Source organism: Cupressus sempervirens, chromosome 10 (assembly GCF_028749045.1).
Source record: "Cupressus sempervirens isolate cs-2001-9-10 chromosome 10, ASM2874904v1, whole genome shotgun sequence".
Taxonomy (NCBI): domain Eukaryota; kingdom Viridiplantae; phylum Streptophyta; class Pinopsida; order Cupressales; family Cupressaceae; genus Cupressus; species Cupressus sempervirens.
The window spans coordinates 348,844,402-348,988,580 of NC_143127.1; the positions used below are offsets into that span (position 1 = coordinate 348,844,402).

The 144,179-nt window shown below is 34.9% G+C and overlaps 2 protein-coding genes and 2 pseudogenes across 2 annotated transcripts; 3 read left to right on the forward strand and 1 right to left on the reverse strand.

The window, feature by feature from the left end:
* Positions 1-20,081: 20,081 nt before the first annotated feature.
* On the forward strand, positions 20,082-28,597 carry LOC149534021 (bifunctional levopimaradiene synthase, chloroplastic-like). The gene is made up of 14 exons (XM_089802967.1): positions 20,082-20,561; positions 21,018-21,070; positions 21,659-21,971; positions 22,496-22,676; positions 23,230-23,447; positions 23,608-23,728; positions 24,116-24,228; positions 24,327-24,532; positions 25,430-25,542; positions 25,626-25,724; positions 26,025-26,240; positions 26,493-26,631; positions 27,657-27,905; positions 28,045-28,597. The coding sequence occupies exons 1-14, from the start codon at positions 20,426-20,428 to the stop codon at positions 28,336-28,338; spliced, it is 2,451 nt and encodes an 816-aa protein (XP_089659093.1). The 5' UTR covers positions 20,082-20,425; the 3' UTR covers positions 28,339-28,597.
* Positions 28,598-35,934: 7,337 nt separating this feature from the next.
* LOC149534022 (bifunctional levopimaradiene synthase, chloroplastic-like) lies at positions 35,935-44,148 on the forward strand. Its single transcript, XM_089803439.1, has 14 exons — positions 35,935-36,120; positions 36,606-36,658; positions 37,248-37,560; positions 38,095-38,275; positions 38,834-39,051; positions 39,206-39,326; positions 39,725-39,837; positions 39,936-40,141; positions 41,039-41,151; positions 41,235-41,333; positions 41,637-41,852; positions 42,096-42,234; positions 43,279-43,527; positions 43,667-44,148. The coding sequence occupies exons 1-14, from the start codon at positions 35,985-35,987 to the stop codon at positions 43,958-43,960; spliced, it is 2,451 nt and encodes an 816-aa protein (XP_089659565.1). The 5' UTR covers positions 35,935-35,984; the 3' UTR covers positions 43,961-44,148.
* A 1,433-nt stretch (positions 44,149-45,581) lies between these two features.
* On the forward strand, positions 45,582-48,901 carry LOC149534023 (polyubiquitin 11-like; annotated as a pseudogene).
* A 288-nt stretch (positions 48,902-49,189) lies between these two features.
* On the reverse strand, positions 49,190-88,356 carry LOC149534024 (uncharacterized; annotated as a pseudogene).
* Positions 88,357-144,179: the final 55,823 nt, after the last annotated feature.

The window sequence follows — 144,179 nt, forward strand, 5'->3', positions numbered from 1 at the left end:
TTTTATTGTACCTACACTGATGATAGTTTTACAAGAATTTGTAATCAACCTAGCTAATTAGCAACTAGACCAATTTAACTAGCTTATGGCTTGTTCATTTTTAAAAATATCTGCTATGATATGTTTTTGTAGATTTTTATGAACTCTGCCCATTTATCCTAGTCTACATTATATTTATGTAGGATCTTGACCAATCTTGAAAATTTTAATCCTGAAATGATAGCTATCAAGGAAGTGATTGAAACATATGCACAAGTACATGACATCCAATTTTTCCCTAAAGTGGGATAAACACATGATGGTCTCCAGGTTTATGGCTTTGGAACTATTAGTATCTATCTAGATTTTGTAAACCAACAAGTGCTTGCACAATCTAGAGATAGATGGGTGATTGCACCATTAGAGCAACTAGTTGAGATGCACTATAATTGAATGAGAGAGAGAGTCTATGGCAATATACTAGAAGGAGAATGAGTGGCTTTAGAAAGAGATTGCATGTAGCATAAACAACAACTAGACAACATAGAGGATATTATGGGAACACTAGATAGAATTTAGGAAAGTGTTACGATAGGTACTATGACATTGGAATCACTTGCAAGTGTCTTTGAGAATTTATAGTCCAAATATTGGGAGGACTACAAGTTGTGCAATTTGTCATGCATTGCATCTGCATTTGCTTTGTCATTGCTAATAAGAGTGTTTCAAGTTTGGGAACCACTTCAACATCCTTTGCATGGTTTAGAGGTAATGTCATTGTGGCAGAGGCTTCTACAAGGGAATGAGCCTCATGATTATGGAATTTACACAAAAGAAAAATTTGCTTCTTCAACTCCTTACACGCAACCCTTCACTGAAGTTCTTTCTCCAACACTAAGAATAGCTTCTACAAATTCTTGGGAGCTAAGGGACCCTGAACCTATGCTACATTTTATGGAGACATGGGATAAGTTACTATAGGCTTTAGTACTTCATAACATTATGGATCATATAGTGATGCCCAAATTAACAACAACAATAGATACTTGGGATCCTCACAAGGAGACTGGGGTGAATGCACCAAGTTTTGGTGCCAAAAAGATGACACACTTTTTTTCTTCAAAATTTTCCAATAGCATGCATGCACTATAACATGTACACATTATAGTGTGTACATAATATGGCCTAGGTATAGGCTTGTTAAGCCCAAACCATAGCGCATGTGTGCTATAGCATGTACGCACTATGGAAAAATGGATTTCTCAATAGCGTGTGCACACTATAGCATGTACACACTATGGAAAAATGGATTTCTCAATAGTGCATGTACACTATAATGTGTACACACTATTGGACATCACATACAAAATAGAAACCCCTACTCTCTCTCTCCCCCCCCACTCTCTCCCTCCACCCTCTCTCTCCATTTCTCCCTCCCTCTCTCCCTACCCCATCCTATCTCTCTACATCCTATCCCATACTCTTTCCCTCTTCCCTCTCCCCTCCCTCTCTCTCTCTCCCTCCCTCTATCATCCACTACTCTATGTCCCCCCCTCTCTCTCTATCTTTATTAACATCCTATCCCACATACTCTTTGAACCCCCATTCCTTTCTCTCTCTCCCTACTTCTATCATCCACTACTTTATTTCTCTCTCTCTTTGTCTCTATGTCTCTCTGTCTCTGTCGCTGTCTCTCTTTCCCTTGCTTCCTCCCTCCTTTCCTCTCCATTACCCTCTCTCCATTTATCCCTCCCTCTCTCCCTACTTCATACTCTCTCTCTCTCTCTCGCTGCATCATATCTCATACTCTTTCCCTCATCCCCCCTTCTCTCTCTCACCTCTCTCTCTCTCTATCTATCCCAATCCCACCCTCTCACTTCCCCTACTGTGTGTCCCTCTCTCTCTTTCTATGCATCGTATCCCATGTACCCTTTGATCCCCCATCCTCTACTCCCTCCCCCCCCCCTCTCTCTCTCTCTCTCTCCCTCTCTCCCTCTCTCCCCCATCCCCTATCCCCTACTCTATGTCCCTCTCTCTCTTTCTATGCATCCTATTCCATGTACTCTTTGAACCCCCATCCTCTACTCCCTATCAATCTCACCCTCTCTCTTTCCTACCCACTTCTCTCTCTCTCTCTCTCTCTCTCTCTCTCTCTCTCTATGTCCCTCTCTCTTTCTATGAATCCTATCCCATGTATGCTTTGAAATCCCATCCCCTACTCTCTCTCTCTCTCTCTCTCTCTCCCTCTCTCTCTCTCTCTCACACACACACACACACTCCCTCCCTCGCTCCCTCTCTCCTTCCCTCTCCATTTCTCCCTCCCTCTCTCCCCATTTCTCCCTCCCTCCCTCCCTACCCCATCCTCTCTCCCTCTCCCTCTCCCTCTCCTTCTGCCTCTCTATCTCCCCCTCCCTCCCTCTCCCTCTATTATCCAATACTTTATCTCTCTCTCTCTCCTTACCCCATCCTCTCTCTCTTTCTTTACATCCTATCTCGTACTCTTTCCCTTATCCCCCCTTCTCTCTCTCTCTCTCTCTCTCTCTCTCTCTCTCTCTCTCTCTCTCTCTCTCTCTCTCATCTGTATCCCTTTCTCTCTTTCTATGAATCCTAGCCCATGTACTCTTTGAACCCCCATCCTCTACTCCCTATCAATATCTCTCTCTCTCTCTCCCTCTACCTCCTCTCTCTCTCTCCCCTCCCTCTCTCTCTCCCTATCCCTCCCTCTCCCTCTCCCTCTCCCTCTCTCTCTCCCCCCCTCTCCCTCTCCCTCTATCATCCAATACTCTCTCTCTCTATATATATATGTGTGTGTGTGTGTGTGTGTGTGTGTGTGTGTGTGTGTGTGTGTGTGTGTGTGTGTGTGCGTGCATCCTATTCCATGTATGCTTTGAACCACCATTCCTCTCTCTCTCTTTCTCGCCTCTCTATCTCTCTATCCCAATCCCACCCTCACATCCCCTACTATGTATCCCTCCCTCTCTTTCTATGCATTATATCCCTTTGACCCTTTGATCCCCTATCCTCTACTCCCTATCAATCTCCCTCCCTCCCTCCCTCCCTCCCTCTCTCTCTCTCTCTCTCTCTCTCTCTCTCTCTCTCTCTCTCTCTCTCTCTCTCTCTCTCTCTATCCCAATCCCACCCTCTCACATCCCCTACTGTGTTTCCCTCCCTCTCTTTCTATGTAGTGTATCCCATGCACCCTTTGATCCCCCATCCTCTACTCCCTATCAATCTCTCTCTCTCTCTCCCGCTCCCTCTCTTTCTCTCTCTCCCTCCCTATCCCACTCTCATCCCCTACTATGTGTCCCTCTCTCTCTTTCTATGCATCCTATTCCATGTACTCTTTGAACCACCATTCCTCTCTCTCTCTCTCTCTCTCTCTCTCTCTCTCTCTCCCCCATTCCCTACTCTACACCCCTCTCACTTTCTATGAATACTATCCAACCTATGCTTTGAACTCCCATCCCCCACTCTCTCTCTCTCTCTCTCTCTCTCTCTCTCTCTCTCTCTCTCTCTCTCTCCCTCCCTCCCTCCCTCTCTATTTCTCCCTCTATCTCTCCCCATTTCTCCCTCCCTCCCTCCCTACCCCATCCTCTCTCTCTCTCCCTCTCCCATCCCCTGCTATATGTCCCTCTCTCTTTCTATGCATCATATCCCACGTACACTTTGAACTCCCATCTCCTACTCTCTTTCTCGCTCCCTCCCTTCCTCCCTCCCTCTCCATTCCCCTCTCTCCATTTCTCCCTCCCTCTCTCCCTACCCCCATCCTCTCTCTCTCTCTCTCTCTCTCTCTCTCTCTCTCTCTCTCTCTCTCTCTCTCTCTCTCTCTCTCTCCCGCTCTCTCTCCCATCCCCTACTATATGTCCCTCTATGCATCCTATCCCATGTACGCTTTGAACTCCCATCCCTCCCTCTCTCCCTACCCCATCCCCCCCCTCTATCTCTCTCTCCCTCTTCCTCTCCCATCTCCTACTCTATGTCCCTCTATGCATCGTATCCCACATACGCTTTGAACTCCCATCCCTCTCTCTCTCTCTCTCTCTCTCTCTCTCTCTCTCTCTCTCTCTCTCTCTCTCTCTCTCTCCCTCCCCCTCTCTTAATTATTTATTATTTATTTTATTTATGTGAACTCTCTCTCTATGCTATTTCCCCATTCCCTTCTATCTTTCTATTCTTCTATGTCACTCTACATCATATCCCCTACTCTCTCCCCAACTTCTAATCTCACTCTCACTCTTTACTCTCTCCCTCTCTACCTCTCTCCTTCCCTCTCTCCTTATACATCCTCTATTAAAATTGAAGGCTTAAATAGTGCGTACATGCTATAGTGCGTATGCACTATTTAAGTCTTCAATTTAAAAAAGGTTTAAATAGTGCATACGCGCTATTTAAGCCTTGAATTTAAAAATCCTTTAAATAGCGTGCATGCACTATAGCACGTACACACTATTGCACATATGCACTATCTAAAGCATTGGATACAACCAAGTCTAGGGCTTGGATTTCCCTTGGGGATCCAACCCAAAGGTTTGGAGGCTCTAAACTAGTCTAAGATGTGTTTTGGAGCAAGCATACAAAAAATTCTTGTTTTTTCTTCTATGCCCTCCTTCAAGTTTTCCTGTGGTTGAGAATCGATAAAATCAGGTTACATAGTATTATAGATCTTTGTGTTAGCTATATAACCATATAATTTATGTCAAATTCATAGTATTTCAAGCCTTTCAACTATAATTTATTTTGAATGTATGTCCAGTTCCTCTCAAAAACCAACATGTACTAATTGGGGTGTAGATTTTAGCTTGTTCGTCAAATTTTGCAAAAAGTTAGTTTTTTAGAAACTAGACTCCATTCTATACACTTTGAAAAAAATAAATTTTTATTTTGGATTAGTTTTCAATAATTTCTAGGGGGAGCACACAGATATTTGACATTTTTGGGATGTGTCCACTTACAAAATTCATTAAAAAAAATACACATTATAAAATTACCTGAAAATTTTGGGATAAACCACATAGTGTTAGGTAACTTTTGACCAGAGCGATTAAAGAATTTCAAAATAAAAGTTAAAATTTTAGGGGGGCCACACTTTGCACTATGTTATGTTTTTTCTAAAAATATAGTTCCTCTTTCTATGGCTACCTTTTTTGAGGGCCTAAAACTAAACCATTTTGGAAAAAAATTAGTAGTTTAGAAACTAGATTCAAAGGACTACTACTTTTGTTTTTGTCATATCTTAAAATTTTAAGCATAACTATCTTCAAACTCTTGTCGGAGTTCAGAAATTGCTGATTTCAAAAAAAAGGTGTCCACTTATAGCCCCCTTTTGGCACCGCAACTTGGTGCACTTACCCACTATGCCAATACATGCATGGTTACATCCTTGGCTTCCATTGTTGGGCTAGTGTATGGAGCCTTTATATCCAACCATTCATTATAAATTGGGGAATGTGCTTCATGCTTGACATGCAAGTGATGCATTTGCATATACAATTTTATCACCTTGGAAAACAATAGTAGGTGGTATGAAGAGCACAACCCACATGACACAAAGACTAAAGTGCATAGAATACTCTATATTGTAACATAAAATGCCATGTTTTAAAGAAAATAAATCTAGAGTTTTCTATAGTGATCTCTATTAAATGAAACATTTTTCTCTCTTCATAAAGCCCACACAAAAGTCGGATAGCAATTGCCAAAGGATTGAATTTCAAAGATCAAAATCCAAGCCACACCAATCAAAATCTTAGACTCCAAACAAATAAAATACCATGAATGAAGTATATTTTGAGAAATCTTTACAATAGGATGTATTAAATGGAATCATTTAGTTCTGACAAACAACTTTCAATTAGGAATGTTAGATTTTTTCTAAATTGTATTGCATTATATTTTTCCTACTCTTCATTTTCTTAATTTTACCAACATCACTCAATTTTAAGTTACTATCATGTCTTTTCTAATCTAATACATAATTCTTACTTGGTAAGAACTATGTTGCATTGCAACTCTTGTTTGGATAGATTAGGGTAGTGTATAATTTGATAGAGAAAGACTTATTGCGAGACTTTTTTCCAAATTTCTTATCTACTCTGCAACTGCCTACATCCACCTCAAATTTATTCGATGCTTCTCCTATTTAATGGGCTATGCTCCAGATAGAATATCAATTTTTTTTTTATTCACATCTTCAAAAATATAGTGATTTTTCCTCAAAAATTTTATTATTTTTTATTACAAAAATAAAGATCATGAAAAACAAATGATGGAAATCTCAACAAAATCTATTGTGTTTTTTAGAAGAAATAGAGCTAAATCAAGAACTATAATTATTTAACAAATATTCATATGCATTATTTATGCCATGCTAGTGAGATAATTATGGATCCAAAGGAAAAATTTCACTGTAATGAACATTGAAATGGTAAAAAAATTGGATATATATTGAAATTGTCAATTTTAAGGTCTTTGACATTTGTTACTAATTTTCATTAATGAATGCATTACCTCATCTTCCAACCATTATGTGAATGTTTTAGAATATAACTAGGGCTTGATTGAATAAGATAATTGTGGATAGGTTAAGTATTTTGCAATGAGGTTCATAAATATCTCCATTGGCAATGATTAGGTTCCCTAGCATAAAATCTATGAGTGCTAGGTGAACACATATTATATTGAACATTTTTTAAATTGAATTATATAAGTTATTTTTTCTTTGAACACGTATTGAGATTAAATCTTATAATTCATAGTCAAGATGATCATATAGGAAAGGAATATATATGAAATATTGTTAGAAATATTGATCTAAAACACAGGACGGTTCAAATTAGAATGAAATAGCTACTAGTGAGGGAAGATTCCAAACTTGAGGTTCAATCCCCTAATTGAGTGAGAATTTATATCTAAATTGATGAAGAGAAAAAGAATCATATAGTAACACTACATGAAAACTAAACTAGCCTAGACATATTCCAATATCATTAGTCTGTTAACACAATAAATAGATGCAATTATACTTTATGGAACACCAATTAACACAACCCTAAAACCTCATTTTCCTAATAATGATGAATGACAAATTGACCTTTAAAATGAAAATGCAAAATAACTGATCACCTCTCTCACAATTATCTCATTCAATACTAAAAACACAAAAAAAAAAAATTAGTTAAGGGAATAATTTGAGTTGTACTGTAAAACTAAGGACATGAAAGACAAGACGTGAGGTAAGGTGGTTGTCTAGTCCTCCTCTACTAGAACTCTTTTGGTAACACTCCCTTCTACACAAGAATGACATGTGAAATATGGTCTATATGATATGCACAATAATGGTGATGGACAATAGAATGATTGTCTATGATTCCACTTTAGACCACTGCTGAAGAACTACTACATCCATTTTGGGGCTAAAGGTTAATGAGCAACAGACATTCACAACCCTAAACAAAGAAATCACACATGTTTTAGAAGTTCCACAAAACACACCTCTAGAAGAATGTATGTGCAAGAGACTGCATGACAGAAACAACAGCTAGACAACATAGAGGATATTATGGGAGTGGCACTAGATAGAATCTAGGAAAGTGTTGTGGTAGGTAGTATGACATTGGAATCACTTGCAACTATCTTTGAGAATTTATAGTCCAAATATTAGGAGGACTACAAGTTCTGTAATTTTTCATGTATTGCTCTGCATTTTCTTATAAGAGTGTTTCAAGTATTGACACAGTCTCCTTGCGATAATCCCAAGTATCCATTTCTTATAAGAGTGTTTCAAGGTTGGGAACCACTTCAACATCCTTTGCATGGTTTAGAGGTAATTTCATTGTGGCAGAGGCTTCTACAAGGGAATGAGCCTTGTCATTATGGCATTTACATAGAAGTAGAACTTTCTTCTTCAACTCCTTACACTCAATTCTTCACTAAAGTTATTCTTCCAACAATGAGAATAGCTACTACAAATTATTGGGAGCTAAGGAACCCTAAACCTATGCTACATTTTTTGGAGGTATGGGATAAGTTACTACCGTCTTCAGTACTACATAACATTCTAGATCATATATGATGCCCAAATTAGCAACACTAGTAGATACTTGGGATCCTCGCAAGGAGACTGTGCCAATCCATGCATGGTTACATCCTTGGCTTCCACTATTGGACCAGCATATGGAGCCTTTATATCCAACCATTCTAGAGTATGCATGTAGCAAGGGTAGAGCAAGGGCAAGGGCACGAAGATCAGAAGGGTGTGGCATGAAATGCAAATGTAAACCTAGGGCATGACCATAGATTGACTGGAGATTATTACAATACACTCAAGCTCATTCGATGCTATGGACAACAAAAAATCTTTTTATTAAATTTAACATCTCATATAGGGAGGAAGATATTCAAAGTACCACAGCAACAAAATACAGATAAAGGGCAACATACCACAACAAGATATGCATTATAAGTAAAATACCATGCAACATAATATAGAGAAAGGGCAACATAATGCAGAGAAAGGGCACAACTAGGTAATCATAGATCTCCACACTCCACACTCTTTCAAATTCTTTATACCCTCATTCGGAGCTCTCTACAATCTTTCGTGCACAACTCTCCACAATCTTTTGTGTGTAGCCCTCCACAATCGATCAAAAAAAATGCGGAATGATTTATTGTATTTTTTTCATATACTCATGCGGGCATTGCAATTATGATGCCAACGTCGGTATTGCAATAGTGTTAGGGGCAATTGTAAAAAAAAAATGAAAATCACCACAAATTACATCGCCATCACAATTTGACCCCAAATGTTATAGTGATGCTTTTTTATCCAATTAAAAATAAGCAGAGTGATCAAAGACATTCCTAGAAAATCCCTGCAAAGAGGTATAAGGCAGAAAAATACCACAGAACCACAGCAACAAAATACAGATAAAGGGCAACATACCACAACAAGATATGCATTATAAGTAAAATACCATGCAACATAATCTAGAGAAAGGGCAACATAATGCAGAGAAAGGGCACAGCTAGGTAATCATAGATCTCCACACTCCACACTCTTTCAAATTCTGTATACCCTCGTTCGGAGCTCTCTACAATCTTTCATGCACAACGCTCCACAATCTTTTGTGTGTAGCCCTCCACAATCGATCAAAAAAAATGCGGAATGATTTATCGTATTTTTTTCATATACTCATGTGGGCATTGCAATTATGATGCCAACATCAGTATTGCAATAGTGTTAGGGGCAATTGTAAAAAAAAATATGAAAATCACCACAAATTACACCGCCATCACAATTTGACCCCAAATGTTATAGTGATGCTTTTTTATCCAATTAAAAATAAGCAGAGTGATCAAAGACATTCCTAGAAAATCCCTGCAAAGAGGTATAAGGCAGAATATCCTAGTCGGCTGAGAGGAGCACTCTATCCAGTCTAACCTATATGAGGTTATTCCCCAACCTATTATTAGACCAGGTAAACTACACACCTTTAAGTTTCATATCAATGAGGTCATTCCTCCTAAGAAACCCATCTAGATCATGCATGCTTTTAGAAACATCTTCCAAATCACCAAGCTTTTATGAGAGGTATAGAGGAGTATTGAAATCTCCTGCACATATAATATTTATATCCTTATAGTTATCAATGCATGATGAGGCCTCCTCCCACATCTACAGTGCCCCTCCTCTAATATTAGGAGTGCAAGAAGTTGAAAAGAGACCAATCACTACCTACATCAATGAACATCACAACCAAGAAGTGAGGGTAGCAATGGAGTTGAACTCCATTAATCTTATCAGGGTTCCACATAGTCGCTATCCCTCCTGAAGCACCAGTAGCTTCACTATAGGAATATTTGGCCCCCTGACATATGTATCCCGCAACTTTGTCAAAGTTGTGTTTATTTATTTTGACCTCTTGGATGAGGACAATATCAACCTTATGGTCATAAATCATATTCTTCAGAGAAAATTATTTCCTCGGGTTGTTTAGGCCCCTAATATTCCAAGTGATAAATTTTATTTCTTACTTCTCTAGGTATCCTTTAAGGTCCTCTGCTTCCCATGAGCAACGCCTCAGGAAGTTGCCTTAGTTCTTGCCACCCTTGATGTCATTCTTCTAGTTCTTGTATCAGAGCCCACATTTTCCTTTGGTTGTCCCCTAGTTCTCTTCTTGGGTTCCTACCTGCCCCTATCATCCGCAAATGGTGTCACCATGCCAAGGGAAAAAATAGTGTTATCATCACACAATAGTGTGACCATAAGAGTACTCTTTAGAGAAGGGTAGTCCTCCCACTTGATTGAATAACATGCCACATTTAACATAGTTGCCTATGGGGATGAACCAAGGTATCTATACCCTTGAGTGCCCCCCAACCTAGGAGGAGAAATCATAGTATCCATATCTCCTTTACCTTCCTCCTTGTGCAGAGTTCGAGAAACCTCCTCATCCTCAGTATTTCCTAGCTTCTCTCCTTCCTCTAAACAATCCCTTTGGGCCTCCACTTGTCTACCAATATCAGTTAGTATCTCTCCTTCTTCTAAACAAGCTATAGGGAATTCCCCCTTGTTTGTAAGGAGTGAATTTTATTCCATCTAGTCATTCAGCTTCTCCTCTCCCTTTGTAGAGGACAGAGGAGGGTCGTTCTTTATTTGGGCCCGTTCCTTCAACAACTACCTCTTTTACTTATGCTGTCTCTTCACCATTTTTTATTTTTATTTTTTTTCTATTTTTCAATTAGTGACTACATGGCCATACTTCCCACACCTTTGGAAAACATGATTTCTATTATTTAGAGTGCAATACATCAATCCTACCTATAGGCACATATCCTTGATTAATGCCTTGTAGGACAATTAATGTTTGGTGACATGTTTGTTTCTTTACCAAATGAAAATCAATGTTCACATGTTTGTTATTACTTGATCATATTATAAATCTACTATTCTAAAGGGACCCCTGGGGAACTCATTTGGACCTATTTTCCCTCCCTACGTGAATTCTAGAACTGTTTACCTCAAATTTGTTGAGCCGTCACTAGCATACTTGTTCCTTTTCAGATGTAGGTCTACAGATGCAGGTCCCTTAGTTCCATAGCGGGATGCATATGTGTATTTATAAGGAGAGGCCTGCATCCGCCCACAACCATTATTCCCTTGAGCTCTTTCACCTCACGAGCAATCGCAATCGGTGAGTAAGCAACTCGGTGGGTGAGCAGCAGCATTAGCATTCACATTCGCATTACTAGTAGTAGTGGATTTGGATGGAATGAACTGGATGGTGGTGCACTACTCTAGCAGGCTGATGCCATGGCAGGGTGGGTGGCCAATAGATGGTAAGGGCCCTTACCTGAATGGTTGTGATGCAACCCAACCTACTTCAACAGTACACCACATGTCGAATCAATGATGCCTCATGTGAGAAGCCAATTCATTAAATATATATTCAAACATTACATCATATGTCCACTCGATGATGCTTCATGTGACAAGAAAAGTCAATAAATAAAAAATTTAAAATTTAACATAAAAGTTTTAGTAAGTGAGATGTAGTTTTTTTTTTTTTTAAAGTCACAAATTTAAAAAGAAAATCATGAAATCACGCGTTTTGCTTTAAGATAAACAGGAAAAGGCCCAAACCCATAGTACATAAAAACACACAAAGATGGGGAAGAAGTCACATCCTATGAAACCTCTAAAATGGTAAGGGAAGACCCTTATAGAAAAAGATTTTAACTAGAGCTACCAACTAATAAGACACAGGATCTCAACCTCACTAAGAAATTACATGTAAAGAACATAGGGCTTTCAAAAAGAGCCCCAAACCTTCAACCTATTGAAAGTCCTAAGACTAGAAACCAAGTATCCTAGGAGTCTAGAAACTAACAATGGGTTTTGAAAGTCTCCGTACAACCTATTACTATTTGGGATCACTTGAGCACATATAGTCTTAGTCAAGGAAAGAGGCCATTGCCTCAAAAGAAGTACGGAGTTTTGGAAGTCCATATATTTGTCACAAGAAATTTTATGCAATTTCCTTTTTTACAAATATCAAATGTACCAATTGATTATGGTAGGTGGTGCTAGCAGGATGTAGTTACCACTTATATTTTTTATAAAGAGAAATCTAAAGTTATATAAAGTTCATATGAGAAGGATCATAAATATATTGTTGCTTAGGAAAAAAATATTGGAAAGCATGATTAATGTTAGCTAGAGTGCAATAAATCACTTAGACCTATAGTCAATATCTATAGTTGGGGTATTAATTATAGAATACAACAATTGATTGCGGAAGATGTAATCAGTTCAATGTTATTATCATCTAGTACAATAATTATCAATGTCTTGTAGGAGTGTGTTAGATAGCACAAATATCTCTTTGGTATTTAAAAAAAGATTTAGTGAGATGTTTGTTTCTTGACCAAACAAAAAAATAATTTTAACATGTTTGTTATTACTTGATCAAATAATAAATTCAACCCAACCTACTTCAATGTTACACCACATGTCTAATCAATGATACCTCATGTGAGAAGCCAAGTCAATAAATATATAATCAAATATTACATCATATGTCCACTCAATGATGCCCCATGTGTCATGCCCAAAATACGAGGGCAAAAACACATTTATTTTAAATTTTAAAGTAATAATAATTAGGTTCACTAAGGTTTAAGAGTTTGATTCGCAAGTGAAAGTAAAGGTTATTAAACTGAAATTTTGTTGACAAAGAATTATTAACAATTAAAGTAATTAATCTAGAGGCCTAAACAATAATGTCTTTAAAGTTTGACTTGCAAGTTAATTAACAACTCACTCAAAACATAATTTTCATCTAATTTAGAAACATATTAAAATTAGCCATTTAAACATTGTTAAGCAAAATATGAATAAACAATATATTGTAATTATTCTAATATTGATCGGGTGGAGTATAAGTCCAATTATTTCATAGCATAGACATCAAAGAACTAATTTCTAAATTAATCTTATAATCTAAACACTTTCAACTAATACTAATTAATACTAATAACTCAACATCTTAACACTAATAATAAAATTTAACTAACCATTCCATAAATTATTTAATTTAAAACATACTAAAACAAATATAATTAAAAACAAAACAATTATTAAACCCTTTTCTAATCACTACTTAAAAAAATTAATACTAATACTAAACTAAATTTAACTATCATAAATTTAAACTAATCATAAATTGCAACTAACTTTTAAAAAAAACTTTTAAATAAATAACAACTAAACTAAAATACTAACTCAAAGATTTAAACTAACTTATTACAAACTAACATAAGTTAAAACAAAACATTATCCAAAAACAACTAACTTAAATAAAAAGAACATTAACCAAAACAACTAACTAAAAATAATAAACTAACCAAAAAGTAATTAACTTAACAACTAATAATATAACCCCAAAACTAACTCACTTAAAACTATCTCTAAATCATTCATCACTTTCTAAACTAATACTAAACTTAAACTAAATTTAACTAAACTTTAAAAAGAACCAGCTAAACTAGCCTCCTAACCTATCTACACACACCCCCCCCACCCCCCTCAACATGGCCATGCGCATCCCAACGAGCATACATGCTGCCCAAGCACTAACAGGCGTACCCTCTTGGCAGGAAACTTCCACCTCCTACGTGTGACAGTCCCTCTTGGGTGGGCGATCCAAGGAGGCATTGTGTAAGAAGTTTCACCAACAAACTTAGCTACAGACTAACATTAATGCCCAACTAGGCGCATGACAAAGTGGAGGTAAGTATGATTGCACCACCATAAATGCATCTGACAACATATAAGGACACGCTTCGCATGTCAAATAGGGGTAAAGTAAGCTTAGTTAGACTTAAAGCAGAACCAATGACTTGCTTCCCATCCAAAATTGCAAATCACAAAAAAAACATTAAGTGCCAAAAGAGTCAACAAGGTCTGCGCCTGTCTATGACAAGGGTTTAAATAGTAAAAGGAGTTAGATAGGTAAGTTTCTAGTGGAGGGAATAGGATTAAAGACATAAAGTTTTATACATGGACTCTAGGATATTTAAGATATTTAGTTTATTAGCTCATTAACTTTATGCATTTTCCTTGTTATTAATATTTTTTTTTGAATTTTGAATTTTAAACTTAAAAAGATTCACAGAGAATATTCTCTATTACAATGTGGAATTAAACACCAAGCCCATACAAAATCCAGAGGGCTTTTTCTCTAGGAAACTTTTTTTTTTTCTAAGTGTCATTTTGCCTAAGTGATGATTTTTCAAGCAATGTGTTTTTTTAACAAGGGAGTAATATTTTTTTTTAACAATATTAAATTTTGCTAAAACATAGGCAAGCCAAGAAATTGAATAATTATTTTAAACAACATTACAAGATTTATCTTTTTTCCTATTACTATGAAATTGAATCAACATTCCATACATAACATAATATCATTTATTTACTTATTTGTTAATTTGCCATAACATATTTGCACTTGAAATTCGCAAAAATTGAACATCATCATTCTATCTTATCTTGATATTCATTCCTATAACTGAAAAGAAAATATGGAAACCTCATAAGAATGATATCACTCAAATACTATTTTATTGACAACCCAATTTAAAGGCTCTGTTGGGAAAGAACCACGAAGAAAACTTGGCATCGGTGCCACTACAACAAAAAGTTTAAATACAATTTACACAGGATTTCAATCTCGAACATAACTGAATTTCAATAATCAATTTAAATTTCCTTTATGGCCCTTAACAAGGGACCCATTTCATTTTTTGTAATACATCGTTGAGCTCGTGGAGAGAATGAAAATTGACCAGTGACAAACAAACATAACAAGGAGACAAAATCTGACATTCATTTCCATACTGGGTTTTCACAATAGATTCAACATTGAACCCAAACTAGGAAGAAGGTGGATTTTTCCAATAGGAGATGTCAGACACAACACCAAAATAGGTGCCCAATCGGGGCTACAACTCAAGAACTTTCATTCTTCCATTCTTACATGCCAAAACTCATACGTGATTTGTGCTGAAAGGTTGGGGCCCATAACACCCTACCCTCTCTCCCTCTTCTCGTCCTCAGAAGAGACTCTACACTATTGGAGTCCAACTGAAGACCTTTCCTGAAATTGGCCACTTTTGCCCTATCCAAGGGTGAGTAATGCCAAAACACCCATACAAGAAAACTTCAAAATTCAAGCAAAACATGAAGGAAAAGCATTCAAGAAAACATGTTTCAATCCTTCCCAAGCATACCCAACATACATACAAGCATACCAATGAACAACACAATAAAATAAGCATGAACCAAGCATGAAACAACATGAGCAACTTGAACAACATGAACAAAGGAGATGAAGAAATCCTACCTTCACAATAAAGTTATGGTAAAATGAACAAGTTGAGAAGAGCTTTTACTTCCTTGCCTTCAATCTTCCAAAACTTCTCTCTAAAACTAGAGATTGGGTAACAACCAAAACTTCTCAAAAAAGCCTCTAAATAAGATCAAAACTCAACCACCTAAAAAGGGCAATAACTTCCCCCACTTGCCTAAAAATCTAGAGGTTTCTAACTCAACTAAACCTAAGGTTAACCTCTAAGTGAAGTTAAGGTCATTCACCCATGGTAACAACATTCAATTTTCGCACTAAAGCAAAAATAGACTTTTTGAGCGACCATAAAAGTCAATAAACGGGGTTAAGGGGGTGAAAAATGCCCCCAACCCATTCCCATACCCCTTGGGTACTTAGATTTCATGTTTTAAAGCCTTTAGGATTAATTAGGGACCTAACAAATGCTAGGAAAATTTAGGACTTTCTAACAACCTTCTAAAATGCAGATTACTCACTAATCAAGATTAGGGTAATTAACCTTGATTACTCACTGATTAGGAAAAAGGTCACTAACTTAGTCTAACTTAGGTCCATAGGTTACTCAGTTAACCCTACCTAGCATGCTGGAATGCATAAACAATTCACGAGTGTCAAGCGACATTATAAAAAAAATACTTTTATGAAACATTAACATAAACAAAATACAGAATAATACATTCATACATCTCACGATACAAATAAAATAGAAACAATGGGGTTTCCACAAATGGCACATAGGGTTCAGTTTCATTTCTCCATTAGATTCCTTGGCTAAAATATCTCGCACACTCGCTGCACACATCAATAGCTCAAGAAGGTCGCATGCATATATGTATATAACATATCAGGAAAATCACGTAAATTAAAACATCCATTTTCAAATAATCAATTGTTAATCTTGTTCTACTCATATACTAAATTATTAAAATTGCATAATCAAAATGTTAATTCTACATTCACTTTCTACCCTACTTCATCAGTTTACATGTTCGTAAAACATTAAATAAAGAAATCAAATATCTGAAAGTAAAACATCACACGACATGAAATAATAAAATATGTTCAAAGTATCTGATAGTGTCTCGACATATCGAGTCATGAGTATCAAAATAGTAAAGTATCAACTATGCTACAATGGGTCGGGGCGAGGCCTCACACCATGTGAGAAGAAAAGCCAATAAATGAAAATTCTATAATTTAAAATAATAGATTTAGTAAGTGAGATGTAGTTATAATTTTATTCTAAATGTCACGAATACTTGGTTTTATATTTAAAAAAGAAAACCATGGAATTATGTGTTTTGATTTAAGATAATTGGGAAAGGGCCCAAATCCATAGTATATAAAAACATACAAAAGATGGGGAAGAACTCACAACCTGTGAAACCACTAATAAAGAGAAGGGAAGACCCTTATAGAAAAAGATTTTAACTATAGCTACTAACTAATAAGACACATGATTGCAATCTCACTAAGAAATCACATGTGAAGAACATAGGGGTTTCAAAACGAACCCCAAATATTCAATCTATTAAAAAAGTCCTAGGACTAGAAACAAAATAACATAAGAATATAGAGACTAACAATGGGTTTTTAAAGGATTCTTACAACCTATTACTATTTGGGCTCCCTTGAGCTTAGATAGTCTTAGTCAAGGAAGGAAGCCATAGCCACAAAAGAAGTATGAAGTTTCCGAAGGTACCCTAAAAATTTTTACAATAGAAAGCCAAATAGACTAGTGAGTTCAAAGACACAAAGAGGGGTAGCAAACTAACTAAATTTGGGTAAGAAGAACAAAAAAATACCGATTTAGTACAACCTCAATAAGCCCTTTTTCATATGACTCTAGAATAGGTAAAATCAAGGCTCCCAAAACCTTATCGGGCATGAAGAAGAAACCCAAAAATAATCCATAACAACCAACTAGATATCTTTGTTAGAGAGATATTTCCTCAGCAAGAAACCTTTGCATCTCCAAAGAAGAGTATCCCGCCTCAATAGGGATATTGAAGGAAGGGAAAATACAATGAAACAAGAACCAGTTATGATTATACCATCCCTCTTTTTCTTCAAAAGAAGGACCACACAAAAGTCCATTTTAGATAGGAAAACCTTTCCAATAAGGGAACACAAATTAGTGAAGCCTAATGAGGGAGTAGATCTAGTAGTTCATCCCAACCATAAAATAGGTTAGCACCAAAAAAATCCTAATCTAGCAGGCATGAGCTAAGAAAACACCGGTCCCAAGAGAAAGACACCCAGAACAACAAGGAACACATGAGTTCCAACTGAGGCCTTATCTAAGACAAGATACAAAACAACCCCTACCTCTCATGCACCAACATGACCCATAGAATAGAGTATAGCACGTTGGGGCCAAAATGAAAAGGTCTCAAGGAAAACACTGATAAAAAGAATCCACTAGAGATCCATTGATCACGTAACCACTAGAAGACATAAGAAAATTAAACCCATCATATCTAACTATATGTAGTCTTCTATAGGTCTTCCATAATAAATTATCCCAAACAATCTATAAAACCCAGAACCAACACGACCACCTTTGAGAAAAGAAAAAGTGCATGGGGAGAATGAACTCCTATCTCTATCATCATCCCCATTCTCATCTTGTAGAAACCCTACAACTACTTTAAGCTCCCTCCATGGAATATTATGTTTGTAGTAATGTCACTAAAAAATAAATTCATTTCAAATTTCTCCAATATTACAAACATAGTTGTACACAAGGATATTCATGTGATACACACCAAAAAAGATATATAACAATCATGGAATATTTAGTTACTACACTCTAGTTACCAATTTATAATTTATGCTATCTAATGTTTAAAACACTATTATGAAAAGTAAAATAGTATCTATTATTTATTATAAAATTTAATTTATTTATTGCACTCCATCTTATAATATATTTTAGTATATACACATTGCCTAACCAACTCACCTAATTAATGAATCCTCTCACTAAATTTATGAAGTGATAAAAAAATTAATAAACATTAGAGGAGAGGACCTTATAGTTGAGTACCTAGGATGTTATTCTTAGCATCCTACATTAAAAATTTAATTCACTATCAATTTTTTATAGAAATTTACTTGACAACTCCACCCACTTATAACTAAGATTTATCATGTCATATTGACATGATTTTTTCTAAGGTGTCTAAAAAAGTACCAAAAAATGTGAGGTCAATACGAGCACACCATGTTTTATTAGTTCCTGTCGAAGGCAGGAAACTATAGCATTCATTGCAATCCTATTTTTTAATTAAGTTGTCCAATCATGACCATTTATTCTTCAAAAACTTTCCATTCTATATAGTTCTCGTGTATTTTTAGACTGTTAATTTTGTTATAAAACATTTATGTCTCATGCTATGAGTTGCAACCTACTACAATCATGAGGGAGCTTGAAACTTGCTTTTATATTTTTATTTCCAAACTTTATAGTTGATAAGACAATTCATGCAATAAAATAAATAAGTGGGGTAATATATTTGATAACATCTTATCTCAAAAATTAAATGTTTTATCTAGGTGTTTGTTATTATTATTTTTATTTATTTTGCAATGACATTTATGAAACTAACATTTTGAAGAAAGAAATGCAAAGCATGGAACATAGTTAAAATAAAGGAAGCGCAATATTTGATGAGGAAAATGAATTTTTATTAGTAAAATGTTTTATTTAAAAATGAAAATAAGGTGAAAAGTGCATACATGTTCAAGTATAATAATTAAAAAGAATAATGAATTTTTTTTTGCATATGTACTAAGAAAATAAAATATTTTAACTAATTAAAATATTTTTATCATATATTAAAGTTTTATTTAGAAGCCAATTGCAAATGGATTTTTTGTTGTAAGAGAAATTTATTTTTTCACTTTAAAAATGTAATTTCAAAATATTATTTTTATAGAATTTTCATATATTTGACATTTTAAACAAAAAAAAATCTGTTCTTTTTTTACAAAGGCACAATAAAGATTTGATTTTATAAAAGTCATAGAATGCTAATAAAATTATTGAATGTTAGAAAGCTTTTCTGTGAAAAAATAAGCTAGAGCTTTCTATAATACAATTTATTTTTTCTTAATACAAACAAATGATAAGATTTAAGAACATTTGAATTATGTGAGAACCTTCAAACACCTATGTTGATAAATCGTTTGCGAGCAATACAAGACATGAGAAACAATGAATTCAAACTTGATTTTTTCAAAACTACACTTACTTTATATTCTCTTGACTTGATTGGTATACTTATATGACATAGACTTGTTGAAAAAATACATTAGTTATGAATAATGATTATCACCAATAACAACTTTATAGACATGAATGATATCTACACATTAAATCAACAAATCTTTACATGAATGATATCTACACATTAAATCAACAAATATCTACAATTATGAGAACCATTAATATTCACCTAATAGGAGTACGGCTGATTTTTAATCAACAAATGCTATAGTATTCAACAACATTAAATCAAAGACTATAAATGTATTATTCAACAAGTAGGCAGTAGCTTTTCATAGTAGTTAGGCAGGGGTCCCATGACGGGGGCTACAGGTCTATTTTTCAAGTATAAGAGGTCCCATAAGAATTTTTTTTGAAGGGCCACAAGTTTAATTAGAATCTTTTCCTTCATAATAGGAGCCCCGCATTTAAAACTAAAAAGTCTTTTATCATAAAATAAATTTTAGAAAGTTTTTCCTCTGAAACTCAAATTACAAAATTATAAGACCGCTCAGCTTACAAATTTCCTAAATAATCTCCATGGGACCCCCAACCTTAGAGCTATTAATATTCACCTAATATGAGTAAGGCTGATTTGAACCAAATTTAATTCCTCACCAAATAGTTTCCAAATTCCGAACTGATTTTTGTGAAGGCATAATTTCAAAACCGTCAAATATGCCAAATTATATTTTTCTTATTTCATGCCAAGAATATGCAAGTTAAGCAAAGCTGTTGGCACCTCTGAAATTCTCTCTAAGCTGCTAAGATGGCCAAGATTGTGTATTCTTCCTTGGGACTCTTCTCTACCACTAAATATCTCCAATGGAGAACTTCATATAATACTGAAGCACACCTTGCTCTGTCTGACAAAAGGAGATTACCGTCCATTAGGGCTAAAATAGGTACGTAAGTCCAACGTTGAGTCAGATTGTTTACTTCTCACCGACAATAATTTCTTTTGTGGCCCAGATGCTGTGATCTCTACTTTCGTGGATGAATTACAAATTCAATATGGAAATTACGTTCTAATGGTGAATTATATTTTTGTAATCTGAAAAATAAAAATTCACATAATCTAATTTAGAAATAGTTTTATTAGTTTCTGATTTTAATATTGCATGTATCAGATTACACTGTATGATTTATCATCAGAGAAAATCACAAAATCTAATGTAAAAGTAATTTTTTTATTTTTTTATTTTAATGTTGTATGAATTTGTTATCATCAATATTTCAGATTACATTGTATGATTTACTATCAAAATAAGTATTAAAATATCTAAGATAAAATTTTATGTAGAAATCTGATAAAGTACTTGGGAGCAATTTAAATTCATATTGACTGAATTTTATTGCAGCTTCATTGTCCACCCACAGATGTAAGCCAATGGCGTATCCTTCATCTATGTGGGTAAGTGGTTTTATCCCTTCTGTGCTTCGTTTTCCATTGGATTGAAATGCTCAATGATCTAAGAGTTCTGTTTTTGTTTAAATATATATAATTGGGGAAACTAATCAGTTGTAGCATTACATCTAAACTCTTAATTACTATTATTTTTCCCCCTCAATTACCACTATCAAAAGGCATTTATAACTAATTGATAATTTTTTAGTTTTCTTGGTTGGTAGTTGGTCTATGGGGGTATTAGTGGCAGGTATCAAGTACACTTTTAGACCACCTCACACTCTACAAGTTCTACAAAGAGTTCCCTAAATGCAGAAAAGTCTAAAGATTAGCTTTAAGCACTTCACTCATCTACTGATCTTAACCAAAAAAATCTGCAAATTTCGATATACGGATTAAGAATTGTAGGCATCCTAAATTAGCCTCAGCCACTACTAGATTGTTTCACCTATTAGTTGATTTATATTTTATATTATACAAATTAATTTTATTGTATGAAAAATTGAATTTCTTCTAAACTCTTAGTTACATGTATAAAAGTATGCAATTGCTAATTTAAACCTTTGTTCATGGATGATGAACATATATTTTCAGGAAGCCAGTATTAATGATGAGAAACGCATAGAGATCTTGGTGGACGAGATAAAGGAGAAGTTTAATTTTATGGAGGAGGGTGAGATAAGCCCAAGTGCATATGATACTGCATGGCTCGCAAGAATTCCCGCCATTGATGGTTCTCGCAAACCCCAATTTCCCCAGACGCTTAAATGGGTAACTGATAACCAGTTAAGGGACGGCTCTTGGGGACAGGAAAATGTCTTCCTTGTGAGCGATAGAATCCTTAACACTCTCGCCTGCGTCATCTCACTCACCGTCTGGAACACTCACAGGGCTCATGTTCACAGAGGTCCAATGTTTACTATCAATATACAATTTCTTTCAATTCAAAAGGTTTTTTTAGAATGGAGTGAAGTCTAAATTATTCATTTTTCATTATTGTTAAGATTAATTATTATTATGATTCATTTTTTATTATTGTTAAGATTAATTATTATTATGAGTTAATCTCAAGACAAAGTCAAAAAAAAAAATTCAGATTTGAATACATAATGATTTTTTTTATTTTTTTGTTATTTTCGACTACAAACTATTCAGAAATTTTCAAAAAAATCAATTATGTTTTTCAATTTTTTGAAAATTGATCAATTTAGATGAATAAGTGCCTCAATATTATTTTTAATTTTAATTATACAAATATTTTTAATATTAATAGTTTGAATCATACTTTCTGATGCATTCAAATAAAAGAAAATAATGATAAAATTATGAAGTATGACATCAACATATGTAAATTAAGTACGATTTCTAAAAGTAGGCAAGACTTCCACAATCCATGACAATGTTTCATTTCAAAGAGTTTTGTTTTTACAGGCCTTGATTTCATCAGAAGACATGCAAAACGAATGATGGAGGAGATACCAAGGAATGGATTGTCTAAAATGTTTGAGATGGTCTTTACTGCATTGCTCAACGACTCCAAAAGCCTTGGACTCGATGTGGATGAAGATGATTTCAAAGGAATCAGTGGAAGGAGGGAGGTGAACACAAAAATGTATGTTTGAAAAAACTTCAGTATTAGTCGTTCTTATGAAACAAATGTAAAATTGTAAAATAACGGAATTCATCATGCAAATCTTGCACAGTTAATTTTTAATGAAAAATAATATTAAAATTAAAAAGTTAAGGTGTTGTTTGGTAACGGGAATTATATTGGAATTGGCATTTGTAAATGTCTAAAATTTTGAAATTTGGGAATGCAAAATCAAAATTTAGAGTATTACTATGTATTTCAATTTTGATTCTAAAACGAGCAATTGTTATTCTATTTATTATTGGAATTGCGATTTCTATTCTAATAGTTGACTAATTTTCAAAAATAGATAACATCATGGATTTTTTTTGAAAATCTCAATGCATAGTTTGTAGTCGAAAAAAACAAAAAAATTTGGAAAACAATTGCTACATGAATCTGGAGAAAAAAAGATTTTGACTTTATTTTGTCTTTAGTACATTTTATCCAGAGATTAGTCTGTCTCATTTTTTAATCCATCCTTCTCATAAATGCCATGTGTTGATGGTAGAAATATAATCTTTAACTTGTGCAGGATTTCTGCAAAGCGCCTTCATGTCGTTCCCACTGGTGTTTTGTACTATTTGGAGGGCGTGCAAGATTTAGTTGATTGGAAAGTCATACTTAACCTGCAGTCCAATGATGGGTCTTTCCTAGGCTCCCCGGCATCTACAGCCTGCGTCTTCCTACATACTGGAGACAAGAAATGCCTACAATTCTTGACCACCCTTCTTTCTAAGTTCAAAGACCATGGTAAATTTTTGTAGAATTATGAAATGCACAAGTTAATATGAGCATAGATGAGCACAAAAGATTTTTTTTTTTTTTTTTTTTTTTTTGTCTTCGGTGTATTTTGTCTGAAGATTAGCCAGTGCCTGTACAAAATGCACTGAATTGAACTTGGATTTGGCAGCGCCATGTGTGTATCCAGTAGATATCTGTGAACGTCTGAGAGCAATTGACAATGTTGAGCGTTTAGGGATTGACCGCTATTTCCAAACTGAGATCAAGAAAACATTGGATTATGTGTTCAGGTGAGTCAATGATATGTTATTTAGAATTGACAGTACTAAGCTATTTTTGATCAAATGTAACTTATTACTTTCGTTAGAAAGTAGTTTTTTGAGTCATTTCGATCTAAAGTAGTCAAAGAAGTAGTGTCTATTGAAATTTTTGGACTTTGATAGAAAGATTTGGGAGCAATGGAAGTACTTTTTTGATTCGTTTCGATTGAAAGTAGTCAAAAAAGTAGTTTCTATGGAAAATTTTGGACTTTGATAGAAAGATTTGGGAATTTATCTACTCTTCTTTGAAAATTTTTCTAAAGTGTAACTCACTATTGTGGACTCACAGTCTAACTAAACTGTCTTAAACTATTAAGAGAGATAAATGTTAAAAAACAAACTTTAACCTAATAACAGGTACTGGGATAAAAGAGGCTTGGGCTTTGGAAGGGAGAGTGTTGTTCCTGACATTGATTGCACAGCAACTGGCCTCAGACTTTTGAGACTCCATGGCTACAATGTTTCATCAGGTACATCATATTAATACCCAACCCAACTGTTATAAAAATTGGTGAAGGATTCAAAGCTTTCTATTTAAAATTTAACTACTAATGTTTTCATGTTGCAGAAGTTCTTGAAAATATAGAAGCTGATGAGCTTCATGGTGGCGGACCTTCGGATATGCTGAGCCTGTACAAATGTTCACAGATAAACTTCCCAGAAGAAAGATTAATGAGAGAGATGAGTGCCATGGCTAAGGCTTTCCTATCTGAATGGATTCAAAGCAATACCATCTCTCGGGATCTGGATGTTACGAAAAATCTTCGCGAAGAGGTGTAAATTATTGTAAAATGAGCTTGTTAGTAAAATTATGTAAGAAATTCTATAGTTATCAGTATTTGAGATGGAGTAGTATTGGGAGAGATGAAATTCTGGACTTTCATATATTTGAGTATCACCTAGATGCAATGAGTTTTGAATGTTGTGAGGAAGCAAAGATATGCAAAATGCTTCATACGCTAATCTTGAGAGGATTATACAAATTTCAACTTGAGTATCATAAAGATTTGGAAAAAAACATAAAAGAACAATCAACAGTGATTACCAAGAAAAACCCCACCCTCCAAAACCCGCATAATGTATTATCCGATGAAGAAGATACAATACACTTGCAACGCAAATTCTTAGAGGGGCATCACCTCAACTCAAGCTGGAGAGACTACTTATAGCATTCAACCTTACAAACAAAACTCAATGATACAATTTGGAAACCACTTTTGGTTTTCTAATACCATGGGCTAAACCACTATGCCAAGTGTTGCCCATTCTTGACATTTACATTTCCAAGATGGGAAAAGAAATAGATTAAAATAGCATTCCTCACCAAAAATTTCTTCCCTAGTTTAGACTCTCATAAAAGTTTGAAATCATATGTATTCTAAAAATAGGCCTCCTATAATCTAATAGAACATTTTAACAACACATGCACTTTTTTCCTATGCATAAACATGTGAAAAACAGTCAACAAATTTTGTAATAATCTAAAAAAGGACTGCAAGATTTTAACACATGTTTTTCAAAAAATGTTCGATTCTTCTCATATAAAAATATGAATTCTTGTGAAGCACTATTCATGAAACATAGATTAATAAATTTGACTAAAAATCTGACAATTGAATCATCAATTTGTTTTCTTACAATGTCTCTTTATTCATTGGTTGGTGTATGCAGATTGAACGTGCTCTAGACTGTCCCTGGCACACGAATTTCCCAAGATTGATGGTCAGATATCACATTGAACACCTTTTATGTAACCAGTCGTGGATGGAGAAGACACTGTATCAGTAAGCAATTAAGTTACAAAACAATTTCTGGGAATTTTAGAAAATGATTTTCAGTGCACTAAATAGAATAAATTGTATTTCAGAATGCCCAATTTGAATGACCAGAGATATTTAGAACTGGCCAAACTGGACTTCAACAGAGCGCAGGCTTTACATCAAATGGAAATTCAAGAAATAATCAGGTATTTCATGTATTGAGTTTACATTTGTGTGAATAACTGAGTTGTTTAGCAAATGAAGATTCTTTTTCAGATTCATGAAAACATAGTGAAATTTTTTCAAAAATTTTGTTGTTTTCGATCACAAAATATACAGATCATGAAAATCAAATATTCAAAATTTCATTGTGTTTTCATTTTTTGAAATTTAATCAATGGTGCAATTTATAGAGAGGATAGCCACGTCCAAAAAATTATATCAAACATTATCTATGGATTGTGGAAATCTATTCTGAACTGTATTTGTGTGTGTGAATAATAAAGATGGTACAAGGGCTGCGGTTTTTCCGAGCTTACATTTACTCGACATAGACAAGTGGAAATACACTTCAGTGCTGCAGTAGTGATGTTTGAACCAGAATACTCTACTTGTAGAATTGCCTACACAAAAGCAGCTTCCCTTCTCATAATTCTGGATGACCTCTTTGATGCCCACATTTCATTTGACCAAGTAAAGTTATTTACTGAAGCTGTGAAAAGGTCAGAATGATTCTCTTTTAGTTGATCGATTAAGACTTCTTATGCTAAAAAGGTTAAATAGTTAAAATTGACTTTTTTTTTAAGCATAATTTCTTTCTTAGTGTGTGATGTTTAAGATCCTTTCACAGTCTAGCGTACAATTATTTACAGTGTTGGTGATTACTTATCTGTCAATCTATCTATATTGAGCAACATACATGTCAAATGTTTTCATTCCGTGTTTGATATGGTTTTCTCTGGTTGAGCACTTAGATGGGATTTATCGCTTTTAGACTACTTTACGACCGACATGAAGATCTGCTATCTAGGTCTTTACAATACTGTAAACGAATTAGGACAAGCAGCACTGAAGGCTCATGGGCGTGACATGTTGACCTACCTTTGCTCAGTTGTAAGTATACATATAATGCTTTGAGCTTTAATGTTAATTTTGGTTTACTTCAAAAAGAGGAGTGTGTAGAATTTTCAGCAAAGATCTAGTTAAGAAGAAGAAAAGAGTTAAAAAACATAGATCTTAATGAAATTCAATTCAATAGTCGATAATGATTGATTGGATTATGCACATAGTAAATCACTGTTTAAAAGAACAAATTATGTTGAGGAACATGTAGCTAATATCAATAATGATGGAATAAAACTGACATCACTTCTTAGACAAATATCATACTGTTTAAACATAATAGGTTTGATTCCTAAGCTAATGTTTTAAATAGTCAAAATTGACTTTATTTTTCAAACTTAATTTGTGTGTGATGTTTAGGGCTGGCTTGCAAATACAAGTAAGGAAATAAGTGAAATCATGAGAATCAATCACTATTATAAACATGATTAAAACTAAAGCATTGTAGATCCTACTGAACTAAAGTCCAAGATAACAGGGTGGAGTTGGTTTAAAGCAATTAAAACTAGATATTTAGCAACAACTTACTTTTTTATTCTTTAAAAATATTTTTAAGTTCAAATGAGGTTGAGTAAATGGAGAGTGGTTTTATATAATTTCCTAAGGTTGGAAAAATTAAGACTAATTTTATGTATAATTCAAAGGTAAAGAAAGTAAAAAGATTCACAAAGTTTTTTCTTGGATTATGTATGTGTAGATTGTTGTACCAAACTTATATCTTATTTTTGAAGAGAAAATTTGTCTTAGGCCGAATAGAAGACTCGACATTTGAGCATGCATTAAGTTTCCTAAACATATGTGTGTTATTGTCTTTTTATAATTGACTATTATTTATTGTTAGCTAACCCAGAATACTGATTATTGTAAATCCAATAAAGTTTCTCCTTCTTGACTTTATTGTGCAATTATTCTATCACAAACTTATCAAAATTAACATTTAGTAAAATCCACCAAAAGAAAGTTCTTATTCTTATGATTATACATCTCTATCATAATCCTTGTGTTATGGGCTTTAGTGGGAGGACCTGCTATCATCTACAACAAAGGAAGCTGAATGGGCACATGCAAAGTGCATGCCACCATTGAAGGAGTATCTTGAGAATGGGAAAGTGTCAATTGGGTTAGCAGCAATCATCTTAAATTCCACATTTTTCACAGGAGAGCCTCTTCCTGATGAACTCCTCTCTGAGTTGGATTTTCGAGCACCCTTTCTTAATCTCGTATGTTTGACAGCGCGTCTAGTGAATGATGCTAGAACTTTTACGGTGAGTCTAACACAACATTAATTCTTTTTTAAAAATAGCTTAAACATCACACAGTAAGAAACAAATTAAACTATAAAAAATTAGTCAACTTTAAATACTTAATTATTATAACCACCAACCACTTATCCTTTTGATGTAGGTTGAGAGAGATCGTGGTGAAGTGGTATCTTTCATACAGTGCTGCAAACAAGAGCATCCTGAGCTCACAGAGGAAGAAATTCTAAGTCTTCTATTTGATTACAACGAGGAAAGTTTGATTGAATTGACTTATGAGTTTTTAAAGCCGGGAAAGTTACCGAAATGTTATAGAAAGCTTCTTTTCGACACTGCAAGAGTATCTCAATTCGTTTTCAAGAGAAATGATGGTTTTGGGGCATTTGTACATGAGATGCAAGAGCAGATCAATAAATTTCTTGTTGAACCGGTCGCTTAAAATGCCCCCACAACATTTGTCTAGCAATGTGACTTCTTATTAATGCATTGTTTGTGGTTGCATTCCTTTGCTAAGCTGATTTGTTCATCAAACTTTTTTGTGTTTTTGGAAGGTTTAGGAATCTAATAGGGATCCACACATGCACTTCTTCCACTTAGAATCAAGGATAAAGCTTTGAATTTGAATAAGTGCATTTTGTGTTTTTATATAAATATTTGTATATTTTCAATAATTTTTAATATGAAGCATTGAAAAGGGTAAAACACAAACAAATTCACTTGTTTTAAAATATAGAAAATCAAACAAACATAAAGTGAGGCCATAAGCTTGGGAAGGCCCAAACATTGGTGTCCTCCTTTTTGATACTCTTAAAACCATTTAAATTAGATTCTAAATTTTCAAGTAATAATTGCCATCATAAATATTAAGTGAAATGCTTGTCATTGACTTTTTAATTCTCAATCTTAATAAATTAGTTTGTTAGTATATTGTTGGAATACATAAGATTTAAAATATAGAATTGTGGTATTACATTTTCAAGATCTACATAAAAATTGTGACAAGACTTTTAATTTCTATTGTGAATGATACTTAGATTGAGATGACACAAGATTAATCTTGTCTATTATTAAACTAGTCAACAATGCATGGAAAATTGATATAAAATTCATAACAGAAAAGAGAACAATATGCATCACTATTACAAGGGTTAAAATTTTGTGTAAGAAACTATTTGAAGAAATAATCCAGCAAAAATAAATAATCATGATTATGTTATTTAAAACTAAAAATATTTGAAATAATAAATTCTAAGAAGAACCTAATTGAAATAATATACCTCATTTTTAATCTCTCATACTCTACAGTAAGAAGGTTCTATAGGTTCCTCCCACTATCAAGCCTATTCTTGTGATTCCTATTTCAAATGATGCTACTATTTGTTCTTGTAGGTTATGTGGTGGCTAGTTTGGATGTTATTGTAGGTACACACTCCCATCCCCCCTATTTCTCTCCCTCTCCCTCTGCCTCTCCCACTCCCTCTCCTACTGCCTACTGTCTATCTCTCTCAAGTTCTCTTTCTTCCTCTCTACTCTCTCTCTCTCTCTCTCTGTCTCTCCCTCCCTCCCTCTCCCATCCCTTACTCTCACTCTCTCTCCCATCCCCTACTACTTTCTCTCAAACTCTCACACTCTCTCTCATCCTTTACTTTATCTCTCTTATAAATAAATACACATCCCCATTCCCCCCCCTCTCTCTCTCTCGCAGTCCTTGTCCCACAGCCTACTCTCTCCCATCCCCTACTCTATCTCTCTTAAATGCTTCCATTCCACCTCTCTCTCCCTCCCACTCCCTCTCCCACCGCCTACTATCTCTCTCTCTCTCTCTCTCTCTCTCTCTCTCTCTCTCTCTCTCCCATCCCTCTACCATTGCCTACTCTCTCTATCTCTCTCCCCCCTCTCTCATTCTTGACTCTCTCTCTTTGACACACACACACCCATCCCCCCTCTCTCCTCTTTCATCCCCTACTTTTTCTCTCACTTGCTCTCCCTCTCCCACTGCCTACTCTCTCTCTCTCTCTCTCTCTCTCACTCTCACTCTTACTTTCTCCCTCTCCACTCTCTCTCTCTCTCTCTCTCTCTCTCTCTCTCTCTCTCTCTCTCTCTCTGCTACCCTCTAGTCTCTCTTAAATTTTCACACTCTCTCCTATCCCCTACTCTCTCTCTCTCTCTCTCTTACACACATTTCTATTCCCCCGAGCCTCCCCCTCTCCCACTCCCTCTCCCATCACCTATTCTCTCTTCCATCCCCTACTCTCTCTTGAGATACTTTGTCTTCCCCCTCTCCCATTCCATACTCTCTCTCTTTCACACACATGCACTCCCATCCTCCTCTCTCTCAAGTTCTTCCTCTCCCACTCTATCTCCCATCACCTACTCTCTCTCTCCTCCATCCCCTACTCTTAATCTCTCTCTCCTAACCTATACTCTCTCTCACACTTCTTCTCTCCCATCCCCTACTTTAAATCTCTTTCCCGCATCCCGCACTCTCTCTTTTCCACCCGTACTCTCTCTCACACTTCCTCTCTTTGCCACCCCTACTCTTTCTCACTTTCTCTCTCCCATCCTGTACTCTCTCCCCTCTCCTATCCCTTACTTTCTCTCTATCTCTTTCATGCACACACATAGCCATTCCCCTATCCCCCCCCCACCTAGTTCTCTTTTGCAACTTACATCTTAATAGTGCCTGCACACTATAGTGCTTACGCCCTATAGTGCGCACACGCTATTAAGAGTTGAGGTTTAAATAGCGCGTGCATGCTATAGCGCGTGCGCGCTATAGGGAACACGCGCTATTTAAACCTTAATCAAACCCAAGCCTAAGGCTTGGTTTTGCCTTGGAGATCCAACCCAAAGGTTTGGATTTGATGAACAGGCCTGAGACGTGTTTTCCAGCAAACATACAAAAAATGATTATTTTTTCTTCTGTGCTCCCCTTCAAGATTTCTCGTGGTTGGGTATCAATACGATCAGGTTACATAGCATTATAGGTCTTTGTGTTAGCTATCTAACCATATAATTTATTTTTAATTTGAACTATTTCAAGCCTTTCATCTATAATTTCTTTTGAATGTATTTTCATTTTTTGTCAAAAACCACCACATACTAATTGGGCTATAAATTTTAGCTCGTTCATCGAATTTTGTAACAACTTAGTTTTTTAGAAACTAGACTCCATTCTACACACTTTGAAAAAAAAAAGTTTTGATTTTAGATTAGTTTTCAATTATTTCTAAGGGGAGCACACAAATATTTCACATTTTTGGGATGTGTCTAGTTAAAAAATTCGTTAAAACAAAAATAGACATTATAAAATTACTCAAAAAATTTGGGATAAACTACATAGTGTTAAGTAACTTTTGACTAGAGCGATTAAAAAATTTCAAAAAAAAAGTTATAATTTTAGGGGGGCCACACTTTGTACTGTGCTATGTTTTTTTGGAATAAATAGTACCACTTTTTGTGGCCCCCTTTTTTGAGGATCTAAAACTAAACCATTTTGAAAAAAAATTAGTAGTTTAGAAACTAGATTCAAAGGACTACGACTTTTTTCTTTGTCATATCTGAAAATTTTGAGCGTAACTATCTTCAAATTCTTGTTGAAGTTCAAAATTTGCAGATTTCAAGAAAAAGGTGTCCACTTATACCCCCCTTTTGGCACCACAACTTTGTGAACTTACCCCCCATATACCTTCATTGTGGATTGAGATTTGCCTTTTCTCTCTTAATGTGGAAAATTGGACTTTGCCTGTGAAAGTTGTTGCGAAAAATGAATTTTTCGCTATGCATTTTTCCTTTTGCTAGAAAATGAAATATTTTCTTCTCCAATGAAAAGTTAGAAAATGACTACGAAAGTCAAAGTGGAAAATGAGTTTTCCACTACACTTCATTTTCCTTTGGTGGAAAATCCCAAGTTGACTACTCCATTGCGAAAAATTCAAAAGGTGCTTCTCCAATGAAAAACTTGAAAATCACTGCAAAAGGCACAGCAAAAAATGAGATTTCCACTCTGCTTTTTCCCTTTGGTGGGAAATCCCAAGTTGACTACTCCATTACGAAAAATTCAAAAAGTGCTTCTCCAATGGAAAATTTGAAAATGACTGCGAAAGGCACAACAGAAAATGAGTTTTCCACTCTACCTTTTTCCTTTGGTGGAAAATCCCAAGTTGACTACTCCATTGTGAAAAATTAGAAAATGATTGCGAAAGTCGTAGTGGAAAATGAGTTTTCCACTACACTTCATTTTTCCTTTGGTGGAAAATCTCAAGTTGACTACTCCATTGCGGAAAATTCAAAAAGTGCTTCTCCATGGTGGAAAAATGAACTTTGACTTCTATTTGCTTCCACATTTGTATATCTGGACCCATAAATAATTCAATCCTTCATAAAAACTTTGTTAAGCATACTGGGAACAATTTTTGGGAAATTCTTTATGAGAGGCAACTTTAAAAGTTTTTAAAATGGTGTACTGAAAGTGCACCTACAGATACACACAAAAAAAGATATATAACAATCATGGAATATTTAGTTACTACACTCTAGTTATCAATTTATAATTTATGCTATCTAATTTTTAAAACACTATTATGAAAAGTAAAATGGTATCTATTATTTATTATAAAATTTAATTTATTTATTGCACTCCATCTTATAATAATATTGTAGTATATACACATTACCTATCCAACTCATCTAATTAATGAATCCTCTCACTAAATTTATGAAGTGATAAAAAAAATTAATAAACATTAGGAGAGAGGACCTTATAGTTGAGAATCTAGGATGTTATTCTTAGCATCCTACATTAAAATTTTAGTTGCATTATTTTTTGTGATCATCATATTAACATGAAATCTATCTATGGAAGCTTGTCCAAATCTATTGTTTATAATATATTTTTTGTAAAAGAATTGAGTTTTTTGTTTGAAAATTTGAGATCTATGATCTATTGTGTAGAATCAAGTTCTTGTAAAAGAATTGAGTTTTTTTGCCAAGATCTGTGTAGATATTTTAGATCACAATAATTTAATGCACAAAATGGTTCAGAAGTTTACCAAAACACAAGCAAACATGAATCTGGTGAAGTTGTTGGGGAAACTCCCTTGAGAAAGGTTGAAAAGTCAAGATTATAATAATTTAATATACAAAATGGTTCATAAGTTTACCAAAATATAATCAAACATGGATCTAGTGAAGTTGTTGGGAAAACTCCCTTGAGAAAGGTTGAAAAGCCAAACTCAATTAACTAACATAGCATCACTAGTAGCATATTGTGATTCCAGTGTGTTTGTGATTGTTGCCATTGGAACATTATGGTTCACAAATGTTTGCCATTAGAAATATCTCCAAGTTTTATGGAGATAAGGGTTGAGTGAAAGAGTAGATCATTTTGTAGAGAATACAGAAGTGATACAGGAACAGGCCTATGGAGTTTTCTACTCAAATAAATATGAAATACATGATTTTTTATATAAAATACATAAATAAATGGAAAATGAGGAATAGAACTGAAATTAGAAATGAATTTTAGAGCCTTTAAACATAAAATGGTCTAAATATAACATAATTTTCTATTTGTTTAAGAAAGAATTTTGATTATGTATTTTGAAGTATTAGTTTTTATTTTGATTGAAATAAGAGATTTTCAAATAAAAGGTGATAATAATATAGTATATTATTTAATATATTATTACTTTGAATTACTCATTAAGATTTTGTAATGTTTTATTAAATTCATATATTTAATCTATTATTGTTGTGAATTAATCATCAAGATTGATATTGTGCTATTGAAATACTAGTAAAAAAATTAATGTTTTAGACATATATTTGATGACATGACAATTGAAGCAAAAGAACAAAGTTATGACTTACCAATAGTTAGATTCTACATTCCACTACGTAATGTTTGTTCCATTAAAATATGTTGACTTGAGAATAGTCAGATTCTACATTTCACTAGTAGTATAGCAAACAAGATGAGAACCAATGGTTGTGAATACATCATGAATATAAGAGTGGTGCACCTTAAGTTTGACCTATAATGAAGATCACTTTTAAAAGAGGGCTTTATGCAATTGAAAATCTTATACGTTGTTTATTGACTCCTTCCCAACAAATGGAGATTGAACAGTTTCTCACAACAAAAGGTAAATATGACTAGTCACAAATTAGCATTTATTTAAAATATGAAAAGCAAGTTATTATGAGACAATTTCAATAGACTAACATGCACAAAATGAAATTTGCAAGTATCCTGAATAGCTATAAAGACATATCAAGCTATAAATAATGGCAGTTACAAAATATACTAGTCAATATAAAATAAAGTGTGTAAACAAACAATGTATATGCATGAGTCTCATATCCAAGTACATTATGTGTGTCATATATGTATAATGAAATAATGTATATGCATTGATATGCTATAAGACATACTTTTGTTCTATCAAATTGTATAACATGATTGAGTAGATGCTTTGCTAATGTAAACTATTATTGAAATACAATGAAAAAGTGCACAACATGATTTATCCTATTGCATATCCAATGTATAAAACACTATCTAAATTGTTATTTATCATATGCAAAAACTGTAGGTACGAACTTTGACGCTTTGCGTCCTTGCTAGTTCCTGTCGAAGGTAGGAAACTATAGCATTCATTGCAATGCTATTTTTTAATTAAGTTGTCCAATCATGACCATTTATTTTTCAACAACTTTCCATTCTATATAATTCTCATGTATTTTTAGACTTAATTAATTTTATTATAAAACATTTATGTTGCAACCTACTACAATCATGAGGGAGCTTTTATATTTTTGTTTTGAAACTTGCTTTTATATTTTTATTTCCAAACTTTATAGCTAATAAGACAATATAAAATAAATAAGTGGGGCAATATATTTGACAAGTGGGATGATATATTTGACAAGATGTGAATATCTTTTGTATATTCTCATACATCTTATCTCAAGAAATTAAATGTTTTATCTAGGTGTTTGTTATTATTATTTATTTTGCAGTGACATATATGAAACTGACATTTTGAAGAAAGAAATGCAAAGCATGGAAATGAGGAAAATGAATTTTTATTAGTAAAATGTTTTATTTAGAAATGAAAATAAAGTGAGAAGTGCATAAATGTTCAAGTAGAATAATAGAGAAGAATGGATTTTTTAATTTTTATAGAGAAAATTATTTTTTCACTTTAAAGATTAAATGCGAAAACAAAGAATGCAACTTCAAAATATTATTTTTATAGAGTTTCCATATATTTGACATTTTAAACATAGAATAAGAATCTACTATTTTTTCACAATATTTGTTGTAACTCTTATTTTATAATGTGAAATAAATAAAAGATTTGATTTTATGAAAGCCATAGACTGCTAATAAAAATATTTTAATGTTAGAAAGCTACATATTTTTGGTTGTGAAAAAATAAATTAAAATTTTCTATAATACAATTTTTTTTCCTTAATTTTAATAAGATCTAAGAATATTTTAATTATGTGAGAACCTTCAAACACCTATGTTAATAAACGTTTGCAGCAATACAAGACTGAGAAACAATCAAGTTTGTTCAAAATGAAACTTACTTTATATTCTACTTTATATTCTGTTGAGTTGATTGGTATACTTATATGACATACATAACTTGTTGAAAAAATACATTAGCTATGAATAATGATTATCACCAATACCAACTTTATAGACACGAATGATATCTAGACATTAAATCAACAAATACCATAATGTTTACAGTTATGAGAGCCATTAATATTCACCTAGCCAATTTATGTATTCAACAACGTTAAATCAAAGAACTATAATGTATTATTCAACAAGAAGGCAATAGCTTTTACAGTTATGAGAACCATTAATATTCACCCAATGTAAATGCGACTGATTTGAGCCAAATTTAATTCCTCACCGAATTGTTTTGAAATTCCGACCTGGTTTTTGTGAAGTCATAATTTCAAAACCGGCAAATATGCCAAATTATATTTTTCTTATTTCATGCCAAGAATATGCAAGTTAAGCAAAGCTGTTGGTACCTTTGAATTTCTCTCTAAGCTGCTAAAATGGCCAAGATTGTGTATTCTTCCTTGGGACTCTTCTCTACCACTAAATATCTCCAATGGCGAACTCCATATCATACTGAAACACACCTTGTTCATTCTGACAAAAGGAGATTACTGTCCATTAGGGCTAAAATAGGTACGTAAGTCCAATGTTGAGTTAGATTGTTTACATCCCACCGAGAATAATTTCTTTTGTGGCCCAGATGCTGTAATCTCTAGTTTCGAGGATGAATTACAAATTCAATATGGAAATTACGTTCTAATGGTGAATTATATTTTTGTAATCTTAAAAATAAAAATTCACACAATCTAATTTAGAAATAGTTTTATTAGTTTCTGATTTCAATATTGTATGAGTTTGTTGTCATTAATATATCAGATTACACTATATGATTTATCATTAGAGGAAAACAAAAAAGAATTCATACAATTTAATGTAAAAATAGTTTTGTTAATTTTTTATTTTAATGTTGTATGAATTTGTTATCATCAATATTTCAGACTACATTGTATAATTTACCATCAAAATAAATATTAAAATATCTAAGATAAAATTGTATGTAGAAATCTGATAAAGTACTTGGAGCAATTTAAATTCATATTGATTGAATGTTATTGCAGCTTCATTGTCCACCCACAGATGTAAGCCAAAGGCGTATCCTTCATCTATGTGGGTAAGTGGTTTTATCCCTTCTGTGCTTCGTTTTCCATTGGATTGAAATGCTCAATGATCTAGGAGTTCTGTTTTTGTTTAAATATATATAATTGGGGAAACTAGTCAGTTGTAGCATTACATCTAAACTCTTAATTACTATTATTTTCTCCCTTCAATTACCACTATCAAAAAGCACTTATAACTAATTGATAATTTTTTAGTTTTCTTGGTTGCTAGTTGGTCTATGGGGTTCTTAGTGGCAGGTATCAAGTACACTTTTAGACCACCTCACACTCTACAAGTTCTACAAAGAATTCCCTAAATGCAGAAAAGTCTAAAGATTAGCTTTAAGCACTTCACTCATCTACTGATCTTAACCAAAAAAAATCTGCAAATTTCGATATACGGATTAAGAATTGTAGGCATCCTAAATTAGCCTCAGCCACTACTAGATTGTTTCACCTATTAGTTGATTTACGTTTTATATTATACAAATTAATTTTATTGTATGAAAAGTTGAATTTCTTCTAAACTCTTAGTTACATGTATAAAAGTATGCAATTGCTAATTTAAACCTTTGTTCATGGATGATGAACATATATTTTCAGGAAGCCAGTATTAATGATGAGAAACGCATAGAGATCTTGGTGGACGAGATAAAGGAGAAGTTTAATTTTATGGAGGAGGGTGAGATAAGCCCAAGTGCATATGATACTGCATGGCTCGCAAGAATTCCCGCCATTGATGGTTCTCGCAAACCCCAATTTCCCCAGACGCTTAAATGGGTAACTGATAACCAGTTAAGGGATGGCTCTTGGGGACAGGAAAATGTCTTCCTTGTGAGCGATAGAATCCTTAACACTCTCGCCTGCGTCATCTCACTCACCGTATGGAACACTCACAGGGCTCATGTTCACAGAGGTCCAATGTTTACTATCAATATACAATCTCTTTAAATTCAAAAGATTTTTAAAAGGTTTTTTTTAGAATGGAGTGAAGTCTAAATTATTCATTTTTCATTATTGTTAAGATTAATTATTATTATGATTCATTTTTTATTATTGTTAAGATTAATTATTATTATGAGTTAATCTCAACACAAAGTCAAAAAAAATTTCAGATTTGAATACATAATGATTTTTTTCATTTTTTTGTTATTTTCGACTACAAACTATGCAGAAATTTTCAAAAAAATCAATTATATTTTTCAATTTTTTGAAAATTGATCAATTTAGATGAATAAATGCCTCAATATTATTTTTAATTTTAATTATACAAATATTTTTAATATTAATATTTTGAATCATACTTTCTGATGCATTCAAATAAAAGAAAATAATGATAAAATAATGAAGTATGACATCAACATATGTAAATTAAGTACGATTTCTAAAAGTAGGCAAGACTTCCACAATCCATGACAATGTTTCATTTCAAAGAGTTTTGTTTTTACAGGCCTTGATTTCATCAGAAGACATGCAAAACGAATGATGGAGGAGATACCAAGGAATGGATCGTCTAAAATGTTTGAGATGGTCTTTACTGCATTGCTCAACGACTCCAAAAGCCTTGGACTCGATGTGGATGAAGATGATTTCAAAGGAATCAGTGGAAGGAGGGAGGTGAACACAAAAATGTATGTTTGAAAAAACTTCAGTATTAGTCATTCTTATGAAACAAATGTAAAATTGTAAAATAACGGAATTCATCATGCAAATCTTGCACAATTAATTTTTAATGAAAAATAATATTAAAATTAAAAAGTTAAAGGTGTTGTTTGGTAACGGGAATTATATTGGAATAGGCATTTGTAAATGTCTAAAATTTTGAAGTTTAGGAATGCAAAATCAAAATTTAGAGTATTACTATGTATTTCAATTTTGATTCTAAAACGAGCAATTGTTATTCTATTTATTATTGGAATTGCGATTTCTATTCTAATAGTTGACTAATTTTCAAAAATAGATAACATCATGGATTTTTTTTGAAAATCTCAATGTATAGTTTGTAGTCGAAAACAAAAAAAAAAAATTGGAAAACAATTGCTTTGTGAATCTGAAAAAAAAGAAAAGATTTTGACTTTATTTTGTCTTTGGTACATTTTATCTACAGATTAGTCTGTCTCATTTTTTAATCCATCCTTCTCATAAATGCCATGTGTTGATGGTAGAAATATAATCTTTAACTTGTGCAGGATTTCTGTAAAGCGCCTTCATGTCGTTCCCACTGGTGTTTTGTACTATTTGGAAGGTGTGCAAGATTTAGTTGATTGGAAAGTCATACTTAACCTGCAATCCAATGATGGGTCTTTCCTAGGCTCCCCGGCATCTACAGCCTGCGTCTTCCTACATACTGGAGACAAGAAATGCCTACAATTCTTGACCACCCTTCTTTCTAAGTTCAAAGACCATGGTAAATTTTTGTAGAATTATGAAATGCACAAGTTAATATGAGCATAGATGAGCACAAATGATTTTTTAAATTTTTTTTTGGTTTTCGGTATATTTTGTCTGAAGATTAGTCAGTGCCTGCACAAAATGCACTGAATTGAACTTGGATTTGGCAGCACCATGTGTGTATCCAGTAGATATCTGTGAACGTCTGAGAGCAGTTGACAATGTTGAGCGTTTAGGGATTGACCGCTATTTCCAAACTGAGATCAAGAAAACATTGGATTATGTGTTCAGGTGAGTCAATGATATGTTATTTAGAATCGAAAGTACTAAGCTATTTTTGATCAAATGTAACTTATTACTTTCATTAGAAAGTAGTTTTTTGATTCATTTCGATCTAAAGTAGTCAAAGAAGTAGTGTCTATTGAAAGTTTTGGACTTTGATAGAAAGATTTGGGAGTAATGGAAGTACTTGTTTGATTCGTTTTGATTGAAAGCAGTCAAAAAAGTAATTTCTATGGAAAATATTGGACTTTGATAGAAAGATTTGGGAATTTATCTACTCTTCTTTGAAAATTTTTCTAAACTGTAACTCACTATTGTGGACTCACAGTCTAACTAAACTGTCTTAAACTATCAAGAGAGATTAATGTTAAAAAACAAACTCGAACCTAATAATAGGTACTTAACAGGTACTGGGATAAAAGAGGCTTGGGCTTTGGAAGGGAGAGTGTTGTTCCTGACATTGATTGCACAGCAACTGGCCTTAGACTTTTGAGACTCCATGGCTACAATGTTTCATCAGGTACATCATAGTAAAACCCAACCCAACTGTTATAAAAATTGGTGAAGGATTCAAAGCTTTCTATTTAAAATTTAACTGCTAATGTTTTCATGTTGCAGAAGTTCTTGAAAATATAGAAGTTGATGAGCTTCATGGTGGGGGACCTTCAGATATGCTGAGCCTGTACAAATGTTCACAGATAAACTTCCCAGAAGAAAGATTAATGAGAGAGACGAGTGCCATGGCTAAGGCTTTCCTATCTGAATGTATTCAAAGCAATACCATCTCTCGGGATCTGGATGTTACGAAAAATCTTCGCGAAGAGGTGTAAATTATTGTAAAATGAGCTTATTAGTAAAATTATGTAAGAAATTCTTTAGTTATCAGTATTTGAGATGGAGTAGTATTGGGAGAGATGAAATTCTGGTCCTTCATATATTTGAGTATCACCTAGATGCAATGAGTTTTGAATGTTGTGAGGAAGCAAAAGTATGCAAAATGCTTCATACTCTAATCTTGAGAGGATTATGCAAATTTCAACTTGAGTATCATAAAGATTTGGGAAAAAGCATAAAAGAACAATCAACAGTGATTACCAAGAAAAACTCCACCCTCCAAAACCCCCATAATGTATTATCAGATGAAGAAGATACAATACACTTGCAACGCAAATTCTTAGAGGGGCATCACCTCAACTCAAGCTGGAGGGACTACTTATAGCATTCAACCTTACAAACAAAATTCAATGATACAATTTGGAAACCACTTTTGGTTTTCTAATACCATGGGCTAAACCACTATTCCAAGTGTTGCCCATTCTTGACATTTACATTTCCAAGATGGGAAAAGAAATAGATTAAAATAGCATTCCTCTCCAAAACTTTGTTCCCTAGTTTAGACTCTCATAAAAGTTTGAAATCATCTGTATTGTAAAAATAGGCCTCCTATAATCTAATAGAACATTTTAACAACACATGCACCTTTTTCCTATGCATAAACATGTGAAAAACAATCAAAAAATTTTGTAATAATCTTAAAAAGGACTGCAAGATTTTAACACATGTTTTTCAAAAAATGTTCGATTCTTCTCATATAAAAATATGAATTCCTGTGGACCACTATTCATAAAACATAAATTAATAAATTTGACTAAAAATCTGATAATTGAATCATCAATTTGTTTTCTTACAATGTCTCTTTATTCATTGGTTGGTGTATGTAGATTGAACGTGCTCTAGACTGTCCCTGGCACACGAACTTCCCAAGATTGATGGTCAGATATCACATTGAACACTTTTCATGTAACCAACCATGGATGGAGAAGACACTGTATCAGTAAGCAATTAAGTTACAAAACAATTTCTGGGAATTTTAGAAAATGATTTTCAGTGCACTAAATAGAATAAATTGTATTTCAGAATGCCCAATTTGAATGACCAGAGATATTTAGAACTGGCCAAACTGGACTTCAACAGAGCGCAGGCTTTACATCAAATGGAAATTCAAGAAATAATCAGGTATTTCATGTACTGAGTTTACATTTGTGTGAATAACTGAGTTGTTTAGAAAATGAAGATTCTTTTTCAGATTCATGAAAACACAGTGAAATTTTTTCAAAATTTTTGTTGTTTTTTATTACAAAATATATAGATCTTGAAAATCAAATATTGAAAATTTCATTGTGTTTTCATTTTTTTGAAATTTAATCAATGGTGCAATTTATAGAGAGGATAGCCACTTCCAAAAAATTATATCAAACATTATCTATGGATTGTGAAAATATGTTCTGAACTGTATTTGTGTGTTTGTGAATAGTAAAGATGGTACAAGGGCTGCGGTTTTTCTGAGCTTACATTTACTCGACATAGACAAGTGGAAATACACTTCACCGCTGCATTAGTGATGTTTGAACCAGAATACTCTGCTTGTAGAATTGCCTACACAAAAGCAGCCTCCCTTCTCATAATTCTGGATGACCTCTTTGATGCCCACGTTTCATTTGACCAAGTAAAGTTATTTACTGAAGCTGTGAAAAGGTCAGAGTGATTTTCTTTTAGTTGATCGATTATGCTAAAAAGGTTAAATAGTTAAAATTGACTTTTTTTTAAAGCATAATTTCTTTCTTAGTATGTGATGTTTAAGATCCTTTCACAGTCTAGTCTACAACTAGTGTACAGTGTTGGTGATTCCTTATCTGCCAATCTATCTATATTGAGCAACATACATGTCAAATGTTTTCATTCCGTGTTTGATATGGTTTTCTCTGGTTGAGCACTTAGATGGGATTTATCGCTTTTAGACTACTTTACGACCGACATGAAGATCTGCTATCTAGGTCTTTACAATACTGTAAACGAATTAGGACAAGCAGCACTGAAGGCTCATGGGCGTGACATGCTGCCCTACCTTCGCTCAGTTGTAAGTATACATATAATGCTTTGAGCTTTAATGTTAATTTTGGTTTACTTCAAAAAGAGGAGTGTGTAGAATTTTCAGCAAAGATCTAGTTATGAAGAAGAAAAGAGTTAAAAAACATAGATCTTAATGAAATTCAATTCAATAGTCGATAATGATTGATTGGATTATGCACATAGTGTATGATTTATACAATAGTAAATCACTGTTTAAAAGAACAAATTATGTTGAGGAACATGTAGCTAATATCAATAATGATGGAATAAAACTGACATCACTTCTTAGACAAATATCATACTGTTTAAACATGATAGGTTTGATTCTTAAGCTAATGTTTTAAATAGTCAAAATTGACTTTATTTTTCAAACTTAATTTGTGTGTGATGTTTAAGGCTGGCTTGCAAATACAAGTAAGGAAATAAGTGAAATCATGAGAATCAATCACTATTATAAACATGATTAAAACTAAAGCATTGTAGATCCTACTGAACTAAAGTCCAAGGTAATAGGGTGGAGTTGGTTTAAAGCAATTAAAACTAGATATTTAGCAACAACTTACTTTTTAATTCTTTAAAAATATTTTTAAGTTCAAATGAGGTTGAGTAAATGGAGAGTGGTTTTATATAATTTCCTAAGGTTGGAAAAATTAAGACTAATTTTATGTATAATTCAAAGGTAAAGAAAGTAAAAAGATTCACAAAGTTTTTTCTTGGACTCTGTATATGTAGATTGTTGTACCAAACTTATATCTTATTTTTGAAGAGAAAATTTGTCTTAGGCCGAATAGAAGACTCGACATTTGAGCATGCATTAAGTTTCCTAAACATATGTGTGTTATTGTCTTTTTATAATTGACTATTATTTATTGTTAGCTAACCCAGAATACTGATTGTTATAAATCCAATAAAGTTTCTCCTTCTTGACTTTATTGTGCAATTATTCTATCACAAACTTATAGAAATTAACATTTAGTAAAATCCACCAATAGAAAGTTCTTATTCTTATTATTATACATCTCTATCATAATCCTTGTGTTATGGGCTTTAGTGGGAGGACCTGCTATCATCTACAACAAAGGAAGCTGAATGGGCACATGCAAAGTGCATGCCACCATTGAAGGAGTATCTTGAGAATGGGAAAGTGTCAATTGGGTTAGCAGCAATCATCTTAAATTCCACATTTTTCACAGGAGAGCCTCTTCCTGATGAACTCCTCTCTGAGTTGGATTTTCGAGCACCCTTTCTCAATCTCGTATGTTTGACAGCGCGTCTAGTGAATGATGCTAGAACTTTTACAGTGAGTCTAACACAACATTAATTCTTTGTTAAAAATAGCTTAAACATCACACAGTAAGAAACAAATTAAACTATAAAAAATTAGTCAACTTTAAATACTTAATTATTATAACCACCAACCACTTATCCTTTTGATGTAGGTTGAGAGAGATCGTGGTGAAGTGGTATCTTTCATTCAGTGCTGCAAACAAGAGCATCCTGAGCTCACAGAGGAAGAAATTCTAAGTCTTCTATTTGATTTCAACGAGGAAAGTTTGATTGAACTGACTTATGAGTTTTTAAAGTCAGGAAAGTTACCGAAATGTTATAGAAAGCTTCTTTTCGACACTGCAAGAGTATGCCAATTCATTCTCAAGAGCAATGATGGTTTCGGGGCATCTGTCCATGAGATGCAAGAGCAGATCAATAAATTTCTTGTTGAACCGGTCACTTAAAATGCTCCCACAACATTTGTCTAGCAATGTGACTTCTTATCAATGTATTGTTTGTGGTTGCATTCCTTTGCTAAGTTGATTTGTTCATCAAACTTCTTTGTGTTGTTGGAAGGTTTAGGAATCTAATAGGGACCCACACATGCACTTCTTCCACTTAGAATCAAGGATAAAGCTTTGAATTTGAATAAGTGCATTTTGTGTTTTTATATAAATATTTGTATATTTTCAATAATTTTTAATATGAAGCATTGCAAAGGGTAAAACACAAACAAATTCACTTGTTTTAAAATATAGAAAATCAAACAAACATAAAGTGAGGCCATAAGCTTGGGAAGGCCCAAACATTGGTGTCCTCCTTTTTGATACTCTTAAAACCGTTTAAATTAGATTCTAAATTTTCGAGTAATAATTGCCATCATAAATATTAAGTGAAATGCTTGTCATTGACTTTTTAATTCTCAATCTTAATAAATTGGTTTGTTAGTATATTGTTGGAATACATAAGATTTAAAATATAGAATTGTGGGATTACATTTTCAAGATCTACATAAAAATTGTGACAAGACTTTTAATTTCTATTGTGAATGATAATTAGATTGAGATGACACAAGATTAATTTTGTCTACTATTAAACTAGTCAACAATGCATGGAAAATTGATATAAAATTCATAACAGAAAAGAGAACAATATGCATCACTATTACAAGGGTTAAAATTTTGTGTAAGAAACTGTTTCAAGAAATAATCCAGCAAAAACAAATAATCATGATTATGTTATTTAAAACTAAAAATATTTGAAATAATAAATTCTAAAAATAACCTCATTGAAATAATATACCTCATTTTTAATGTCTCATACTATACACTAAGAAGGTTCTATAGGTTCTTCCCACTATCAAGCCTATTCTTGTGATTCCTATTTCAAATGATGCTATTATTGTTCTTGTAGGTAATGTGGTGGCTAGTTTGGATGTTATTGTAGGTACTAGCACTAATTCTATTTCTACAGGGTTTCTACCAATAATGGTTATTTGTGTTGGGTTTCTATCAATAATGGTTCTATTGTTGTTGTTCTGTCTTTTGTTGTATTTATAGCTACTAGCCCTATTGAAGTTTTGATTGTTGGATCTACTACAATAGATAAGCTTATTCTAAATTCGCTAGAGGATTTTTCATTGGTTGTGGAGGGACGTATCCCAAATATTCAAAAACATCATCAGAAATCTTCTCCTCAAGTCAACATGGAGCTTAGCTCATAGAGAAAGGGAGGTAAAGGAAAATCCTAGTGTTTTCCTTGTGTTAACCAGATAAGGGTTTCTTTTTGTCGAGGTGGATTGGGTTTTCAATCCTTTTAATTTTTTATTTGCCAGTTTGTTTTGGTTTGGTTAGGTTTGTATGGGTGCCAGTATTTGGTTGTTGGCTTCTAGCTGAGGAGCAGTCGGTTGTGTCCACCTTTGATCCATTTTGGGACTTTGTTGCTATATCTTCGTAAGAACTTTATGGGGTTTCAGATCCCCTTAAAACCTATTTTATCCCTTAATTGAAAATAATATCATATCCTGTACTCTCCTTACGTACAACTATCCTAGATCTTGATGCATTCCCATGAATTGATAAATATAAACCTATACATTACTCTCAAGGCAAGTCCATTACTCTCAAGGTTGAGAGCTCAGACACCATTGACAATGTAAAAGCTAAGATCCAAGACAAGGATGGGATTCCCCCGAACCAGCAGAGGCTTATCTTTGCTGGGAAACAGCTCGAGGACGGGCGAACCCTAGCGGATTATAACATACAAAAGGAGTCCACCCTCCACTTGGTACTTCGTCTCAGAGGGGGCATGCAAATCTTTGTTAAAACTCTCACTGGGAACAGAAGTTGTGGCCAAGCTGTTGTGGAACCAATTGCCCTTGTTGGTGAAGTTAATAAATCAGTTTGGAGGAGTTTATGAAGGCCGTAAAAGCCTCAAAGAGGTCTGGACAAAGCCATAGCTGTCTGGAAGCATCTTGTAGCAACCCATTTATGACTGTAGACAACTATAACATGGCTGCAAGGGTTGGAGTGTCAAGTAGGAGTTTCGTACATGTTTGTAGCTCTCTAAGAAAACGTTGTACATGCCTGAAGGGTGCCGCACCTGGTCTATAAACCTCTTGGGATGAGACATTGCGAGTCTGAAAGGAATAATATTGCTGTTTGAGGTGTTTAAGCACATCCTTGTGATTGGAGCAACATTATTTGGTAGGCCATTCCATTGTATTTTCTGGTAGAGCAAGTACTAGGTCTGGCATGTATTTCAAACTATTCTATAATCTCTAAAATCAGTTTTATAAGTGGAAATAATTTCTTATGTTATCAGAGTATGTGTCATCAGCATTTGTTTATTTGTTTCAGAATTCAATCATTATGTTATGTATTGTTTCAATAATGAAGGAAATCAGAGAGTCATTTAACAAATAGCAACAAACATACTCAATTGCAAACTGGGAATGAATCAGAAAAACTCAGTTATAAGCATGTAGGCAAACTGTCTGACAAAATCTCAATGAATGGAAAAGGCATTAAAAAAATTATTAAATCAAGGGGACATCTTTTACTGTTATCAGAGAAGTTGAATCCTACCATCCTAAAGTGTGTCGTAAGAAAGATGAAGACAAGGGCAGATCAAAAAAGTGATTTTGTCTAAAATTTAAAGGTGATCAGTTAAGGGACTTGTAGAAAGGAAAGAAAGTAAGAAATTGACTCTGTGTAATTGAATTTCATTTGGAGTCCATAACATTTCTCGATTGCGATCTCTCTAAATTGGAATAATTAGGCTCATATTTGTCTAAAGTAGACCAATTTGCTTGGAGGCTTGGGAAGTGGGCTTTGAAGTCCTCAATGTTCTCTTTGGCCCAACACAAGTTTATTGAACATTCTTATGAAGAGGTCCGACTTGGAGTTGCTTCTTGTCGTAGTGAGATCATAAGTATTAAGAATAACAACTCCTGTAACACCCTATAATGATGACATATCGAAGAAGGTTCAACTGATTGTGGAGAGCCTACATGGGTTACATGATGTCAAAGCTCTTACTTTTGGTAAGAGGGCTAAAAATTTATAAATTATGGCAAGAGCTAGATCATTTATCATTAGTTGGATCTCAAATGTGATAAATTGAATCTACAAATGTTTTAATGTTTTAAAACCAAAATCAAGAAGCTACATCCATACAATGTGAAGGCTTCTATGCAAACTATTATGTCAATAATCTTAGATGAAGATGATGATAACTTCAAGAAATTGCAATTAGATTTGTTAGCCATTTGGAAAAAGAAGCATAATATCTCACCTATGGCTTTTGAGTTCTCAAAAGGGTTGATTGAGCAAAAGACTAAAAGGTTCAAGAAATAAAGGATTGAATATGAACTAATCTCAATGGGTTTACAAGTTGCAGTGTCTCCCAAAAGAGTAAGAGCCAAATGAGAAGGGAGCTGACTTTCTTTACATGTCATGAGGCTTAGACACCTGATCAGAATTGTAGGATTAGCAAGGAAGATAATTTAGCCAAAGAAGTTTGGATGAGCGATGAAGAAGATAGGAATCCCATACTTTTGTTTCTAGGGAATAACACAAATTATTGCGAGGAGATGGATTTAGCTATTGTTGGGTTAAGGGATATACAAATCACTATATTGGTGACTTGGAAGTTCTTATTGACAAACATTTTAATGACAGTCTTACTCTAGGAGAGAGCATGTTGGAGTCTCAAGATGTTTCTAAGGAAGAAAATACATCTTCATATAAAGAGAAATTGCTTAATGACATAGCAGCAACTTTGACATTGCACGTAGATCAGTGAAACAACAAGTTTAAGGCCTATTGACATTGACAACACCTTTGAAAGGTATGATGAATTGTGTGTTTATATTATTAGTTCACTTATGTATGATAGTGTATTGGATGACAAAACTAACAACTTGAAAGGTCCCGAATTTGGTGAGGGAGTAAATTTACTTGAGGATGCTGCATTTGGTAAATTTTGAAAAGAATAAGATCAACATGTTGTTAGAAAGTCTACCTTACAAATCTGAAATTGTTGCAACGGATGGTGAATTGCCTATTGACCAAGGGGCTTTCCTAAGTTGTGAGTCTAAAGAATACCAAAAAGGTGACACTAAAAAAACTGATTTAGTGGACCAACCAAAAGTTTTATTTCTAGATGAGGATATGCTTGTTGTGCCTTAGTCCATTTTAATGATACCCATGAACACATTGAAGACCTCTATTGGAGAGCTCTGACACTATCGACAACATGAAGGCTAAGATCCAAGATAATGAAGGCATTTCGCCAGACCAGAAAAGGCTCATTTTCACTGGGAAGCAGCTCGAGGATGGTCAGACATTGGCTGATTATAACATCCAAAAGGAGTCAACTCTTCATCTTGTGCTTCGTCTTCGAGGTGGTATGCAAATTTTTGTCAAGACCTTGACTGGAAAGACAATTACTCTGGAGGTGGAAAGCTCCGACACCATTGATAATGTGAAGGCCAAGATACAGGACAAGAAAGGTATTCCTGCTGACCAGTAGAGGCTTATTTTTGTGGGGAAGCAGCTTGAAGATGGACGTACCCTTGCAGATTATAACATTCAAAAGGAGTCCACCCTTCAGTTGGTGCTTCGTCTCCGTGGTGGGTTTTAGGAATTAGTTGGGCTGGATGTGATTGAATCAAGTGTTTGTGTTTATCTGCACTTCTTAATTGTGAATTTCATGATATTATAGAACCAAAAAAAACATCATATTTAATACTTCAGGGCCAGTGTAGCAGATTGTCTTTGGTCTTACACCCGCCGCGCTTCCTCTCATCATCTCCACGTGACTGTTGGTAGTCCCGACACTAAAATGTTCCTTCTTTTCACATTTTTAATGTTGTATTGTTTGTTTTATTTTCCTGCATATAATTCTAATAGATTTAGCACAGGGATAGAGAAATGTTTGAGATCTAAGAACTTTCTGCTAAAGATTATTAACTATTTTTGAGGGCTTTTGGAATTTTAACACACTGTAACAACAAATTTTCTTTTATTTTAGAATGTAAACCCATAAAGAATGTATTTTAGAAAGAAAACACCATAAATATCTCATAGGGGCTACTTTCTATATACATTATAGCTGGATTACGAGCTCAAGAATTCCTTGACATTTCGAGGCATATAAAACGCAATACACTCTAAACTTGTAAACTACACAAAAAGACACTCACGGATGTTGCAAATGCATTAAATATCAAGATAGGCTCAATACTTATCACCTCCACCAGTCAGCCTGAACATGAATTTCCTTTTCTACAATCATAAAGAAACATTGTTAGTCTCCAAAGTACTTGCCATATTAAAAACAAGTGAATTACAAGTTAAAAATTAAACCCAAATGGGCTAAAAATAAGCAACTATGGATATAATCTCAATTATAAGGTTAACTTCCTACCAGTACCAAGAGATCGGTCACTTCTACTCCTTGCTTGAACTTGTGGCAGCACCCTGTGAGTTCTTGGAGATACCGAAGACTACTTCAAATTGGGTGTTGATGGAAGAGAGTGTCTTCTTATCATACCAGTGCTCTTCTCTTGAACGTCTAGACTCATCCTTGAAGAAGCTTGAGCATGAAGCTTTGCCTTCACTGACTTAGTGGCAGCCATATAGCTAAGAACTGATGGAGTTCCTTGCAAATTGTTATATGAATGATCCCCTTTTGCAGATCCAAATGAGCTACGCCTTCTACCTGTGTTTTGCTCTATCACAGGAAGTTCAGGTTCTATCTTGATCATTGAATCAATAGTATTATGTTTGGAAGGTACAAGATCTCCATTTGAAACTGAAGATTCCTTCTTTTCTTGTGATAATTCATCCTCTTTGGTAATGTTTTCAGGTGGGCTTGGTTGCTGGGCTATAGATACTTCCTGAATAGAGGAAATTGTCTCAAGCTCTTTATGTAACGGATCAAATGAGAAATGATCTGAAGATACAAGCTTAACGGGTTCATCATGTATTCCTATATCTGTGGAGATAAGTGTTGTACTCTGCATGCTAGTTTGATCTGATGTAGCATCCAATGTTGCATTTGGTTCCTTTTTAAAATTGTGCCTGGGTATCTTAGCTTCTGCATCCAGATGATCTGATGATATAGCATCTGCTGTTGGGTTTGATACCTTTCTCAAGCTGCGCTTAATCTTTTCAGCCTCAATCTCAGGTGTGTCTGTTGTTGAATCAACCATTGAATTTGACACCTTTCTTAAGTTACGTTTAACCTTTTCCATTTCTACCTCTAGATGATTTGATGTAGATTCCACAATTGAATGTGATCCCTTCTTGTGTTGCGCTTAACCTTATCAGTTTCAACCTCAGTCTACTTTGAAACTAAATCTACTATTGAATTGAACACTTTTCTAAATATTCATTTAGGCCTCTCAACCTCAGCTTCATGATGATCAAAAACAGAGTCTGTTGCTAATTTTGAGACCTTTCTTAGACCACGCTTTGGGTTCTTAGGTTCAACATCTGTATGATTTGAAAAATGATCTGATGTTAAATTGAAGCCTTCGTTGCATTGCACTTAGGCCTTTCCACTTCAGCCTCAGTTGACATTGCAGTCTCACTTGTCTTTTATTTCTTTGATGTATTATTTGTCTCCTTAGAATATTTCAAAGGATAAGCAGACATCCAACGTGCCATCCACACCCATCCCAAATTGGAATCATCAGGACCACAATCAATTCGTAGAGAATTTATCTTGGGTGTATGCTCCAAAAGTTTTCTCAGACAATTATTGAAATCAATATCAATATATGCAACAATTTAAGAACAGATTGGAAGAAATTCCATCACTCAAACTAGTTGTGCAGATTATGATTACCTGACAAGCAAATGCATTTGCCAACAATTTTTCAGGTTAGGAAGCTCCATTGGCCACAAAACCTTTGGACCTCTTTCTTTCCTGAAATAGTCCAAAAAATTATTGCTATTGTATCAGCAGTCAAAATAATTTTTAATAACATCTAACATGAGCTTCCACAAAATATTTGTATTCAATCTACTACCAATTCATTTCCTCTTCAACGATTATGCCTGTGTCTATGTCCAAGTTTCCCTTGTATAGCCAGTCCTTGTTTTGACATTCTAACTTGGCAACCACAAACAAGAGCTTGTAATATAATAATTGCTTGCAAACAACGTAAGGATCCCACAGCCTGTTGCCTAACCAAATGTCCGTAAACAAGAGCTTGTAGCCTTATAAGGCCTCATAAGCTCTAAAAGCTTTCTGGGCCTACAAAACCAAAAATTGGGCTTGATCATTTCAAAAGGTTTTAGATCCTAACCACCAACATAAAAGTGCATGTTAAAATTAGGCAATCGCCAGAAAAAATAAATGGCTAATAAACATAGATAATAGAAAACAACAGAACAATTATTGATAAAAACTTAGTACCAGATAGCCCCGAAAAATAGACTATGCTTTGATGGCTGCTGATTCTTCCCTTAGTCTTTCACCTTCATCCCTGGTAGTAATGATTTCCTGTATATAAGACTCTGATTGTTCTTCATCTGCCAGCATAGTAACTGATTTATCAATTGATAGTGAGGTAGCTAACTTTTTTGTACCAGCAAATCCTGTCTGCTTATTCTGTTCTCGAACAGGTCCATTTTGTTCATGGTCTCTGATTCTAGATGATGGTTCCAGTGGTGCAATAGCACTAGGCACATGGTCTTCATGTGATTCTTTCTCCAGAATTCTTACATCTTGATCCTTTGAGGACTTTTTCTAAATAAAAATACAACACAATACAACTTGTCAAATATTGCAGTACTTTCTAAATGAGCAGATAATATCCTTCACTTTGAAATTTTAAGCTCTCATAAATATTTACTCCTTGATTACTAAAACTGAAACAGAATAAAGATATATCCAACAGTACTTAGGCCAATGGTTTCCCACAAGTATGGATGGCAAGATATGCATTCACTCCCGAGAAGCCAAGAAAACAAAATCCTGATCAGGTTATCTCAATAGTATAAATTTTGTTGAGGGATAACCCTTGCCCTGAGTGAGGGAAGAGGGCATTTCAAACAAATAACTTGGCAATACGCCTCTACCAAAATGCCTAGAGACATTGATCTAGTGGCAAGGTGGAACAAATGTTAGGATGATAACCAATACTCAAGCCCCATAAATGGTACTTCCCATACAAACGTAAGATTGAAAGTGGCTTCTATGCCAAACATATTATAAGCTTAACAGATCATTCCCAGTTTAACCTGCTTTTTTAAGTGGCAAATGTCAATTGCTTATGAAAGCTTCATGTGTTTGCAGAAGATCCCTTGAAAAAAAATCCCAAGCTTTGAGGGATGGTGATTGGACAAGCTTGAACCAGCCCTCTTAGCATTGCATGCCATCTATCACCATCATTTTGATCTCATTGAAATTCAGTTAGGAAGCCCTCTTTTGACTGTTTTGTGAAATGACTTTGCAGCTAGCTCATATGTACTATCACAATTGCATGCAAATAGACACCAAACTTTTGAGGTTTCAAAGGTGTTCACCATTCACTTCATTTTTCAATTTTGCTTCTTGGGGTCAATTTTCCTATTTGTACATACCCATATAGGTTGACTTACTAAAAATGTGGTGATTTTTATAATTTCAACCTTTCGACTGTCCTACACCTTGTAAGTGTCATCACAGGCTCCAAAACACCTAAACAAACCTACAAAAAAAAAGGAAATACAATTTTTTGGGGTGATGCAAAATTGCCCTTGCACCGCGGGATGCTCATACATCACTTACAACAACAAAATTTCAAAATAATATAGTTGAAAAGAAGATAAATTATTTGATGCATGAAGTGCAACATTTTAGACACAAAAATGTCTCTAGTATGGAATGCCTTGAAAGAGGACAGATAGTTTCATTGCTAATTCATTTGGAATAAGATTTATGAACTGCATGGTAACATGTTATTAAGATGACCAAATAACAAAATTTACCATAAATGATTCCACGAGACAAAAGGTATAGAAGCAATTAATAAAAACTCCTAATCAAACATGAGTCCTCCCCTTCCCACTTGGTTAGGAGTTAGCTTTTGCAAGCTATGTTGGCCTAGGTGTTTATTATGTGTGGCCTGGTTATAGAAAGCAAGAGAAGTTCAATACCAATGTTAGTATACAATAATTTTGCAAGCTATGTTGGCCTCATTAGTTAAAATGTGTGGCTTAGATTTGTGCAGTGGTGAAGTTTGGCATTGATTTTAGAATATAATAATGTCATTCTTATACCTTAAAGATGAGGTTAAAAGCACTGCTTTGTTACTGTTAAAAGCATTGTCTATGCTGGAGGTTAGTTGTAATGCTTTATTCAATTATTTATTATTTGATAGCTTGCTATCTGCTAATTACCCTCGATACACAATTCTCTTGCGATCACAAACTTTCAGTAAATAGAAGCTTAGTAATCTTGAAACTTAGTCTTCCCATTATCGTAGATAGTAATGTACTTTTCATATAGATCTTCTTTTCACTGTTTGTAGTATTATTCAGTTGTTTCAAAGTTTCAATCTACAACGATGCCATTACTTTAGAATAGTTCTTGTTTTCAAACTATAAACAAAAGCAAGTTTAGATGCAATCTGCAATTTTATCTATAGTGTTTTAAGAAATATGCTAGACATGAAATCACTACTAAAAATGTGTCAGGAAATTTGGGTCTATATCTTATGTTATACTGTTAGATTTTCCATTACCTTTAGTGTAGGGTAGAGAATGTGTTATTTTAGAAATCCTATTAACAATAACAAAATCCATTCTGTGTCCTCTATAATTCAAAAGAAGGTGGGTATGTTAACAAGAAATAAAAGACAAATGTTATGTGAATGTTTTATTAGATAATAGTTAATCTTATTTTGTGCATAATTGTGTTGATCTTCATGGGATTGCCTATCATCATGCTTGTTCAGGCAATACTGTGTACAATTTGTTATTCTTATTGTCCCACCTACGTCTAATGTCTACTATTTGGCTAGAGCCATTTGAGTTGGGATTTTGTGTGGATCAATGCAACTCTAACGAGAAATGAAAGACTTGTGTTATGTGAATATTTTATTACATAATAGATAATCTTATTTTTTGTATAATCTTGTTAATCTTCCAAGGATTACCTGTCACCATGTTAATATTGTATACAATATGTTATTTTGCTTCTCCTGCCTACTCCAATGTCTTTTAGTATCATTTTGTGATGATGCTCCGCAGAGTCATTTGAGTTGGGTTTTTGTATTAATTTTATGATGTTGGGATCATAATTTTTTAATTAAAATTTCTACCAAGTAAAGAATTTTTGTTATCAAATGCAAGGCTTCATCCACGAGTTTTGTAGTGTGCATATTAGAGGTCCAAACTTAATATGCAAACCTGTTGAAGATTTATGGAAACCTAATCAGAAATAGAGAAGCAAAGAAGGTATCTTTGAATCAAGCAATTTGTTCACATTCAACGTCTTTTATTGCTTCTCATGCCTATATAATAGGATAGACAGGGCTTTGTGATTATGAGATCTATCTATTCAGATGCTTCATTTGTCATGTTAATGTCATCATTACAGGTTCTAATAGAACTGAACCACAATGCACACATGATACATCAGTAGGAATCCCATCTTCCCTAGGAGCTCATGAACTATGTTAACCCTTTAAAGATCTAGAATTATCTGCTTCCAAAAATACCATGAAGAAAAAGCATTAATATAAATACCTTCAAGTATTTTCAAATATAGGAAATCATAAATTCATTCATAATCAACAATGTTCAAAAAACTAATTAGTTTAGGTGACATGTATTTTATTCAATTCACCCTCCTTATCCCTATTACTCTACTCCATTTTTACAAATCCTCATAATAAAGTTCCCTCGGGAACTTGAATCCTAAACCTTATTTCTACATTTACAAAGGCAAGTATACCTATCTTTGTTTTCATGTAGTTTATTGAATGTTTGTGACTACTTTAGAAAAAGGTTGGGTAGTTGTGGTATGGCTATTTTTTAGCCAATTTAAAGCTTCAAGAATCACATTGAGGGGTTGTAGTGCATGGCATGTTCATTAGCGGGCTTAGATGTTAGGTATGGTGGTATTTATCATAACATTGTTAATGGAACCTACCCTGAACATATCCCTTCGACTAAAATGCCTTTTGGGTGGGCATATTACTTCTGTATTGAAATATTCAGGTGGGATTCATCAGTTGTGAAAGCATTATTGGTACAGAGCATCGTGGGTTCAGTTTCCAGTGGGCAATTTGGGATTGTGCTTTTTGTCTTTTTGGCATGTGTATCTATTTTCTTGTTCATTACTTATTAGATTTTGGGAAAATGAGGTTGTTAGATAACAGTGAGTGGAAATATAATGTGTAAAATAAAGGAGATTTTCTGATATACATTTTATTAGAAAGACTTTTTCAGAATGGATTTAGTTTTAAGTTTCTGTAGATTTTGGGAGAGTGGACAACCATTTAAATTGGTTATTTGACTCCACAACACCTGCAATCCATTTTGTCCTCTTAGAGTTTGGTGTCCTCATTGTCTAAATCCCATCCATGGTTGCTTCTCTACACTATAGACTGCTGTATGGCTTATTGCTTTTCCACAAACAAATGGATGAAGTTATCTCTTTCTTTCCTCCCAACTCCATTGCCGATTTAAATTCACTGGCATATATTTTTCTATAGAAGATAGAAATCATTATTGTGTATTCCTTGCCACTATTGAAAAAATTGAGCCAAAAGTTGCTTATCTATCATCTGCTATATGCAAAGTTTCTCTCTGATGTTTTTAGCAATTTTCCTACATTGCTTTTTAGTATATTAAACATGCATATTTTAAGAGCTACAATTCATTTAGATACAATATTTGTAGTCATATATTCCTTGATTTTGGACATGTCTATCGAATCACTTTTTAATTGCTGCAGGTTTGAGCACTTTGTGATCGCTCTGGAAGAGGCTTCCAAAGACTCACTATCCTTTTTGAAGGACAAAGCATTAAAAGTAATGATGGTGTTAGATTGTGGTGACTGATTAGGAAAGTACTATACATACTTCATAAATTCTTTGGGGTAGAAAAAATAAAATTGGGCCCTATTTTATCGAGATTTTGGGTCGTCATGTAATTATTAATTATAACTCTAAAACAGTTTAATACTTCTATAAAAAGGGCTTAAGGTTAGGGATTATTTCATAGTTGTGATTTGAAATTGTTTCTTACGGCGGTATTGAGCTGTAAGGGATTATGGATTGTAATTAGGTCATAATCACTGGATTGTAATAATATTAGACTTGCTATTTGGTGGACGTAGCCCAGGGATTAGGTGAACCACGTTAAGTCTTGGTGTCTTGTGTTCTTTTTTGTGTGATCTATTATTTTCTAATATTGGTTATATTTGCATGTAATTGTTATTTATATCCGTGGTTTATTCCTGAAAAGTGGTATCAAAGCGAGGTTGTTTTTCAATTATCTTCCGCAGGAAAGTCTCACAGTTGAGTGGGAGAAATGGTAGATGAAGGTAAGTTGAGGGTTGTCAAGTTTAATGGATAGAACTTTCAGTTATGGAAAATGAAAATGGAGGACTATCTTTATTAGAAGGATTTATGAAAGCCATTGGAAGGCAAAACCAAGAATCAGGGGTCTATGTCAAATGACAAATAGGATCTTTTGGACAGAAAGACACTTGGAAGAATTCAATTATTCTTGGCATTTAATATTGCAAAAGTGAAGACAACAGAAGAGTTGATGAAAACCCTAGCGACACTATATGAAAGGCTCTCCACTTCAAACAAGGTATTTCTCATGAAGCATTTATTTAATATGAAAATGGCAGAAGGTGGATCTGTTACAGATCATTTGAATGAGTTTAATACTATTACTAGTTAGTTATCTTCTATGAGTATCAATTTTGATGAAGAAATTAGGGCTCTCTTGATTTTGTGTTCTTTTCTTGAAAGCTGGAATGGCTTGGTAATGGCTGTGAGTAATTTTGTTTCTGGATCTAGTACCCTAAAATATGATGATGTGATCGGTGTTGTTTTGAGTGAGAAAATTCATAGAAAAACCTCAGGTGGATCTACATTAGGAAGTGTTTTGAATGCACAAAGTAGGGGCATAATGACTGAGAGAAGAAGTAATTCCTGAAATCATGGGAAATCAAGAGGAAAGTCAAAGGGGAGGAGGTCTCAATTGAGAGGACTGAATGACTACTGGTACTGTGGGAAACTAGGGCATAAAAAAAAAGATTGTTGGAATCAAAAGAAAAATGAAAGAGATAAACCAGATGGAGACAAGGAGGTAAATGTGGTAAGGAACAAATTCAAAGAGGATGCTTTGCTTCTATCTTTAGAAAGTGTTGATGATTCCTGGGTTTTAGATTCTAGTGGTTCATTTCATGCTACACCTCATAGAGGTTATTTCATTGATTATGTCCAAGGGGATTTTGGGCTTGTTTATTTGGGGGATAATGAACCCTGTCAGATTGTTGGAAAGGGAAAAGTTAAGATTAAGTTGCAGAATGGAAATCATTGGCTACTACATGAGGTAAGACATGTTCCAAGGTTGAGTAGGAATTTAATTTCAGCAGGGAAACTCGGTGATGAGGGTTGTGTAGTTATTCTGATAAAAATTGGAAGGTTTCAAAAGGTTCCCTTGTAGTAGCAAAAGGTGTGAAATTAGGTACCTTATATCTTTGTACAGGTCATATTGTTCCTTCTACTTTATTTGTTTCAGAGAAAAATGAATGTTCAGGAACAGTTGCTGTAGTTGAGCAGGGAGAACAAATAGTTTTTGTAAATTCTAATATAGCACTAGGTATGTGCAGGATCATGGTCAACCAAACTATGGCCTTAAGTGGCAATGAAAAACCAGCAAATCAGGGTTATGTCAACTTGACACATAATTTTAAAGTGGTTTTGGACTTTATATCAAAAAGTTGTAAGAAAATAATCTATAGGAAATTGAATGTAGTTTCTAAGCTACTAGGCTTTATCTGGAGAAAAAAAATTTGGTTGGTCAAAAGTTTAGATTTTAATGTAGTACTACGAAAATTTTAGAGTGAAAATAAAAAGTAGGTGTATGTCTAACCACCTTAATCAAAATCAAATGATAATATTTTTTAATATAATTATAGATATAAAAAGTGGACTCATGCCCAGATGTGACACATTTTTGGGCATTTTTATTCCAAATAAATAATTAAATATGAATTTTCTAACTAAACTTTTTCGAAAAAAAATCTCGTGTCTGACCACCTTAACTAATAAATTTTTTTACCAAATTAAATTATTATTTTTTCTAGGCAAAACATAGAATGTGATGCAACTTTTGGATTTAAAAAATGTTATATCGTTTGAAAGTTATAGCTATTTTTCAATTAGTATGTCAAGCAACACTTTACAATCATTTTCATTGAAAATTAACTAATAAATACTTATCAAACTTAGAATTTGACAGTAATTATAGTGATGGAATCTCGAGTGTTATAAAAAAACCCTTTTTGTTTCATTCAATTTCGATGAAAATAACATTGTTAGATGGCTACCTGAAGTCTGAGTGTCAGTGAAACCCTTCTCAAACATGTTTTTTAGGTTGACCAAATAGGCTTGGTAAATACTGAGCCTAATCGGATACCTGAAATAAAATCAGGTATTCGATCACTACGTGAGTTTTCAATTACAATTTTGGAAGGAAATTTGAGAGGAATGATTTTCCAATTGCAATTTTGGAGGGAGGGAAATTTGAGAGGAATGAAATTTTCCAATTGCAATTTTGGAGAGAAATTTGAGAGGGAAACTTTAGAGGGTTTTAGAGGGAAATTTATTTGGGGGAAGTGTGGACATTGATATTATTATTACATATGATTATGGTTATTATTATTAACTATTATTATTATATATGATTATAGTTATTATTATATATAGTAATATGTATGATTATTATTACATATAATATAGTTATAAATATAATAATAATAATAATTATAATTAAATATAATATAGTAATATATATGATAAATATTATTGTTATTAAATATATATAGTAATATTATATGACTATTATTATATATAATACTATATATGGTTGTTATTATTATTAAACTTATAATCTAGTAACATATATGATAATTATTGTTATATAATCTAATAATATATTATTATATTAAAATATATAGTATTATATTATTATTAAATATAATATTATCATAAAATGCATCGAAAGGGGTCATAGGTTAACTTATGACCCCATTCGACGCATTTCATGACAACGTATGTCCCTAAGGCCCCTAGTGACCCCTTTCGACACATTTCCAATGGCTCCCTAGGGGTCTTAGGGCCCCTAGGGACATACGTTGTCATGAAATGCATCAAGACGGGTCATAGGTTAACCTATGACCCCTCTCAATGCATTATAACCAACCAAAAGTGTCCCTAGTAGTCCTAGGACCACTAAGGACATACATTGTCATTAAATGAGTCGATAGGGGTCATAGGTTAACCTATGACCCCTCTAGATGCATTAGAACCAACCAAATGCATCCCTGGGGGCCCTAGGACCCGTAGGGACATAGGTGTTGGCATTAAGTTAGTATTGCCATTAGTGACAACACTTATCCATATCAGTATAGCTACCAAGCTCAGCACTTAATTCTCTACTCTCACTGAGCATTCCAATGTTAACCAAGCTTTGAAGAGTTCAACAGTTTACACCGAGCAGATAGTAGCTACCGAGTAAATATAGGCAATGTGAAGACCACTAGTGTCTATTGAGCTTCTCAGTGTCTACTGTGCTTCACAGTGTCTACCGAGCAGTAAGTTTGTGTCATGGAGATTCAATGAAACTGAGCGTTGGAAGAAGTAGTGTTTACTGAGTGAAGGAAGGTAAACTCAGTATGCAATATCTATTGAGTGACACTACATCTATCGAATCACCAGTGGTCACTGAGTTCAGAACTACATCGAGTGATTAGTATGGGCGGAGCCTTCACTTCTACCAAGTGCATGATGATGTTGAGTAATGCAGTGAATGCAGTGTATCAGGTCACTGAGTCAGTTCAGTGAACCTGAGTTATTTACTATTGGGCTGACTTTGTAATGTATTTGTTCACTTGTGTTTTGGCCAACCTTGCAGTTTGTAAATTTGAAAGGTATATATGTAAGGTGTATTGTAAGATATCACATGTATGAAGCAATAGCAAAGTGATATGAAATATTTTTGAGAAGTACATGCGAAAGATTATCAACAGCAGTTCAAGGAATACAAAAATGTCAATACAGAGACAAAAAAGTTATATTCATCACATAAGGTGATTAGTGCGTAAAGGATCTTATTAGTAATCAGTTGTAAGCAGATCCACTGCTTCATCTTAATATGTGAATTAGTTTTCTAAATCCTCTAACAAGGTATACTTAACAGTCTTTGTACAAATCTCTTAACTGAGTGCATACTTTATTGTATGTTTGTAAATCCTCTAACAAGGTGGACCTAGCAGTCCTTTGTGCTCCTAACAGGGTAGATCACTAGAAGTGGTCAATGTAAGCCTTAACAGGCCAACTTTATGCTGCAGTATTGAAGTTTAGTGGGTATCATCCCCACCCCAATTTTACTTTCTATTCAAAAGGTTTACGGGTCACCAAAATATTGTGTTCTTTTGTGTGATAAATGTTTTATCTTTCAGTACTAATGTATGTAGTAGTATAGATGGATGTGTGGTGAATTTAAAGGAAAGTCTTAAAGTTACTGATTCACCCCTCCCCTCTTAGTACAACTTGTCATATCTTGAATATTTCCAAAAATTGGTATTAGAGCATAGTGGTTCTTAGGATAGAAGCTTGACAACTTGAGCTAAGATCTAAGGACAAATGGAGATATTCAGACTTGACAAGGCTATTGAAAATGAAAAGCTAGATTTGGAAATGGCCATAGCTCAACTCAAAGAAGCAAAGGAGCATCTTTCCCAATCCCTAAAAAGAAGGAAGGAACTTGCAAGACAAATGGATGACCATCAGTATATTGAAGAAAAGATTGAAGACTCTTTCCCATCAAGCAACTCAGATGAAGCTAATGAGGCAATCAAGGAACTCCTAGCAAAAAATGGCTCTCTACAAGAAGAAGTAAGGAAACTCAGAAGAGAACAAGAAATCCAAACAATCAAGCTATCTGAAATTTTGGAACAAAGGAATAAGGCAAATGAAGACTTGGAGGGAAGAAACAATGAACAACAAAATCAATCCAATTAGCGTGAAGACCTCATTGATCAAATCACTGGAGCAAATGAAGAAACTAGGATTCTCAAAGCACAGAATGAAAGAATAAGAAGTGATCTAAATTATGAAAGGGAAATCAATGAAAGAATAATGAGAGAACTGAGATGTGAAAATCAAATTGTTGAAAAATTGAAGAATGACCTAAATGCTAAAAAAAAAATCAATGAAAGAATGTTGAAATCACAAGAAGACATGAATCAATTGAATCAACAAAATGAGTAGAATCTTCATAGGAAAAAAGGTAAAGCAAGACTAGGATACAATGAAGAACAAGGTGAATCTTCCAAGCAAGGTGCAAAAAGGAATAAAAACTCTCATGTAATCATAGTGGGAAAATTGGTCATACATCAAACAAATGTTGGAGCAATGGAAAAGAAAAATTCAATGGGAAGTGCTACAACTGCAATTAGCATGGTCACAAAGCCAATGAATGCAAAGAGAAACCAAAATTTGAAGGTAAATGTCACAAATGCAAAAAGCATGGTCACAAAGCATAGTCACAAGGCATCTCAATGCAGATCCAAATCATTCAATCTAGCTGAACAATTTGTAAAGGCAATATTTGGATGGGACTACAATACCTGGTGCAAATGTCATTATTGTGGAGAATATGGACACATTGGCATAAATTGTGCAAGGCATCACCTAAGAAAGAAAGATACTACTATAAGGTGTTACACATGCACTGAACTCGGTCATATAGCTAAAAATTGCATGAATATAGGCAAAATTGAAGATGAAAAGAAAGCAAGGGCTAACAATATAAGAAAACAAATAAGGCAGCAATGGATTCCTAAATCTATTGAAGATACAAGCTTGAATCATGGTAGTGAAGTCACTCAAGAAGTGGGTGACTGCATCCCCTCAAACTAAATTCCTAAGAATGTATTGGAGTTGTACTTAGCAAGAAAATCATAAGTAGTTCCAAGAAATATGAGGAAGGCAAATGATCCAATTAGTATTTTAGATACACTAGGATCACAGAAAGAACATCTTTCACCAAGTTGCATCAGACTCCACTGAGGAAAGTTGGTTGTAGACCTTACCAAGCGAGGTCGGGAGTAAAGGAAATTTGGTTTGTCTACCAAGTTGATACTCTTTTCGAGTTAGATTAGTGGATGATAGTTTCTCATGCACTTTGTCATAATGGCACTGAGCATTTATGAAAATTTCTCAACCAAAGGGCAATTTTGACTTCATTTTTCATCGCATCCACAACATTCAAAGAGCAGAGCAATTTGAAAGAGCATTGTAGTGTTCTCGAGCAATTTAGCAGTGAGATCTTCACAAATTTTATCATCTACTGAGTAGCAATGGAATCTACTAGTGGAAGCAACACTAAACCAAATAAGGGTTGTAAAATGTTGGTTAAGGGCATCAAATGGAAAGCACCTAATTTCAAGATTGTTCGAGCCGTTGCTGAATCACTTGATCCTTATGGAGCTTAGTCGCAAATCCTACCTAAGGTAATCCTAATTAATGACATTCAAACTCACTTTAAATGTTCTATTCAAGAATTAGGGACACTAGAAATGGATATCACCCTAGCTGTAATGTGTGTTGACAGAGTTTTGAAACCTAAGCATAAACATTTGGAAGTTAAAGGATTAACTCATATCCCTCACATGCCTCGAAATTTCCAAGTGAAATGGATAAGATACATATTGAGTCGGTTCCACAATGGTCAATTATGGTTGGAGCAACCCATTTTGATTACAAAGAAGATGATATACAAGGTTATAGGTCTACCAATATTAAGCAAAGCTAAGTCAACGAAAACCCTAGGTCAGGAGGAATTGCAGAAGGAAACCCTAGCCGAGTAGGATGGTAGAGGTTTGAAACTAAACAATGTCACTGACATAGAGCTTAGGTTTGGCATCCATATCATTGCACATAAGATCTACAGCTCGAGTCAATCAAACAACATTCCTTGTGAGGCAGTTGACCTAGCATACAAGGTTATAAAGAAGAACCTTGAATTTGATTTGTCAGATGTATTACTGAAGCAATTGAACAAAAACATTGAAAGTGTGAAGACTTCCAAGAACAATTCCTTCATGTTTGGTTCATTGCTTACTTGTTTATTCTTTTATGTTCAAAAATTCTTTCCATTTAAGGGCACAATCATATGGAGGAAAGACATCCCTGTTCTTTATCAGATAAATGAATTCATTGAAGAAATAGGTGAAAACTTTAAAAAGGTGAAATGAACAATAGATTCTGAATCCCACCCAAGCTTGTGGAAGACTACAAGGATGACATATGCTTCATGGTGGACTATGACAGAGTGTACATTCAAGATGTCATACTGATGCAGGAGCATCCAGAGGTATAAGGGCAATCCTGTGTCACCCAAAAAAAAAGTGCTTAGACTTAGTTTCTATTTCATGTGTTTTCATTTCTAGATACCCATTTGGGTCAAATAAAGGTTCCAACTCTCACAATTTCACTATCAGTGTTCTAGGATAGAGTATTTAAACACCTTGGGATATGTGTAAATGCCAAAAAAAATAGGAGTATGTAATTGAGCCATCATTTTGGTGAACTAGGAGGTGTAAATTGGCTAGATGAATGTAATTACAATTTAGAGCATTCCAAAAAAAGAATCAGGTCAAAAGGCCCCATGGTTTGAAAGTTATCGCAGTTTTTCAATTTTTGGAGACCTCCTAAGAATGCTTCAAAGTCAGGTTAGGGGCATAAAATGACTTCAAAAAGGGTTGAAAAATGGGGGACGAGCGAAGCTGGTCCATAGGGCTATAGAGCGCTTCAAGAGCTTTTCGAAAATGTAAACAGTTCATCAATCGGAGCTACAGTTCAAAAGTTATGCCTCCTGAAAGTTCGATTACCATTTTTGGATTCTTCTAGATTTGCACCAACTTCTAATGCAGCTTCTGGAGCCTTCTACTTGGTCAGTGGATGCCTACTAGCACTTTCTAGAATGTACTCCTAGTCCTTAACCCTCCGAGGTCTATTTAAGGACATTTTTGGCATTATAAAAGGCAGTTTGAAGTGGAAATTGAGAGGAGGTACCAAAAAGGAAAAATTATTTCCAATTTTGTGCTATTGTAAGCCCTTAGGGCATGTTTTGAAGTCTATTTTCTCTGTACTGAATGTAATAGCTTATTTTCACAGTTAATACAATTTTCCTTTTCCTATTGTGTCCATTCTGTTCTTGGGTTGTGTCCCCATCAAGTGGTATCAGAGCTGGTTTTCCTGAGTGTGTAGATAGAGCGCCAACTGTGAGACAGTTTGCACCAGGACTGTGTGGTTGTGGGTTTGAGTTAAGAAGATGCCTCCATGAAGAGAGCATGGCGGAAGGGTCGGAGCTGTTAATCCTGAGGAGGTTGGAGCCCTCCAAAGGCAAGTACAAGCATTGCAGGAGGAGCTCTGTAGAAGAACAAATGTTGCCGCACGTGACGACAGCGAGGATGACAATGAAGAAGAAGAAATTGGACTAGAAGGGGAATTTGACGAGGAAGTTTTGAATTAGGAAAAGGAAAGGCTTTTTAGGGCCATTACCAAATTTGGGAAAAGACCTACAATTGATGTGGGTGTATTTTCAGGAAATCTGAAACTAGATGAGTTGATTGACTGGATCAATGAACTGGAAGAATACTTTGAGTATGAGGATATTAGGGACCCAGACAGGGTTAAGTTTGCAAAGGCCAAACTGAAAGGCCATGCCAAAATCTGGTGGCAAGAGGTTCAATTGGAAAGAAACAAAAGAGGAAAGGAGAAGATCACAAGGTGGGATCGCATGGTGGACAAATTAAAGAAGCAGTTCATTCCTGTGGACTACGAGCTTGATTTGATTAAGAAGATGCATGGGCTAAAGCAAGCAGGAAGATCAGTCCAAGAATATACAGCGGATTTTTATTGACTTTTGATTAGAGCAGGGCATGCAGAAGCAAATAAGGAGAAGGTTTCTCGTTATATTTTTGGGTTGCGACCTAGCATCTAGGAGGAATTAAGTCCAGTAAGAATGACCAGCGTTGAAGAGGCATACCAATTTTCCCTACGAGTTGAAGAGAAGCTGAATAAGAGGTTTGAAGGGAGACAAAGAGGGTGTGGTCAAGGAGGAAGGGGAAGCGGTAGGTCATCTGGAGGTCGAAATGAAACCCAAAAAAAAATGAAGATATGGGTACTAGCAGGAACTAGAGGAATGAGGGTTTCAACTGCTCCTGTGATCAAGACTTTGGAAATTAGAGAGGAAGAGGTAGAGGACGTGGACAAGGAAGAGGAGGCTTCCGTGGTACCTTTTTCCATTGCAATGAAGAAGGTCATCGTGCCTTTGAATGTCCTCACTGACAAGGAAGGACAGACAGGAGAGATGAGGGTCAAGCTAGGGTTGCTCATGTGGATGAGGATGCATAGTCATCACATTTAGAGGATGTAGAAAGAGGAGAGACCTTGGTAAATGAAAGGGTCCTATTAAGTGGTGAGATTGAACTAGGACAAAGGAGTTTGTTTTGTACCAGGTGCAAATGTGAGGAAAAATGTTATGATGTGATCATTGATGGTGGTAGCACTGACAACTTGGTGTCAGAGGAGATGGTTTCTAAGCTGAAGCTCAAGAGGGAAAAGCATCCCTAGCCCTATCAAATTGCTTGGGTGAAAGATGATCATAAGGTCCTGGTAAGTGAACAATGTCTCATGAAATTCAAAATTGGGAGTTACCATGATGAAGTTCCCTGTGATGTTATTCCAATGGATGTTTGACATCTATTGTTGGGTAGACCATGGCAGTTTGATAGACATGTAGTACATGATGGTCATGCAAACACATACTCTCTAACAAATGATGGAGTTCACCACAAACTGAAGCCCATGAAAAAGGAAGGTGAAAAGGTATGTAGCAGTGCTAGGATTTGTCTTGTTGATGGAAGAAAGTTTTTAGATGGAATGAAACATCAACATATGTGCTATGCTTTGATTCCTAGGAAAGATAAAGAAGGTAGTAGTGAAATACCACTTGAAGTTTCAGATTTACTAGGTGAGTTTGGAGATATTATCTCTGATAATGTTCCAGAAGGATTGCTACTAGTACGACAAATCAGTCATCAGATAGATCTAATTCTAGGAGCTAGTTTTCCTAACAAGGCTGCTCATAGGATGACTCCTACTGAAACAAAGGAGCTAAATAGACAGGTTCAGGAGCTATTGAGGAAGGGCTTGATTCGAGTGAGCCTGAGTCCATGTGCAGTACCTGCAGTATTGGCACCAAAGAAGGATGGAGAGTGGAGGATGTGTACAGACTCTCGAGCTATAAATAGGATAACCATAAAATATCAGTTTCCTTTGCCAAGAATGGATGATCTTATGGACTGCTTGAGTGGAGCTCAGTACTTCACAAAGATAGATCTCAAGAGTGGTTATCACCAGATACGGATTCGAGAAGGAGATGAGTGGAAAATAGCCTTCAAGACCAAGGAGGGTCTTTATGAGTGGTTAGTCATGCCCTTTGGATTGACGAACGCCCCAAGCACCTTCATGTGGCTTATGAATGAGGTACTTAAGAAGTTCTTGGGAAAATTTGTTATTGTCTATTTGGATGATATTTTAATTTTCAGCAAGACTTTGGAAGAAATTTTATTGCATATTCATAGTGTCCTTGAAAGGTTAAGGGAAGAGAAACTGTTAATTAATTTGAAGAAGTGTATCTTTGCAAAAAGGGAGTTAGTCTATTTGGGGTTTGTTATATCACCTGAAGTTCTCAAAATGGATCCAGAGAAGGTAAAAGCCATCTTGGAATGGCCTACTCCAAGGTCTGCTACTGAGCTAAGATCATTTCATAGTCTGGTTAGTTTTTATAAGAAGTTTATTAAGAATTTTAGTGGCATATGTGCACCCCTAACTGGCACAATAAGAGGGGATAGAAAAAAGTTCAAATGGACTGCAGCAGCTGCGAGAAGTTTTGAATTGCTGAAGAAGAAGGTGATAGAACAACTTGTGTTGGCACTTCCAGATTTTAGAAAGGTGTTCCAGGTGGATTGTGATGCTAGTGGCAGCATTATTGGGGCTGTATTGAGCCAAGAAGGTAAGCCTATTGCATATTTTAGTGAAAAATTGAATGATGCAAAGAAGAAGTATTTTGTTTATGATCAAGAGTTCTATGCAATAGTTCAGGCCTTAAAGAAATGGAGGCATTATTTATTGCCAAAGGAATTTGTTTTGTATACTAATCACCAGGCATTACAATACCTAAATAGCCAAGGTAAATTGAATTAGAGGCATATGAAGTGGGTAGAGTTCTTGCAGAGCTATACATTTGTGTTCAAACATAGAAGTGGAAAATCTAACAGGGTTACAGATGCACTAAGCAGGAGACAGTTGTTGCTTACAGTAATGCAAGTTAAAGTAGTTGGGTTTGATGAACTCAAGAATCTGTACCCTGAAGATCCTAATTTTTCTGAAGTGTGGAAAGCTTGTAAAGAGTCTATTGCTGTAGATAGAACTAGTTGGTTAGACTATCTAATTCAGGATGGTATGTTATTCAAGGGCAGCCAATTGTGCATTCCAAGGAGTTCCATGAGGGAAAATCTGATTAAAGAGAAACATAGTGGAGGGATGGCAGGACATTTTGGTCAAGATAAGACCATTTCCATTCTTAGAAAACATTATTTTTGGCCTCAGATTTCACAAGATGTGAAGAAGTTTGTACAGAGTTTCTAGGTTTGTCAAGTTGCCAAGGGATTTAGCCACAATACTAGAGTATATCAGCCATTGCCCATTCCATCAAAGCCATGGGAGGATATAAGTATGGATTTTGTTCTTGGATTTCCAAGGACACCAAGGGGTAATGACTCAGTATTTTTGGTGGTTGATAGGTTCTCCAAAATGGCACATTTCATTCCATGCCACAAAACTCATGATGCTGTCCATATTGCAGACTTGTTTTTCAGAGAAGTGGTAAGACTACATGGTCTTCCAAGGAGTATAGTTTCTAACAGAGACACTAAATTTGTAGGGTATTTCTAGAGAACATTATGGAAAAAGTTGAGAACAGAATTGAAATTTGGTTCCACACATCACCCACAGACTGACGGCCAAACAGAAGCGGTAAACAGAAGTCTAGGCAATTTACTGAGATGTTTAGTTGGGGATAAGCCCAAGGGGTGGGATTTGATTCTACCACAAGTCGAGTTTTCTTACAATAACTCTGTAAATAGGAGTACTAGTAGATCACCATTCCACATTGTATATGGAAGTAGCCGAAGGACTGCGCCAGAATTGAGGAAGATAGAGCAAGGGGAAAGGACAAGTGTTGAAGCTGAAGAATTTGCTGAACATATCAATTATCTACATGAGGAGGTTCAAGCAAAAATTACCAAGATGAATCAAGAGTATAAAGCTAGGGCTGATCAAAGGAGAAGACATAAGGAATTCCAAGTAGGGAATCTAGTCATGGTACACTTACGAAAAGAAAGATTTGCCGCCGGTACTTACAACAAGCTAAAAATGAAGAAATTTGGCCCCTACAAAATTCTAAAGAAACATGACTCGGAAAATACATATGAAGTGGAGTTGCTAGATGGTATTCACATATCTCTATTTTCAACATTGCAGACTTAACAGAGTATCATGATGATGTTGCAGATGAGGAACTGATGTTAGAGCCATGTCCAATTCCTGCTTTTAAGAAGGAGGAGATAGAAGACATTCTAGATCATCGTGTGGGTAGGAGCACCAGAAATAGGTAGTATGAAGAGTATTTGGTCAAGTGGAAAGGACGGTCGATAAAGGACTCAACCTGGATTTCAGCAGCTAAGGTTTCCCATTTGGGATTTCCTCTACCATTCATAAAGTGACAGGGTCACTTTTCAATCTACCCTGGGTGTCTAATGCAGGAGCATCCAGAGGTATAAGGGCAATCCTATGTCACCCAAAAAAAAATGTACTTAGACTTAGTTTCTGTTTCATGAGTTTTCATTTCTAGATACCCATTTGGGTCAAATAAAGGTTCCAACTCTCACAGTTCCACTATCAGTGTTCTAGGATAGAGTATTTGAACACCTTGGGATACATGTAAATGCCGAAAAAATAGGAGTATGTAATTGAGCCATCATTTTGGTGAGCTAGGAGGTGTAAATTGGCCAGATGAATGTAATTGCAATTTAGAGCATTCCAAAAAAAGAATCAAGTCAAAAGGCCCCACGGTTTGAAAGTTATCGCAGTTTTTCAATTTTTGGAGACCTCTTAAGAATGCTTCAAAGTTAGGTTAGGGGCATTAAATGACCTTGAAAAGGGCCAAAAAATTGGGGATGAGCAAAGCTGGTCCATAGGGCTATAGAGCGCTTCGAGAGCTTTTCGAAAATGTAAACGGTTCGTCAATCGGAGCTACGGTTCAAAAGTTATGCCTCCTAAAAGTTCGATTACCATTTTTGGATTCTTCTACATTTGCACCAACTTCTAACGCGGCTTCTGGAGCCTTCTACTTGGTCAATGGATGCCTACTAGCACTTTCTAGAATGTACTCCTAGTCCTTAACCCTCTGGGGTCTATTTAAGGACATTTTTGGCATTGTAAAAGGCAGTTCAGAGTGGAAATTGAGAGGAGGTACCAAAAAGGAGAAATTATCTCCAATTTTGTGCTATTGTAAGCCCTTAGGGCATGTTTTGAAGTCTATTTTCTCTGTAGTGAATGTACTAGCTTATTTTTACAGTTAATACAATTTTCCTTTTCTTGTTGTGTCCATTTTGTGCTTGGGTTGTGTCCCCATCACATACCGAGAGTGGCATGGGTAAAACCATTGCCTTAGGAAATTAACATTGATGAAGCTAGAGACATTATTGAGGCTTTAGTAAATGAGCTAGCCAATCCAAATCTTCTTGCATTTGGTACTTATGAGGAAGCCAAGAGGAGGATAGAGCTCAGTATCAAGATTCCTCAAGCTCTCATCAAAGGCAAGAAGAGGATTGCAAAATTGAAGATAGTTGAAGGTCCTCTAATGGTTACCGAGGGCAAGGGTGAGGATGAAGAGGAGGATAAAGAGGAACCAATGAAGAGGAAAGGTAGAGTGATTATCACTAAACCTCAAAAGAAACCAACTATAGTGTTCTCCAGGAGAGGTAGGAAAGGTAAAACTAAACTTGTATTCATTTGCTCTCCACCTAATTTGAGGAAAGGATGAAACAACTAAGAGTTGGAGTAGGAATTTGTAACTTCAAAGTTCTTAAATATGAGAATCAAACTCCAACTGAGTAGAAAGAGATTGAGGACTTAGTCATGGAGAAGATGGGTGTTTGGAAATACTCCCCTGCTAAAATGCAACCTCAAATCCATGTAGATCTTTTTGCCAAAATCCAAGTTAGATGGGAGAACACGATGCAAACTGTAAAAGACATCTTTGAACAATAGTTGAGATAGTTAGTACCTAATCTGACTAATGCAAAAGTAAAGAAGGCAATAAAAGAGCATGAAGACAAAATGATTCTAAAGCTTAACTCATGTTTTATATTAATGAATAACATAGAATCAGTGGTTAAGCATGCCTCAGACATCTGGAGAGATGTATATCATCTCAACAAGCCATCAGATGAAACTGTTATTATTAAAGATGATGATAGTAATGATGATGATAATGATGACAACACTCCTTCCATCATAGTTACTGAAGGTGAATTGCATGCTCTAATGGAAGAGAAGAAAGAAGAGGAGGAGGAAGTAGAAGAAATGGATGAAAAAGGAAAGGAGGAAGAAGTAGAAGAGGAAGAAATGGATGAAGATGATTAGGTCAGAATTGCAACAAAAGAAATTGCATCTCTTCCTCACACTTCACCACATAATATCACATCTGTGGAGATAGCTTCTACTAGTGAGATTGTGAGCACATCAACAACATCAATTTCTCAATCTTCACTAGCCACCTCCTAGCTCCAAGTGTCTATAATGGAAGTGTCAAGCACTTCATCTACTGAGTTGACTATTACTTCCTCAACTACCAAGTTAGCTCCCTCTGCTTCTGCATCTTAAGTTAGTGCATCAGTAAGTTCTATAGTTTTGTTTTCATTAGCATTATCTACATCTACTTCGATTCTAGTTAGTTCAGACACTTCTATAGGTATTCTACCGAGTGTGGCACCATTTTTGAGAAGTGTTTCAGTTTTTGGTCCAGTTAGTACTTCTATTGGCATTCGATCCTTAAGCCCTATTCCATTTTTCACTGCTAGCCCTTCTATCTCTACTATTGTGTTTGTTCCAAAGGTCAAACCAGTCATCACTGAAGTAAAACAAAGGCAACCATTAAAACTTCTAATCACTAGAAAAAAAATTGAAGAAGACATTAACTTAGACATAGAGATAATAATATCTAAGATTGACTATGGACTGCTACTATTGAAGAAATGAGGTTAGCCAGTCAACTCATAGAGAAGAAAGCTACGCAGAAGCAGCTAAGGTTTGAAAGGGATAAGGAGTACAGAATAATTGAAAATGCCAAGAATATAATTATAGATGCTATAAGTATTGAAGTGGATTCCACTCAATATATTTTGATTCAGTTAGAAGAGGTTGTATAGAAATATAAGGAGGACTCCTCTGGAAAAGAGAAGCCAATTGAAAAGGCTGAAAGGAAGTTTGATAACAAGGTGTTGGAGCATATTGCTCAGCAGATTGCAATCAAACAAGTGAAGTTGTCCACATTTTTGGGTAATTTTAAAAATTCTTTTAATAATGCAACATCACTTTTTGCCAAACTTTGTGATGTGTCTGGTTTTACCAATGAAATAAAGGAGAAGCTAAATAAGATTGATGCTGACATGAAATCTAGTGCATCAAAGTTGCAGGTTGACCCCTCTTCCAGCTCCTCTCATCACGCCAAGGTGAAGTATCTAGCAGAAGTGCAGGCAGAACTTCTAAGAGAAGAAGTAAGAATAAGAGCAACCTTGATTGATATTTAGAACATGATCTTGCCAATAATGGATACAATGCAGAAACATATTGCTCATTACAAGACATTGGTCTAGGATCAGAACTTCTCAGTGGTAGATCACATGATCAAATTATCAGCAGATGTTCAGATTGCTCTCTCCACCGCTAAAATTTTGCAAGAAAATTGGGATACCTCATTCTCGCTCATTCTTAAGGTACATCAAGAATTTCTCTCTCATTTTGGTGTAACTATATAGGTAGTATATGTAGCCCTTTGGCATTACTGTCAAAAAGGGGAGAGATATCAGTGTAAGTAAAAAAGGAAATTTTGTATATAAAAGAGAGATATTAGTATAAGAAAGGGGGAGATAGCACTCACTACAGTTAGCATGTATATGTGTATAGCTATGTATTTAAGTATCTTTGTATATACATTATGTGTCATCAAGGAGATATATTTAGAAATGTATATGCAACAGCTTTACAAAGATCAATATTGAAAAACCAAAATTCAAAAAATTAGTGAGTTAGTTTATGTACATATGTTTTGGCTTATAAGTGTTTTGTCACTAATGCTAAAGGGGGAGATTGTTGGCATTAAATTAGTATTTCCATTAGTGACAACACTTATCCATATCAATATGGCTACCGAACTCAACACTTAATTCTCTACTCTCACCGAGCATTCCAATGTCAACCAAGCTTTGAAGAGTTCAACAGTTTAAATCGAGCAGACAGTAGCTACTGAGTAAATATAGGCAATGTGAAGACTAGCAGTGTCTACCAAGCTTCTCATTGTCTACCATGCTTTACAATGTCTACCGAGCAGTAAGTTTGTGTCATGGAGATTCAATGTAAATCGAGTGTTGGAAGTAGTGTTTATCGAGTGAAGAAGGGTAAACTTAGTATGTAGTATCTACCGAGTGACACTACATCTACCAAGTCACCAATGGTCAGAGTTTACAACTACATCGAGTGATTAGTATGGATTGAGCCTTCATTTCTATGGAATGCATGACGATGTCAACTAATGTAGTGAACACCGTGTATCAGAAGGTCACCGAGTTAGTTTAGTGAACTCGAGTTATTTACTATTGGGCTGACTTTGTAATGCATTTGTTCACTTGTGTTTTGGCTGACCTTGCAGTTTTGTAAATTTGAAAGGTATATATTTAAGGTGTATTGTAAGATATCACATGTATGAAGCAATAGCGAAGTGATATGAAATATTTTTGAGAAGTACATGCGAAAGATTATCAACAGTAGTTCAAGGAATACAAAAAGGTCAATACAAAGACAAAAAAGTTATATTCATCACATAAGGTGATCAATGTGTAAAGGATCTTATCAACAATCAGTTGTAAGCAGATCCGCTACTTCATCTTAATAGGTGAATCAATTTTCTAAATCTTTTAACAAGGTAGACTTAACAGTCTTTGTAAAAATCTCTTAATCGAGTGCATACTTCATTGTATGTTTGTAAATCCTCTAACAAGGTCGACCTAGCAGTCCTTTGTGCTCCTAACAAGGAAGATCACCAGAAGTGGTCAATGTAAGCCTTAATAAGCCAACTTTATGCTGTAGTATTGAAGTTTTGTGGGTATCATCCCCACCCCAATTTTACTTTCTATTCGAAAAGTTTCTAGGTCACCAAAATATTGTGTTCTTTTGTGTGATAAATGTTTTATCTTTTAGTACTAATGTATGAAGTAGTATAGATGGATGCCTGGTGAATTTAAAGGAAAGTTTTAAAGTTACTGATTTACCCCTCCCCTCTTAGTAACTTGTCATATCTTGAATATTTCCAACAATAGGTTGTCATGAAATGCATCGAGAGGGGTCATAGTTTAACCTATAACCCCTCTTGACACATTGGAACCAACCACATGCATCCCTATGGGTCCTAGGGCCCCTAGGGACATACATTGTCATGAAATATGTCAAGAGACCTATGACCCCTCTCGAAGCATTGGAACCAACCACATGCATCCCTAGGGGTCCTAGGGCCCCTAGGGACATACGTTGTTATGAAATGCATCGAGAGACCTATGATTCCTTTCAATGCATTAGAACTAACCACATGTGTCCATAGAGGTTCTAGGGCCCCTAGGGACATATGTTGTCATGAAATGCATCAATAGGGGTCATAGGTTAACCTATGACCCCTCTTGATGCATTGGAACCAACCACATGCATCACTAGGGGTTCTAGGGCCCCTAAGGACATAGGTTGTCATGAAATGCATCGAGAGGGGTCATAGATTAACCCATCACCCCTCTCGACATATTATAACCAATCAAATGTGTCCCTAGGGGTCCTAGGGCTCCTAGGGACATATGTTGTCATGAAATGTGTTGAGCGTAGTCATAGGTTAACCTATGACCCCTCTTGATGCATTATAACCAACCAAATGTGTCCCTAGGGGTCCTAGGGCCCCTAGGGACATACATTGTCATGAAATGCATTGATAGACCTATGACCCCTCTTAATGCATTAGAACCAACCAAATGCATCCCTAGGGGTCATAGGACCCCTACGGACATAGGTTGTCATGAAATAAATCAAGAGGGGTCATAGGATAACTTATGACCCCTCTTGCCAAATTAGAACCAACCAAATGCGTCCCTATGGGCCCTAGGACCCCTAGGAACATAGGTTGTCATAAAATGTGTCAAGAGGGGTCATAGTTTAACCTATGACCTCCTCGACACATTGGAATCAATGACATGCATCCCTAGGGGTCCTAGGGCCCCTAGGGACATAAGTTGCCATGAAATGCATCAAAACGGGTCATAGGTTAACCTATGACCCCTTTTGAAGCATTAGCAGCAACCACATGAGTCCCTAGGGGGCCTAGAGCCCCTAGGGACATATGTTTTCATGAAATGCATCGAGAGGGGTCATAGGTTAACCTATGACACCTCTTGACGCATTGGAACTAAACACATGCATCCCTAGGGGACCTAGGGCCCCTAGGGACATAGGTTGTCATGAAATGCATTGATAGGGATCATGGGTTCCTCTCGACGCATTGGAAGCAACTACATGCATCACTAGGGGTCCTAGGGCCCCTAGGGACATAGTTTGTCATGGAATGAGTCAAGAGGGGTCATAGGTTAACCTATGACCCCTCTTGATATATTTAAAACCAACCAAATACGTCCCTAGGGGTCTTAGGGGCCCTAGGGACATATGTTGTCACGAAATGCATCGGGAGGGGTCATAGGTTCATAGGTTAACCTATGATCCCTCTCTATGCATTATAACTAACCAAATATATCCCTAGGGGTTCTAGGGACCCTAGGGACATACATTTTCATGAAATGCGTCGATAGGGGTCATAGATTAACCTATGACCCCTCTCGATGCATTGGAACTAACCACATACGTTCCTAGGGGTCCTTAGGCCCCTAGGGACATAAGTTGTCATGAAATGCATCCTCTATGACCCCTATCAATGCATTGGAACCAACCACATGCGTCACTAGGGGTCCTAGGGCCCCTAGGGACATAGGTTGTCATGAAAGGTGTCGAGAGCCTATGACCCCTCTCGATGCATTATAACCAACCAAATGCATCCCTAGGTGTCCTAGGGCCCCTAAGGACATACATTGTGATGAAATGTGTCGAGAGGGGTCATAGGTTAACCTATGACTCCTCTCGATACATTATAACCAACCAAATGCATCCCTAGGGGTCCTAGGGCCCCTACGAACATACCATGTCATGAAATGGATCGATAGGGGGCATAGGTTAACCTATGACCCCTCTTGACACATTGGAACCAACCAAATGCATCCTTAAGGGCCCTAGGGCTCCTAGGGATAGAGGATTTCATGAAATGCATCGAGAGGGATCATAAGTTAACCTATGATGCTCTCAATGCATTAGAACCAACCACATGCACCTCTAGGGGTCCTAGGGCCCCTAGTGACATACGTTGTTGTAAAATACATCAAGAGGGTCAAAGGTTAACCTATGAACCCTCTTGATGCATTATAACCGACCAAATGCGTCTGTAGGGGTCCTAGGGCCCCTAGGGACATACATTGTCATGAAATGCATTGAGAGGGGTCATAGGTTAACCTATAACCCCTCTCAATGCATTATAACCAACCAAATGCGTCCCTAGGGGTCCTAGGTTCCCTAGGAACATACATTGTCATGAAATGCATCGATAGGTGTCATAGGTTAACTTATGACCCCTCTTAACGCATTTGAACCAACCAAATGCATCCCTAGGGGCCCTAGGACCCCTAGGGACATAGGTTGTCATGAAATGCATCGAGAGGGGTCATAGGTTAAACTATGACCAACTATGACCCTTCTTAATGCATTAGAATCAACCAAATGCATCCCTAGGGGTCCTATGGCCCCTAAGGACATACATTGTCATGAAATGTGTCAATAGGGGTCATAGCTTAACCTGTGACCCCTCTTGATGCATTGGAATCAACCAAATGCATTCCTAGGGGTCCTGGGGCCTCTAGGGACATAGGTTGTCATGAAATGCATTGATAGGGGTCATAGGTTAATCTATGACCTCTCTCGATGCATTATAACAAACCAAATGTGTCTCTCAGGGTTCGAGGGCCCCTAGGGACATAGGTTGTCATGTAATGCATCGATAAGGGTCATAGGTTAACCTATGACCCTCTCGATGTATTGGAACCAACCACATGCATCCCTAGGGGTCCTAGCACCCCTAGGGATATAGTTTATCATGAATTGCATCAAGAGGGGTCATAGGTTAACCTACGATGCCTCTCAACATATTAGAACCAACCACATGCGTCCCTAGGGGTCTTAGGACCCCTAGGGACATATGTTGTCATGAAATGCATCGATACAGGTCATAGGTTAATCTATGACACCTCTCAACACATTAGAACCAACCACATGCATCCCTAGGGGTCCTAGGGCCCCTAGGGACATAGGTTGTCATGAATTGCATTGAGAGGGGTCATAGGTTAACCTATGATGCCTCTTAATCCATTAGAACCAACCACATGCATCCCTAGAGGTCCTAGGACCCCTCAGAACATAGGTTGTCACGAAATGCATCAATAGAGGTCATAGGTTAACCTATGACCCCTCTTGATGCATTATAACCAACCAAATATGTCCCTAGGGGTCGTAGGGTACCTAGGAACATAGGTTATCATGAAATGTGTCGATAGGGGTCATAGGTTAACCTATACCCCTCTCAATGCATTGAAACCAAGCACATGTGTCCCTAGGGGTCCTAGGGCCCCTAGGGACATAGGTTGCTATTGAATTGCATCGAGAGGGATCATAAGTTAACCTATAACCCCTCTCGATGCATTATAAGCAACCAAATGTGTCCGTAGGGGTCTTAGGGCCCCTAGGGACATACATTGTCATGAAATGCATCGATAGCCTATGACCCCTCTTGACGCATTGGAACCAACCAAATGTGTCCCTAGGGGTCCTATGGCCCCTAGGGACATAGGTTGTCATGAAATGCATTGATAGCCTATGACCCCTCTTGACACATTGGAACTAACCAAATGTGTCCCTAAGGGTCCTAAGGCCCCTAGGGACATACATTTTCATGAAATGCGTCGATAGGTTTCATAAGTTAACCTATGATCCCTCTCAATGCATTGGAACCAACCACATGCATCCCTAGGGGTCCTAGGGCCCTTAAGGACATAGGTTGGCATGAATTGCATCGAAAGGGGTCATATGTTGACCTATGACCCCTCTCGATGCATTGGAACCAACCACATGTGTCACTAAGGGTCCTAGGGCCCCTAGGGACATAGGTTGTCATAAAAAGCATTGAGAGGGGTCATAGGTTAACCTATGACCCCTTTTGATGCATTATAACCAACCAAATGCATCCTTAGGTGTCCTATGGCCCCTAGGGACATAGGTTGTCATGAAATGCATCGATAGGGGTCATAGGTTAACCTATGACACCTATCGATTCCCTAGGGACATAGGTTGTCATGAAATGCATCGATAGTTGTCATAGGTTAACCTATGACCCCTATCGATGCATTTCATGACAACCTATGTCCCTAGGGGCCCTAGGACCCCTAGTGACACACAATCACTAACCATTCCTTGCACTTTTTTATCACATCAATACATGGAACACCATACAAGTATATGTGAGATTTGTAATGACACCATTGGTCAACATACTTATTCACAACTATTGTACTGCCACCCAAACCTTGCTTCTTGTGAAGGTAATGTAGCCATGGACTCTAGCTTGGATGTAGAAAGAGATTATCATAACTGCTATACCAATGTACTAGTGTTAATGTATAGCCATTTTAGAATTGTGAATGAAATAACACCTAGCTACATTAATGGGGTTACTTGATAATTGTGGTTAATAATTGATCGGGATGACATGTTGGCTAAACAAAATAATGGAATGTTGATTGTTTAGGTGGTTTCTTACATTTTTAAAAATCATTGATGTACTCATGCATGCATCTACTAATGTTTGGTCAACAACATACTTATGTTACTAGTTCTATTAGAGTTTGTCTAATGTATTTGTACGAAGAGAGATTCACTTATTTTTGAGATCAACATGATGTCTCCCACCCCTTCACTATTTGATATATGTGCATGTACTTTGGTTCTCATACTAACAAATTAGGCATTGGATTCCCTAGAATTGGTAGGGATGAGCTAGCATACCCAAAAATATATATAATAACCGAGATGGTTGTTAAATGTGGAGTTAATCGAATGACCAACTAATTTCCTTATCCATAATTATCATTGATGGTTTGGGTAGAAATTGACATATTGTTTATTTTGGCCTATCATTTACCAAGTGGTAATAATTGAAGCGCGCGCTTCCTATTTGTGATTGCGAACTGGTTGCACCATCTAATGTATGATGCGTGCAGTGGTCTCAAGTTGGCATGTGAGTTCATTTAAGCATTGGTTCATTGGAAGGAGTTTCCAACTAGTGTTATAATTATTATTTGTTGTCATAGACTAGTGTTTTTTAGGGCAATATATTTTATTCAACAATTAATACTTTAATTTTGGGATTTTATTTTAGATTTTAATTTAGTTATTTAGTGTATTTTTATGATTTTAAATTAAATCTTTTGATTGAAGGGAAAAGTTCATCTTTTAGGATTATCTATCATTCTTCCTTCTTTTAATTCTTCTTAAAGTTTTTGAAAAATCTCTTGTTGAATTCGAATTTAGCTCGGGAAGAAAAAAATTGTTTTGTGTGCATTTTCTGAACGAATTTCTCATGCCAAACTTTTTCACTTCAAGTTTTTTTTTGATTGGTAATGAATTTGTTATTTTCTCTTATTTTCTTGGTTTTGGGCATTAAATGGTTATTTTGTCTTCCAAAATCTTGAGTTAGAAATTAATTAATTGGTTTAAAAATGATTGGGAGAACATTCTTTGATAAATTTTTATCTTAATGAAAATAACCTTGAGTTATATTGGTGAAGATTTGTTTATTTTCATGTGAACATTTTTAGAAAACAACAGTTTAATTGCTTTCATGTGCTTCCCTAACTTCCTCGTGTGTTGATTTGTTGATATGCTTTGTTTCCCAGTCTTAATTTTTCTATTTGGGGGTCTTGACTTTATGTGATTTGTCATCTTGTGTATTCATTTGGTACATGTCATGACAATCTATATGCACTTGGCTCTTGCAATGCCTCAATGGTTCTTTACTAAATGTGAATTTGTAAATGTGCTTTGTTAATGTTCTTATTAAAATTATTGTCATTGTGATGTATGTGAATGGTGTATGATGTTGACATTTTGTATGCCTTGTAACTAGAAACTTAATCATTTGTTATTCAATTGCATGCCAAGCACAACACAAGAAATGTAACACATATTTCCAAATACACATCCATAAAAGTGCATAAAAATAACATTCTACAACATTAAAGGATCACCACAGCATAAATTTGAAACCATTGAACTTTGCATTGAATCATCAGCGCCATTAAGTTTGGATGGGCAGGTGAACCCTAGTGACACCCTTGTTTCGACCGTAGAGATCATCCATCATCTACGACCACTCTATACCGAGGAGTCTCCAAGGTGCTCTAAGTGCATTTCAAGGTCAATCTTTTGAGGGTCATAACTCAGATCTCATGAGGGCTATTGGTGAAACATTGAATGCTACAAGATAGTGATGCTGGTCCTAAAATAACCTATCTCATTTTTGAGAAATCATGTTCCATTTGGATTCGACACAACAATCTTGTTCGATGCCAAAACTCGTAGTGTACCTCAATTCATAGGTGCACCATAGCGTAACTTTGAAATCGATGATCTTGGCATCAAATCATTAGTGCCATTAGCTCTAGATAGGTGGGTGAACCCTAGTGACACCCTTGTTTTGGCCGCGAAAACCATCCATCGTCTATGGCCACTCTGTACCAAGGAGTCTCCAAGGTACTCTAAGTGTGTTTCGAGGTCGATCTTCTGAGAGTCGTAACTCAGAGCTCGTGAGGGCTATCAATAAAATGTTGAATGCTACAAGATGGTGATGCTAAGGCCTAAAATAACCTATCTCATTTTTGAGAGATCATGTTCCATTTGGATTCGGCACAATGATCTCGCTCAATACCAAAACTCGCAGTGTGCCCCAGTTCATAGGTGCACCATAGCGTAACTTTGAAACTGCTGACCTTGGCATCAAATCATCAACCCCATTAGCTTTGGATGGGTAGGTGAACCCTAATGAAACCCTTTTTCTGATCGCAGAGACCCTCCATCATTTGCAGCCACCCCGTACCGAGGAGTCTCCAAGGTGCTCTAAGTGCGTTTCAAGGTTGATCTTTTGAGTGTCGTAACTCAGAGCTCATAAAGGCTATTGATGAACCATTGAATGCTACAAGACGGTGATGCCAAGGCTTAAAATAACCTATCTCATTTTTAAGAGATCACATTCCATTTGGATTCGGCACATCGATCTCGCTCAATGCCAAAACTCGTAGTGTGCCTTAGTTTATAGGTGCACCACAACATAACTTTGAAACCACTGATCTTGGCATTGAATCATCAGTGTCATTAGCTTTGGATGGGTGGGTGAACCCTAGTGACACCCTTTTTATGGCCACGGAGACCCTCCATCGTCCATGGCCACCCAATACCGAGGAGTCTCCAAGGTGCTTTAAGTGTGTTTCGAGGTCGATCTTCTGAGGGTTGTAACTCGGAGCTCGTGAGGGCTATCGATGAATCATCAATTTCTATAGGATGGTGATGCCAAGGCCTAAAAAAACCTATTTCATTTTCAAGAGATCATATTCTATTTGGATTTGGCATAGCGATCTCACTGGATGCCAAAACTCGTAATGTGCCTCAGTTCATAGGTGCACCACAGTGTAACTTAGAAACCATTAATCTTGGCATCGAATTGTTAGCGCCATTAGCTCTGGATGGGTGGGTGAATCCTAGTGACACCCTTGTTCTGGCTGCAAAGACCCTCCATCCTTCGTGGCCACCCTGTACCGAGGAGTCTCCAAGGTGCTCTAAGTGCATTTTGAGGTTGATCTTTTGAGGGTCGTAACTCAGAGCTCATGAGGGCTATCGATGAAATGTCAAATGCTACATGATGGTGATGCTAAGGCCTAAAATAACATATCTCATTTTTGAGAGATCATATTCCATTTGGATTCGGCACAACGATCTTGCTCAATGCCAAAACTCGCAGTGCGCCTCAGTTCATAGGTGCACCACAATGTAACTTTGAAACCACTGATATTGGCATCGAATCATTAGTGCCATTAGCTTCGAATGGGTGGGTGAACCCTAGTGATGCCCTTGTTCTGGCCATGGAGACCATCCATCGTCCGCAACCACCCTGTACTGAGGAGACTCCAAGGTGATCTAAGTGTGTTTTGAGGTTGATCTTCCGAGGGCCATAACTCGGAGCTCGTGAGAGCTATCGATGAACTATCAAATGCTAATGGAAAATGAGTCATAACTTTTTCTTGCAAAGTGAAAATGAGTGTAAAGAGTCAATTAGGGGTTTGAGCATGACCATACAAGGTTGGAAACACCTATATAAGGTATGAAATGATAACATGCATTAATGAAGCTAGTTTTGTTAAGTCGATTAGTATGGGTAATCTGATCAATGTGAGAAATGTATAGATGTTATTCATATGGGTATGGTATTGGGGAACCAAGTTAAAAAGGTTTGATCCAATCAAGTCTCTTAAGTTGGGATATTTTGAGGCTATGTTGAAATTGAAAAGTTGTAGTATGAGGATAGTAACAAAGTGAAGGGCTAGTTATCAAAGATTATGAGTCTAGGAATGAGTTCTTGGTTGGGAATACAATCCATGGTTGAGGAGTGGAGTCCTTAAGTGTGTTGAGATTAGATTTGAAACCAAGAGTTAGTTTCAAGGTTGAAGGTGGAGTTTAAAATCAAATCTGGGGTTATGTGAACCTTGTGTAGGAGGTTAACATGTTTATGTCATGATAGCACTTCAAATTAAACATTGCATCCAAATTTGATAATAAAGGTTGTTAAAATGTTATTCACAAATTATTGTATTTGAATCGAATATAACAAACATGATCAAAATTAATGATATTCCATAAACATGAACAATACACATGATCCACGATAAATTGAACAATACTAGATACTAAATTAGTATGTATATCATTGTGCACATTAATGACAAAAATATATATCAAAATACATGTGTCCATAGACAAATTACACAAATATATATAAAAGTTCATGTATCCATAGACAAATTACACAAATATATATCAAAGTACATAGATCCATATACAAAATGTGTATAATATCAATGTTTCTATAAAAAATGTGGCATATGCCATCTCAAAATGTCTCATGGTGCATTCTATGACAACTATACTATCCTAGGATGCTAGTGGATGATCAAAATGCAGCCTCTTCGCTGCACTAGGTGAATCAGATGCCTCCTACATAAACAAAAAAGGAAAATCCAAAGTTAGACTACAAAATTTATATGATTCTTTGTTCTAACATTAAATTGCTCAAATGCATAATGATCTTTTTATTAATGATATTTTATACTATTAAAATTTCATAATAAATACCTTCTCTCGTTGACCTCCTCTGCCAGTCAGGAGTCCTCTCGTATGCCCTCATCAATGCTTATACCTTGCTAATTGTGGCCTGTGTATGTTCAAATATGTTTGTCAGATGAATCTACAACTTAAAATATAACATTATAATTCATAGCATGCTAAATTTATAACATATTTAATCGATAATTCAAACTACAACTTACTAGTGTAGGCTCCTCCTTAGGATATAGTGGTTGCATCATCAAAGATACAAAACTCTCCCATCCAACCTCATGTGCACTAGGAGTTTCCTATGAGATACAAAATAGTAGTTTTTAGTATCATGGAAATCAGTTTTGAATTTATTTATGAAGATAAGAAAAATAAAAAATAAATGATACTTATACATACAATGGAGCTCTCAGTGCAAATAGAAATGCCTGAACATCTACGATGCAGAATCTGTATGGGCTCATTGCCAGTAGCCACACCCTATACAATAAAGAATGTAATTAAATTTCATTTCCACAAATATTTTACAAGAATGCATCAATATTTAATCAAATAGAAAGAACCTAATTACCTTTCCTTTGTCAATTAGTCTTAGCTCATCCCTTGCACTTTGTCCTCTAGGGATAGGTGGTACCTGCAAGATAAAAGAAAGATTAGAAACCATATATGCTACAATATCAAATAGAAAAAATAATGAGAACACAACATAATGTACTGTAGATGTCTCAAATAGCCGAGAGCGTGGCATCATCAACCTGTCTCATCTCCTCCTCAGTCATCAACTAAACATGAATGAAGATCACATACATGTATAAGTAAGTATGGCTTAAAAATTAAAATTACTCTATTATAAAAATTAACATTAAATAACAAATGTCATAACAAAAAAATGTATACATGTACTGACATAGAAGGAGTCCATGTCTCTGCATGCCCCTCCTCTCTCGCATCATGGTTTGTAGTCTCTGCATGTGCATCTAGTGTGTCCTCATCTAATACAAATTGATACTTAGGAAGATCACTTATGGGACCTAAACAAATATTATTGCATGTAATGCAAGTATGAGGCACACAAACATGTGATGAGCTAGCCGATGATGAACTCGTGCCAACATCATCAACATGGGGAGGTAGGACTGACCTAGCTTGAGATATCAATAGGCTACTTAGCCTATGGATGGCTCTAATGGTCTAAGAGCTAGCCTTTGTGATAATATCAGGATGCTACACTCAAGGAGGGGGGGAGACATTAGTAGGGGCGACAAAAGTGCCAACTTTCTTTCGCTAGGAAGAGGGTCTATCCTGAGGAGCTCCTAGTCCTACACCCATGTTGGGCTTCATGCTCCAATATTTCACTTTGAGTTTCAACACAAATTCTGCATACAATTTTCTAATGAAATAAAATGGCACCTCTAAATTGCTATGTGGAGGGATGTCAAAAACCATCCACTACAATCCCAAAAGTTCACATGTATGGTGTCATTTGTGCACCATTTAATTGATAGTTCAGGCTTTTGTGATCAACTGGCAAACAAGTTTTTGGGTTCACAAAAAGGGCAACCAAATCATCTTTACTTATATTGAGGGCCACAACCTCATCATAGTCCAACCCATCATTAAACATCTCATGCATTTCATCACGCCAACAAAGAGCAACATTTTGTTCATTAGTAAGTGTTTCAATGTTATCCACTATGGTGTTTAACATGGATAACATAGGAGCCAATACAGGTACATTATTATATGTTATTCGCAAAGTCCTCAATTCGTTGATATTTTCAAATATCAAATCCTTGATTTGAGGAGGGTTTTTAGGGGGTAAAAGTTCATTTGGTGGATGATTTTTCAAGGGCACTAGATCATTTGGTGGGGGGTTACAAGGAACATCATTCCTTGCCTCAGTATCATCATTTTGGTCTGCCATACCTATTAATTTGCAAAACATAATTTATATTTTAAAAAAACTTAAATTTTAACAATCTCTATAAAAAAAAAACCTAAATTCTAACAAATTCAACTAAAACTAACAAATTTATAATAAAATTTAATAAATTTATACTAAAATTGATTAAAAAAAAAAAAAAACCTTACCTCTTATCGCATATCCAATCAAAAAATAGATATTCAAGCAAGAAAATGCATTATCACTATGAAAACACAACCTGCGGGTTGTGTTTTTTTCAAAATAACGGTGATAGTTATCGAGTATCCAATATGATATTAGATACCCGATAAGGGTTGGGGGCCTACTTTTTAGGTTTGGTATTAGGATGGGTGGAAAAAAGTCAGAGTGGATTTTGAAATGCTTTTAGACTTTTTTAAACTCTATTTTTTCACATCACCATTTTTTGGCACACCATGATCCTGCATATACCCCATTATGGCACAACAGACTTGGGCACATGAATGAGAAAGGTATGAAAGTACTTCATTCAAAGAATGTTTTACCAGGTCTAAAATATGTTAATATGGATTTCTATGAAAGTTGTGTGTATGAAAAACAAAAGAGAGTGAGTTTTGTAAAGACAGGGAAGGAAAACAAAAAGGAAAAATTAGAGCTTGTGCATACCAATGTATGGAGAGCAGCTTAGGTATCTTCCCTTGGAGCCTCTCATTATTATGTTACATTTATTGATGATGCAACTAGAAAGGTATGTATTTATTTCCTTAGATAGAAATCTGATGTATTTCAAACTTTTAAGAAATGGAAATGCTTGGTTGAAAATGAGACTGGTAAGAAATTAAAATGTCTTAGATCTAATAATGTTGGTGAGTATTGCAGTCATGAATTTGAAGATTATTGCTCCACTAATGGTATTCATAGACAAAAAATTGTTCCAAGGACTCTACAAGAAGATGGAGTAGCTAAACACATGAACAAGACTATAATGGAGCGTGCAAGGAGCATGAGGTTGCATGCTAGGTTGCCCATACACATGTGGGTGGAGGCTATCAATACTATTTTATATTTGATTAATAGAGTTTCCTCTACTCCTTTGGGTTGTGGTATTCTAGAGGAAGCATGGACTGGTAAGAAAGTGAGTTATTCTTTTCTCAAAACCTTCTGTTGTGAAGCATTTGCTCATATAGATTCTGAAAATAGAACCAAGCTGGAAGCTAAGTCAAAGAAATGTGTATTTGTTGGATATGGCATGAATAAATTTGGTTATAGGCTTTGGGATTTTGAAAATTATTAAATTGTAAGAATCAGGGATGTCATATTCAATGAGAAAGTGTTGTACAAAGATCTGTTGTAGCAACATGAGAAGAAAGAAGATGATTATGTAGTGCTAGATGATACTCCAAAAGAAGATGTTCCAGCCATCCCTCTTGATGTGCAACAACTGCAATGAAAAATACAACACACATCAGTGAATGTTAGATGGTCAGCAAGGCAAATTAGGCCTCCAAAAAGATTTTCTCCCTCTTTGTATTCAATTTTACTTACTGGTGTTTGTGAACTATAGTGTTATGATGAAGCTATATAGGTGGATACTAAGATTCAATGGAAGTCTGCAATGAAAGACAAAATGGACTCTTTGTTGAAGAATAAGACATGGAATTTATGCAAGTTTCCTATAGGTCAAAGAGCTTTACAGAATAAGTGGGTTTACAGGTTAAAAGAAGAGGATGGAGGTAAGAAAAGATTTAAAACCAGGTTAGTTTTAAAAGGATTTGCACAGAAAAAGGGCATTGATTTTGATGAGATATTTTCTCCTATTGTTGAAATGACTTCTATCCATACTATCTTAAGTATTGTGGCTACTGAAGATTTTCATTTAGAGTAGCTTGATGTTAAAACAACCTTCCTTCATGGTGATTTGGATGAAGAGATATATATGGTTTAGCCATGGGGATTTGAGGTCAAAGGTAAGGAGAACTTAGTGTGCAAATTGAAGAAAAGTTTATATGGCTTGAAACAAGCACCTGGGTAATGGTATTTGAAATTTGATAGTTTTATGCATGAGCATGGATACAATAGGTGTCATTCAAATCATTGTGTTTATTTTAAGAGGTTGGATGATGATAGCTACATTATTTTATGTTTATGTGTTGATGATATGCTTGTTGCTGGGTCTAACATGGATCTATTAGAGTAATTATTTGTTTGCACTTACTAATTAAATCACTTTGATTTAATTAATTAAGTTGTCTATTACTCTAGTTTGCTTAAGCTATCTTGTAGGTGCATATAATTAATATTTTATTAATTATATTGTGCAACCTAGCTTTTTTAGGCTTTAGGTTACCCTTTTTGGGTTTCAATCTCCTTTTATAAGGATTGATCTCTTTGTATTTTTCATTATGAAGATCCGTTGAATAATATTTTCTTCATCTGAGTTTTTTAGATCAAACCCTTGCCTCTTTTTGTCTTTTTCTTCTCCATGACAGGTTTTGTGCATGCAGGTTTGCTTGGGCTTCATGGATTTGTAGTGCACTTTTTCTCAAATCCTACATGGTATTAGAGCCAGATCTATTGTAGCTTGTTCAGTGTTTCAAGAAAAAGGGAGAACAAGGGTTTGGCAAATTAGATCTGGTGTTTGTTTGAGTATTTTTGAGAAAATAGGGGGGTCACTAATTTTTGGAGCAATTTGAGGCTAAACAGACGTTGTCATTAGATTTGAAAGGCCGTTTACTGTCAAGATTCATATTAAAAAAAAGAATTGGCTTCTGTAGCATCAGGCAAATTTTTTTGTCCCTCGGGAGTCCGTACAAACACGATTTTTGAGAGAAAAAAAAAGTATAAAAAAGTGGCCAAAGGCACTGTCACCCAGCGGCTACCACCATGTCACCACCACGTGGCTCACATGCCAAAGCTGTTGGTAATAGCACTACGGTGCCATTGTGGTGCCACCCACCAGCCTCTGCTGCTCCACGGCCACCCTAGTGCCACTCCTCCTCCTCCTCCACCACAACCCCACTGACATCTTCAGCCCTTGCGGCCGCCGCCCTCCTGTGGCTCCACCTATTTAGTAGCCTGCATGGCTTTTTCAAGCTAGTCAGCACCATTCAGCAGGTGACACATGACATGGGTGCCACATGGCCCTTACCACATCTTCCCTCCATGTCACCATTTTGGGCCCGCACTGCCACGTGGTAGTCCCTTTTTTGTTGTGACAGTCCACTGGCCATCAAATTTTTTACTGTAAAATACTGATGTTAGCACTACATTAGCACACCTGCAGGCTCTCCAGGGTTCCTTTTTGACCTGCTCACACTTTTTTGGCCATATCTTGAGCATACTGAGTTAAAGTCTGAAGTTCTATTTTTGACTCCAATGAGCGTTTCTTGTGCATCCCATCTCTATTTTTTGAAAACGTGATATTTTTGGAAACCTGGTTTTGTCTACTTCTTAGAAATGATGTAATTTCTTCCAGATTCTACCCCATGCTCTTTCTATCATGTTTTTGGCATTTTTGCTCTATGATGGATATCTTGGGTGTTTCAAGTCCGAGGATCATTTTCTTGGCATGGGAACTTTTTTTTTGGGCTGTACTATCTTTTGTATCAGCTTTTTTCCCTTTCTGATCATTGTTGATATTCATTGTAAGCATCTTTATGCAAAAACACTGAGATAAAGTGCCACTCTTGCATTTTGGGATCCTTTTCATCATTGCCATTTGTTGTACTCACACTATTTTATAAAGTGCCATGGGGAGGATAGTTGTTTGCCAGTTTTGTGCCCTCTTCCTCTTTTGCCTCATGTAGTGTCAGTAACACGTGCCTTTATAGGTGTTTGTACCTCACTTTCGATGTGTCTGGTTCCTGTGCTGTAGGAGATTTTTTGACCCACCTTTTTAACTACCTGTCAACTCACTTGCCTTGAGGGGGGGTTATATTTTTGTTCTATGCTTATTTGGTTGATGGGTCATTGTTGTGAGCTACATATTTAGTACCTGATCCTACATACTAGGTGATTGTAGTGGCTGGCTACCTATGCATTTCGATGAGATGGATCATCTACCATATAGACATGCTTGGTTTGTGCCTTCTATTTCCATGGAGGTTCTATAGATCAACATTTTTGATAGAGATTTGTGGATTTTCATGCTTCAGTGGTTCTCTTCATGATCTTTCTTTGTTCCTTCTTCTGGAACATTCTTTGCTATCTCTTTTTGGAGTAGGATTTTGTTGTGATTGGGTACCTGATTAAGCCTTGTTGTCAAGATCCAATTTTATGCTTTCATAGTTATGCTAGGTTAGCTTACCTCCTGAGCTTTGCTTAAGAGGGGGTGTTAGAGTAATTATTTGTTTGCACTTATTAATTAAATCACTTTGATTTAATTAATTAAGTTTTCTATTACTCTAATTTTCTTAAGCTATCTTGTAGGTGCATATAATTAATATTTTATTAATTATATTGTGCAACCTAGCTTTTTTAGGCTTTAGGTTACTCTTTTTGGGTTTTGATTTCTTTTTATAAGGATTGATCTCTTTGTATTTTTCATTATGAAGATCCGTTGAATAATATTTTCTTTGTCTAAGTTTTTCAGATCAAACCCTTGCCTCTTCTTATCTTTTTCCTCTCCGTGATAGGTTTTCTGCATGCGAGTTTTCTTGGGCTTCATGGATTTTTTGTGTGCTTTTGCTCAAATCCTATAGGATCATATTACAGGGCTAAAATGCCAATTAGCACATGCATTTTCTATGAAGGATTTGGGGGCAGCAAAAAAAATCCTTAGTATGATGATTTGCAGAGATAGGAAGAACAAAAAATTGATGCTATCTCAGGCTGATTATGTTGAGGAGGTGTTGTAACATTTCTCTATGGAGAATGCTAAAGTTGTTAGCACACCTTTAACTAGTCATTTGAAGTTGACTAAGGAGATGTGTCCCAAGACATAAGCAGAGGAAAAAAAGATGTCCAAGGTACCCTATGCTTTAGTTGTAGGAAGCTTGATGTATGCTATGGTATGTACAAGGCCAGATATTGCACATGTAGTGGGAGTCGTTAGCAGATATATGTGTCATCCAGGAATTGAGCATTGAAATTTAGTCAAATAAATTCTTAGCTATTTGAGAGGAACATCCAATAAGTGTTTACACTTTGGGGGCTCTACTACTGATTTATCGGGCTATGTTGACTCAGATTTGGCAGGGGATATTGATATTAGGCAGAGTACTACAAGTCATGTCTTTACTATTAGTAAGGCAACCGTGAGTTGGGTTTCTAGGTTACAGAAGGTTAATGCTTTATCCGCTATAGAGGTAGAGTATGTTGCTACTATAGAGGCAGCCAAGGATATGATATGGCTTTAGTTCTTCTTAGAAGAATTGGGACACCCTTAGAAGGATAATTACTTGTTTACAAATAGTCAGAGTGTCATTCATCTTGTGAAGAATTTAGCTCTGCATTCAAAGACCAAACACATACAATTGCGGTACCATTTTATTCGATTAGGTTTGGAGGATGGACAGTTAAAGCTAGACAAGATACATATAGATGAAAATCTAGTGGATATGTTTACCAAGGTAGTGACAAGGGAGAAGTTGAATTCCTCTTTAGCTTCGGTTGGTCTTCTAGACTAAATAGCAATCAAGAACAACAGAGTCTAGGGTGGTTTGATCTAATGGGATCCCCATGTGTTAGCAGTATTGTTACAGGATCAGTCTCCAAGTGGGAGATTGTTGTTTAGTGTGGAGCCTAATCAATCCCCAAGTGGAAGATTGTTAGATTGTGGTGACTGATTAGAAAAAGTATTGTACATACTTCATAAATTCTTTGGGGCTCGGGGCAAAAAAAATATTTGGGCCCTATTTTATCAAAATTTTGGCCCAACATGTAATTATTAATTATAACCCTAAAGTGGTTTAACACTTGTATAGAAAGGGCTTAGGGTTAGGGATTATTTCATAGTTGTGATACGAAATTGCTTCTTGCGGAAATATTGAGTTGTAAGGGATTATAGATTGTAATCAGGTTGTAATCATTGGATTATAATAATATCAAACTTGTTGTTTGGTGGACGTAGCCTAGGGATTGGGTGAACAATGTTAAATCTTGGTGTCTTGTGTTCTTTTCTGTGTGATCTATTATTTTCTAATATTGGTTATATTTGCATATAATTTTTATTTCTATCTGTGGTTTATTCCTAACAAATGGGAGATCATATTTTTTCTCTATCGAAATCTTAGTTATTTTCTAAGTGTTGACTAGCATATTTATATCCTATCTCTATAAATTATGTGCTCTATGATATCAATGAATGACATTGAGCTGTAAGGGATTATAGATTGTAATCAGGTTGTAATCATCATTGGATTGTAATAATATTGGACTTGTTGTTTGGTGGACATAGCCTAGGGATTGGGTGAACAATGTTAAATCTTGGTGTCTTGTGTTCCTTTCTATGTGATCTATTATTTTCTGATATTGGTTATATTTGCATGTAATTTTTATTTCTGTATGTGGTTTATTCCTAACAGATGGGAGATCATATTTTTTCTTTGTCAAAATCTTAGTTATTTGCTAAGTGTTAACTAGCATATTTATATCCTATCTCTATAAATTATGTGCTCTATGATATCAATGAATGAAATTTTTAACTAGATTTTCTTTTGGAATCTACTTGCATTATCAAGGGCAAGGAGTCTTATTCTTTTTTTGCTCTCAATTAAAAATTACACTATTTGTTCTTTTTGTATGTTTGGCCTATGATCTTTGTAAATTTATTATATTTCATTATATATCCATTACAAGAAACTTTTGGTTGATCTTGAATATAAGAATTTGTTGGTGGCGATGTAGCTTATTTTTGAAGGCACATTATTTAGATTTAACCCCAAATTTTTATTTCAACTAACAAGTACTTTGTAGTGTTAGTGCAAATGATGTTTTCATCATGATGTGAACTTATCATTGGTGAACTGCTTTTCCTTTAACTCTCTTCCAATTTGATCATGAGCATTTTCGAAAATATGGAAGCTATTCAGTGGCTTGCATAAATATTAATTTCCAATCTTATGTTTATAGAAGTTGAACAGTGGGGAGTTAATTTATGACCTCAATATATTATGATCATCATGAGCCAAGAAAATAAAAGGAGGGTGAGAATGCCAGGTTGGTTGATGGGTAGGGGCCAACCACTATAGATGCTAACCAATACCATTGGGTGTTTTGTTGAAATGGATTTCTTTTTTTCATAAGGAAATGTGGTTGCTTGGTAGATTTAAAAATTCATAGTCTGTAGTAAGTAGTTTGTTATGCTAAAGGTCAGTCCATTAGAAATAATTCTACAACTTTTCACCGTTACATAAAATTGGCCACAATTCATTTATGCTTCTGGATACATCAATCTATTAGTTGTAGAATGAGGGGTGATATGCGATGAAGTGTGTAGAAGTAGTGTTTTAAAGATAGATTTTTAGGAAAATCACTATCATGATGAACTTTGAATAGATCCCTTGCTTATGAACACCATCCATTCTTATAATTTCAGGGATCCAGGGCATATCTGGTAATTAATAATTGTGTTGAGCATAGGTGTCAGGTGGAAATTTTTCTCCAAGAAAAAGAACTTCTAAAGGCTCTATAGCATTGCCACATGAACTTCAAGTTCCATGTAATGTACATTAAGATGAAATGAAATAAGGAAGGGGGAGCTACCTTGCCTCGATTGGAGGATCAAAAACTAGAACTAGGACCATCTGAGTAGGGGTGTAGATGGGAAGAGAGTGATGGATAGAATAAGTGCAGAGATCTTCATGAAGAACCTTGCTTTACTCAAATCAACATACTCCCTTTGAGCCTACCCTGGAGAATTTCATGGCTGAGATAAATTAACAAAGAATGAAGGAAAGGAAAGAAAGAGAAGCTCCTGTAGAAGTAGTATCACTTGTTGTCATTACTGGGTTACCAGTGGCTGAGGTTGTGAATCACCCCTATAGGCAATTCATTCAAGGTGATAAGATTCTGAGAGGGATGGAAGGCACAATGGGCTAGACCACATGAGTGGATAGAAAGCACATTGATAGAGTTAGAAGTTTAAAAGTTATTTTGAAATGTATTTTGTATATCCAATGTATATGTTTGTCCCATTTCTATTCAACAATTACCTTGTCATAGTAGTTGCTCTCATATTTTAGTTATATAGGCTATAATCAGTGATGCAAGTTGTGCTTCTATCATATAGGACATACAATACTATCTTCTAAATAGTAAATGACTATCATTGTAGCTTTTTGAAGTAGAAGTAATAGGAAAAAGAAAACACTTAGAAAGGTTAAAAAATCCTTCAAAATTCAAGAAACTTTAACACTCCATCAAAAATCAATGTCTTTGAATTACAAATTAAACAGACTAAACATTATGCTGAGGTGGCATGAAATTAGTATGGAGAATGAGGCATTTGGGAAACAATCATGGCTTTGTACACTCAAAATACTCTGATAGTAGTTCCCAACTTATTATTGGAATGATAACATTGTCAGACATTAACCCCCATAACACTTGGCTATCACAAACATTCTCTAACTTGCTTTGATAAGTGGCAAGATGACATGTGCATTGAGTTAGATATGCATTGATAGCACTTAATTTTTTTCAAGTTTTCCACATAAAATGTTTTTTCTACCAATCAAAAACTTGATCTTTGTTTTAAAGTCATTTCTGCTAACCTTGGCTTCCATATCTTGTGAGTTCACTTGATCATCTATGTTAATGGATAGGTCAACTTGGACATTCTCTTTAATTTGGCCACGTTGTAATAGTCTCATTCTTGAATGAAATATTTGATAGCAAAAAAAAATTATGTTACACCTTCTTCCATATGAATCTATGTTACACAGTTGTATAGATCTGTTTCAACTCAAGTACCATTTCCTGCTATCCCATGTGGAACAATATAATAATTTTATAAAAAACATCCTATTATTATCCAAATTGAGCACATCCCTTGAAGGTAGTTAGTCCAATGACAACATAGTGAGAGCTGAGTGTCATCGTTTGTGTTTGTTTATTAGAATTCTAATTCTACATGGTAGTCAATTGTGATTCTAACATCATCACAATTTGCATTGGTACAAAGACAACATGGAAATCCAACAAGCTATGTTAGATAACCTTCACTTTTGGCAATTGGATAGACGATGTCAGCCAATGGCCAAATTGAATCTGGTCCAAGATTGAAGGTGTTATATTGTAGCCTTTTATAATCAAGAAACAAGATCTTACTTTTTACTTAATAGTTTATTTTTTTCCAAAAAATTATTATATATCATTTGTATATTAATCTTGATTTCTAGGCATTTTTTTAACCCTTTTTTTTAGAGTGATCTTTTGTAAGCAATAAAAATCATGCTTGTGCTCAATACTAGAAATATAATTTGCATTTAAATCTTGTGCATGATTAGTCATCTCAAGCAACACCTTCTTTGCAAGCTGGTAGTGGATCAACAAAATCTACGCTATCCAGTCAGGGGTTTTTGTGCAATTCTCGAGCTTCAGCAATTCCAAGTATCTTTATCAATTATTTTGCTTTTTGGAAATGCAGACACTATTATTATTTTAACTAATCAAAGCTCCAATGGTCAACATTTAAATTGTTTTTTATTTTTTTATTTAGATGTGAGGTATTTAGTGTATGCTGTAGCTAATCTAGGACAATCATTGCATTCTTTTTTGCATGTTTGTACCAACCAAGAAGATGTTTGCACATCAACTTTTCTTGGGACTTCACCCCAATGCCTATTTGTTTCCCCTTTTTATTAATGCAGGATAAACGATCACCTTATAATTTTTGTATTTTAATTGAGAATTTTGTGGTAAATATATTTTAAACTATTTGTTTACATAAGTTAGCTATGGCAACCAAGTTCCATTAATATTCATGACATATTTCTTCTATAAACTTTTTTTCACATGCTTCAGTAAAATCACAAGAAAAGAGAACCTACAAAATATATAAATACATCTAAGCAATGCTAGTATCAGAGATAAGAAGGATGTTACCACATAGTTCCTCTTTTGGTTTTTCAAATCTTTTGGATGGAGGACTAGCAAGATAGACTAAATGAAGTTATCAATTACATGAATTTTTTTTTGAAATAATATATCCTATTTAGACATTGCTTATATTATTATATGTTAATGATTTTCCTTGTGCTTGTGCATGACAGTTACCAACCAAACTTTAAACAACTTTGGACATGCTCTTAATATCAAAACATTGGTGGTTGCTGTTGAAAAACAAGATGTAGCTATTGAGGTACATTCTTTACAAATGACATGTTTCCATTGTTTTAATCCGAATCCTTGTGGATCCATCAAAAAATCTAGCTAACTAGTGGAAGTCATCAAGTAACAATGCAATCAACTTTTTGACACACACACACACACACACACACACACACACACACATATGATATATGTATGTATGTATTTTTATTTATGTATGTATGTTATGTGTATGCATATGTCTATATGTACATGTGTACATATATCTAATTTGTATAGATTTATAAAGCTTAATTGTATTTGGAAACATTACATTTTAATGTAAGCTTTATTTCAATGAGGATCAAAACTCTTAGTGGTACAGTTACCAATTCACTGTTGAGGGAGTATCATTGATGATATATGAACAAATGTTGACCTCATGGAGATTAGAAGTTCCTTATATTAATTGGTGGCTTTGGCCCAAAAAAATTCAGCTGCATCTGCATCACTCACATAATTGATGGTGCCCTATGCATAAATGTCCAATTTTTCCATGTTGTATCAAGTAATTGTTTCTTATCCAAGCCATTAAATTTGCAACCTTTTAAATCTCTGTAAAGATAAAGTTGGAGCAAGAGAAATTTTTTTCTCAAAGGTGTCCTTTGATTGTAAAGCATCCATTCCATCATCTGTTGATGAAATGGACACTTTATAATTAGAGGACACCTTTGAGAAGAAAAATTCTCTAAGAAACAATTGCTTGATACAACATAAAAAAAATTTTGACCAAACATTGTTGGAAATTTTGACTAATTCTTTATAGTTTTCTACCAAGAATTGGTCAAAATTTCCACCAATTATTAAAAAAAATTGACCAAACATTGGTGGAAATTTTGACCAATTCTTGATAGTTTTCTACCAAGGCTTGGTTGAAATTTCCACCAACTATATCAAAAAATTTGACGAAACACGAGTGGAAATTTTGACCAATTCTTGATAGTTTTCTATAAAGAATTGGTCGAAATTTCCACCAATTCTAAAAAAAATTTGACCAAACATTGGTGAAAATTTTGACCAACAATGAAAAATCAGAGCTAGCAAAAATTAAATTTTTTCGATGAATGTATTGGTCAAAATTTTGACGAAAAAAATTACCATGAACTGCTTGGTCAAAATTCAACCAACCTGTGTCAAAATTTTGACCAAAAATTGGTCAAAAATTGAGTCCATATTTACTAGTAGTTCATGCTATTTCTTTTATGTGTTTGTAAATAAGTTAAAGTAAGATCAATCATAGATAATATCTTAAGATTTTCATGTTAAGCATTCAAGCTGAGTTATTTCAGTGTTTACTAAGTTACAACATTTGTTAGTGTAAATCGAGTGCCTATGTATTTGCTGAGTTACAATAGAGTTTTGTTTACACAGTTTTGATTTGTGTTGACATCTAAGGGATCTTGGATTTGTTTTTGTGGTAACTAATTCATCCCTCCCCTCTTAGTTACTCCTCTTACATTTCTAACAATTGGTATTAGAGCATTTGGTGCTTGTAGATAAGGTTTCAAGGACCAAAGCTAAAGATCAAGATGTCTTATAGAAGAGAGATTCCCAAGTTGAATTGAGAAAATTTTGTAGCATAGCAAGGACTTGTGAGGTTATATTTGGAAACTATCAGTGATTTAGGTTGTACATATCTTGACAACAAATACAAGACTCCTACTGGAACTTTATTAGTTGAAGGAATTGCTAAAAAGAAAAATCATAACATCATGATGATTGACATTGCTTCTGCTCTTAACTATGTTGAATTTGATGAAGTCAAAAGTTGCACTACAACTTATGATATGTGGATCAAACTGAAAGCCATCTATGGAGGAGATGATAATGTGAGAAGAGCTAAATTCAAAAGTCTCAAAGGACAATTTGATCAGATGAAGATGAGAGAAGATGAAAACATTGCAAAATATGTTAAGCGAATTAAAGAAAGTGTAAGCTCGATCAAAGCATCTGAAGACATTGATGACAAAAGAGTTGTAAGAAAGGTACTCAAAACCCTTCTTCTTATCTATGCAATTAGAATGTCTATTATTCAAGAAATGAGATGTAATCCAAATAGCAATATACATTTGGATGCTCTTTTTGAAGATTGACAGCTTTTGAGTTGGATAACTATGATAACTATGTCCCTCGTTCCAAAGGTATTGAGTTTGCATTTGAAGCCAAGCTTTCACTCAAGAAAAAGGGTAAGAAATCAAAAGACAATCATTTAGAAAGTGAAGAAGAGGAAGAAAGTTTAGATAGTGATCTTGAAGTTGTTGAGGCCCTACTTGCAAGGAAATATTTCAAAGGCAAAGGAAAGTATAAAGGTAAGATTCTTCTAATCTATTTTTCTTGTGAAGAAGTTGGTCAGATTGCTGCAAGGTGCCCAAATAGAGAAGACAAAGATGAAAAAAAAACAATAAGTTCAAAGGCAAGAAGGAATTCAAAAACTACAAGGACTAAAAAAACAAAGGTAAGAAATCCTATTTTATGGCTAAAGATTCTGATAACAGTGAAGATGAAATGGTATATATTGTTGTAAAAGATGAATACGATGATGAAGGAGATAAAATGGCATTTATCTCTCATGTTAGAAAAAAATGATACATGGATTATTGATAGTGGCTACTCACATCATATGATTAGAGACAAAACTAAGTTTGAACACATGGAACATTATGATGGTGGTAATGTGAGATTTGGAAATGATGAACCTTGTTGCATAAAGAGAAAAGCGTGTATCTCATTAACCAATGAATTTAGATGTGACAATGCTTATTGGGTTGAAGGAATAAAGAATAATCTACTAAGTGTGGCATAGTTGAATAAAATTGGATTCAAGATAGAATTCATGAATGAGAAAGTGAAACTATTGGATGGAAAAGAAAATCTAGTTGGATCTGGCAAACAAACAAAATGTAATCTATTCTATCTAGATCTTAGTGAAAGTACATGTTTTATTGCTCAAGTAGAAGAAAGTTGGTTATGGCACAAAATATTATGTCATGTAAACTTTGATAATCTGGTCAAGATAAGCAAAAATAGAAGAGTAAGAGGTATTCCTAGCTTGAGGAAACCCAATATGGGTCTATACAAAAATTGTCAAATTGGTAAGATGGAAAAAACTAGTTTTAAAAGAAAGAACTATCATTCTTAAGAATTCTTAGAGCTTGTACACACAAACTTATGTGGACCTATTGGAATAGAGTGTTACAGTGGAGACAAGCTTTTCATTCTTTTTGTTGATGATTATTCTAGAATGATGAATGTAAGGTATCTAAAAGAAAAATTTGAAGCTTTTCAAAAATTTAAGTGGTATCTAGCAAGAGTAGAGAAGGAAACTAGAAAGAAACTATGAGGCCTCACCCTGACCCATCATAGCGTAGATATTGTATTTCCATTTTGTTACTTGGAACTAGATATCTCGACATACATACATATTTTGATACTTGATGGACAATAAATTTTTCTACTTAACTAATGATATTTACCTTGTGGTCTTCCATTATGATATGTATTAGGAATTATTTGGCATAATGGATGGATTAATGGATATTTATTTAGTATTTCACTTTTATGATAAGAAATGGAACTATGATTTGTTTCAAATGCTTAATTTGATCTTGTTAAAAAAATTAGTAACATGCAGTTATTTTGAGGATTAATGATTAAATGCTTTATATGTAAATAATGGAGAGTAGGAAGTTGATTATGGAATGTGTTATATGTGAATGATGGAATAAAAAAATTATTATGTAATTTTACTTTCATATATATTTTATATGTGACTTTTCATTGGACTATTGATGCTCAAGTTTAGTGTGTAGGAAAGGAACCATGGAAACTTAATGGGGAAAAAAGGTATAAACACATGTTAAAATGACACTGCCAAGGTGAATCTTATAAGATTTGTAAACTTTGTTGTGATGTGTTCATTTTGTAAACATGAGATTTATGTGTGTAGTATGTATTTAATGTGTAGATTCTCAATGTGTCATGTGTGATGTATAGTGAATTTTGTGTGTGTCACTTGACACTTGTACTTGTTATGTGAAAATGGCATGTTCTTGATGATGGATCATGTGGCCACCTTATCCAGAGTTAAATACCTTAATTGAAAAAATTTGACTTATTGCCTTAAATTAGCAAGAGAATAGGGTTATCACCATAGGAAAATTGAAATTACACTTTACCAAGCATTTGAGGGCCAAAAAGTAGCTATAAGGTGTATTTGAGATGAAAATAAAACCTACCCATGATAATACTTTAAGTTAGAAGGCTATTAGTGACCCCTAGGGTGCCTAGAAGACCTAGGAGACCCCAAAGAGAATGCATTTTATATTGAATTCGAAAATGAGAGTGATATATAGAGACATGGCCAAATTAGAAACTCACTTGGCCACTCTCTATCTTTAGAGACAACTAGGGTTTGGAGGGAGAGAATAAGGAGCTCTACTACAACTTTTCATTGTCATTGCTTGGAGTGAGGTTGGTATTCATGATCCATGGTGTTCTTCATTTGCATGTAGAGTAGATATGGAATTCTTTATTTCATGATAAATTTGGTGTATTGTAGATGTGGTTTGTGAAAAAAGATCTTTGGTTTGAGTGTTGCATGTGAGAAGTTTATGTGATTTATTCCTTGAATCTTGTTTTGTTTTTCATGTTGTGTGTTGTGTAATGGGTGCGAAGCATCACTTACCCTTGGGAGGGAAGATATGCTTGGGTGAAGGGGTTAGTTGGGCTCACTTTTGTAGTTGAGGAACTGTCCCATGTGTGGAGATGATGTTTATGTGTTCAATGGAATATGGACTTCTTATTACTTGCATTTTAGGAGGTATAAGGAGGTGTGTGAAGAGGGAAGATATTGTAAGCCTCGAAAGGGCATGTTGATAATGAAAATATGTGCATATTTGTGAACCATTGCTTGGAAATCCTCCTCATGGAGAGAGCCCACCTTCACCCTAAAATTTGATTCAATTGTTGAATATTTGTGCATGCCTTGGTTTGGTTTGTCTTGTAATGTATTGTGTAGTGTTTTGTTATATTGTCATGATTATGCATGTTTTGTGGATGTGAAGATGTGCAACTAGTTGTGCCTTGTTTCTCCAAGCTCGGTGGGTGGCCTCCTTGAGACCTAGGTTGGGAGGTGAGCCTCCATGGTTCTACATTTGTCTTTTATTTGCAAGTTTTTGCTTGAGGCCTTGGACATTTGGAGATTGTGAAGTCTTACCCTTGCATAAAAGAAGAGAATACTATTGTTTTTAGTATTGAAATGGAGGAAAAATTCATCTTATTACATGAATTCATTGTATGATAGGGTGTAGTTAATAATCTCATGCATATGCCAAATAGAGAGGTTGTGAAACATCTTGTTGTGAGGTCCTTCTATTGTGTATCTTGATATGTTGATTCCACCACCCCATTGCTTGCTTGGTATTGTGTTGATGTTGCCTTATCATTACTTTAAATTAGAATGTGTTGATGAAAAGAAATTGTATTATGATATTCCTTGGAAGAATGAATAGGATAGTATCATTTTGATATTCTTATCTCAAATTCCATAAGAATTATTTAGTTGCATTGGTGTTCAGAATTACTTTCAAAATAGTTGTGGAATATATGATTGATAGTAATGAATTTGTAGATAGTTTAGATCATGGGATTGGATGTCAATGAGGTATATTGAAAATTTTGATGTTCGTTAGATTACCATCAAAGGATTTCATTTAAGTTCCATGTTAATTATTTGCAAGTAGATTTTATTAGTAATTCAATAGTTGTTTATGTTAGATTTGCTTATTAGAATATAAATTATAATTCATGTTGCAATGTTTAAATAATATCAACTCAAATTTAACAATCTTAGAGAATACATGAAAGAAACTAGACAAATAAGTTAAGCTTAAATGAGACCTGTAGTTGCATAATTTTTTTTTTGGAAAATGTATGGGCAAACCAAATAATGCCTCATCTTATTACAGTCCATTAAAATAATAGACCCTGAATAAAATATGAATATCTTCAAAATTGATGAGTTATAAATAAATCATTTCAAAAATCTCCCCATTAATAATGTTAGACTTGAGTGAAGAAGACCTTGATTTATGACATGACCCTATACTAAAAAATATATATACATAAAAAAAGAAGTAGGATACAAAAGTAAATCTTTTATAATCTTAAACCAACCTAACATAATAAATAAGGAATTATATATGTTATGAACTAGCCATTCTCTCTACCTAAGCATAACACATTCCATATTAATTAAAAAGCAACTCAAACACACAAAAAATGGTAAATTACTAAAGGTGATGGGATACCTTGGCAACCATACAAGTGGCTGACCTTAGGAAGGAAGCAAGTAATTGTATTTAAAACTGACATGGGCAACCAACCTTACATATGCCTAGTTTGGGAGATTTGAAAGAAAGAAATATCCCAAGTATTCTCTATCTACACACCTACCCATGCATGGGGAAAAGGGAGACAAGGTTTGTTAAAAGTCAACATAATTATTCATGTTCTTTATGTCCTAAATAGAACTTCTCCTTCTAGTAGGCGCCTTAAACTAGGAAGGCATATTGAATGAGGTGGAAGGTTGTCTTGTGAAACCACCCTCCTTTTTCTCATACCACCATGGACTAGAAATATGTGGGCAACAAGGGAAGAGGTGGGCAGCCATGTTTGAAATGAGAGGAGTGTAAATTTTTTAATAAATGCATGACCTTCAACACCAACTTTTATCCTAGGTGCCTAGCTTGAGCATAGAATAAAGAAAAGCATATTCTTGAGGACTTCTAGCCCCCCACACCTAGTTGAGGAGAAGGTATATGTGGGGTAAAAAATTAGGGCAATGTCTATACAGCAACAAAAATGCACTTCCATACGAAGGAGAGGACTTAGTTAATTTTTTAAAAAGTTAGAAAAAGCAATGTAAAGGAAGTGTATTTTTGTGGCTGTATAGCCACGAGAAAAAATTAGGGCCTGGTCATCATAGAAAATAATATGTGCATTAATATTATCATTGAGATTATCATGCAACCACATAGATTAGGATATATGCATTGTTTAGTTTGACTTAAGAAATTAGATTAAGTTTAGGAACTAAGTAAAATTCATTATCATAAGTTATGTCATTAATAGGAGATTAATGGAAATGTATTATATTAATTATATTAAGAGTATTTATTAGATAATTTATTAGGTAAACTATGTGTTAGTGAAAATTACGAGGTATCAAATTAATAGATTATGTTGCTAATAGAATGTATAGGAAAACCTTATATTAGTGGAAGTTGATAAATCTTTTCTTTAAAATTTTATAAACAAAAAAAAAAAAAAACAAAGATACATTAATAGTAATGTTACCCTTAATCATTTATATCTTTTGTGAAGAATCCTTTTTAATTCAAATTGATCAAGTGTATTGTTTCACCTTTGTATTCGGGGGTTGACACTATTGAGAGATAAAAGAACGAAAAAAGAAATTAATTTTCAACACCTAGTTGTAACCTAAAATTGGACAAGCGAATAATAAATAACTTTAAATTATAACCAAATAAGTAATAATGATAATTAAATATCATTTTAACATAGTTTGCATACATTATGAACAACCCGGCAACCCGGTATAGAACACTAGATTTTAGATTTGAGTGGAGCAATCTTCGTCCCATCTACAAACTTATCATCACAAGTCAAAGTATGGACTAGGTATCCCTTGTCTAGTCGAAGATTCAAAATAGTTGACAAAGTTTGAACCCTTCACACAATCCCATAAACCTTGAATGCAGCTTATTCACATTCAGTTATATCTATGTACCATTCAAGTATACTAACAACTTGATTGAGTTTCAACCCATTCAAACTTAACATCAAGTCTATCAAGTGAATTATAACATTGAAATTTCAAAAAAGAATTATTAGTTGTATTTTGCCTTGTACAATTATGGGCATGACAAAAAACTAAAATGTTTGAGATCAGAAAGAGTTGGTGAATTCATTTCCAATGAGCTTAATAAATTCTACATTCAAAAAGGAATTAAGAGATAGGTATCAACCCCAGTACACCTCAGTGAAATGGTATAGTAGAAAGAAGGAAAAAATCCATCATGGATTGTGCAAGAATATTGATGGTAGAAAAGAATGTTGAAATCAAATACTAGAAGGAAGAAATCAATACTGCAGTGAATACCTTGAATAGAGTACAACTTAAGAAAGACACAAATCAAACTCCCCATGAACTATGGTATGGATACAAACTTAATCTAAGTTACTTGAATGTATTTGGTAGTAAATGTTATGTCTTGAAAGAATATAGGAAAGGTAAATTTGATGTCAAAGTTGATGAAGGCATATTTCTAAGATATTCTTGCAAAAGTAAAGTGTACAAATGTTTGAATTTGTCTACTTATAATATCATAGAAAGTACACATGTTAGAATTGATGAGTTTGTAGAAAAGAGTGAAGAAGAGAGCATAAAGAACCTGATGATTATAGAAGATTTTTTCAGTTTGAACCTGATATAGTGCCAAATCTATTTGGAAGTCAGGAGACCTCACCTCTCGAGTCCCCAAAATCTTCAAAAACTATTGAGTTGCATCCAATGCAACCCAAGTCATAATCAGAAGGATCTAAGTTGTAGTCAGAAGCCACCGAGTTGTTGCTAGAGAAAATTGAGTTTGATGGACTAGATTCATAGACATTGGTACCCAAGCTTACTATAGAAGATCATGAAGAGGTCAGTGAAACAAACTCCAAATCCAAAGTACCCATGTTAGCAAGATATGTTAGAAGGTATCATGCACTTGATTAGATCATTGGAGACAAGTCAGATGAAAAAATGACAAGAAACAAATTGAAAGGTACATGTTTTCTTGCTGAATTTGAACCTAGACATGTTAAAGATGCTTTAGATAATGAAAGTTGGATTGAAGAAATGAATGAAGAAATAGAACAGATAAAGAAGAATAAAACTTGAACTCTTGTTCCTAGACTCAAGGATAAAAATGTAATTGGCACAAAGTGGGTATTCAGAAATAAGCTAAATGAAGATGGAGAAGTTTCTAGAAATAAAGCAAGGTTAGTATATAAAGGTTATTCTCAAGAAGAAGGTATTGATTAAGGTGAAACTTTTTCTCTTGTTGCAAGATTAGAAGGTGTTAGAAATTTACTAGCATATGTAGTTCACAAAGGATTTAAAGTTTATCAAATGGATGTAAAATTGACATTCTTGATGAGGAAGTCTACATAGAAAAACTTGAAGGTTTTGTAGATCCCAGCAAAAGAGATATGGTCTACAAATTACACAAAGCATTTTATGGTTTCAAGCAAGCTCCCAAAGCTTTTTATAAAAGATTTCATAGCTACTTCATAAAGATTGGTTTTCAAAGAAAAAATGATAACAATAGTCTATATATCAACACTAGTACATTTGAGACCATTTTTCGACCATTATTGGTCAAAATTTTGACCCAATTTTTGACCAAACGTCAACCAAATTCGACCAACCCATTGGTCGGAATTTTTTTGGTCAAAATTTTGACCAACCTTCTGGTTGGTCAAAATTTTGACCAATACATTGGTTGAAAAACTTCCATAGCCATGGTGCAAGTTCTGCCAGGAATTGGTCAAAATTTTGACCAATGAAGGTCAAAACTTTTGACCAATAAAGGTAGAAATTTTGACCAATAAAGGTCAAAAATTTCAACCAGTAAAGGTAGAAATTTTGACCAATGAAGGTAGAAATTTCAACCAATGAAGGTCAAAAATTTTGACCAATGAAGGTAGAAATTTCTACCAACAAGTAGGTGTAATTTTTTTTTCAGGCACTCTATAAAACAGTCACATGCCTTGCGTATGATATGACATTTTGCATGCATCCTGCACTCACTCATGCGATTGATAATGGATTACGGAGAGTGATCTAAAACCATGATGCTAAAAAACACACACAATCAAATCCAAAACGAGCTTGCATTACAAATAGATTGTGGAAATCTGATATTGCTAATTTTGCATGCATGTCTACCAGGACAAATATATGTTTAAGTTGTGATTTTCCTGGTAGACATGCATGCAATTTTACCAATATCAGATTTCCACAATCCATTTGTAGTGCAAGTTCATTTTGGATTTGATTGTGTGTTTTTTAGCATCATGGTTTTAGATCACTCTACGTAATCCATCATTAGCCGGATGAGAGAGAGTGCAGGATGCATGCAAAATGTCATATCATATGCAAGGCATGTGAACTATTTTATAGAATGCCTGAAAAACACTAATAGTAACTAATATGAAAAATATATAATTAGTTATATGATTGAGACAAATCATGTACCAGTGAGTTGGTCAAAATTTTGACCAAAAAATTTTTGACCAATGGGTTGGTCAAATTTGGTCAAAAATTTGATCAATGAAGGTCAAAAAATGAACCCAAATGCACTAGTGCAAGTATGCTCGCCAAGTTGACTCTTTGAGTTCGGTCATCAAGTTACCCCACCAAAGTGCCTCATCAAGGTCAATCTTTAGGTCTGCTCATCGAGCTTGCTCACCAAGTCAACTCACCATGTCACGTCTCTAAGTGGCCTCGCTAAGTCAGCTCACCAACTTGCCCCACCAAGTTGCCACTTTAGCCCACTCACCATGTTAGATCGCTAGGCCGACATCCCAAGTCAGCTCGCCAAGCTGACAATTGAAGTATGCTCACCAAGTCAACTCTCTTAAGTTTTCTCACCAAGTTCGCCCCCTAGGCCAACTCTCCAAGTCAACTCACCAAGTCACCCCCACCCAGTTAGCTCAACGAGGCGACTCATTAAGTCAGCTCACGAAGTTGACTCACCCAATGGTTTTACCACCTTGCCACATAGAGTTGCTTCTCTAAGCTTGCTCACCATGTAAACTCACTTGGTCGGCATGCCAAGTTGACACTTTAAGTTTTCTCATCAAGTCACCCAACCAAAGTGCCTCATCAAGGTCATTCTTTAAGTAGACTTAGTACCAAGCTCATACACAACCAATCTCCCATGGTGATACCATCCATGAAAATATTGCAGCACTATGATTTTGTTGATGATAAGTTGTTAAGTATTCACTCTTAGTCACCAACAAGCCTTATTTCAAGTGGATTTTCCACAACTAGAGTAGCCTCTATCATGAAGAATTTACTACAGGAGCCATTGCTTTGAATGCAGGAGGCATTGAGAACTTTAGAAGCCAGATGTCTAGTTTACTACAGGAGCCTGAAATACAAGATTCTCAGGGCTCAAGTCCAAAAGATGTGTGGTGTACAATTAACCTTTTGCATAAGACATAGTAGAAAAATTAATCAATTTCAGTGTGGTACAAGGATTGGCTAGTAAGCATATGGCTAGGTTCCAAAGTTTGAATCAATGAGGTCTTACAAACCATCTATGTTCTTCTGACAGAAACAGATGTAGTTACTCAAGTATACCTTGTAGGTATTATAATTCTTTTGGCTTTACCTGCTACCATATGAGAATGAGATAAATTTGAAATCATATTATCTATACATGGTAGAAGGACCAAATAAGTAATAAGAAATCAAGAAACTTTATGAATAATGAGCCCATTTAGATGTAGAGAAAATCCTTCGTGTTCACATAGACAACCTTTGATTGTAGTCATATTTTATGGCAAAAAACATGTATCACATAAAGGCATACATAAAGGATCACAAGATTGTGTGCTTCAAAGAAAAACTACATTGTTTTTTAAATGCATACAGAAAAAGAATACATTAAACACAATGAAATATAATGCTATCCAGAATTGCCTCAACTTCAAATAGAGTATGCCGCTATACCTTTTTCACAGTGTCCTCTTCAGATTCTTCAGAACTGCTACTATCCTTCTATTTTGGAATGGCTTTAACTGGTATTGAAGCATTCTATGAAACAAAATGATTAGCAACTTTTTTAAAAACATCAATTAACAAAAAATAATATTAACAAGAGAAAAATTATAAAAATATGAACTGGCATCATGGATTTTGTCGGGCAAAAAAATTAGGATGTTATACCTTCTTAGTGCCTAAAATAAGGGTGTCATTTTTTGCTAGAAAGATCATCCACAAAATAATCTATACATCCTTGAAAGATCATCCACCTACACCAAAAGTAAGAAACAATAGAAGATTGTAAGCAACAAAAATACTAAAAAGCATGGTCACAACTCCCACACAAGTAGCAATATTAAAGTTCATAGACCAAAATAATACCTTGTCATCTCTTAGCAATGCATGGCAACCTGAATGTTCCTTCTCCAACAGTTGACTCTCATACTGAGATAGTAATTCATTTTTTACTTAAGACCTTTTTCTCTGTAGGAATTATGCAGGAGAGTCATAGTAAAAACAGAGTTAAAATAAACCAGAGCACACTGAAATAATAGAGACAATCATCAAATCTGCTACAACATAATTACATTGATTCAACATATAAAAATAAAAACATGGAACAATGTAGATACACACCAATATTACAAACATGCCTCTATATATAACCATAGTGAGGTGGTTGAGTGACTTGCAGTACATGGCAAGTAAGGATAAAACATAATTTGATTTTCTGCAGATAAATACAAATCAGATTTGTCAAGCTAGACATGCATCAGATTTTATGCACTAGCAGTGGGAGCAAGTCGGTAGTCAAAACATGAGAGAAGTTAATTCCAACAGTATGTCAATCCACAGTGTTCCATAATCTATCCCCCACTCTAAAGCCATAGATCCTATAGACTATCAACAACTGCCTGTAAAAAAAACAAAACTTTGCTAGATAATTTGTTTAAATTATTATGTAAGTAAAATGACTCTCATGTTTATGCTCATTTATGGATTGAATCACTCGTACATATGCGTAATTCTATCTATGTTGCAAATCATTCCCATTTTGGGTATATATAGATATTTTAAGGATATGATTTCTGTGAAAGTAAAACATTTTCCCATTAAAACCACATCTTTGATGGTAGTGACTCTCTTGCTATTTTTGCTGCCAGAGGGCCAAATGGGCCATGCACTCCAATTCTCCATTGTTTGGATAATAATAGTAGGAAGCACCCAATGCAATTGCAAAAATCTCAAAGATGCTCGCTAACCAGTTCATCAAATATCAATAATATCAAATAGATTGTGAGCTGGTGTCAAGTTATTGGACTTTAAAATTACAAATTTAATTCATTGGGATAATAGATCAAATAGATTTCCTATCATGATTGATACATGAATTATATTTTTCTTGAATTCTTGATTTGGTGCACGTATTACTTAGTTGATGCCCAATTTTGCTCAAATTTGACTTATTTAAATTTTTGGAAGAGGAACAAAGCATTGGCTGAGCCTTTGCTGGAGCTGCATATGGGTATCCAAAACAATTTCTGAATAGATTGCACTCAATTTAGATGATTACCCAAATAAACAAAGTCCAAGCATGCAACTCAAGCTTTTGTGTCCAGCTCTAAAATGTAACTAAATTTAATTTTGTAGGAAATCCTTAAACGTCTCTTGAATTATACCTAGTTTTTAAAAAATCAAATGGCAATGTTATTTAAGAATCAATTGCATAGTATTTTCTAGTTTTGGATCATACATATCCAAGTTAATGCTCTCTTAAAAAAAATGATGAAAATCATATCTAGCCTGTGGATAAAGATGGCACAATTTTTTGGCATGTAGAAGACTTTTTTGTATGACTTTTAATCATCTTAGAATCTCCACCAACTATCAAGAGTTTACCTTTTTTGTTAACAAGCAGCCTCTGATTCAAGAATCTATTAATTATTCCTTAATAGTTAGGGACCTTCACCAACTATTACCTTTTTTTTGTTGACAACCAGCCTCTGATTTCTAGCCAAGATTTATCTTTGACTATCTTTGAGAGTCTTCAAGGATTTGTGTTGTTTGAGACTGCAGTACACCAAATTCATATGACAAGAGCACTCCCACCATTCTTTACTAGTGCTAGTTTAGAAGGAATTCAAACACTATTGTTCCTCCCACCTTGCCCTTACGCTTTCTACTAGGAACTTTCCTCTTGACTAATGGAGTTCTATATTTCTGTCTGCATGAATTGCACTACCTACATTTTCTTTTTCTTTTCTTCCATGGCTTTTTCTTTATTGTTATTTTGTATCTTTGCTCTTACCCTAGAATGGGTCAAAGTTAAACTAGATGACCAATATGCTAATTTAGAAGGAATTCAAAACATTGTTGTTCCTACCACCTTGCCCTTACGCTTTCTACTTGGAACTTTCCTCTCAACTAATGGAGTTCTATATTTTTTCCTGCATTACAACTATATTTTATTTTGCTTCCCTTCCAAGATGTTCTCTTTATTTTTATTCTGTGTGTTTGCTCACCCTAGAATGCGTCAAAGTTAAACTAGATGACCCAATAGCTGACAATTTCTATATCTGAAGAGCACATGATCCAGTGGCTGCTTCGAGTCATCTCGGAGAGCCTAGAAATATTCTGTATGGCAAGATATTTTCCAAATCCATTTTGACGCCAATTTGTGCATAGTTCAGCACCATGTGAGGAAAAGAAGGCTCTACTGCAACAATGTACTTTCCAACTACATTCCCTGTCCTCTTTAGTGCATTTGTCATTTCATAATGGAAAATGTAAGCAAGGTGAGGGAAAAATCTAGCAATAGAACCTGCATATGTTTGCATTCTATTATAGCATTCTTGAGGAGTAGAAGCTCCACACATTCTTATTCCCATCAACAAAAAGAACATATCATTGATTTATTTTACCTATAAAATAACTTGCATTTAAAGAATAAACTTGAGATGTGCAGTATGTATCCCAGGTACTATAATGGAAATTCTACTTCATTATAGAAAATTGGTCTATCTTGTTTCCAAAAAACCCCAAAATAGTTGGATAACTATAAATACTCCATTAATGACTGGAAAAACTAGGACAAACCAAAAGGCATTCATACATTTTTAATGAGCTATCCCCACAAAATATCATGAGATAAGTAATCCTCATCAATCATACCCTATACAGGAAATACTTTATTCCAATATAAAGAATTGTGACTTAGACCTTCCTGGGTACACCACTTCAGAAAAAATTGAAAACATGAAAATTAAATCCTTAAAATGCTTATGTGATTCATATCTTACAATGCCAATTTGTTCTAAACTTTCATTCATTAGTAAAAAAAAAATAACAAAGAAACCAATTATAAATTTTCAAATGATATTCTTGTTTTCTCACTACTTTGCCCCCCCAAACCAACAACATTCCAAATACGAAGCACAATATATTAATTACATTACACAGACTAGAAATGGTGCAAGTATTCATAGGTTGAGGATTCTACATGATGACTTGACTTATGTCACAAAGTTCAATTTTTTCCTTGGCTTAAACTTTTTAAAACATTAACAAAGAGACTAAAACCATCCCTGGGTAGACGAAAGGTTAGAAACCAAAGCGACTAACTTAAATCAAAGTTCATCAGCCATGGTTTCCTGGATCTCAGCTACAAGTTCAAGGAAAATGCAGCATTCACTAGCTACCAGGTTAGTAGTATGATGCCAATATATATAATAATAGAAAGAATATATGTGATACCTATTTATGAAAAATCATGTTCAATGGAACAAACCTTTCTTTCTATGAGAACTTCAATTTCTGTTTGGGTATCACGCAATTTTAGCAAACACAAATTTGATATCCATCCAACACATGGAAAGCTAATAACTGTGCATATTACATAATAGAACAAACCTTGTTCTTCATGAGAAGTCTTTAAATCAGTTGGGTTGGTATGCATAAAAATATACTCCGAACTCATCTCATCCTGAAAATTAGTGAATAATCTCATTAGACAGGTTCAGCATTGACATAGCTCAAAAATTTATTAACTCATTATATAATAAAGATTCTCAAAAAAATCTAGATCAGTTGTTAAAAGATAAAAATATTTATCTATGTAGCAAAGCATTGCCAACTGAATGGAAGAAAAGAGTTAAAATATAAAATTTGATCTGGTGTGCTACAAATAAAGACACCAAACTCAGATGTTTCGATAGTCAGTCTTATATTTTAGTCAGTTATGCTAAAGGAACATATAAATTGATGCCTCCCATTGTCATTACAACATTTTTCTCCTTATTTCTCAGCATAGATCATAAAATGCCTCCCATTGTCATTACAATAATTTTCTCCTTATTTCTTAGCATACATCATAAAGATTACATTCCTCTAAACTATTAAACAATTTTCTCCTTATAAGTCTAGTGGTTGTATTGGACATTGATAGGTCATTCTTTTGGTGTAACGAAAACCCCAGCTTGTAACAACGGGAATTTCAAACCTCACAAAATGGTTTTCATTTCAGTATTATGACTTAGTGTACAGTAATGTCATGTTCAATTTCCGTTGATGAGTTCAAAGAGACTTGGTTGAGTTTAGCAGCTTATTAAAGGACTCTTTAAAGCTCCCACTAGAAGGCACAGACATGTCATTAAGTTTGAAAGGTTAGAACTGTGGGTGCAAAATGTCTCTGATGAATCCCCTCAAAAACTTGATCTTCATTGCTCCAATCTGAAAAAACTATGCATGCTATTGATCTATCTTGAAAAAACATTCAACTTGGATCATGGAGCCTTCTGTGCATAATTTCAAACCTCACAAAATGGTTCTCATTTCAGTATTATGACTCACAACAGAGCCTTCTGGAGCCTTATGAGAATCTTATATGGAAACACAACACAACCAATACTTTGTCAAAAAGTTTGAACAAACATGACATGAAGTCTACATACTTAAAAATTTGAAATAATGAGAACAACAACGAAGGCTTAATCTTGATACTACAATGTCTCAATAAAATTGACTTGTAAATGTACAATAAGATCAAAGGTACTAGCTTCAATAATTCTCTCCTATGTTGAAAATTTACTAGTCATTGATAGAAAAGATTTATAGCTCATCATTTCCAAACATGGGAAAAATTAAGAAAAGATTAAAAGATATTTAAAGCACATTCAAGCTGACAATTAAATTTCAAGTGAAACTCATACTTAACTAAGAGACAGGAAAGTTAGTCTACATGTACAACAAACAAAAAACTGCACCACCCAAAAAGCACATGAAAAACAAGTAAGAGGCATGCAAGAGGAAAATCTTTTTATTATGACTACATGAAGGAAACTTAACATGAACTTCAGTCTCCAGAGTTTACAGCGATTCTTTTGCAACCTATGATTGTTAGGATTCTTAAATCAACCATCTGGAGCTCTGAGATAAGTGTAACCATTCAAACTTGCCATCTCATTTGTTGTCATCTTCCGTGCAATCTGCAACCACTAAGTGGACCCAAGGTAGAGAATAGATAAGATACACCAGTGCATTAGGAGAAAGTTTAAAAGCCAATTGTATTAAAATGAAGTCTATCTCAGAAGAAGCATAATAGGTAAAAGAGAAACAAGATAAGATGCAAAATCATAGAAGAAAAATCTAAGAACTGATATAGGTATACAATAGTAGTAAATCTTATTAAGTTAATAGGTAGATGAGAATTCTAAAGAATATTCACGTATTAAGCTAGGATCAAAATCATTTTATGAGTATTTTTCTTTTTCATATAGTAGACATTGAATCTCCTATCTTACTACCATAAAGGGTAGAGGGGAGAAAGAGAAAAGGGCTAGGGGCTTTGGTTGAATTGGGCTTAGATAGTTGTGAAACTCTCTACAATAGTAGTTCTAGTTCAGAAATGAAACCTTTTAATAAAATCTGTAGGTAAAAAATTGAAGTTTTGACAATTTGCGGTTAATTTGTCCTTAAAATCATTATATGTTTCCCATTAGAAATTTTTGTAAGTAAATAGGGACAACAATTATACTACTTAACATGGAAGAAATGAATTAATACTTTCCATATCTTAATATTTACCTCTTTTATGATCAAAGACCTCTTCGCAGGCCTAAAAAACCCTATTTCATAGACACAAATTGGGAAAATACTTAGCATGAGTTGGAATTTTCTATAGGATCAAAACCAGAGATATTGCAAATGGTAAAAGAATTTCTTTAAATAGATTTTAAATTTTCAAATAATGCTCTTGAAATAAGTCCTAATTTTGAGTCTATGCCAGTCACCCCCTGATCAAGAGCTGTCCCTGAATCGGGATTAATAACCAGCATTGACCTAGCTCTGACATTTGATTTTTTACTTTAAAGACTAGATATGGAGTCTCATGAACAACATCTAAAGTAGCCTTTGACCTATTATTCACTCTTAGATATGGTGTCTCATCAATAAAATCAATAGTAGCTTTCATTGCCTTCCTTTCAACCCCCACTTCTCTCCCATCTTTGCATTTTCTCAACTTTGAACATCTCATTGGAGAGAATATATCACATTATCTTTATGAAATTTTATATGTTTCTTCTTCAATTGATTTAATTGGCTATTAGATTGCTTCCTAATCATATGGCTAGCATGTTTTGGTGCCCACACACGTTGCAAATCTCAAGCTCTACGTGCGAAATGTGCAAATCTGTGCACACTCTCCCTATTTTTTTCAGCTTTCTTAAGTCTACATTCATAATCATTTCCCTTATGCTTTCTTGAAACCCTTTTAGCTTGTGGCAGCTTTAGAAGATGCTGATAATCATACAAGGTAGACATCTGATGATATAACTGTCCTATCTGGCCTGCATTTCTCCCTTTCCCACCATTAGTACCCATGACATCATTTTGAGAAGAAGCCCCTGCATCCAACTCATTTTTCTGCATATCAACATCTTTGTCCTCATTGGACATAGAATTGAAGATATCCCCTGAATCATCATATACATAAAATTCCATATCCTTACATACTTTTCTAATCACCATGTCTAGTCAGTTAATATACCTACAAAGAAGGGCATGGCTTATATGAACGTATGATAAATTTAAGTGTTATCAGATATTAAATTGACTAGACATAGTCTATTAATAAGTTAGATAGTTACCTGGATGCAATAACTCTGTTTGCAAACTCATTTAGGTTTTCCCCACTAAATATTCCTCCTGGCAAATTAAATTGGATTTTTTCCAAAAGTTTTAAGATTTCTTTTATTAATTTATTCTTTGTTGGTTCTTCAATGCTCCCAACAATCTTTGAGGCAAGTATTTCCATGCAAAATAATACTTGCAATCATGTCTATTCTTGAGTGAAGAATTTCAATAACTTTTTTAATGAGCTTTCAAAGAAATGTCTATGTAAAAGTCTAAATAAAAAATACAAAAAATAAGGATACTCTCTAACCTTGTCCTCAAAAGTGTATAGAGAATCAAAATCAGAATTGCCAAGATGGGTAGATAATGGAAGGGGGCAATCTTTGTACTTGACTGCCAATTCCTTAGGTTTTTCCAAAATCAACTTCATCACTTCATGGCAAGTGGATCTCTTAGTTGAATTGCTTGCTTTTGCAATGTTTGTAGATGAGCAATGCTTAGCTTCTAGCTGTACTTCTACATATTAGAATGACAACATTTGTAAGGCATTGTGCTAGAGCTCTCAAATCAATGTCTTTGCTAGAAAGGCCATGCTACATTCTTTCATCCATTGACTCAATGAATGATTTTTCATTATCTAACTCAACAGTTTCTAAATCACAATCTCCAACCTCAGTAGATAATGAAGCATTTGAAACCTACAGTAAAACAGTGGATATAGGGAAAAATTGTTCACAGTTTGCCAGAGGCTATCATGCTTTCTTGAAAACCAAATATGTAGTTGCGTTATTTTTCTCCATGGGAAAGGAATACAAAGCCACATGATTGAATAAATTGTCAAAGAACTAGCCCACATCTAACTTCTTTGATATTTTCTTCATCCAACGACTCAAAAATCTTAAAAAATTTTATTGTCCCCAACTATCCTTAAAATACATATCCTCCAATTTTTTTGGCTAGAATTACATCAGAGGTTGTTTTACTTGAACCCCTAGCAATTGTAGAATACAAGGATTCCCAAGTATTGCATTGAAGGTCAAGACCCATCGTTGAGGACTTATGTTCCCTACTGTTTTTGTTATTAACTGACTTTGGGGGAACATACTCTTTTGGCATATCAAAACACAAACTAGTTGATGCTTGTTCCCACTCACAAGGCAAGGATTTATTAGAAACCAAATTAACTTCCATCTCACTTCTTTCACAAGCATTAGATGAGTTATCATTAAATTGTCCTTTGAGGGTAGGTTCCGCTGGTTCAGTTTCAAGGGTTTTAGCGCAAACTAGTTTACAGTAATATCCTCCAAAGCTAGTGTCCTTTGGTGGTATGTTAGATGTAAATGAAAAATTACTTCCCAAAACATGAAGAAGAGACGTGTGCACATTCAAAGGCTCAAGAATAGCATCAAAAGAATGCTTATTTTTTGAAAAATGTTAACCAATGCCACAAAGTTCTTGCATGCAAGAAACACCAAAAGCAGCTGCCAAGCAGGCTTTCCACACCTAAATTCCCCATTTTTTTGTTGCAATATCATAGGCACTTCATCACCAAGTAAGTCACTATCCATTTTTTTCTTGGCAACATTTCCTATAGGTTCATTTAGTTCATGATTATGATCTATTTTATATTTCTTCTTACCAAAAATCCTAGAAAGCAAAACACAACTAGAAATGATATTTCTCAAATTTAGGAACTTCTCCTTCAGAAAAGGCAAAACAACATGAATTTTCATGTGACCACCACTACAATTTTTTCCCAAATGCTTCTGAATCGGGAGAGAAAAATTGATGCCTCCCATGTAAGAGTTTTCATCTTTAGGTAAATTTAGAGTTTTGACCTGAGTGAGCTCAATCCATTGCATTCTACAAGTTCTACACACGAAAGCTTTTTCATCAATGTCTTGCCCAAAGTGCTGCATTGTGGTGAAGAAATGATAGGATATGCAACTGTAGGCCAGATTAGGGAAAAGGGCACGAATCTTGAAGCCAAAATAACAACATTAACAACTGTAAAGCTCCATCCCATTTTTCTGAATACTTCAAAGATTTTTCCCAAACTTATTTCATTTGGACAGTCTCTTATTTAAGAAATAATTAGAGGAATGTCAATCCAACAAAAATGAATATCACGAGATCCAAAAGTTTCAGTTACAAACCTAAACTTCAAGCTGAAAAGCTCCATTAATTGTTCATCTGACAATGAAAAAAAATCATGCAAGACTTTTCATCCTTAATAAACTCTACAAAACTAGTTCTACTCCATGGTACTAAAGAAAACAATACTACCAAATTTGAGTTCATGTGTTTGCTTAAGATATCCTATTTACCTATCCATTAGAATGAATTCAAGCACTAAACTAGTTAGATTGTGTTAAAAAGGTCTAGGTTCAAATATTTGAAAGACTTTGTATCTTAATCTAGAGGCTTTGTATTTCAACCCCTAAAAAAAATCGTTGCACCCATTATGTATGTAATTTTTAGTGAATCTCACATCAAACTAAAGGGTATTAATGATTTAATTATAGCACCTAGAAAAAACTTTAAATGATTCTCAATGGAGGCAATAGTTTAAATGATTTTGAAAATTTACATAAGAAACAATTCTTTAATTTTTGAATGCCCACCTAGAGTATTCCTGTCAATAATGATAGGCTCCCACACATAATCACGTACAAGCTCCTGCATTGACTACGCCATAGATTTGGCTCGTGAATGAGCAGAGGGTTGCAGAGAGTCTGCATTGAGAGAAAGGCATTTGAGAGTTGAAACAAACATCTGGATCTTCTGAATAGAGTTGAAGTGGATATGAGTAGCCCATTTTCCAACACTCTGCTCAATAAGCAATCTGGAACAATACGATGAGAGTGAAGAATCAAAAATGTCAAATTCCCACTATCACTAAATATAATCATGCTGCCTATGCTAAATATAAAAAAGCTTGTGTAACCATGCAAGGAGAAAGTAGTGCTGGGTTATGGATCGCCAACAAAACATCCACTGAAGATCTAACAAAGTAGTTTCAAAAGGGGGAAGAAGAGGGTAACAGATTCAATGAGTTGATTCCATTGATCAGTGATAAATGCTCCGCTAGTTTCAGCGGAAAAAGATGTGTGAAACCTACTCATCTCCTCGAATTTGAAGTGGAATCAGAATTAAATGTCAATCACACTCTTGCAAGATGACCGCAGTGTCAATAGTAATTCTCATATTTGAGCTTTCTGTTTTTATCCTTGACAAGGGCAAGACAAAGAATATGGTAGACGAAGCTATGAAATCTTGTTGTTAAGCATGGAATATCATAGATGTGGTTGAATACTCTGACAGTGAAGAAGTTGTGCTTCTCACAGCCACCGATGAATTACTGGAGAAGTTTAACAAGGAGTACAAATGGTTGGATCAGCGTCTTCCCATGAGCAATTCTGCTGAGGAGAGATCTTCGAAAGTTGCCAAAGCCACTGTAGAGAAAGTAGTGATAGTGAGTCTAGTGACTCACTATCAGATTTTTGAATGGCATTCAGATATGACTTTTGATTTTGCTGCCTTTTAAGATCGTGTATGTCGAGCATTACCAGAATTCTTTGCACCCATTTTCCTTCTTATTCCGTAGCCATTTTTGATGAGTGCCCAACTTCACCAAATGTATGAGCAAGCTAGGGTAGAACCAGGGCATCACGTTTTTCATCTAGCTAGCACGTCAAGTCCAACAAAATGCAAATGATCCTGCGCGTGCCAAAAATCACACAAAAGAAGTGATTATGTTTTTGGTTTTTACATCTACCTGCGTTGGTCAAAATACCCATTTCAACCTACATGTGTTGGTCAAAATTTCGACCAACACAGGCTTAGATGTAAAAAATATAAAATTTTGCCTTCTACAGTCTGACCAACCTAAAAAATTTTAGTTGATGGTCAAAAATTTTGGTAGAAAAATAAGGTCAAATGTAGTAGTGCAAAGAAGGACCAGACAAGAAGATTGTGTTGGCAAAAATATTTGGGGATGACACTTTATTTATAGGAAATGATGACTTGTGCAAGGCATTTTTGGAAGAAATAAGTAAAGAATTTGAGATGTCTATGTTTGGAGAGATAAAATTATTTGTTGGCTTGTAGATCCAAAAAAAGAAAGATGGTATCTACATTACTCAATCTAAATATATCAAGGAGATACTAAAGAATTTTGGAATGGAAGATTCAAGACCAATTAGAACTCCTATGTCTACTAGACATAAGCTTTCTAAAAATGATGATTCCAAGGAAGTAGATCAGACCACATACAAATCAATGATTAGAAAATTGTAGTATGTAGTGCATACAAGGACTAATATTCATTAGCAATTGGTATGCTGGCAAGATCCTTAGAAAATCCCAAAGAAAATCACATGATGGAAATCAAAAGAATCATGAGATATCTGAAAGGTACTGAAGATTATGGTTTATGGTAAAAAAAAGGAGGCATTTTGGATTTGAAAGCATTCACAAATATTTATTAGGAAGGAAGTGTTGATGATAGAAAGAACACCAGTGGTGGAGCATTCTTTCTTGACAAAAGACTAGTGTCTTGGACAAGCAAGAAACATAGTTGTATTTCTCAGTTCACAATAGAAGCAGAATATGTGGTAGCAATAGTTAATTTTTCTAATATTGTTTGGTTCAAGCAACTATTGGTAGATATGAAGATAGAGATCAAGGATCCAGTGGTTATATACTATAATAACACCAGTGCAGTTAATATATCAAAGAATCCAGTGATGCATACCAAAACAAAACTAATTGTTATAAAATATCATTTTTTTTGAGAGAATTGGTGCAAGATAAAGAGGTAAGATTGGAATATGTGAATACTAAAGAACAAGTTTTAGACATATTCACTAAGCCATTACCTAAGGATGCATTTATGTATCTAAGAGTTTAGTTAGGGCTCATTCCCCTATCTGAAGCTCACTAAATGAAGTTTAGTGATGTATCAACCAGAGCATGTTGAAAATCAATCAGTTGATGTAGTATTAACAAGGGAACATTGCAAATGAATTAGTACATAAGGCACATTGAAATTCGCTGAATATTGTCTTTGGCATGAGATGTCAAAGAGGGAGAGTTTGGTTATCATATCAAAAGAAATTTTGTTTGGTGATGTCAATGAGGAAGAACTTGGTCTGATATTAAAGTTAGAGTTTTGATGACAAAGGGAGGAACTAAAGGTAGAGGGAATTCACACTAATAGAGGGATTTCTCAAGGATGAAAATCAGAATAAAACTAAGGATATGTTCCTTAATTATTATTTTTTGCTCTAAAAATTTAATTTCATTATAACATGTTGTGTTGCCATCAATGCCAAAGAGGGAGATTGTTGGTAACAATTGATTAATTATGTATTGCCTTTACACAAAATTTCATATCATTTCTAGTCAGTGTATGTCAAGCTCATTCGGGCATTGAAGATAATTTCTTGTGTTTGCCAAGCATTCTAGAGTTTACCTAGTTTAAAAGAAAGTGTCTACTGAGTTCACTCAGGCGATAAAGGAAATGTTGGATGGAACTAGTGTTAACCGAGATCACTCGATTACCAAAGGAACTTTGTGAAAATGCAATGTTAACCGAGTTCACTTGGTTAACATAGGAAAATTACTTCTGAGTTAGTGTCTACTAAATAGGGTCGACTAACGAAGGATTTTCTTGTTTTGATATATTGAGTTCAATTGAATTGTTTGTTGGTTCTAGCCGACTGAGGAGATGAACATTAATTATTCTAAGTTATATTCAAGCCAACTTGACAATGTGTAAGATATAAATATAAGGTCAAGTTGAAGATTGAATGTGTGGAACATAATTAAAGATTTGATGGTTCTTAGAGGAAGTGAATTAGAAGGATAAGCAGAATTTCTTTGTTGAGATCCAAAGATACATTTGATTAGGAAGGATCAAGTATACAAGCCAGAATTGAGATATGTAATTAGCAATTAAGTTGCACTAGAAATTAGGTCATCACATTGTTGCTCTCTAACCATTGTAGTAGTGATCTAAATCTCTTAATAGAGTTGTCTTAACAACTATTTGTAAATCCTCTAACAAGGTGGCATTTTTATTGAATTGTCTAAAGACCTATAGCAAGGAAACTCCTAGTAGGGTGATTAAATCTTCTAATAGGGTCACACCTAATGGTGTGTTTTTTAACCTTTAATAGGGTTGGCTCCTAATAGGGCTCACTTCAGAAGAGTGAAAATGAGTAACTAGTTTCAATTGGTGGTCTTTCCCAAATTGGGTTTCCATGTTAAATCTTGGTGTCAATTGTGTTCATGCTATTTATTTTATGTGTTTGCAACTAATTTAAAGTAAGATTAGTCACAGATAATATCTTAAGATTTTCATGTTAAGCATTCAAGCCAAGTTATTTCAGTGTTTACTGAGTTACAACATTTGTTAGTGTAAACTAAGTGCATATGTATTTGCCGACTTACAATAGAGTTATGTTTACACTAAGTTTTAATTTGTATTGACATCTAAGGAATCTAGGGTTTGTTTTTGTGGTAACTGATTCACCCCTCCCCTCTCAATTACTCCTCTTATATTTTTGACAATACCATACACACCACTACTAGCTCCTCACTTGTGCTAGCACCTACAATGATAGCTTCACTTTTAACTACATATAGTTTCTTGTTGAATTCTTTAGAGTATTATCCCATTCTTAGATTGAAATAGATTTAAAATAACTTATCATGAATCATTTTTTATTCTTCTTGAAAAAAACTCATCTACATATTCAATTGTAAGGGTTTTTTTTTATCACCAAACAAATAGGATTTGAAGAGACTCAAAGCCCTTATTAAAAGAAAAAACAACTCAAGATAAAAAAAAAAGAGGAATCATCATAATATAAAGTTACCAAAAATATCAAAAGCACACCACCAACAATAATTAGACAATAGAAAACCTAGCAAAGAGAAAGAAAATTTCATAAAACATAGAACAAACCAAGAAAACTTAAGCAAAATCCTTCATGGCATTCACAAGTTTAGTCTTTGACTCATGTTGATGGTGATTTTCTTCTAATCAAGAAAGTCCCCAAGAACTTTTTTTCCTTCCTCTTTAAATTTCCTATCGCTCTCTTGCTTAGACTAACATCATATGTTAGCCCCAACTGATATTGTAATTGATAATGGGGAGATTCTTAGGTGATGATGTTATGAATGTATGTAAATTAAAAAGTCATATGATTTATTATATTCTCATTGATGTCAAAGTCTTAATTGACTAGACATTATGCTTGTTAGTAAATAGATTTGTCCTTCAAAGAAATAATGCAATAAACAAACTCTTAAATACCCAGAAAGAAAAACAACCAGAACCAACAGTTGGATGAGCTATCATAGGTTGATAACCCTCCTTTGAATTGAGAGGTACAACTCCCTCGTTGAAAGGTTTATAATGAATTGAATAATTGGATCTATCATTAACCTTAAGATACCAAGGGTTTTTGACATTCATTCATAAATATGAAGTGAATGTGAATGCTAGATTTATAGGTTAGAATAAAGAGAGAAAGATCAGCAAATAGTCCCATGACCATTCATTCAATCCTTGTTTAAATTGTAGAGAAGATGAGGGAAAAGGTTATTTATTCTACAAAGTATAAGCTACCACAGGATTGCATGCAAAACATGAAAGATGTGACAACATGATTACTATCAATCCAAGAAAGATATATTCAGACCACAAGGTCGGATAAACATAAATTTCTCTTCATTTTATACACAAAACAAAGGAAACCACATGGTTTCCCTATCTAGGTGTGATTACAAACAAATTTTGTAGAAAAATAAAATATTCTTCCCATATTCCCTTGTTATAAAACAGAACATATGCCCCTCCTCCTAGCAACCACCCAACATGCAAAAAAAAAAAGCCCTTATTTCATTATTCAATTCCCTATTTAACCTCTTTCCTGTCCTCGATGCTTCGGTTACCAATACAACTAATTCTTGGAATCAAAGCCTTTAATCAGTTCTTAATGATGGTCTATTTTACTCCCTTTGAATATCCTAATTCATTTGATATAAACTATGAAGGCACTGAATTGAAATTTCATCGAATCAATGTTAGCTAACTCGAGAAAGGACCATATCATTTGATTCATGAAGCAGATTTGATTGATGAAGAGGATTTGAAGAAAGTATGATGAAGTTAGAGTTTGTAATGAACCTGGATTAATGTATTTTACTCTATCAAGAATATTATGTATTAAGTTCAAATAATTATTGATATAATAAATTTTATTTTATTTTAAAAAATTTGTTTTAATCAAATGACTCATAAGTTGTCATAAATATTATTAATATTATAGAGAAGTCCCATACAAACATTAAATATATTATTATTATTATTAGATGTATTAATATTGTCAACTTCCCAAAATATTCATTTTACTATTCTAAAATGTTTTACCTAAAATCAAATTTGATTACTACAAACATTCTTTTAAAATGGAGACCCTAAAATTACTAAAATATGATGATAGCATAAAAGTTGCTACATCGATATAATATTAAATAGGAATTGAATTATGAAAAACTAAATAAATCTTGATAGTCACGACCTTTCATTCGCAACTGTGCATGATATATATATATATATATATATATATATATATATATCATGATTAGGGTTAGGTTAAGGACACACAGGAGATACAATATATTAATATGTCAAGACAAGCGAACAAGGCGTTAGCAGATAGAAGATTTAATAAAGAAGGAGAAAATTTGCAAGTCATTGGAAAATCACCTCATTTGCCACCTGTACCACTACCAAGGATGTACTGAGGTCTAATCAAACTACTGTACCACAACATTGCAAACCTTTGAACCATCGTTAATATAGGTATGATTATTTGGACTCGGTGGCAGTATTATAGTTATAAATTCACAATGGCATTCATTGTATTATTGTATTAAACATTACAATTACCTCTGTATCATAGTTATAAATTCACAATCTCCTTCATGTTATTAACATTTCAATTGTGTTATAATAAAGGTAAGTGTAATCGAATCGTATGCAAAACCAATTATGTGAATTGGTATCATGCGCATTACATTGAGCTTAATTAAATGGCTATGTCATTCACCCACTTAGATTAGTAAATATAATTCGTGGGTATGCATATAATTGTAATCAAATAATTTATATTATAAAGTATTATATATATATATATATATATATATCCAATGATTAATATTTCAATTTGTAAAAGTGGGTATAACTATATTAAGATCCCATTACATTATACAATCTTAAAGATTACCAATAAAGATATATTTTTCCCAACTATAGTCCAGGAAGCTTGCTCTCTTCTGAGTTATGGAATCTTTAGATAGGGAGTGGGTGGAGGGAGAGGCAGATTAAATTTGAGCACCTAACGGTATCCTTTAGGGAACCACTTGTAGCTTGTTTCACGTGCCCTTTGCACTGTCAATCTACCGTCTCTAGATAGTCATAACCCTGAGAGAATAGCTTGCTTGGTGCTATTTAGTGAAACTTTATAAATTAATTATATTTCTCAATCCCTCCATTTTGAATAATAATAAGGATCTAAGGCATGTTAACTGGAATGACTTCCTAAAATTATTAAATTTTGAATAACAGGTCAAAGATTTAAAAAAGGGGTCATTACAATTAGTATCAGAGCCTGATCCTGCCATCCTAAAAATATAGTAAATGACAAGAGGAGAGAAAATGAGTGAGAAATTATCCAATGAAATTAGGAATGTTATGGAATAGACAAAGCAAACCTTAGCAGAGAAAATAGAAAGATCACATCAAGCACTTCTTCAAGAACTGCAAAACATGGGAAATTCCATAAACAATCTTAAAAATAATAATTCTAATGGAAGGGACATAAGTTCAAATCATTCTAAAAATAATGGAGATATGCCATCTCAAGTACCCAAACCTCCTTTCTTACCCAGGGAAGGCCCCTCAATGGAAGAAGAAGGTCAAACACCCAATACTGCTATTGAAAATGCTAGAGCTTATGCCAATCTTGAACTAGAAATCAGGGAGTTAATAACATTTAGGGAATTCTATGAAGCCAACAGGCAAGAAAGTCATAGGAAAGAAAAAAGACATTAGAATCAAGATTTTAGAAGTAAAGTAAATAAAGTGACCCTTCCAAATTTTTATGGATCAAAAAAACTTACAGAACGTGTATGGCTACAAAAATTGAACACCTATCTCACCCTAAGTCCAATGACAGAGGAAGATGCACTTCAATTCGCAATCCTTCACTTAGAAGGCACAACTCATGATTGGTGGCATCATGGCCTTGTCACCCAAGGACACCAAAATATTACTTCCTATGAAGAATTTTCTCAAAAACTCATTAAGAGATTTGATAGGAAGCATCCTCAAGAAAACTTTAAGAAATTAACTCAATTAAGGCAACAAGGAACAATAGAACATTATATTAAAGAATTCCAAAGGATCTCTATCCAAGTCATAGGAGTAGATGATGAATGCTTTACCTACTTGTTCATAGGAGGGTTAAAAGATACACTAAAAGGTCTAGTAAGTGCCTTAAAGCCTTCATCCTTAGATGATGCTTTTGAAATGGCATTAAGGTTGGAAGTCTTAAACATGAGTAACAAATCATGGAATCAGCCCACTATTAAAAATAAAAATAAAGATAAATCCTACAAAAATTTCATTCCAACTAAGGAACGAGAGGAATTAAAGAAAATGAATTTATGCTTAAAATGCCAATAACCATGGGAGCCAGGCCATAGCTGCAAAAAGAACACTTGTAGAAATTGTGGAATCGACTGGGTGCTCGAACACAGATGTGGGAAAAAAGACCACATCCAAAGAATAGAAGAGGATGATGAGGAAGAAAGGGTGAGAAAAAAGGCAAGATGTGACAAAGGCAATGAAGAAGAAGCAAAGGGGGAAGAATACAGAGTAATAGCCACTATGACTCAACCCTCCAAAAATAGGGTCTTAAGAATTAGATGCACCCTTAATGGATAGAAAGTCATTACACTGGTGGATAGTGGAGCATCCCATAACTACATTAATAAAAGACTAGTTAAAAGAATGAAATTAAAAACAGAGAAGTTTAAAGGCTTTACTACTGTTCAAGCCATAGGATCATTGGTATGTTGCACAAAGGTAATTCCACAACAAGAAATCACTTTAGGAAGAAAGCACACCATCAGAGAAGACCTACATGTGGTCCCACTAGACTTAGATATAATTTTGGGCAGTCCATGGATATTTTCTCTGGGATGTTTTAGGTTCAACCTTCCAAACCTAAAAATCTATTTTGAGCACAATGGGGAAGAAATAACATTGGAAGGAATACCTGATGATTTCATGAAACTAGTTTCTTGCAAAAGAATAGAAAGAATACTATGACATGATCAAGGAGAATGAATTACACAATGTTTAGTATTAAATAAATCAACTCCACAAGAATCTGTCATCCATATTGACATTGAAACTATCATTAAAAAACATCAAAGAGTATTTGAAGAGATTCCCCCAGGATCACCTCCCAAAAGAGGATTTGAACACATTATAGAATTGGAAAAAGATGTTAAACCAATGATCACCACCCCTTACCGACATCCTCAAAAGTATAAGGATGAAATTGAAAAGGCCATTCAAGAACTCTTAGCAATGGAACACATTCAACCCAGCTCCAGTCCCTTTGCATCACTAGTAGTACTTGTGAAAAAGAAAGATGGGACAATGAGGATGTGTATAGATTATCGAGCCCTAAATAAGAAGACTATAAAAAATTGCTATCCCATTCCTAGGGTGGATGAACTCATAGATGAACTTCACGGAGAAGTATATTTCTCTAAAATTGATTTACATTCAGGATACCATCAAATCAGGATGAGGAAGGAGGATGTTCCCAAGATGGCATTTAGATGTCATTACGAGCATTTTGAGTTTCTAGTTCTACCCTTTGGCCTAACTAATGCTCCAGCCACCTTCCAATCATGTATGAATCATATATTTCAAAAACAACTCAGGAAATTCCTTCTTATTTTCTTTGATGACCTCCTTATCTATAGAAAAACATGGGTAGAACATCTCCAACACATTGATGAAGTCCTGAGTATATTGGAATCTGAATCCCTATTAGCAAAAGCATTAAAGTGCGAATTTTGATTAGAAGAAATTTTATATCTCGATCATAAAATCAGTGCCAAAGGTGTAAGTGTGGATGAGGAAAATATTAAAGCAATAAGAGAATGGCCAAAACTCAAAACTCTTACTCAACTTAGAGGGTTCTTAGGCCTATGTAGCTACTATAGATGGTTTGTGAAGAATTTTTCAAAATTAGCATCTCCTTTGATAAATCTAACCAAGAAAGGAAATTTCAGATGGAATGAAGCAACACATGAAGCTTTTGAAGCATTAAAAGAAAGAATGAGTTTGTGCCTAGTCTTAGCTATCCCAGATTTTATACAACCTTTTGAATTACAATGTGATGCTTCTGGTAAAGAAATTGGGGCTGTGCTTATGCAAAAAAAACACCCTATTGCTTTTGAAAGTTAAAAACTTTCTAAGACAAAAAGACACTTCTCAATTTATGATAAGGAAATGTTAGCTATCATGCACACACTAGCAAAATTTAGGCAATACCTAGTGTGTGGAAGGTTCAATATTAAAACAGATCACAATAGCCTAAGATTCTTCATGAGTCAAAAATATCTTAATGATCAACAACAGAAATGGATAAGTAAAATCTAAGCCTATAACTTTGATATTGAGTATGTCAAAGGTGCTCATAACATGGTAGTTGATGCTTTATCCAGGCAAGGAAAATTGAATACTCTTACTAGTATCACAGATAATTGGAAAAATGAAATTATTGCAAAATATGCTAAAGATCCTAGAACTAATGAGATCATGGAAGGAAGCATAACTAATGAGGAAATCAAAATTGTGGAGGAGCTCATACTATATAGAGGAAGAATATTGCTAGCAACAAATTCCAAAGTTAAAAGAAAGATCATGAAGGAGTATCATGACAACCCCCTATCTGGTCACACTGGATTTTACAAAACTTACAAAAAGGTTAGAGAAAGGTACTCCTAGAAAGGTATGAAGAAGGAAATCATAAAGCATGTCCAAGAATGTATAATATGTTAGAAAAATAAATCTGAACAGCATTACCCAGATGGTTTATTACAACCATTACCCATTCCCAATCAAAAGTGGGAGATCATTTCTATGGATTTCATCATAGGCTTACCTAAAGTGCAAGAAAAAGATTCCATCCTGGTAGTGATGGATAGGCTAACAAAATTTGCACATTTCCTTCCCATATCCATACATTATAAAGCACCACAGATAGCAGAATTATTCTTTAAAGAGATCTTTAGGCTTCACGGATTACCAAGAAATATCATAAGTGATAGGGATAGAAAATTCCTCAGCCTATTCTGGAAAGAACTCTTTAGGTTAGCATGAATTGAACTAACCCCCAACACTAGCTATCATCCCCAAACAGATGGACAAATCAAAATTGTCAATAAGTGGATAGAAGGTTATCTCAGAAATTATGTGACACGACAACAAAATACATGGGTCAAATGGTTGTACTTGGGTGAATATTGTTATAATAATACCCATCATATGTCAATCAGGATGAGTCCATTTAAGGCATTGTATGGATATGAAGCCACTACATTTGGAGATTTAATCAGCCAAGAAAGAAGGATACCAGGAGCCAAGGACTTCATTCAACAAAGCGCTGATATTATGGAAGTTCTCAAAGATAATCTTTGCCATGCTCAAAACCAACAGAAGATTTATGTTGATCAGAGACAAGTAGAAAGATCATTCCAAGTCGAAGATCTAGTATTCCTAAGATTGCAACCCTACAAACAAACCTCACTCAAGATCAGTGGAGCAGAGAAATTAAAGCCCCATTTCTATGGGCCATACCGGATCCTAAGTAGGATAGGAGAAGTGGCATATGAGATAGAGTTACCTAAAAATAGTAAAATCCACAGCATATTCCATGTATCCAGACTGAAAAGGGTCCTCAGTAAGAATATAAACCCCTGTGTTGATCTGCCACCACTAGACAATTAAGGAAAGCTTGTTCTAGAGCCCGAGACTATTCTTGAAAAATGGGAGAAGAGATTAAGGAATAGGACTATTCCAGAGTACTTAGTAAGATGGAAAAATCTTCCCAAGGAAGATGCTACCTGGGTTGGAGAAGAAGCCCTTTCTCATACAACACTGCTCGAGGACAAGCAAAATTTGGAAGGGGGGACTATAATGAACCTGGATTAATGTGTTTTACTCTATCAAGAATATTATGTATTAAGTTCAAATAATTATTGATATAATAAATTTTATTTTATTTTTAAATTTTTTTAAAAATCAAATGACTCATAAGTTGTCATAAATATTATTAATATTATAGAGAAGTCTCGTACAAACATTAAATATATTATTATTATTATTAGATGTATTAATATTGTCAACTTCCCAAAATATTCATTTTACTATTCTAAAATGTTTTACCTAAAATCAAATCTGATTACTACAAACATTCTTTTAAAATGGAAACCCTAAAATTAATAAAATATGATGATAGCATAAAAGTTGCTACATTGATATAATATTAAATAGGAATTGAATTATGAAAAACTAAATAAATCTTGATAGTCACGACCTTTCATTCACAACTGTGCACGATATATATATATATATATATATATATATATATATATATATGTATGTATGTATGTATGTATGTATGTATATATCATGATTAGGGTTAGGTTAAGGACATGTAGGAGATACACTATATTAATATGTCAAGACAAGTGAACAAGGTGTGAGCAGATAGAAGATTTAATAAAGAAGGAGAACATTTGCAAGTCGCTGGCAAATCACCTCATTCAACACCTATACCACTACCACAGGACGTACTGAGATCTGATCAAACTACTGTACCACAACATTGCAAACCTCTGAACCATCGTTAATATTGGTATGATTATTTGGACTCGGTGGTAGTATTATAGTTATAAATTCACAATGGCATTCATTGTATTATTGTATTAAACATTACGATTACCTCTGTGTCATAGTTATAAATTTGCAATGTCCTTCATGTTATTAAAATTTCAATTGTGTTATAATAAAGGTAAGTGTTATTGAATCATATGCAGAACCAATTATGCGGATTGGTATCATGTGCATTACATTGAGCTTAACTAAATGGCTATGTCATTCACCCACTTAGATTAGTAAATATAATTCGTGGGTATGCATAGAATTGTAATCAAATAATTTATATTATAAAGTATTATATATATATATATATATATATATATATATATATATATATATATATATATATATATATATCCAATGATTAATATTTCAATTTGTAAATGTGGGTATAACTATATTAAGATCCCATTACATTATACAATCTTAAAGATTACTAGTAAAGATATATTTTTCCCAACTATAGTCCAGGAAGCTTGCTCTCTTCTGAGTTATGGCATCTTCAAATAGGGAGTGGGTGGAGGGAGAGGCAGAGTAAATTTGAGCACCTGATGGTATCCTCCAGGGAGCCTGTTGGTGTGATTTTTCATAGTATAGGATTTGTTCTAATATTTGGGTGAAAAATCAGCTATGTCTTTATTCTATGGTGCCCTCATTTTCATTTTTAAAAAAAAAGAAGGAAGAGGTACTTTCTTCAAATATGTTGGCGAGGTTTTTTATCCTAAATATTTTTATTTATGTCAGAGTGCCTTTTTGAAAACCCTTTGTATGCATTTAATTGCAATTTTCCATCTGAGAGGATGCCAAGTTAAAATGTTTTTTTAAAATCGCCGTTGATCCATTAGAAATCAAGGGTCAGCGCATCCCTGCATAATAAACAAACTAGGTTTTTAAGTAGTGGGGGGAAGCACAGTAATGACATGTGGCCCCTGATGTTTTATGAGATTCGATAGGCTGCAAAAGCTTCTGTATGTCCGATTTGTCGGTACTTTTGCACGTTTTATTTTTTCTGCGATATTATTGGTGGATTCATTGGCAGAACTATGGAGATTACTTACCAAGTAGTATCACCATTGATCTTGTCTTGATCAACGGTTGACACTTCCCCACATAATAAAGATGCAGGTTTTTAAGTAATGCGGGGAAGCGCAGTGGTGACGCACGGCAAAGTGGGGTCAGATATCTGTATTTCAGTATGCTACACTGCAAATGACTAGTGACGTGTAATGCTAGGAATGCACAAAAGATTTTTGGGTTGCTTAATGAATGAGAAGCGGTATCACCGTTGATCATGTTCTGATCAACAGTTGATGCTTCCCCACATAATAAACAAACCAGGTTTTTAAGTTATGCGGGGAAGCACAATAGTGACATGTGGCCGTGATGATGTCAAACCCTTGCTTGCTCAAAAGATGATATGGTATCTGCTGATGTGAAGTGTTATCTATCAGTATAAGCTAATATGGCAGTTTCCTATTGGTCCGTACAGCTAGCTGGTTGTCAATACGAAATGGATTATTCCAATCGCCAATCTTGTCTTGATCGACGGTTGATGCATCCCCGCATAATAAAGATGCAAGTTTTTAAGTAATGTGGGGAAGCATGATGATGACACGTAGCATGTTTCAGAAAGGACTATGAAGCCTTGTTATTTTAAATCAGGACTGTGCGATCTGATAAAATCTATGGATGGGATTCAAATTTGAGTGCAAATTGCAGGCAACGGTTACTGAGAGTAAATGTGATCTAGACCTGGTGCATGTGGTTTTAATTCATAAAAAGAGCCCACGATTTCACCACTAATGAATCACCAAAGTACAGAAAGAAAAGGGCGTTCAAGTTTTCAGAGCTAAGGCACGGAATTTCTCGGTTAATACTCCAATAAAATTGCAGAAGACATCATATAGCGCCGAAGTGCGATTTCTGGCAGGTAAGTGCTCTGTGACTTTCTGAGTAAAATTTCAAGCATCTGCTTTTGTGAATTTTCCAAAGTTTCGATTAAAATGTCGCCCTGAAAAGAGTTTACTAGACAAAAAGATTATCTAAAATGTTCAGTACATGATGATTTTCTTGAACAATTCCCTTTATCAGTGCATGAAATAACAAAGGGAAGGGAGCTCATTCCAAAAAACCCTAGATTGGTTGTGGTAGAAGGATTTTATGACAAAGCTAATTGGATAAGGGATGCCCAGGTTTCCATGGGAGGTTTGGAGTTTTTTAGGAAATGGTTTTCAGGGAGAAAACTGGACACTCCTATGAGCAATGTATGGGAATTTGACATTGGAAAATTAGTAGACCCCAGTGTCTTCTTTGATAGCGATTTATTGATGGACTTGGCAAAGAGGTATGACCCTATCACAGGGTGGGTAAAAAATCATTTAGGGGTCAACCTTTTTAGGGTTTTCCCTGAATTGTTTAGTGAGGTTTTCAACCTAAACCCTAACCATGCTGTGCATGAAATCATTGATCTGGATGATTTGCAAGCTAGATATGATGCACAATGAGTGTACTTGAGAATAGGGCCACTACAGGAGCATGCTGCTAGGGTTCGAAATTTGCCTGTGATCACAACCAGTACTCCAGAGCCATTGTTAAGAAGACATTTCAATCTGAGAGCTCATGCACTATATTTTTCTCTTTGCAAGATCATGGGGATAGATGAGGGTGATCAAATTCCAAGTTTTGTGGTCCTTATAATTGCTCAAACCCTTCAATTTGGAATGAGTACCATTCTGGATTTTGCCACTTTCCTAGCAAAAGAAATTCACAACGGGTTGGTCGGAATAGCAAAGGGGAAAGTAAACAAACCATTCTGTTGGTATTCATTGATGATGCATGTATGTTTATACAAAGGATATTCTTTCTTCTCCAAAGGTATGGAGTTAGAAACCACAAAGGATGGAGAAAGGAATCCAGTGCAGTTATGGAGTGTGGATATGACTTCAGAGGCCACTGATGCTAGTTATGTAATATTTGACAGGTATTTTGCATCAAAGCTTAGACTGCTTTTAAGAGGAGATAGCCCTAGAATCCCACAAGCATTATTAGAATTGGTCAGACCCAAGGACCATGCTAAGGGGCTACTTGTCAGTCACAACTGAGGGGATATAATTCCCTACAATGTTTCAACAGTAATAAGAGTTTATGGTTTCTTAGGAAAACCTCATGTGTTACCTTTTCATGTACCTCTGAAGATAGGGATAGCCGAGCTCTTGTGGCAGATAGGTACTATAGATGAGAGGGAATTAGTCAAGAAGGGCACTTTCTTTCTAATAGTTACTGTGGTGCATGATTTTGTTTTTGTTAAAAAGGGGTGGAAGCATTTAAATTTGTTTTTGAATAAATACAACATGGCAGAATCTCACGCCAGATTCATTGACCCTGAAGGATTCTATGACCTATTAAGAGAAAGGGTGAGAGCTTCCCATATGGTGCATTGGGTTTACTATCTGGAAGATGTAATCAGAAATGTTTTCACATTGCAGGAGCAAGAATTAATGAAAGAGAAATGGATAGTTTTTAGTAAAAACCTAGAATTCATTAATGCTTTTGACTCCCAATATGACCCATTGAAAGATAAGAAATACTGGGGAGATAAAATACAGGCATTAATGAATAATTTTGTTACAATAATTTAGACTATGAATGAAAAGAAAGATATACTTATTAAGGCATACCCAGACAAGGCAACAAAAATACAAAGAAGAATGAGTAGTAGAAATATAGTAACTCCTGGCCAATATACATTGCAAAAAAGGACAGGTTATGTCATGGTTCAGAGTGTACAATAGGTACCCACTCACGCAAAGTCAAGGTCAAGAAGTCCATCTGCAGCCAACTCTCCAAAAAGACAAAAATTAGAGCAGGGGTCTTCTTCTTCTCAAAAAGAACAATACTCCCCAAGACAGTCTCCAATCCAAATAGATGATGAGGCATCTCTAAAGGAACAACTTAGACAAATGGGAGGAGATGGGGATATGATTGTCACTTCTACAGACCTGAATGTTGGATAGCCACAAGAACCTCCTACACCTTCCTTGGACCTGACCATTGCTGATTACCAAGGTAAGGAAATTGACCCGATTGTTACCCAGGCTTCTGAAAGATTTATTAATGATGAAAATTTTGTAAGATCTAGGGCTTTTGCTCAGTTTTTATGGAGATTAAATATAAAGAATTTTGAGAAAACCTATGAGAAGATCAAGGCTGAGCAACCAAATAAATTTGACCCAGTTATCAAGGAAGAGGTAAAATCAAAGTTCTTGAGTGATTTTGCCTGGTTCACTCCTGAAGCTGGAAGGCAAATAGTTAGACAATCAGGAGTCCTCCTTCTGCCAGAATGGGATATAGCGAATGCTATTGTTTTTGATTCAGTAAGGAAGCAGAAGGATGTTCAACTGACAACTGCTGAAGAGGTCTTGCAGGCTCATAGAGGGATAAAATTTAGTGATGACCACCAAGCCCTTTTTTTGTGGTCCATATATAAGAGGGAAAATACTAGGATACATGAGTTTCCCATTGCAGAACATACTGGCACATTGACAGTATATAGGCCTGATGAGGTAAGTTCTAAACAAGTAATAGGAATGGCTACAAAAATGCTAAAATTGGGTGGTTTTGTATCTGGACAAGAAGAAGATAAGTTTGCCCAACTCAATGCTAGGTTTGAAGAAGTTTTGAAGGCATATGAGGAAAGGGGTATACAGATACAAGCATTGGAAACCAAAATGTCTCAAATGGAGAGGATACTGGGGAAGAGAAAAATGGGAGAGTCCAGTGCACTTACAATTGCATACCCTCCACAGCCATTGGTTGGATCTGGATCAACCCCTATTATTGAAATACTTGACACCCCTGAAAGGCCACAATTCTATACTGTAGAGGAATTTGAAGAAGAAAAAATAAAATTGCATGAGTTGCAGATAGAATTGAGAAATCAATATGAAGAAAAGTTAAAGTAGGGTGTTATATATTTGAGGGATAAAATACAATGGTCAAATTTCTTTGATCAGTTGGCAAGAATTGCAGCCCTCATGGATGAGTTGAACAGGGATAAGGATAAGCTGACTCTTCTTGCACAGAAATTGAGGGAGAGAAATAATGATATTACAATCATATGTATATCTGCAATCCAAATGCCTTATCATCAAGTTGAGAAGATTTTTGATTTATTAAATAAGCTAGAGAATTTTGATGATGAAAGGGATTCTTTACAGAGAAGATTAACACTCTGTTTTTCCCAATACATCGCTGAAAAATTCACACTATTTCCTTGTGCTTTAGAATCTGTTGATATATTAAAAGAAAAAGAAAAGTGGAAAAGGGAGATGGATGAATTATTAAATGAAAGAATGATAAACATCATGAATGAAACTAGCCACTGGTTCTGGGCAAAGATAAATGAGGAACTAGTAAAAGTACAATTATTTTATACTGCTATGGGGAGAGAATTTGATGTTTTAGAAGAAAATGCAAATTCTTTAATAATGATACAAAGAGAAGCTCTGAGCTTTGATTGGCCAGATGATGATGCTTTTAATAAATGGAAAAATCAGTTTCTAGAACAAATATCAGAAGATGATGAGGAAGAAAATGAAAAAGTAACAGTCACCCCCGAAGTAAATAATAGGGACATGGAAAATCCCCAGGTTGAAGTAAATTTACAAGTAACTGAAGACAATACATCACTTTCAAACCTCATGGCTACTTACTCTGAGGATGAAGAATAATTAGAGAATCGGATCCTATCTTCTTGTTAAAACAAATGAGAAGTATAACAAAAAGGGACCCACCCAGGATGTTTTGATGTGTTAGCTTTTCTGTTTTTTGTTTTTTCTCTTTTACTGCAAACATTCGTTAGTGTCTTTTAAGGGACATGTGTCACTCTCTTTAGCCCTAAGCTTGTTGCACCTCACATTATTTAAGTGAGATCCCAAGGCTAAAGAAGGGTCTGAATTCTTTTTCTTCTAAGTATTGTGCTTAGTCTAGTTTTTGGTCCAAATTTTGAAGGCAAGTTTGTAATGTATTTTTCTGTCAAATTTTCTGAAAATACATGAAGATAGAATGAACTGTATTTCTTTCTGAAGGCTATTTTGAGTTTATTGTAAAAGATATACCATTTTCAAAGGAAATGAATACAAACTATGAACTGTCCCCATATCAGTTCTTTCTGAAATTTGTCCCCTTCTCAATATTTAGCTACCTTGATGTTGTATGAGTAAAAGTTTGTACTATTGAATGCAATCTAGTTAGGTTGTATATCCATCTATCATTGCTATTAATTCAATGGATTAAATAAAAGCTTTGATGAATGTGATAAGATTCCTTAAGTATTGAAAAGGATTTTGAATGATAAATTCTGATAAGAATTGCTGATAAAATTTGTTGTAAGGCAACAAATTAGATCTTAGATTTTGCTGTAGACTCTAAACCCCAATGGATTAGGCACTGATCAAGTTATTTCAGCTGAAGGAGAAATATCTTACAAATGGTCTTTTCAAATGCATCATCAAATCAAATTTTACTTTTATTTCCTGTAGATCTTCAAAGTTGGCCAGCACTTGTCTGCATGGAATTTTTTTTAGCTTCAGTTAGCCATTGTTGTTGAAAACGTCTGCAGATCTATAGAACACTTCTTGGCCATATCTGTTTATGGGATGTGTTTAGCAAGTTAGTAAGAATTATTTATATATTTGAGGATCTTGAAATGAGAATTAGAGTGAAACTGAGAATAATCCTCATACAGTTGTTTCAGTTTTGAACCATCCCTGGGTATACCCACCCTGGTTGTGCAGAGCCAAAAGAGTAGAAAACCATTAGTGGTTTTTTTGAAGTTGGGTCCAAATACCTTACATATGTAATTGTTGATAAGAATAGGCTAGTCTTTATATTGTGTATGTACTATCATTCTGGTATTAAGCATTTTGTCGCTTAGTAGTTTTTAGTACCATTTAAAACACCAACAAAATGGCGACTCTACTGGGGAGTTGTCCAACACATCTGTGAAAAGTACTGTAGTTTTCTTTGGTCCTGGTGTGAATGTGTGTTTCATGTGATCTATGTTTTGCCCATGGTTATAAGGGAATATTTTAGTGTCAAACCTTGAGAATTTAAAGAAGATAGAGCCCAAGTACCATTACTACACACTAACGTACCCAGCCTATCCAAGTGTCTTACCTAACAAGCAAGAGTTGCAGTCTTATGACATCAATGATTGGTTTGTCTGTGCCATACATTTTTGTTCCTACTTGTGTATTGTTTTCTTTCAGTCAGTAAAAGTGTTATTATATTTTTTTTGCCGAAATAGGGTGGCGACTCAGTCAAGGTTTTGAAGCTAGTGCTTATTGTAACAAAAGGTGAATATGTCTGACAAGAGAAAAAAACAAGAGCTTACATGAGAGCCAATCCTGATGTATCAATGTATACTGATTTACCCCAAGGTGGTAGGAAGAACCAAAATAAGAAAACAACAGATCCAAATCCCACTTGGAAACCTAGAAGTAATGCATCCGTCAATTCCCATTATCAACCAGTAATAGGAAGAGAATCTTCTTCGCTTAGCTCTGAATCCAAAACTACAAGACTCTTAGGAGGCATTTTCAGTACCCCATTACTAGATGAGAGAGTTTTTCAAGACAAGGATGTGTCTACTATGGGAATTGCTTCATTAAGACTAGATCCTATAGCCGATATAAATTATAGGCTAGGATTTAGGAGTTCATTTGATAATCCTTTTAATCCCAAAGCAGCCCCATATGTAGAACCAAACCTAATAGATCTGGATGACCCTACTAATTTTGAGGCAACTTCTACAAACCCTAAAGAAGTGCACTCTGAGATAGAATTTTTTAAGAAATGGATTACTGAGGAAGAAGCTAAATGCATTCGTCTTGAAAAGGAGAAGGAGAAGGCCACCTTAGATGCCATAATAGAAAGAGATACTCTGTTAAGAAGGATGGCTGCTTTGAAAGAGCAAAATAAAAAATTAGAAGAGAATACCACAACTCTCCATAAGGATGTTTTTGGAGATGTTGATAATCTGAGAGCTAAAGTGCAAGAATAGGAGAAACACCTAAATCGAAGGCAAGAACCAGTTATTGCTCAAGTTCAAGCCTATAAACCTGTTCAAGTTGATCCTATAGAGCCCACTGCAAAGGCTCCAGATAAAGGGAAAGGCAAGGCTATAGGAATGCAAATAAATGAGCCTCAAGCTATACTAAGAAAACCTATACAACCCTACATGTCGAAGTTAGATCTAGATCTTGAGAAGGCTCGAAAAGAGAGGGAAGATCTTGCAAAAGAGCTTGAGAAGGTTGAGAATGAAGCTCAAGCTGCAGAAAATAGAAGGAAAATCCAATTCATAAAGTCTAATTCTACATTGGCTTCATGGCCCAATTTGTCTATCCCACCTATAAATACTATACCAGTTAGTGCTCCCACAATTTCAACTCAGGGAATACCCCAATCTGCCCCTACTTCATCCTCCAATATTAGCACCCAAGTCCCATTTGTCCCACCACAACAGTCCCAAGCTGCTCCCCTGAGTCAAGCTAATATAGCTAGCACCTCAAATGTCTTTGGTTTCCAGAAGAAACCTATATACCTGGAAAAGTATAGACATATATCAATTGCTGGTATTCCTGGTGCCCCCCATCCCATATCATTTGATTTAAGGGATAAAGTGGTTAAGTTTTCTAGAAATAATGCTGTTACTGGTGAAGAACATTTGAGGACTTTCATTGACATGTTGAATGATTATGAAGTTGAATAGGAAGACATGGTAATGAAATTGTTTGTGCATTCACTAACAGAGGATGCCAGGGATTGGTTCAAGAGGTTGCCTGATGACAGCATTACCTCATGGAGTGATCTAGAGAAGTTGTTCAAAGAATAGTATGGGGACAATACCAATACAGGATGCATGTTGAACAAGTTCAACAATATCAAGAAGAATCCAAATGAGTCCACGTTTGATTTCAATGTGAGATTCCAAAAAGGTATGTACAAACTTTTTCAATTCATGAGGTTAAATGAAGACGTCTGTCTCACAACCTATTTCAATGCTTTTGATAGCAAAATGGCTTATCAATTGAGGGATAAAGATCCTAAAACTTTGAGAAATGCCTATAGAGTTGCAGTAAATATAGAGAATAATAGAAAGACATCTGGAAAACTAGGTAGGAGGGATGATCCTAAGCTTTTTTCTAAAAACAATAACAAAAGGGAGGGTGACAAAACTCCTATACGAAAAGAGCTCGAAGAACCTACTATAGGCCAGGTTTTAGAAATGCTCAAGAAGATGAATCCCACTAGTTTCAATAAGCCAAATGTTGCTGAAAGACCCCCTGTGAATAAAAAAAATTTCAATAGGTAGCCTAGGATGCAGAATTACCCTTATACCACTCAGTGGAAAGATGGTAAACCAATTCCCAACCAGACCCAAAATGTGAAGGATAAGGGTACTCCAGACCCCTTGCAAAGGAACATTGTAAATATGAATGATGATGTACCATGGTGCATTATATGCCAATCACCTCATTTTGCTAATTATTGTGTTGTTGCTCAGTCATTTTCCCAAGCCCAAGGAGTGCAAGCTGAAGAAGAAAATGAAGAGAAAAGCCATGACGATATAAGCTACAATATGGTCAGCATGTGTGATGAGTTGATAGATTCTGATTCAGAAGAGCCTGAAAATGATGTTACTAGCCAAAGAATTTCTTACCAGCTACATCATCAGCAAGTACTCTCAGATGATGAAGGGTATGATACAGATAAGGTATGCAATACATTTTCTGATGTAGGTCTCACAAGTCTAAGAATGCCCTCCAAGGAGGAAATTGACAGAATTACAGCCCAGATGATTTCACAAGTCCATAGTAATTATAATTTGAGAAATAGAGCAATAAATAATGATGCAGGAAAGCCATCTAGTGTCTTCATCAAGGACATCACTCATAAGATAAATGATCAAGACAAGAAGGTCCATGTAGATGTGCCTAAAATCAAGGAGAACAAGGGTAAGAAATGGGAACCAAAGAAGAAGGTTCAATTTTAGATAAGTGAAACAACAAAACCAGTTGTGCAACCAAAGAAGTCAAAACCGGATGTTATCAAGCAAAATGTGGTGTATACTACTCAAAGGACTCTGATTCCAGGTACTATTGTAAAACCTACTATGGTTGAACCTGTTGATATGATATCAATATTATCTCAAATTACTGTAAAAGTGCCCCTGTCTGAACTTTTTAGAATTGAAGAACATAAGAATAAGGCTTTGTCATGGTTGGGTGGAATAGCAAACAATAATATTATTGTTGACAAAACTATGCCCCAACAGACCCCATTAGTAATAGAGGACAGTGGTATCATATCCCAGATTCCTCAAATGTTTCTAGATGATTCCTCAGTGGCTTTCATAGAAGATATTGATCCTTTTTTCCTTAGTCTAATCATAAAAGGAAAGACCTTAAATAATTGCATGATAGACTCAGGAGCTTCCAACACTATAATGCCTTTCAAGGTAATGGAAGCCTTAGGATTGAAGGTAGATACCAAGCAAGGCATATGCAAAGGGATGGATGCTAGAGAAGTCCCAGTCATAGGTACTATAAATTCCCTACCATTCAAATTGGCTGCATATCCTGAAGTAGAATTGACCATGTCTGTCCTTGTGGTAGATATACCTCCACACTATGGAATGTTACTCTCCAGAAAATGGAGTGCTACCATGGGGGGAAGCCTACAATGTGATATTACTTATGCCACTTTTCATATAGGGGAGAAAGCTGTTAGGGTAAATAGGGAACCAAGGGTTAACCACATCTTAGGTGAAGAAATTGACAAAGATACCACTTGTTTCCTAAATACTGGGATTAATGCTTTCAGGGCTGAATTAATTATTTAGGAAGTTGAAAATTTACCTGCTATCATCGAAAATGAAGTGGAATGTTGCATGAATTCACCAAAATTATGGACAATTTTCTTTGATGGGGCTAGTTCTAAAGAGGGTGCAGGGGCAGGTGTAGTCTTTGTGTCCCCTGAGAATAACACTTTTAGGTATTCATTCACCTTGAAGTTTGCCTGCACTAATAATATTGCAGAGTATGAAGCATTGCTGCTAGGGCTCAAAGTTGCCATACATCATAAAATTAAGAAATTATATGTCATAGGGGATTCTAAACTAATTATCTCTCAGATCAAAGGAACCTACTCATCCAAAAATAAGAGATTGAAACAATATAAAAATGCAATCTAGGATCAGATAGAATTCTTTGATGCATTTGGGATCTCATGGAGAGATAGGACCCAAAATAAAATGGCTGATCTGTTGGCAAATGTAGCCATCAATCCAAAAGAAATATCATTTGCAAGAATCTCCTAGATTGAGGTGCAAAACAAGCCTTCCATACCTGACAACATTGAAAATTGGCAGGTTTTTGAAGATGATAAAGATATTACAATTTTTTTGTTAAACGAAGACAAGTATCACGGTCAGGAGATGGATTGCAGTGGACTGATTGAAACCATAAATGGGAAGGAAACCATTTTTGGTCAAGAAATAATGCAATTAAAAACAAATAAGATGCCGAAGGGGCTAGTAGTCTTGGAAAATATTTTTGATAGCCAAGACAGAGTAAAATCATGAGTTAACGACCCCAAACCCCATGAGTTAGAAGAAATAAACTTGGGTACTGATGAAGTGCCTAAAAGGGTTTATATTGGCCAACATCTGCCTGTTGAAATCAAGAAAACATTGATTGACCTACTTAGAAGATACAGACATGTTTTTGCTTGGTCATATGATGACCTTAAGGCTTACAGGGAGGATCTTTTCCAGCATTTCATACCATTGAAGGAAAATGTAAGACCTTTTAGGCAAAAACATAGACCAATCAATCCTACCCTTGCCCCAAAAATGCAAGAAGAACTAACAAAACTGAGAGATGGTGGAATAATCAAACCAATCAGGCATTCTACCTGGGTTTAGAATGGAGATATTAGGCTTTGTGTTGATTTTAGAAATTTAAACATTGCATCTCTGAAAGAAAATTATGGCTTACCTAATATGGAAGCCATGTTACAACAAGTGACTAGCTTTGAATTGATGTCAATGATGGATGGTTTTTTTGGATATAATCAAGTTCTAGTAAAAGAAAGTGAACAATTCAAGATAGCCTTCAAAACCCCTTGGGGAAAATATGTGTATGTGAGGATGCCTTTTGGCTTGATTAATGCAAGAGCTACCTTCCAAAGAGCCATGGATTTAGCATTTCATGAGTATATTGACAAATTTATGGTTGTGTATCAGGATGATCTTACAACGTATTCTAACAAGGTTGAAGATCACTACAAACACTTGGAAAAAAATCTTTATAAAAACTTTGGAATATGGGGTATCTTTAAACCCAAAGAAATGCACATTCGGGGTCACAGAAGGAAAGTTATTAGGACACATAGTGTCTAAGGATGGGGTAAAAATAGATCCTGAAAGGGTAATAGCTATTGATAAAGTCCCCAAACCAAAAAATGTGAAAGGAATTCAATCTTTTTTTGGCCAGGTCAATTTTTTGAGGAGATTTGTCACCAATTTTGCTGAAATCAGTAGACCCATCTCAAAAATGCTCAAGAAAGGAGCCATCATAGATTGGAATGGTGAACCTTCACAAGCATTCCAAGATATAAAAACTACAATAAAGAATGTTCCAGTACTGAGGACCCCAAATTATGCAAAGACCATGCATATTTTTTCTTTTGCATCATTCCATACTGTAGCTACAGTCTTATTACAGAAAAATCAAGAAGGATATGAGCAGCCTATTGCCTTTTTCAGCAAGTCACTGCAGCCTGCTGAACTGAAATATGAAATAAATGAAAAGCAAGCATATGCTTTGGTAAAGGCTATAAAAGCTTTCAGAAGTTACTTGGTAGGTGCTACTATTATTGCTTTTGTACCTAGTAATGCAGTCAAGGATATATTCTCTCAACAGAAAGTGTCAGGCAGGAGGTGCAGATGGATCAATAGAATCCAGGAATTTAACATTGACATACAAATAACAAAGTTAGTAAGAGGTCAAGGTTTGGCCAAACTCATGGCCGAAACTAATCTAGAAGCTAATCAGATAAATCTGGTAAATGATGATCTCAGAGCTGACTTATGTGACATGGACCAATGTGACTGGTACACCAATGTCATATATTACTTGCAACATATGGAAATTCCTCCCCATCTGCCTGACAATGAAAAGAGGAATACTAAATTTCAAGCCATCAGGTATATAATTGTCCAAAATAATTTATGGTGGAGAAACTTTGAGGGAGTTCTGTTGAAGTGTGTTGATAAAGAAAGGGCAAAAGAGGTTTTGAAAGAAATGCATGCTGGAGTATGTGGAGGACACTACATGGCCAAAACTACTGCACATAAGGTAATGAGAGCTGGATTCTGGTGGCCTTCTCTATTCAAGGATGCTCAAGTTATGGTTAGGAAATGTGATCCTTCTCAGAGGTTTGCTGGAAAGCTGAAATTCTCAGGAAATACTCCATTGAATCCAGTTGAGATTCAAGCACCTTTTCAACAATGGGGTCTAGACTTCATAGGAGAGATTTTTCCCAAGTCTAGCAATGGCTATTCTTGGATTCTAGTTGCCACTGACTACTTTACAAAATGGGTAGAGGCTATCCCCACAAGAAATGCAACAAGTAAAGTGGTAAATAATTTCCTATTGAATAATATTATTTCTAGATTTGGATGTCCACAGAGAATTGTCACAGATAATGCTATGTGTTTTAGATTTGAGGAATTCATCAAATTTTGTGATAAATATGGAATGACAAGATCATCATTTGCCCCATATCATCCACAAGGGAATGGACAAGCTAAGTCCACAAATAAGAGCCTGTTGAAGGTCATTAAGAGAACCTTGGATGATAATAAAAAGGCATGGGATTCCAAGTTACAGTTGGCAATATGGGCTGACAGAGTAACTGTAAAGAAAGCAATTGGTGTAGCTCCATTTGATCTAGTGTATAGGATTCAAGCTAGAATGCCTCAGAACAACTTGATGGGACTATACAATTACATCCAATTATATGATGAAGATATTACAGATGAAATGCAAGAAAGAATGGATGAATTGGTAGGATTGACTGAAACTAGAAGAGAAGCATCTTTGAGGAACCAAAAGTTGCAATTGCAAGTCAAGACACTCTATGATAAAAGAACTGTAAGCATAAAGTTTGAAAATGGAGATTTAGTCCTGATGTGGAATGCCAGAATTGAGGATAAAGGAAAACATGGAAAATTTGATCCTATTTGGTTAGGCCCATATCTCATTGAAAATACTTGGGGTGAAGATTCTTAAATACTCAAAGATATATGTGACAATATTCTTGAATTGCCAGTCCATGGATAGTTCTTGAAGAGGTATTTTTCTTGAAAAATACTTATTTTCTTCCATGAACAGTAGTTTTAGGGTTTCCTATCATTTTGTTTTTTCTGTAAATCCTTGTAAATATCCTTGTGCAGTCTGGTTCCTTGTTTTTGTGTGTTTCCTTGTGCTCTCTGAAGAAGTTTTCATTTTACCAAATGTGTGGTCTACTCTCCCATATATTTTGAATTCTTGCATAGACTCAGGTAGTCTATCATCCCCAGATAGAGCCACTGTTGGTGTGATTTTTCATAGTATAGGATTTGTTCTGATATTTGCGTGAAAAATCAGCTATGTGTT

Bases quoted from the DNA above. Each gene is read 5' to 3' on its own strand.
- LOC149534022 (XM_089803439.1), top strand. From the start codon at position 35,985: ATGGCCAAGATTGTGTATTCTTCCTTGGGACTCTTCTCTACCACTAAA. The intron at 36,121-36,605 runs GTACGTAAGTCC...ATGTTATTGCAG, and splicing joins GTCCATTAGGGCTAAAATAG to CTTCATTGTCCACCCACAGA. The intron at 36,659-37,247 runs GTAAGTGGTTTT...ATATATTTTCAG, and splicing joins CGTATCCTTCATCTATGTGG to GAAGCCAGTATTAATGATGA.
- LOC149534021 (XM_089802967.1), top strand. From the start codon at position 20,426: ATGGCCAAGATTGTGTATTCTTCCTTGGGACTCTTCTCTACCACTAAA. The intron at 25,725-26,024 runs GTATTTCATGTA...TGAATAATAAAG, and splicing joins GAAATTCAAGAAATAATCAG to ATGGTACAAGGGCTGCGGTT. The intron at 26,241-26,492 runs GTCAGAATGATT...TTGAGCACTTAG, and splicing joins TTTACTGAAGCTGTGAAAAG to ATGGGATTTATCGCTTTTAG.